Source organism: Leptonychotes weddellii, chromosome 16 (assembly GCF_054177405.1).
Source record: "Leptonychotes weddellii isolate Sample4059 chromosome 16, ASM5417740v2, whole genome shotgun sequence".
NCBI classification, from domain to species: domain Eukaryota; kingdom Metazoa; phylum Chordata; class Mammalia; order Carnivora; family Phocidae; genus Leptonychotes; species Leptonychotes weddellii.
This window is the reverse complement of record NC_138384.1, coordinates 11,142,069-11,267,257: the sequence shown is the minus strand read 5'-3', so window position 1 is coordinate 11,267,257 and position 125,189 is coordinate 11,142,069. Positions and strand designations below refer to the sequence as shown.

Sequence of the window (125,189 nt, the reverse complement as noted above, 5' to 3'; positions counted from 1 at the left end):
GTAACACCCAACTCAGAGCAAAGCTTCGCTTCCATGGCCCCACATGGAATCACCTCCCACAGGTGCAGATCATGGAATAAGGTCCCACCCTCTCACGGAGTGAGCCAGGGGGCCCTGGGGAGTGTCGGGCCTCTCTCCGTGGAGGAAGCCAGCCAGCTTGGTTACCGACAGGGGTGTTCCTGGTGATCCTAGCCTTGCAAGTTTTTTTTTTCTTGAAAACTTTAAAAACAGTGGACCCTGCCCTCAAATACTCATAGATCACCCCTCATTAACCATCGCTTCCCACAGTGGCTTTAGTGATCTGATCCCCTTCCCGATATCCATCTCCCGTGTCTCTGGGTAACCACCACTACTTTCCTTCTTTTGGGAGACTGCCCCCACTCAGCCTACCTGTTCAACTCCTTGGCTTCCAAGGGCCCCAGAGACTCGGGTCCTCAAAGAGGCTGGTGTAGACCTCCTCTCCTGCGGGTCCCAGGGAGCCACCGGGACCACCCTGCAGGGCTCTCCCAGCTGACTGCCAAGCACCTTCCCCGGGGCTGGGCGGGCCCAGGGCCTCACCTAACCCAGCCCCAAGGACCCACAGCTGTTCTGTGGCGGACGGACAGATGACCTGGGGTTGGAAGTGATTCTTATTCCATGTTTATTTTTTTCCCCTTAATCCACGTTTAAGTGTGTCTGTGTGCAGGTTTTTGTTTGTTTGATAAAGCTGGAATTCTAACATAAATAAAAGTTCTTCGCCGTATCTTTTTTTCTTAATATATCATCCTTGGCTCCAAATTGCTCCCAATTTCTTGAATTCAAATGTCTTGGAACAGACATCAGGTTGTCTATTTGAGGTAAAATCTCTCTCTCTTTTTTAACTCTTTCTATTCAACTTTTGAGACTATTTTAGAAGAGTCCCTGGGGTGCTTGGGTGGCTCAGGCGGTTAAGCACTGGCCTCTTGATCCTGGCTCAGGCCTTCATCTCAGGGTTGTGAGTTCAAGCCCTGCGTTGGGCTCTGTGCCAGGTGCAGAGCCTACTTATATTTGTATTTTTTTTTTTTGCAAGAGAGAGAGCGAGCAGGAGCTGGGGGGAGGTGCAGAGGGAGAAGCGGGCTTCCCGCAGAGCAGGGAGCCCAATGCAGGCTCGATCCCAGGACCCCGGGATCATGACCTGAGCTGAAAGCAGACGTTTGACTGAGCCACCCAGGCCCCCCAGAGCCTACTTACAAATAAATAAAGAGGAGTCACATTTTCTTGGCGCCATTGTTATTCCGAGGACTATGTAATATACACAATGACAGCACTTTTTAGGGAAGGACTTTTAAAACATGCTTTTGTCACTACCTATTAATAACTAAGCTATTAACCTTAAGGTAATGATGACAGTCTGCTTCCTTGAGACCAGAGTGATACTGTGTTTGAAATGGGAAACACACCCGTAAACTTTATTTAGTGATAAATCTGTTCACTAGAACCCTTAAAGCACAAGCACGTATTCTTTGGCTGTGGGCTTTTTCGGCCCGTAAAACGTCCTGCCTCAGGTACAGCTGTCCCATTTAAACCAAAACTGAGGGACTCAGGTGCTTCGCGCCTAGCTGTCTCCAGCGCACAAAATTCCTCTCAATCAGGCACTGAGCAGCCAGCAAAAACTTCTCTTTTTCTATTTAAAAAAAAAGTTGCTTGTTTGTTGGTTTTGGGCAAGGAAGACTTATAATATTTAACTAGTGTTTTTTTTCTTTTTTACATTAAAGAATCAAAGCAACATAGTAAAAAAAATCAAACAGTTCTAAAAATTAAAAATAAAACATAAACATCTTTTTTCACCCCAAGCCCTTCCAGACCTCTTCTCCAGAAAACATTCCTATGACTAGCGTATGCTTCCATTTATAGGTGTATACGTATATATTATTCTTTAAAAAAGCAGAAATAGGACCACACCTTATGCACAATTTGGGTATCCTTTGACTTAATATATACAGCAGCACATATAACCCATGTCCATGTTTTTCCCATGGTGCATAATATTCCATCGTATGGACATACCACAGTTTATTCAGGCCCCCATCGTATGGACATACCACAGTTTATTCAGGCCCCTCTTGATGAACATTTAGGTTGTTTCATTTTTTTCTGCTAGACTAAACAATGTGAAGGTCAACATTTTCATACTAACATATTTTTTGAAGATTTTATTTGACAGAGAGAGAGAGAGCACAAGCAGGGGGAGTGGGAGAGGGAGAAGCAGACTCCCCACTGAGCAGGGAGCCCAACATGGGGCTCGGTCCCAGGACCCCGAGATCATGACCTGAGCCGAAGATAGACGCTTCACCGACTGAGCCACCTGGGTGCCCCCTAACCCATTTTATTTTAGAGGAGTTTTAGATTTATAGGAAGATTGCAAAGATGGTACACACAGTCCCCATATGTCCCACACTCAGTTTCCCTCTTCGTCAACACTTGACATTAGTTGTCCCTTCCTGTCATTTTTCTGTTCCAGGCTCCTATTCAGGATCCCACATTACATTTAGCTGGTAATGCCTCCTTTAGTTCTGCTTGGCCGTGATCATTCTTCAGACTTTCCTTGTTTTTGATGACCTTGACAGTTTTGAGTACTGGCCAGGTGTTTCGTAGAATGTCCCTCAGTTGGGATTTGTCTGATGTTTTTCTCATGATTAGGCTGGGCTTATGGATTAGAGGGGGGAAGACCCCAGAGGTAAAGTGCCCTGTTCATCACACCGTATCAACTATTATATCATACTGTCAACATGACTAATCACTATTGCTTTTGACCTTGACCACCTGGCTGAGTGAAATACATTTATAAACTTCCTGTGTTGGCATAAGCAAGGTTATGGTGATGAGTTCGGTCTTGAGGGTTTCCAAAGTAAATTGTGGTGGCAAGGCTGAGTATTAGGGGACAGGAGACCTCTAATTCTCTAGGAGACCCTGCCAGGGGAGTGGAGAGAACTCTATGCCAGAGTACAATGAACTTTGAGGCAGTATTGGAAATGTATAAATACATTGTTCAGAATAACCCCAGTGGGGTAATTCAGTAGTCTTCCCTTAGTGGCAGGGGATATGTTCTAAGACCCCCAGCAGATGCCTGAAACCACAGATAGAAACAAACCCTATATACTGTATTATGTCCCCATGCACACATACCTATGATAAAGTGTAATTTATAAATGAGACACAGTAAGAGATTAACAACAATAACTAAAAAAGAACACTTATAACAATACACTATAATAAAAGTTACATGAATATGGTCTCTCTCAAAATACCTTCACTGTACCGAACTCCGCCCCCGGCCCCTGTGAGGATGTGAGATGATAAAGTGCCTACGTGATGACTTGAAGTGAGGTGACTGGTGTGGGTGTTGACCTTCAGGCTACTGTTGACCTTGTGACCATATGTCCGAGGGAGGATCATCTGCTCCTGGATCAGGGCTCACTGTGGGTAGTTTCACAGAAATGAACTGCAGATAAGGGGGAGTACTGTACTGTTATGTACACTTTGCAGAGGAGGAAACTGAGGCACCGTGCCAAGGACACCAGCGAGCTGAGATGCAGTCCACGAGGTCTAGGCACAGGATCCAGGCTCCTACCACTGTGTGCACCGCCTCACCAATGGAATCATTAGTCTTAAGTTGCATTTCCCAGACTATTAGTGAGACCAGATATCTTGCCTTTGGTTTATTAGCTAAGGGAAGTCTTTTCAAGACCTCCGTGCGGTGCGTTCCTGGTGCCAGCAGCTGGGATCATCCCAGGGTATAATTTCGGCATGACCTTGGGCTAGGGTTGCCAGATTTAGCAAATAAAAATACAAGATACCCGCTTAAATATGAACTTCAGATGAACCACAAATAAGCATGTTCCAACTGAAATTCAAACTTGCCTGGGCATCCTATACCTTATCTGGAAGCCTACCCTCTGGCTACAAAGGCCCCCAGGCCTGATTTCTCTGAAGTTGAATAAGAAGTATCACTACTCTGAGAAACTTTTCAGCCATTCCCCCACGTCAGCAAATTTCTCACTCAGTGTGTCCCTCCCTGGGGCTAGACCTTCCGCCAGGTGTCTCTCTCCTCTGCACAGCTCCCCAGGGAGCATGCAATTCCTCTCACCTTATTAGACGGGAAAATTAAGCTTTATTTTTTTGTATCTTTTCTTTAATGGCGCCAGAGGCAGCCCACCTCTCATACCCAAAGAGGCTCATCAATGTTATTTCCTTATACGCGAGTACTCTGATTAGTTATGTTATACCCCTAATATGTGAAAGCCATTACAACCAATTGTTTTCATTTGGTCCTGCTATGTTTCTACAGAGTTGAATTCTACTTCCTTGTAACCTGTTTCCATTAATCCTCCTTTTGACTTCTGGGACTACAAGAAAAATCTGTCAGCCATTGGACGTCAGTGTCTCATGCCTTCATCTTCTCTTCACAGGTCAAAATTTTCCAACTTTTATAACAATTCTTCATTTTATATAGTTTCCAAACTCTTCCCCGCCTTGCTTATTCTTTGAACTCTGTTCCTCTAAAAATGCCCAGGAATTGAACAGAATGATCCACAAGCGGGCATAAAGAGAACTGTTACCTCTCTCTGTCCATCCAAACAATAAAGGCTGAGATTTTGTTGACTTTTGGCCATAAATGCACGTTTGTTGGCACATACTGAACATGTAGTTAGCTAAAATCTCTAGGCCTTTTTTTTTTTAGATTTTATTTTTTTATTTGAGAGAGACAGAGAGGTAACAAGTGGTGGGAGGGACAGAGGGAGAGAGAGAGAGAGAGGCAGAGAAGCAGACCCCTGCTGAGCAGGAAGCCAATGTGGGGCTTGATCCCAGGACCCAGAGATCATGACCTGAGCCAAAGGCAGACACATAACCAACTGAGCCACCCAGGCGCCCCACTAGGCCTTTTTTAAGAACTCTCTCATCCTGTACTTCTACATCTAATTATTTCTAACTGCAGAGTTTGCATTTATCCTTCATAAAATGTATCCATAACCATAGTTTGATGATGTTTTTCTTTGAAATCTTGATTTTTTAGAAGTTTATTATTATTTTCATCATCATTATTATTTTAGTAATCTCTATACCCAGTGTGGTGCTTGAACTCACAACCCTGAGATCAAGAGTCCCAAGCTCTACCAACTGAGCCAGCCAGGCGCCCCTTAGATCTTGATCTGATGCAATTATCCAACATCCGAATTATGCATCTCAACTCTGTGTCATAGGCCAGTCTTAAACAAATACATTTCCCCATAAGCCATCCCTCAGGGATTGCTGCTCATTCTTCCTGTTAAAGCAATGACACCTGACTTCAACTTTACATGATTATTTTATTTTCTCCTTACTTCAGCTTCTGCCTTTCTCACTCACTTCCAGAATTGATACTGGTAGAATCCTCCAAACCACCTCACCCACCACCTGTATTTTAACTAGGTTTCTCATTTTAAAATGCAATTTAAAATCAGTCTTAAAAGATCAGATTTTAGGGACACCTGGGTGGCTCAGTCGGTTAAGCTTCTGCCTTCAGCTCAGGTCATGATCCCAGGGTCCTGGGATTGAGCCCCACTTCTGGCACCCTGCTCAGCAGGGAGCCTGCTTCTCCCTCCGCCCGCTGCTCCCCCTGCTTGTGCTCTCTCTCTGACAAATAAATAAAATCTTAAAAAAAAAAAAGCTCAGATTTTAGCAGTATGTGAGAAACGTTCATAGTCAAGAAGGTGTGGGACAGGATTTCAAAAGGCTTTTCTTTTCTGATGGTATACATTTGTTCAATCACTGGGTCAATGAAACTAGGGTGAACTACAGGTGAGGCAGATCTTCCATTTTGCCAAGTAGAGAAACACGTTCAGACAAGTCTGGATTAACCTTTATCCTCAACCTCATTTCAGACTGAGGAATTGATGAGGGATTCTCCAAATGAGGTCTCTGCTGCCACCTGGTGGTAATAATTTCTCAGCTTCAAAGATGTAAATGTTGCGGAAGTTCTGGGCTTTAAAAATTACACCTTGAGCTCCTTTCCGCCATCTCTACTTCAGATTTTCCAACTCTATCAGAGCCTTTTGTGGAGAAAACAAGAAACAGTATGTCTTCTATTTCTACTGCACAAACGTTTACACTCTGCTGTATCATATGTGTCTAAAATGTTCACAGAAGGAAAAAAAAAGTTTTGATTCCTTTAAGGTTACAGATTGACCCAAGCCTTTTAAAGCCAACAAAAACACTAGTTACTGGGACGCTTTCCAAATGGGAAAGAAAAATCACTTATGTTGGGTTTTCTTTCTTTCTTTCTATTTTAATGTCTTTTTTTCCATTTCTGATTTCCAGTAGGAAAAGAACAAACATAGTATTGCCAGGTGCTCTAAATTAAGAAAGTAACAGGAAAAAGTAATGTCTGGCCTGGCCCCGGCCTTTAAGCCAGAGTCCCTCCCAGCTTGGGCCAGGGTGTGCATGCTAGCAAACTTTCAACCTTCTGAAAGCAGGGGTGGATGGGGCGCCTGGGTGGCTCAGTTGGTTAAGCGACTGCCTTCGGCTCAGGTCATGATCCTGGAGTCCCGGGATCCAGTCCCACATCGGACTCCCTGCTCAAGAGGGAGTCTGCTTCTCCCTCTGACCCTCCCCCTCTCATGCTCTCTCTCTCTATCTCATTCTCTCAAATAAATAAAATCTTTAAAAAAAAAAATGAAAGCAGGGGTGGGGCGGGGCAGGGGGGGTACGGGGCGGGGGGAGAGGGTGAGAGAGAATGCCTTCCTGAATGGCAATCCAGAGCCCTGAAAGCCTAGAGCTGAGTTCAATGACAAAACAAAGGTCATTTTTAACCTAATCATTTTCTCTTCCTTTTTATGACATCTGGACTTAACGTAGCAAAATAAAGGTAGGAAGGTAAGATTGTTTTCAGATCTAGGCTACCGTAAGAAGTATTTTCATGATAGAAGAAATGTACTTTTCTCACTGTTTTTCTGTTAGTCCAATCTGAAAGAGTTTATCCCTGGGCCTTACCCATACACGGACAGGTAGTCTTCCTGGTGGTGGCGCTGGGGATTTCTGAAGTCTGGTTTGGGAGGGAATAACCAGTCTCCCAGGATGAGTTGTATATTTTCAAAGTGATGGCAGATGCTACATGTGTCATCTACTTCTGGGAGGTTTTTTTTTTTTTTTTAAAGATTTTATTTATTTATCTGACATATAGAGAGGGAGCGCAAGTAGGCAGAGTGGCAGGCAGAGGGAGAGGGAGAAGCAGGCTCTCCACTGAGCAGGGAGCCCAATGCGGGGCTCGATCCCAGGACCCTGGGATCATGACCTGAGCTGAAGGCAGCCGCTTAATGGACTGAGCCACCCAGGCGCCCCTACATCTGGGAGTTTTAACTACCTTTTGGACCACAGGTGTGGCTGGAAAATAATTATAACCACCATAAAGGAACAGAGTCGAAGGACTAAAATTGGAATGAGACACTAGAACCTAAGATGGGGGAAGGAATTGATTTTTCCTCCCCTACGTCAGGGAGGACAGAACAAGTCCACAAGCCCCTGTGCAATTGGTTACAAGATCCACTGATCGTGGAGCACCTGGGTGGCTCAGTCGTTAAGTGTCTGCCTTGGGCTCAGGTCATGATTCCAGCGTCCTGGGATCAAGCCTCGCATCAGGCTCCCTGCTCGGCGGGAGGCCTGCTTCTCCCTTTCCCACTCCCCCTGCTTGTGTTCCCTCTCCCGCTGTCTTTCTCTGTCAAATAAATAAATAAAATCTAAAAAAAAAAAAAAAATCCACTGATCATTACTCAAGAAAGTCTCAGTTAGGTCCAGAGCAGGTCTAGCATGTCCCAGTTGATGCCCAAAATTCATACTTGTTTCTCAGAACCAATTGTGGTGAATCACAGTGTTTTGCTTTCTTTCTTTCTTTTTTTTTAAACAAACTTTGAGATTATAGATTCACATGCAGTTTTAAGAAATAATACAAAGACACTCTGTACCTTTTGTCCAGTTTCCTCCAAAGGCAACATCCTGCAAGACTGCAGTAGAGTATCATACCCAGGATGTTTTCCCCCCTTTTTTATAGCTTTACTGAGCTGTAATTAATATTTTAAAAATTGCACACATTTAATGTATACATTTTGATGAGTTTGGACATATGTATAAACTTGTGATACCATCACCCAATCAAGGTAATAAACACATCCACATCTCCAAAAGTCTTGTCACACCCAGGATATTGATTATTCACATTTCTCCAGTTTCACCTACACTTATTTGTGTGTAACTCTGTGCAGTTTTATCACACGTGTAGGGGTGTATGTGTCACAATCAAGATGCACAACTGTTCCATCATCACAAGGATCTCTTGTACTGCCCCTGGACAACCATACTTCCCACCTGCCCCTCCCCTATCACCTGACAACCAGTAATCTTTTCTCCAGCCTGATAATGTTGTCATTTCAAGAGTGGTATGTAATGAGAATCATACTACTTTGACCTTTTGGGATTAGCTTTTTTTTACTCAGCATAATTCCCATAAGAGTCATCCAGGTGGTTATGTGTATCTCTGGCTCATTCCTTGTTATTGCTAAGTAGTGTTCATGGTACAGATGGGCTATCATTAACCACTCACTTGTGGCGGGACATCTGGGCTATCTCCATTTGGGGGCTGTCACAAATCTTAGCCATTTTAGTATGATTTTCTCTGGGTTTTTTTTTTTTTTTTAAGATTTTATTTTTAGGTAATCTCTACCACCCAAATGGGGCTTGAACTCACAACCGCGAGATCAAGAGTCACATGCTCCACCGACTGAGCCAGCCAGGCGCCCCAGTTTCCTGTTTCTCATGTCTCGCCTTCCTGTGTTTACTTGAACATTTTTAGAAGCTCATCTTGACTTATGTATATATTTTTTCTCCCTTCAAATTTTTCCATTGTGACCAAATACACAAAATATAAAATTTATTATTTTAGCCATTTTTAAGTGTTATAGTTCAGTGGCATTAAGTATATTTACACTGTTGAGCAGCCATCACCCCCGTCCATCTCTATAAATTTTTTCATCTTAGAAATTGGAAACTCTATATTCATTAAGTAATAACTCCCAATACCCTCCTGCCCCTAGCCGCAGGCAACCATCATTCCACTCTCTGTCGATGATTTTGACCACTCTAAATACCTTACATGTGGAATCATACAGTCTTACGACTGGCTCATTTCACTCAGCATAACGTCTTTCAGGTTCACGGATTTCGTAGCACATTGCAGAATTCCTTCCTTTTTTAAGGCTGAATAATATTCCATTGTATAAATATACCACATTTCACTTACCCATCCACCTGATGATGAACACTTGGGTTCTTGCTTCTAGCTATTTTGACTAACGCTGCTATAAACGTGGGTGTACAAACACTTCTTTGGGATTCTGCTTTCAATCCTTTTAGGTACATACCCAGAAGTGGAATTGCCATTAGTTCCATATAGAACTGTGTGGTAATTCTATTTTTAACTTCTTGAGGAACCGCCATATGTTTTCCCCAGCGACTGTACCATTTTACATCTACAGTGTTTTTGAGTGTATCGCACTATGTAGTTTTCTTAGTGGTGGTTCTGGGTATTACAACATACATGGGACATCACAGCCTACTGGTATCAACGTTTTACCCCTTTGGGGGAAGTGTGGAAACCTTCCTTCCATTTAGGTACCTTTACTTCCCCACTTTTAAATATCACTGTCTTGAGTACTAAATGATGTTATAATTTTTGATGTGATCGTCAAACATGATTTATATAACTCATGAGGATAATTATTGCATGGACCCATATTTCTGTTCTTGCCACGGTTCCTTCCTCCTTTCTGATGCTCCAGCATCCCTTCTTCTAACATTCATTTCTGGTTGAAAACTTCCTTTGGCTATTCTTTTAAAGTATGCCTGCAATCACAAATTCTTTTCATTTCCCCTTCATCCTGCAGGATAGTTTTTTTTTTTCTTCCTTTTCTTTTAAAAAAATTTTTTTTAACATATAATGTATTATTTGTTTCAGAGGTACAGGCCTGTGATTCAACAGTCTTACACAATTCATAGCGCTTACCAGAGCACATACCCTCCCCAATGTCTGTCACCCAGCCACCCCATCCCTCCCAGGCCCCTCCCCTCCAGCAACTCTCAGTTTGTTTCCTGAGATTAAGAGTCTCTTATGGTTTGTCTCCCTCTCTGGTTTCGTCTTCTTTTTTTCCTCTCTTTTCCTATGATCCTCTGCCTTGTTTCTTAAATTCCATGTATCAGTGAGATCATATGATAATTGTCTTTCTCTGATTGACTTATTTTGCTTAGCATAATACCCTCTAGTTCCATCCACGTTGTTGCAAATGGCAAGATTTCATTTTTTGATGGTTGCATAATATTCCATTGTATATATGCCACATCTTCTTTATCCATTCATCTGTTGATGGACATCTGGGCTCTTTCCATAGTTTGGCTATTGTGGACATTGCTGCTATAAACATTGGGGTGCACGTGCCCCTTCGGATCAGTTTATTGTATCTTTGGGGTAAATACCCAGTACTGCAATTGCTGGGTTGTAGGGTAGCTCAATTTTCAACTTTTTGAGGAAACTTCATACTGTTTTCCAGAATGGCTGCACCAGCTTGCATTCCCACCAACAGTATAGGAGGGTTCCCCTTTCTCCGCATCCTCGTTAACATCTGTCGTTTCCTGACTTGTTAATTTTAGCCATTTCTGCAGGATAGTTTTGCCGGATATGTAATTCTGGGTCAATACTTCTTCTCTTGCAGCTCTTGGAAAATGTCCACTTCTTTCAAGCCTCCAGAATATCAGATGAGAACTTTGTTGTCACTTGAATTGGTGTTCTCTTGGAGATAACGTGTGGTTTCTCTCTGGTGCTTTCAAGATTTTTTTCTTTGTTCTTTGTTTTCAGAAGTTTAATTATGATGTGTCTTGACATGGATTTCTTTGGGCTTATCCTGTTTTGATAAATTAATAAATTAAAAATTTTGAGACAAATAAATAAACCCCAAGTAGTTGAACAGTAGGTTTATGTTTTTCACTAAATTTGGGAAGTTTCTGGCCATTATTTCTTTGAATGCTCTTTCTTGAAAACTTCCAGTCCCCTTCTGGGGTTCTGATGGTCCAAATGTATCTTTTGTTATTGTCCCTAAGACTCTGATCTTTTTTTTTTTCCAGTCAACTTTTCTCTGTTCAGGTTGGGTAAATTCTATCCTCAAATTCATTAATTCTGTTCTCTGTCATCTCCATTCTACTCTTGACTTCATCCAGCAAGTTTTAAAAGTTTGCTATTGTATTTTCAGTTCTATAATTTCCATTTAGTTATTTTTTATAACTTCTATTTCTTTGCTGAGACTTTTCCATATTTTTGTTTCAAGAGAATTTGTAATTGGTTGTGGAAGCTTTTTTATGATGGCTGCTTTAAAATCCTTGTCAACAGGACACCTGGGCGGCTCAGTAGATTAAGTGTCTGCTCAAGTCATGATCCCAGGGCCCTGGGATCGAGTCCCGCATCAGGCTCCCTGCTCAGCGGGGAGCCAGCTTCTCCCTCTCTCCCTTTGCTGCTCCCCCTGCTTGTGCTCTCTGACAAATAAGTAAAATCTTAAAAAAAAATCCTTGCCAAGAGATTCTAACATCTATTCATTGCAGTGTTGCATCAGTCAATTATCTTTCCTATTCAAGTTTGTCAGCCTGGTTCTTGGTGTGACAGGTGATTTTCTATTGTATCCTGAACATTTTGGCTATTATGTTAGGAGGTGCTGGGTCCTATTTAAATCTTATATTTTAGCAAGCAGTCACCTTGTTCAGGTTTAATGTTTATTAAGTGGGCCTGGCCTACTTTTCTGGACTGCAGTTCCAATGACAATTTAATTTTCAGAGCCTTTGTGATGTTATTTTGGGATGCTTAATTTATCTGGAGCCACTGGGGCTCCTCTGTTCCCTCTGGTGCTGTATGAGGGGGCTAAAGGAGTTTTCCAGGCCGGCTGCCTGATCCCCTCCGGGCATGTGGGAATAAAGAGGCTTCCTGAGCCAGGTGCTATGGTGAGATTCCCCTTGCCAGTGTCTCTAGCCACTTGGTGTCTCAGTGTAAGTTTGCTCACTGGTCACCAGATGTCTTTCAGTGGGGAAGAGGGTCTCAGACCCAGATGGGAGGGAGAGCATCTCCCCAGTTGCTAGACATAAACGGGACTGCCCCGCTGCTTGATGTCAGCGAGTTCCCAACCAATCTTTCGCTGGGGCTGCCTGGCTTACCTGGCCTTGGTGGGGCTCTTGTTTCACCTGGGCTGCCTTCTACTGCTAGGCTGGGCGTTGGAAAATGCTGGGTACAGGTTGCTTTCTTCAGCTGGGCAGGGGTAGGGTTGTAAAATGTCCTCCTTCTATGTTGTTCCTCCAGCCCTGGCTTCCCTACCAATTCACCTTTCTTTTTCCACCTTGCAGGGTTCTCTGGTTGTCGCCTGTATTGTTTCCAGAGTTAACAGTTGAACTTTGCAGGGAGAGGCAAGTCTACCCTGTCCTGTCCAGACCAGAAGTCCTGGTGCAACTGTACCCAAAACTGCTGCAAATGGAAAGTTCTTCTTTTACATCTATTACTGCAGGGATGTCATAAAGTATTGTCGAGTGAGAAAGGCTAATTGCAGTGTAAAGCATATAATACAACCACATTATTCTACAAACAAAAAACGCCTTCTAGTATTTGTTTGCACATTTGAATGTGAGAAAAGTGTGTACGCATAAGCATAAGGCTGTTAACACTGGTTGCTGGGGAGGCAGGAGGAAGATTATGAACTTTGTTTCCATGTATTCTTTCACCGATTGCAGTGAAAACTTTGTTTTTGAAGAAGAAATTAAAATAATTTTCAAAAATCAATTCTGAAGACTGGAAACAACACAAATGTCCTTCAGTAGGTGAACAGTTAAACACACTCTGGTCCATCCATACCATGGAATATAAACTTAGCAATAAAAAGGGACAAGCAACTTGGCTGGATCTCAAGGGAATTACAATGAATGAAAAAAGCCAGTCTCAAAAGATTATACACTGTATGATTCCATTTATAGAACATTCTTTTTTTTTTCTTTTTTAAGATTTCATTTATTTATTTGAGAGAGAGAATGAGATAGAGAGCATGAGAGGGGGGAGGGTCAGAGGGAGAGGCAGACTCCCTGCTGAGCTGGGAGCCCGATGCAGGACTCGATCCCGGGACTCCAGGATCATGACCTGAGCCGAAGGCCGTCGCTTAACCATCTGAGCCACCCAGGCGCCCACTTTGTATTATTTTTTACAACTGTTTGTGAATCTACAATGACCTAAAAATAAAAAAGATTAAAAGAATAAATTCTGAAAAACCTCATGGTTACCAGAGGGGAAGTGGGTGAGGAGATGGGTGAAACACAGGAAGGGGATTACGAGGTACAAACTTCCAGTTATAAAATGATTAAGTCACAAGGGTGAAAAGTATAGCACAGGGAATACAGTCTATGATTTAGTAATAACATTGTATGGTGACAGATGGTAACTACACTTAACCACGCAAGTACTGAATAATGTATAGAATTGTCAGATCACTATGTTGTATATCTGAAACTAATATAACATTGCATGTCAACTATACTTCAATAATAAATAAAAATAAATAAAATTTAAAAACGAAAAACTAAAAAAAACCCAAAGTCATGAAATGTAAAAAAAAAAAAGAAGAAGAAGAAATTCTGGCACAATAAGATAGTGGTACAGAGGGGCATCTGGGTGGCTCAGTCGGTTAAGCATCCGACTTCAGCTCAGGTCATGATCTCAGGGTCCTGGGATCGAGCCCCGCATCGGGCTCCCTGCTCCGCGGGGAGCCTGCTTCTCCCTCTCCCGCTCCCTCTGCTTGTGTTCCCTCGGTCGCTGTCTCTCTCTCTGTCAAATAAATAAATAAACAATCTTAAAAAAAAAAAAAAGATAGTGGTACAGAGAAGTATCAGCCCCCTGTGCTTGTTCTTAGTGAAGCTGCTCTCTCTGGGAAGCAGTACCGAGGCTGACCATACATATTTCCCAAAGAGAAGGTTTTTCATATCTTTTTGCCTTAGTGTCAGTATTCCCATTGTCGCCGTCCTAATTAAGGCACAGAAATAGACTTCTAACCAGTGTCCCTTTCCACCATCTCTTCACCTCTAATTTGCACAAGGTCAAATTAAAACCTGACCTGTCACTCTCCCACTTAACTCTCCTCGATGGCTCCCCATCGTCTACAGCAGTTATTTCTCAAGTAAGATCCTCAAATCATGGGTGTTCCCAGTTGGTCTGCATGTCAAGCCCTCGAAGGGAAAAAGATAATTTGGTGTGTATATATGTTTCCTCAAATTTGACATATAATGTTAACTACAATTTTAATAAACATCTCATTTCTTAATTAGTATGTTCTTGATATCCTCAAAGACTGCACATATGTGCATATAAAGACTGTTGGCCATTTCATCTTGTCTATCAAATGAGTATGCTGTCTATTAAATTTGCATTCTCACTATTACTAGTATGTAGCATATCTCCAATTTGCAAAAATGGATCAACGGCTTAAAAAGATTAACTGAAAAATAAAAATAGTGATAAGAGTGGACTGATTAACTTTTTTACACCACACACAAAAAGTAAACTAAAAATGGTTTACAGACCTAAATGTAGGACATGAAACTATAAAACTCCTAGAAGAAAACATAGGCAATAATTTATTTGATATTGGCTGTCACAACATTTTTCTAGATATGTCTCCTGAGGCAAGGGAAACAAAGACAAAAATAAACTACTGGGACTACATCAGATAAAAAGCTTTCGCACAGCAAAGGGAATTCTCAACAAAATGAAAAGGTAACCTATGAAATGGGAGAAGAAATCTGCAAATGATGTATCTGATAAGGGGTTAATATCTAAAATATATAAAGACATATACAACTCAACACCAAAAAAACACAATCGAAATTAAAATGGGCAAAATACCTGAATAGACATTTTTCTAAAGGAGACATACAGATGGCCAGCAGACACATGAAAAGATGCTCAACATTAGTAATCATCAGAGAAATACAAATCAAAACTACAATGAGATATCCCCTTACACCTGTTAGAATGACTAGAATCAAAAAGACAAGAAACACGTTGGTGAGGGTGTGGAGGAAAAGGAATCCTCATGCACTGTTGGTGGGAATGTAAATTGGTACAGCCACTGTGGAAAACAGTACGGAGGTTCCCCCAAAATATTAAAAATAGAAATACCGTATGATTCAGTAATTCCACTACTCAGTATTTACCCAAAGAAAACAAAAATGTTAACTTGAAAAGATACACGTTTATGCAGCATTATTTACAATAGCCAAGACATGGAAGATTTATTATATACAATAGCAAGGGTCCACCCATAGATGAATGGATAAAGAAGATGTGATAAATACCATATGATATAAGGAATTTTGAAAACAAAACATAAGAATAAAAAAAAAAGCAGAAACAGACCCATAAATACAGAGAACATGTTGATTGTTATTAGAAGTGGAGGGGTGGAGGGCGCCTGGGTGGCTCAGTTGGTTAAGCGACTGCCTTCGGCTCAGGTCATGATCCTGGAGTCCCAGGATCGAGTCCCGCATCAGGCTCCCTGCTCGGCAGGGAGTCTGCTCCTCCCTCTGACCCTCCCCCCCTCTCATGTGCTCTCTCTCTCATTCTCTCTCAAATAAATAAATAAAATCTTAAAAAAAATAAATAAAAGAAGTGGAGGGGTGGAGACTTGGGCAAAATGGGTGAAGGGGAGTGGGAAGTACAGGGTTTTCAGTTACGGCATGAGTAAGCCATGGAGATAAAAGGCACAGGCTCGGGAATATAGTCACTGGTATTGTAATAGCCTGTAGGATGACAGATGGCAGCTACATTGGTGCTGAGCATAGCATAACATATAGAGTTGTCGAATCACTATGTTGTACACTTGAAACTAATGTAATGGGGGCGCCTGGGTGGCTCAGTCGTTAAGCGTCTGCCTTCGGCTCAGGTCATGGTCCCAGGGTCCTGGGATCGAGCCCCACATCGGGCTGCCCCCTCAGCGCGAGCCTGCTTCTCCCTCTCCCACTCCCCCTGCTTGTGTTCCCTCTCTCACTGTGTCTCTGTCAAATAAATAAAGAAAATCTTTAAAAAAAAAAAAAAAGAAACTAATGTAATGTTTGTCAACTATACTTCAATTTTTATTTTTTTCTAAGAGTTCAAGTCTACTCCACTTTTTTTTTTATTCAACACTTCCATACATCACCTGGTGCTCATCATGACAAGTGCACTCCTTAATCCCCATCACCTGTTTAACTCATCCCCATCCCACCTCCCCTCTGGTAACCATCAGCTTGTTCTCTATAGTTAAGGGTCTATTTCTTGATGTGCCTCTATCTCTCTCTCGTTTTTTTTTCCCCCTTTGCTTGTTGGTTTTGTTTCTTAAATTCCACATATGAATGAGATCATATGGCATTTGTCTTTCTCTCACTGATTTATTTTGCTTATCATAATACTCTCTAGCTCTACCCATGTCATTGCAGATGGCAAGATTTCATTCTTCTCTTTGGCTGAGTAATATTCCATTAAATATATATACCAGATCTTTATCCATTCATCAATCAATGGATACTTGGGCTGTTTCCATAATTTGGCTATTGTAGATAATGCTGCTATAAACATTGGGGTGCATGTATCCCTCTGAATAAGTATTTTTGTATTCTTTGGGTAAATACCTAGTAGTACAATTGCTGTATTGTAGGGTAGTTCTATATTTAATGTTTTGAGGAACCTCCATACTGTTTTCACGTGGCTGCACCAGTTTGCATTCCCACCAACAGTGCAAGAGGGTTCCTCTTTCTCCACATTCTTGACAACACCTGTTGATTCTTCTGTGGTCAATTTCAGCCATTCTGACAGATGTAAGGTGATATCTCATTGTAGTTTTGATTTGCATTTCCCTGATGTTAAGAGGTGTTGAGCATCTTTTCATGTGTCTGTTGGCCAACTGTATGTCTTCTTTGGAAAAATGTCTATTCATGCCTTCTGTCCATTTTTAATTGGATTATTCACTTTTGGGGTGTTGAGTTTTGTTTTGTTTTCTTAGTAGACTCCATGCTGGGCACAATGAGGGGCTTGAACTCACAACCGTGAAAGTAAGACCTGAGCGGAGATCAAGATTTGGACGCTTAACCGACTGAGCCACCCAGGTGCCCCTGGGGAGTGAGTTTTATAAGCTCTTTATATATTTTGGATACTAACCCTTTATCAGATAAGTCATTTGCAAATATCTTCTCCCATTCCATAGGTTGTCTTCTAGTTTTGTTAGATGGTTTTGTTCACTGTACAGAAGCTTTTAATTTTGATGTAATCTCAATAGTTTATTTTTGCTTTTGTTTCCCTGGCCTCAGGGGACATATCTAGAAAGAAGTTGCGATGGCCGATGTCAAAGAAGTTACTGCCTGTGTTTTCTTCTAGTTTCAGGTCTCACATTTAGGTCTTTAATCCATTTTGAATTTATATTTGTGTATGGCGTGAGAAAGTGGTCCAGGGGCGCCTAGGTGGCTCAGTCTGTTAAGCATCTGCCTTCAGCTCAGATCATGATCTCAGGGTCCTGCAATAGAGCCCTGCGTCGGGCTCCCTGTTCAGCGGTGAGTCTGTTTCTCCTTCTCCCTCTACTCCTACCCCCCCCCCAACTTGTGCTTCTTTCTCTCTGTCTCAAATAAATAAATACAATCTCAAAAAAAAAAAAAAAAAGAGGGTGTCTGCGTGGCTCAGTCAGTTAAATGTGTGCTTTTGGCTCAGGTCATGATCTCAGGGTACTGGGATTGAGCCCCACAGGGGGCTCCCTGCTCAGTGGGGAGTCTGCTTCTTCCCCTGCCTCCCACTCCCCCTGCTTGTGTTCTCTCTCGGTCTCTCTCTCTCCCAAATAAATAAAATCTTTAAAAAAGGAAAAAAGAAAGGGGTCCAGTTTTCCCCCACCCTTTGTTGAAGAGACTATCTTTCTCCCATTGCATATTCTTTCCTGCTTTGTAGAAGATTAATTGCCTCTATAACTGTGGACTCATTTCCGGATTTTCTATTCTGTTCCATTAATCTATGTGTCTATTTTTGTGCCTGTACCATACTGTCTTGATTACTACAGATTTGTGATATAACTTGAAGGAACTGTGATGCCTCCAGCTTCGCTTTTCTTTTTCAAGACTGCTTTGGCTATTTAGGGTCCCATACAAGTTTTAGGATTGTTTGTTCTAGCTCTGTGAAGAATGCTATTGGTATTTTGATAGGGATTGCATTAAATGTGTAGATGGCTTTGAGTAGTATAGACATTTTAACAATATTCTAATCCATACCTGTCCATTTCTTTGCATCATCTTGAATTTTTTTCTTTTCTTTTTCTTTTTTTTTTTTTTTGATGTCCCATTTATTTGTTACTCTTAAAAAATCTCATTTTTGACTGGACTCAGACTTAGAGGTAGAAGCTCTCAGAGAGGACAGCCTCTGTCTCTTGGCAGTCTATTCCTAGGATTTTTCTTTGGCCTCCTTCATTCGCTTGGCCAAACGGTTAGCATATCCTGCAGCCTCTTCCTTATTTTTCTTAGTATGCTGTTTCTTCAAAGCAATATGCTGATGTTTGTGTGGGAGGACATGTGGAGTAACAAGATGCTGAATCTTGTGCTCTTTGGTTCTAGGTTTCTTACCTTCTTTGTTCAGGGGCTTTCTCATAACATACTTGTGGACATCATCTTCTTTAGAGAGACTGAAAGTTTGCGGATTCTGCTGGCTCTCCTGGGTCCCAGGCAACGAGGCACAGTAGTTATCAGTGAGTCCAGGAGTACCCTTCTCCCCTTTTTTCTACAATGACCAAGTTGAGAACGCTGAGATTGGCATCCACAATGCAACCCCAAACAGATTTGCCCCTTCTTTCTCCAGTCCTCCTTGGTCTGTAGCAGGAATGCTCCTTAATCAGCAGCAGGCAGACGCGGCCATGGGTCAGGACACCCTGTTTCATGGGGAAGACTTGTTTGTCACTGCCACCATTGATTTGGACCACGTAACCCTTCCATTCTTCACCCAGAGCATCAGCAGCAACTTCTGTGGCCATACACTTCTCATAAAATGTATGAAGTTTGCGTTCATCATCCACTTCAATGAGTTTCTTGCAGCCAGAAGCTGGGAAAGAGATGTTCAGCTTCATCCTGAAGCAGCCTACCACCTCTGAGGTGCCACAAGAAAGAGTGTCTTGAATTTCTTTCATCAGTATTTTATTGTCTTCAGAGTATAGGTATTTCACCTCATTGATTAGGTATATTCCCAGGTATCTTTTTGTTTTTGGTGTAATTGTAAATGGGATCGATTCCTTAATTTTGCTTTCTGCTGCTTCATTGCTGGTGTATAGAAATGCAACAGATTTCTATATGTTGATTTTGTATCCTGAGACTACTGAATTCATTTATCAGTTCTAGCAGTTTTTTTGGTGGGGTCTTTAGGGTTATCTATATATAGTATCATGGCATCTGCGAATAGTGAAAATTTTACTTCTTTCTTGTTGATTTGGATGCCTTTTATTTTTGTTGTCTGATTGCTGTCACTAGGACTTCTAGTACTATGTTGAATAAAAGTGGTGAGAGTGGACATCCCTGTCTTTTCCTGACCATAGAGGAGAAGCTCTCAGTTTCCCCCCATTTAGGATATTAATTGTGGGTTTTTCATATATGGCCTTTACCTTTTTATAATTTTGAGGTATGATCCCTCAAAATTAACTTTATTGAGGGTTTTTATCATGAATGGATGTTGTACTTTGTCAAATGCTTTTTCTGCATCTACTGAAATGATCACATGGTTCTTATACTTTATTAGTGTGGTATATCACATTGATATGCAAATACTGAACCACTCTCGCAAGCCATGAATAAATCTCACTTGATCGTGGTGAATGATTTTTTAAATGTATTGTTGGATTTGGTTTGCTAGTATTTTATTGAGAATTTTTACATCTATATTCCTCAGGAATATTGGCCTGTAGTTCTCTTTTTTAGTGGTGTCTTTATCTAGTTTTGGGATCAGGATAATGCTGTCCTCATTGAATGAATTTGGAAATTTTTCTTCCTTTTCTATTTTTTGGAATACTTTGAGGAGTAGGTATTAACTCTTCTTTAAATGTTTGGTAGAATTTGCCTGTGAAGCCACTTGGTCCAGGACTTTTGTTTGCTGGAGTTTTTTGATTACCGATTCAATTTCTTTGCTAGTTATCAGTCTGTTTTCTTTTTCTTCCTGTTACAGTTTTGGTAATTTATATGTTTCTAGGAATTTACCCATTTCTTCTTGGTTGTCCAATTTGTTGGCATACAGCTTTTCATAATATTCTCTTCTAATTGTACTTCTGTGGTATTCGTTGTTCTTTCTCCTTTCTAATTTTGATTTTATTTATTTGGGTCCTTTCTTTTTTCTTTTTGGTAAGTCTGGCTAGAGGTTTATCAATTTTATTAACTTTTTCTTTTTTTTAAGATTTTATTTATTTATTTGACAGAGAGAGACACAGCGAGAGAGGGAACACAAGCAGGGGGAGTGGGAAAGGGAGAAGCAGGCTTCCTGCAGAGCAGGGAGCTGGATGCGGGGCTCGATCCCAGGACCCTGAGATCATGACCTGAGCCAAAGGCAGACACTTAACGACTGAGCCACCCAGGTGCCCCTTTTTTATTAATTTTTTCAAAGAACCAGGCTCCTGGTTTCATCAATCCGTTTTTTTGTTGTTTTTTTTTTTTAGTTTCTGTATCATTTCTGCTCTGTTTCCTTCCTTCTGCTGGCTTTAGGCCTTGTTTTAGGTTGTTTTCTAGCTTGTTTAGTTGTAAGGTTAGGTTGTTTATTTAAGATTTTTCTTGGTCCTTGAGATAGGCCTGTATTGCTATATATTTCCCTCTTAGGACCACTTTTGCTGCATCCCAAAAGTTTTGGGCAAGTGTGTTTTCATATATTTTTTTAATTTCTTCTTTAATTTCCTGGTGGACCCATCCATTGTTTAGTAGCATCTTATTTAACCTCCATGTATTTTTGGTCTTTGCAGATATTTTTCTTGTGGTTGACTTCTCGTTTCATAGTTCTGTGGTCAGAAAAGATGCATGATATGATTTCAATCTTCTTGTATTTGTTGAGGCCTGTTTTGTGGCCTCATATGTGATCTATTCTGGAGAATGTTCCATGTGCACTTGAAAAGAATGTGCATTCTGTTGTTTCAGGATGAAATGTTCTGAATATATCTGTTAAGTCCATCTGGTCCAGTGTGTTACTAAGCCATTGTTTCCTTGTTGATTTTCTGTTTAGGTCACCTGTCCTCATTGATATAGCAGGGGTGTTAAAGTCCCCTACTATTATTGTATTATCATCATAGATTAGTTCCTTTATGTTTGTTATTACTGTTTTATGTATCTGAGTGCTCCCATGTTAGGTGTATACATATTTACAATTGTTATACCTTCTTGTTGGATTGTCCCCTTTGTTATTATGTAGTGCCTTTTTTTTAAGATTTTATTTATTTATTTGACAGAGAGATAGAGAGCACAGATAGAGTGGCAGGCAGAGGGAGAAGCAGGCTCCCTGCTGAGCAGGGAGCCCGATGCGGGGCTCGATCTCAGGGCCCTGGGATCATGACCTGAGCTGAAAGCAGACGCTTAACCAATTGAGCCACCCAGGCGCCCCATGCCCTTCTTTTTTTTTTTTTGAGATTTATTTATTTGAGAGAAGGGAGGAGGGGGAGGGGGAGAGGGAGATGGAAAGAGGGAATCCCAAGTGGACTCCATGCTCAGCATGGAGCCCAATGCAGGGCTCAACCCTGAGATCATGATGTGAGCCGAAATCAAGAGTCAGTCGCTCAACCAACTGAGCCACCCAGGCGTCCCATATAGTGCCCTTCTTTGTCTCTTGTTACAATCTTTGTTTTAAAGTCTAGTTTGTCCAATATAAATATTGCTACTTCTTTCTTTTGACATTCATTTGCATGACAAATGTTTCTCCATTCCCTTTCAGTCTGCAGGTGTCTTTAGGTCTAAAATGAGTCACTCGTAGGTAATGGATGGGTCTTGACCCCACAATCCTCAGTAAGAAATGAATTTACATTGTGATCCATTATACATGTATGCATGTGTGCATATACACTCATAAACTGGTTACACAAAATGATATTCACCACTCTATTTCATTTCTGTAATGCTGGTTTTTATATACTAAATTGATTTCACAATCCATTACTGGGTCCTGACCTGTAGCTTAAAACAGTGATATATAACACATTTTGAGACATGTACTTATATTTCTTAAGTTAATCAATTTGGAATTATGAAATTCTAAGGAACAAAAACATATTCCAGTAGAAATATCAAAAAGATTTCTCGTTCCTGGCACATATAATATCGAAGAGTTGAAAATCATTCTGAAGAATAAAACAGGTGGGCATCTGAATCACAGCCACTTGGAATGCAGATAAACAAAAAATGGAAAGTCTGTTAGGGAGCCCAAATGAAGAGTGGAAGGAACTTACCAGAACTCAACCAACCTGTGCAGTAGCATGGGAGACTCAAATATCATGCTGTGAAGCCATCTCATTTTCCTTTTGCTAAATGAAATGATTAAAAGACTCTTAGTGTTGGGGCGCCTGGGGGGTGCAGCCAGTTGAACATCCAACTCTTGGTTTCGGCTCAGGTCATGATCTCAGGGTCATGGGATTGAGCTCCACATCAGGCTCTGCACTCAGCGCAGAGTCTGCTTAAGATTCTCTCTCCCTCTGGATGCCTGGGTGGCTCAGATGGTTAAGCGTCTGCCTTCAGCTCAGGTCGTGATCCCAGGGTCCTGGGATCGAGTCCCGCATCGGGCTCCCTGCTCAGCAGGGAGCCTGCTTCTCCCTCTGCCTCTCTCTCTCTCTGTCTCTTATGAATAAATAAAATCTTTAAAAAAAAAAAAAGATTCTCTCTCCCTCTTCCTCCTCCCCACCCACCCTGCCCCACGCTCTAAGATAAATAAATCTTAAAAAAAAAAAAGACTCCTGGAGTTGGAAAGAAACTTAAAATATCAAATTCTATTTTCTCCCATCAGATGACAAGAGTAAATCAGCATTTCCTTTGAAAATCTGAGCAGTGACTCTGGTCCTATCCCAAAGAGTTAACTTCAATTAGAAAGAGAATAAAAACAATTTCACTAAAACACTGTTCAACCTTCTCTTTCTTTTTTTTTTTCCAAACAATTACCTGACTTTTATTAGCCAAGGGACAGCAGCTTGAAGAGAAATAAAAAACGTAAGATACATCTTTAGAGTCCTTAAGTACATCATGTATTTATACTTTAAATATCATTTTTAAAAGGCCACTATCCATCAGTTCATTTAAATGTACCAACTTATATCATAGACCTACTTATCAACTAAGTTAACGTCCACTGTCCTTCGGCTCAGGAGACTGTCCTTTGTATCCGACCTTGGTCTGAAATGGCATCAGAAAGGATGCTGTTCAGTGGTTTAAGGTTAACACCCTGAAGGTAAATACGGCTCTGGAGGCAGGTGCTTTTCTTCAAGAAGATTTCCACCTGGCTATGTGGCTCTGCAAGTCTGCTCTCCTCCTTCCCGGTGACATCCACGCCATCAAGAGCCAAACAGAAGAGAAGCAAAAGCTCATCAACAGCTGGTGCGGTGGCAGTCTTGAGGGGAACACGCTCCAGTCTATTCAAGAATGGCTTTCTGGAGCCTCCCTCCTGGTGGGAGACCTTGTCATCCAACACGTACGGAATCCTGTGGGATTTGCGACAACTCCCATGGTCTGTGAGTTCAGAATGTGCTTTCAAGCAGGCAGTGACATCCACACCCGGTGGGACACACCTCCTGGGTCCGAAACCACTCCATCATGTGGCTGGTGTGCCCACCATGCCCGCAGGTCAGGCAGAAATTGGACGACCCGCGTACGGCCACGTGGCAGATGGCACACTGGAACGTGAAGCCTTTGCAGACGGCACACTGCGCGCCACGGACCTCGTTCCGACAGTGGCTACAGTACACGCCAAACTCTGCAGGCGGTTGGAGAGAGCCAAACAAGACACACGGAGCGTTAGTTCTGCAAAAGGAACCTGGGCACGGTGAGAATGAGGTCTTCATCTTAGGAGTCTGCAGGGATTCTATTACAACATGATTCTCTCTTTTTAAACAGCAGAGGCCCTTCTTCCACAACCTCCCTAAGTCTTACAAAGACACACCGCTGTCACTGCAGGCTGTGTGCAGGGGGACAGGGCAGGCGGTGCCCGGCTGTTGGGAGGCCTGGGGTGAAAAGCCCAGGTGCCGGCTCCGCCTCATCCTCGCCTAGGCCAATGGCTGCAGGGGCCTGGCTCACAGAGGTGGCCACCAGCTGTTTGTTGACAGAACTGAAGGACTCAGTGACACCCAGCAAAGCTGATCAGCGTCACAGTGTCTTCCCTACCTGTACACCAGTGACCAAGTGGCACAAGATGCACCAGGTCAGGACCCTGCGGTCAGGACCGCCTGGTCCCCAGCTCCCCGGAAGAGACGCCGAGGGCTAACCCCTGAGTCCGGGCGGCCTGTGTCGCTCCCCCGTGGCCCCTGCCCAGCTTCCAGCATGCCGCCGCAGGAACACATCTTGCCACGGCCTCACGCTCTCCTCCGACGGTGCCGTCGGCACCTGGCCCTGCCTGCAGCCTGCCGCCTCTGCTGGCCTCTGGGGCAAAGGCTGCTTGGGTCTGGAGCCCCGACGAGCAGTGGGGCAGGAGGGGCTGACCCGCGCCCCATTACTGCCTGAAGACCGCCACCTCTCCCCCTGAGGAAATGCCACCTGGCTTCACCATCCCTGCCTCTTCTCTGCCCTCACCTGGGGCACTCTGGAAACATCCCCCAACCCCCGTCCCCTCAGGACTTCTGTTCTTGGTTCTCACTCTTCTCTTGACCCCAGTTCTTGGCACCATCCCTGGTGCCTTCAGACCCCACCCCCAACCCTCTGCACACCTGGCCTCCCAGGGCCTCGCCCGTCACATACTGCCTTCACCCTTTCTGGCGACAGTCTCCCGAGGCCAGCCTGAGTGACATGGACCAACATTATCATTACTTTTTTGCAAGTCTCCCCAACTCTCCCTCCATGGCACTAACGAGCAGAACCTCCAGGCCGGATGAACGCTATCAGGTGCCTACTCCACATCTGCCCCCGGCACTCCTGGGGGAAGGCGCCCCGGCGAGAGGTGCTTCTCACTAAATACACGACAACCAGCTCCCAGGGCTGCAGAACGGCTGCTCCGCCATTTTCCCGATGGCGCTTCTTGCCTCCACCACAGCCCACGCACTCCTGCACACCCCTGCTCCCCTCTCTCACCTGCTGGCCTCCCCTCTTCCCTGAGACAAGAGAAGCCTCCATCTCCAGCCACCAAACCTTTAGATTTCCCTACTTGCTCCTCTTCTTCCACCTCCTACAACAGAGGAAGGCTACTTTCCTGTACCTGAGCCAGTTCCTCTGCCTCAGGACAAATGGCAGTCACAAAAATGTACCAATAAAGACTTTTAAAATACATGGTAAGTAAGGAAAAATTTTATGACAGTCCTAGTTTAGGTAAATCCTGAGACAAATTAAATTGGTTTGATAAGTTTGGTGAAAAATAGCCATGTCTTGTCCCTTTATGCACAACTTTTTATGTTAGGTAATGTTTATGGTTTATATTCTCGTGAAAAGCCTAATTAGTTTAAATTTCTTAAATTTCCTTTACTGGTTTTATTGGTTGGACAAGCTTCAACCTTTAAAATGATGACATTGTAAAAACTGTACATTCAATAAATTGAATTATGTCTTCATAATTGTTCTTTGACATTTGAGATAACTGTAAATGTAAACCTAATTATTCTCCAGATCTATCTGGGTAAAATTATTAAAACGTCCTCTCCCTGAAAAACTCAATATGCCATTAGGAACTGTGTTTCTCCATACTATGTCAGCTTAAATGTAATCCCTAAAATCGTTATTAACTTTAAGATGTTGAACTAATATTTCATTTAGTTAATTAATAAATCATTTGAGGGGATGTGGCCAATTTCTAGGTGGATATAAATTCACAAAGATAGGGAATACAAAACACTAAGTCACTAAGTGTAATTTTAATATTTCTCTCTTGCCTCTTATTGTTCTATATAATGGAATGGCCATTAGTTGAGAAGGAAAGGCACACATTTGGGCCACGCTGGTGTACAGAATAACTTTCGCCACATGTGGAGATACAAAAGGATGTAGAGTTTGTGTGAAATCACAAGCTGTCAAGGTGTCTTTTATAGGAACACTGACAAACTTGGGGAATCTCAGGGAAGGAACCGTATGCCCACAGGTATAGGCTTTGCAGGTGAAACCCGGAAGAGGCGAAATGATGGACAAACCAATAAGGACAATAAAAAATACGTCTGGCACATAAATGATCAAATTATGACTCCTAAGGCTTTATGAAACCCCCAGGCAGAAGCCAGCTCCAAAGGCTTAGTGCCATATGGTCCTACGTACAAAAGAGCTGTGTGTATTAATTACCATCAGTTACACAAATGTAAATAAAACCAGCCAAATAAATAAGACATTAAATAAACGGAAGCAGAAAATTGCTTGACTACCTCCTCAAAATAAATGAAGCCTCGAGCCCTTTCTATAAATCTAACCCCTTAAATGAACACAATTTTATCCCTAAAATTTGCTGCTGATATGGGATGACCCTTGCAGATGTGATGAGTCCGAGAGGAAACTGCTGGTTTTCCAGCAATTTGGAGACTAACTGTAGCTGTGGTAACCCTGGAGTAGTTTTCTCTCAATATCTGCTGTTTGCTAGATTTGAGAAGTCCACTTCTTCCAAAGTAATAAATAATGAAGATGAAAATACGTAATGTGGGCGCCTGAGTGGCTCAGTTGGTTAAGCGACTGCCTTCGGCTCAGATCATGATCCTGGAGTCCCCGGGATCGAGTCCCGCATCGGGCTCCCTGCTCGGCAGGGAGTCTGCTTCTCCCTCTGACCCTCCTCCCTCTCATGCTCTCTGTCTCTCATTCTCTCTGTCTCAAATAAATAAATAAAATCTTAAAAAAAAAAAAAAGAAAATACGTAATGCTTTTGTCTGAGTCTATCTTTCATAATCCCTCCCCTTTAAAATCCTACAATACTGTTTGTGACGATATTAGGACTCACTATTCATTCTTCAGGACCAGTTAAGTCTCCATGAGTTCCTGTTTTACTTCTCTGATTGGTTTATAGACTTTTTGACACCATCCCCCCAAACCACACCTTGTGTTTCCTTGTATGGCCAACAGAACTTGGCAGGATGCTTATAATAACAGATGTCAGTAAGAGCGCAATGTATCAGTTACCTACCTCTGTGATTCATATATTTTCCTGAAAACTAATTCTAAATCACAAGTTGCTCCAGGCCTTCATTACACTTTCATACACTTTCATGCACTTAAATGCTCTGAAAAATACATTGCCCAAATAACATTTTGCACCTTTGCATTTCCTGAAGTACATACACCAAAATAATCCATATTAAAACAATCCTTGTTATTTGATATCTAAATCTCTGTATTACTCTGGTTTGTTTCTTTAAGATTTTAAGTAATCTCTACACCTAACATGAGGCTCGAACTCACAACCCTAAGATCCAAAGTCACATGCCCCACCGACTGAGCCAGCCAGGCGCCTTGTTTGGGTTTTTTAATTGAACCTACATACATACAACTTAAAAGAGTCAAATAATGTTTTATGTCTGATTAACAAAATCAGCATTCCCTTCCACTCCCTTCGCCCACCACTCCCAGGAGGAAATCCTTCCAACTCACTTAACTTTTTGTTTCTACCTTCTATCTCCAAACACCCCTGTACAAAGCTAATTCTTAATTTCCACATTTAAGCATTATCTCAGCTTTCCTGTGGAAGCTTCTTTCACTCCCCAATCCCCCTAGCCACACACATACCCCATCCCTCATCTTCCCCACACAGTTCCACTATTAACTTGGTTAGATCAGCGTTCTGTTTTCACATCATCTATCCAGGTGAACATTATTCAAGCCAAGCCATGTACCATGACCACTTTTCCTTCTTGCACGCTTAGATTTTCTTAGTAACCGTCTTGTTTTTGTTTGCTTACTTTATCATAATTCACTTGCAAACCCTCTCTCAAATACCTGAATCTCTATAAATATACTGGACACTGAAATCCACTAGCTATTTTTCTAACTTTCTCTTCTTGGAGACAGCACTCTTGAAGCTCCAACCTGGATGGGTCTGTCTCTCAGTCTGCCATGTGGATCTCCCTTTACCATCATCCCGACTCCCTGCCTTCCTGGATAGGCTGAAGGTTTACTTTTACACGTGACTGATCATTTGGGGCAGGATTCTAGGTTAGAAATCATTTTCTGGAGACTTCCAAAGGCACTGCTGCATTGTCCTCTCCTTTCCAGTATCTGGTTCACCGTTCCTGAGAAGTGTGGTGCTGCCCATATTCCTTATCCTCTGTATGAGACCTGTTCTCTCTCTCTGGAAGCTCCCAGGGTACTCTCTTTATTCCGGGTCTTTCTTCACTCACTACACTAGGTGCTTCATGGGCCCTTTCAAGCTAGAAAGCTGTTTGCCTTCTCTGGAGAACGAAAATTCCAGATTTTCTGTTGTGATATAGGCAGGCTCATAACCTGCTCTGCAAACTAGGAGCAGGGACCTGGGGACCCTAAAAAAGCCATCAAACAATACTCCTGTGTTTAGTCTCACCTTTGTGCCACTTCCAGAGGTGCCAAGCATCACTAAATCCTGAGCCATCAGGGGCGGCCAGGGGAGGGGTGGGGGCTGGAGCAGGGTGGGGGTTCTGTCATATGTGGTACTGGTGTGGTACGGTTTTTCTGCCTGTCAGTCTAGGCCCCGTAAAATCAGCTACTACTAAGCTATCTGCCTCCCTGGTCCCAAATGCTATCAACAACATGATTCTCTTTGCACGATTATGCCTTTTCAGGAAAGCTCTGGATAGACGCTTTGGGGAGGGGGGGCTCTGGGTGAGAGAGGAAATCAATGTGTGTTCAGACTACCCTCTCTGGCGGTCTTCCACGTCACCCTTTAAAACTCTTCTCTTAGCTCCTTTCAGATCACACTCTCGCTTTTCCTCAGAACTCACTGGTGTCTCCTTCTGAGTCTGCAGATACAAGCTTCTCTCAAGACCCGGAATGGGTGAGCTCTTGCTCTCCCTGTACTCTTCCTTCCTACCCCAGGTCCCAGGTCAATGTACCCATTCTCACAGCTCCAGTACCACCTACATGCTAAAGATTCTCAAAATTGCTAGTTCTCGCCCCAGGCCACCCTTTGAGCTCCAGATTCCATTTGGCCGCCTACATGACCTTACAGTCTGGCAACTCATACACATCTCCAGCTATCCCAAACAGACCTCTTAATTTTCTTTCAGCCTCTTCTATCTTAGAATATGGTGCCACCACCTACCCAGGTGCCCAAGCTAGAAACCCAGGAATCATCTAAGCTTTGTCCCTTCCCCTCAATCCCACATCCAATTTGTTATCATTATATGTGGAGTCTACCTCTAAAAAGTATTTTTTTTTTTTTTAGAGATTTTTTTTTTTTAAAGATTTTATTTATTTATTTGACAGAGAGACACAGCGAGAGAGAGAACACAAGCAGGGGCAGAGGGAGAGGGAGAAGCAGGCTTCCCGTGGGGCAGGGAGCCCGATGCGGGGCTCGATCCCGGGACCCCGGGATCATGACCTGAGCCGAAGGCAGACGCCCAACGACTGAGCCACCCAGGCGCCCCTAAAAAGTATTTTGAATCTACCCCCTCTCTCTACCTCCACTGACATCACCTGACACTAGGCCGTCGATCTCCCTCTGACTACCCTAACAGTCTTCAAACTTCTACCCCACCCTCCTCCAAACCTTCTTTCATATAACAGCCAATGATTCTCTTAAAATAGAAACCAGAGCATGTCACTTACCTCTTAATACCCTTTGAAGCTTACCACTGGACTCAGAATACAATCCCAATTCTGAACCATGACTGGCAAGTTCCTAATTACCCTACAATCTAATCTGGTACCCTTTTCGCTCACTGTGTTCTACCCACTAGCCTTCCTTCACTAGTTTAATGGGTGCTGCTCTCTGTAGATGGCTTTTCATCCCTCCACCTCAGCCCCTCAGAAAGGCCTTCCCCGTACACGGCCAGACATCACCTGGAATGCTCCCTTCCTGCTCTCCCTGCGCCAACATCGTTGATCACAACCTACGGTTATTTAATTTTCCTCCCCCACTAGTCTGTGAGTTCCATGAGGGGAAGGAATGTGCTAGTACTCTGCCTCACAGGAGCTCGGTACGTCTTAGCTGAATATATGAATGAGTACCCCTCCTTCAAATCAGTATCTGAATACCGTATATAAAACGACTTCCACTTAGAAGAGAAATGTACTCTTGTCATGAAATACAAGGATTTTCGGAAGGTGAGAACAGACTCAAAATGCTTCAGAAATTTCTGCCTCTAAGTGAGAAGCTAAAAGACTTCACTCCAAGTCTTACATTCAGGGACAAAATAAATGATAGGACCTTTCAGATAGTGACAGGAAAAGAAAGAAATTCGTATTCACCAATCCCTTTGTGAGGATCAGGAGGACAGGAGACAAACTTCAGCACCTCAGCTCGTTTCTCTCTCAGACCCCAGCGATAGAGGATTTCTCCATAGCATTTCTTAAAGTCATCAAATTGCTGGGTATTGGCGGGGTCCAGAAGCCTGGATAAAACTCAAAAGATTTCCTGTCAGTTCCTTTAAAAAAACCAAGCTCAATACCAAATGAACTTAACATAGCTTTCTTACAGCAAGAGTCTTGACTTTGGGGAATCTAAGCGTTATGAAAATTGCAGCTCTCACCGGGGAAGGTTGTTACCTTTTATTTTTATCATGCTGATCACGTTCTCGCTCACGGGGATCACTGTAGGTAAGACTCCCAAAGCGGATTTCTTCTGGAGAAGACTCTCCCCAAGGTGAGGAGACATGTTCTGACTCTCTTCCCGCTGAAGCAAATCAAATGGGAAGGGAAGAGGGAAATTAGAGAAGGCTTGGAAAGTGTCTGAAAACTCTCATAATGCAGGGTGTGCTCAATTTAGTCACTGGAAGAAAAATAAGCTAAGCTGAAGATGCTGAGAAATATAACTAAGCAGAACTCTTTCCTAGCCTTACCTTTTTATTTAGATATTTACTGTTAAGGTAACCTGATAACTAAGTACACACATAATGATTAAGCAGCAAATTATGGTACAGTGATATAAAATATTAGATAAAGCAGTCATTATTGATAAAGACTTTTTAAATGACGTGAGAAAATGTTCATGATAAAATTAAAAACAGAACACAAAATCATATATATAGAATGACCCTTCACACACACACACACACACACACACACACACAGATTGGGGAAAATGTTTTGGAATGTTAATAGACATTACTTCTAGGTGGAGGTTCAGTGATGATTATTTTCTTCTATAATGCTTTTTGTAATACTGGGCATGTATTACTTTTTTTTAAGATTTATTTATTTGAGAGAGAGAGAGAGAATATACATGTACACACACATACATGTACAGGGCAGAGAGGCAGAGAGAGGGAGAGAATCGCTAACAGACTCCCTGCTAAGTGTGGAACCCGATGCAGGGCTCAATCTCACAACCCTGAGATCATGACCTGAGCTAAAACGAAGAGTTGGACACTTAACCAACGGGGGCCACCCAGGTGCCCCCATGTAATTACTCTTATAACCTTTAAATTAAAGGAACAAGATTTCTGTCTTTCCCACCCCATTCCCCTAAATGGGTTTTCCAGGAAAGAGAAACTTCATTTTGTTGAAACATTTTAAAATTTCAAAACATTTTAAAGTTTCATAGTTTTAAAATTATTTTGAATATAATAAAATGAATTTTCCTGACTTCTTGTGCAAATGGTACTGTTAAAATGTTTTTCTGCATGACACAGAATCATTGTTGGCAAGACAGTGATATTCTCTCAGAAAATTATTTGACACTGTACTTACTGGCCACAAACTTCTGTTTTTTGTTTGGGTCTTCTTTTTTTTCTTAATACTTTGTAACTCTTCCTATCAAACTACTGTAACTACGACTTCTTTGCCTGCCCCTCTAACAGGCATCACCTCCTACCTCAAAGTCTCTACATGTGTAGCTTCTATTCTATAGACTGGAAAACTAAATCACCAAGCTCACTCAAGTTCTATATAAAATAAGAATAAATTCTAAGAAAAAAAAAGAAAATTAAGATGATTTTTAAAAAGAAATTTCAAAAATCCGGAAACCACAAGTACACTTATTCGTTAAATAGACCTTTATGGCCAGCTGGAATCAGGCTGATCTTTATTTCTCCACATTGAAAAGAAGTATGTGGGACGCAACAGCTAACAAGAAGTAGCAGATGACTGGGGTGGGGCGGGGGGCATGTGAGGGAGAAAGAATGAGGGTTGGGTTTACCGGGTAAACACTGAAGTCCCACTGTCAGTCTCTCAAGGTTACGAGTTGAAAAGCAACCCAGCCAGGCACAAAGACATACCAGAAACTGGCCTGTTCAAGTCCAGGCCTTGCTAACTACAGCATCCCCATCATATTAAATTTGGAGAGAAATGAGAAGCAAGGTAAGTATAGAGTGCATCTATTAACTGAAGCTGACACAGTGACAATTCACAGTTTTTAGAGTACCAGAAATCCAGCGTGGCCAAGTCAGCACCATACCAACCTATGTTCCAGCCACCAGTGTTGAGCCCTGGGTCTGACATGCTTGAGCAGGAGCCCGAGGAAGTAAAGCTGGGCTGCAGGACAAACAGGAGCAGAGTCAGAACACGCTTCCCTTTAGGAGAAGTCAAACACAACACACAAGGCCGCAGGCTTACGTATCGGCTGTGGGACACCACAAGGTTAGAGGACCGGCCAGGAAAGGGTCCGAAGGGGTTTGGTATTCCCTGGGGCCGAGACTGGGCTTCAAACACGCTGCAGAGCATGGCCAATGTCTGGACGTCCCGGAGTCGGCAGTAGTGAGCCAACCTGGAGGAAAAAATGAGAGAAAAAAAGTCAAGAGAAGAGATAGAGGAAGGATAACTGTCACAGTTGTGGTGGGTTGCTGACAAAGGGATAGAAGGGAGGTTTCTTAATTCTGCTTCACAAAATTGTCAGGAACCAGGGCTTTCTACATATCTAGCAGATTGTACTTTGAGTATGGCTGAATTTGTTTTGGAAAAGAATGTATCCAAGTATTACAAATGAGCTGGATAACCCATCTGAAAGCTTCTAGTTGGCAGCCAGGCATGGCTCAGACTTGAGTGTGGCTTCTCCAAGAACTAAGTGGACTAAACTAACATCTGAATGAGGCCATGCATGTGCTCTTGGTCTCCCCAACTCCAAGAAGGATCACTCTTCACTCGTAACCTAACGCTACGTGAGGGTGCTCAGAACACTGTACCACCACCATGGTATGGAGAACTGGCAAAAGACACGAAGGTGGAATTATGAATATGAGCTATTAAATAAGAATAACAAGGAATATTTTTAGCTTTTAGGTACTCACATCCTCTTGCTCCTTTTAGGACCACTATGCTAGGATGTGAGGTAGGGATCAGAACAATTTGGTCTTTGTGATGGAATGATACTGATAATTTCCTACCAAGCCATGTATGGTATTTCTTAAAGTGTTTTCATACCATCATACTTGAGCCTTATGTGATGTGGGTAGAACCACCATTATCATCCCTGCGTCACCATGAGGCGACTGAAGCTTCAGCACAGGTCCCACATCCAGCCTCAACAAGTAAGTCAAGCAATCCTCAACCTGAAGGAATTAGAGCTTTTCTGTCTCTCTGTCAGGCTCTGAGCCTCATGATTATGAAGATTCAAGTGGTAAGCCATTTTCACATTGTATTTCCAGCTTGCCACATTAAAGTGCAATAAATCCAACACAAATTCAATGTTTCCATAAACTGCCAAACAGGGTAAAAACATCATTGCCCTTGGAAAGCATGTAAGTCAACACGGAATTAGAGAATCTGCTCTTGGGAGCAAAACTCTACAGCACCCAAGAAATTTAGCATTTCAAGAGTTCAAACTTCTGTGTTCAGACTGGTCTAACATGGGCTAAAGCATAAATCTCTAAAGGACACATGAGTCTCGAATCCTTGTTGTAAATGACTAATATTGTCTACTTCCTTCTGCTATAAGAAGTTAGTTCTGGGGCGCCTGGGTGGCTCAGTTGGTTGGGCGACTGCCTTCAGCTCAGGTCATGATCCTGGAGTCCCTGGATCGAGTCCCTGGATCGAGTCCCGCATCGGGCTCCCTGCTCGGCAGGGAGTCTGCTTCTCCCTCTGACCCTCCCCCCTCTCATGTGCTTGCTCTCTCTCATTCTCTCTCTCTCAAATAAATAAATAAAATCTTTAAAAAAAAAAAAAAAAGAAGTTAGTTCTGCACAGAAATTATCGTAGCACTAACGGGAAAGATCTCACTTTTTCCCGTTCCTCATATCCCTTCAATGAAAATACTGCAAGTGTTTACAGACCTAAAATTCACATCATTCATTTTCCTCACTTTTAGCTCTCAAAACCTACAGGGACTCCAGCAGCTGTCGCCCAAATGGATGTCGAGCCCAGGGTGTTTCCAAATCCGGGTCAGACTTGGGACCAAGGCAAAGATCTGTAGCGACTGTAGCCAGCGACCAAACCTGGAACAGATCGAAGAGAAACACTTGAAGTCAGACTGGTGAAGAAAGGACCAGGAAGCATGAAAGAACCCCACCTTCCTCCACACACAGCCTAAAGCCTTGCTGCTCTGAGGACAACAAAAACTGGGAACATTAGGTCCCCTTCCAGACGTATTGAATCAAAATTTGCATTTTAACAAGATTCTCTGGGGACTGTAATGCTCAAGAAACACTAGTCTTAAAAACTTTTATTAAGCAAATTTCAAAGAAATGACACCACACATTAACCCCAACGGGTTGTCTCAAGTGACTTCCTCTGTTGCTTCATTAGTGAACAGGCAGGGAGAGGGGAAAAAAAGCATCCCGTATCACATTTCAGATCTGTCCTTTGCCCAAGTAAAGGGAAACTTTGTTGCTTTCATTACAAGTTTCAGTATACTCTCAAAGCTAAAGAAAAATAGGCCAGGACAAAACAGACTTGACTTTCTTTTTGTTGACATCAAGTCTGAGGAATATCTCCAAACTTGAAATCATACAGGGCTTGGGGTCATCAAGCAGAAACTAATATCCATTAGGTGTCTATTAACTCCAAGATTCAGCACATGCTAATATTAAATATATCATGCCGTCAACAGAGCCTCCTTCCCTCCACACTTTTTTTAAAAATGGAATACTATTGGGAAATCTTTCTTAGTAGCAATATATCATTGTATGCCCACTAACTGGAAAACACTATCCTAGACTCTGTGAGAAACTTGAAAAGAAGAAAATACAGACTTTAATCGAGGAGTCTATAATCTAAGAAAAAAAAGAATAAACAAAAATACTAAAAAATGGGTAGAGAAACACGTCAGATATGTAAAAAATCAATTAAATTAGGTGGCACCAATATACTCAGGCACCCAAGTATTAATTAAGACAAGATACATGAGGTTTACTTTTATCTCTATAACCAAGGACCTACCTGAACAGTTGATGAGAGAAGTTATGTCTCTCCTCTGGGATAGGACAGGATGTTTATTATTCTGGCTCACAATTTAGGTATGTTCCTTCCTCACTTTTTTAAAAAATATTTATTTATTTTAGAGAGAGAGAGGGAGAGAACGTGGGAGAGGCAAAAGGAGAAGGGGAGAGAATCTCAAGCAGACCCCTCTGTTGAGTGTGGAGCCTGGTGTGGGGCTCAATCTCACGACCCTCAGATCATGACCTGAGCCAAAACCAAGAGTCTGAAGCTTAAAGGATTGAGCCACCAAGCACCCTGTTACTTCCTCACTTCTAATATACACTTCCTAAACGGCTTTGACAGGAATAGTTGACACTTGGGTTTATTTCTGCAACTCTTTGCAAAACAACAGACACATCATCATCAACATGTGCATAAAAAAGAACAAAAAAAACATTCTTCAAGCATTTGCACCGATGCCATTTCCGTCCCTTTACAAGTACCATGCCACAAATGATGACAATAATTACAGGAACAGAGTGGCGACTGTCCCATATATTGGATATTTGCCATCTAGCAGATATGGGTATGGGAGTTTTACATATATGACCTTATTCTTTCTCATCGGTACTAGAATCAGGACTATTTCATAGGTGAGGAAATTGAGGTTCAGAAAGATTAAGTGCTGGCCAGGATCACACAATATTTTTTTTTTAAGTAGCATGGAGCCCAACGTGGGGCTTAAAAATCATGACCCTGAGATCAAGACCTGAGCTGCGATCAAAAGTTGGATGCTTAACCAACTGAGCCAGCCAGGCACCCCTTAAAGATTTTATTTTTAAATAATCTTTATACCCAACATGAGGCTTGAACTTACAACCCCAAGATCAAGAGTTGCACGTTCTACTGACTGAGCCAGCCAGGCAACTCCCCCGCAATTTTTTTTTTTTTTTAATTTTAAGTAAACTCTGCACCACACATGGGACCTGAACTCACAACCCTGAGATCGAGAGTCACATGCTCTACTCACTGAGCTAGGCTCTTGAAACAAAGAATTTTTTTTAAGATTTATTTATTTGAGAAGTAGAGAGAGAGCACCGGCAGGAGAGGCAGAGGGAGAGGGAGAAGAGAATCCAAAGCAGACTCCGTGTTGAACTTGGAGCCTAACACAGGGCTTGATCTCATGACCCTGAGATCACAACCCGAGCTGAAACCAAGAGTCGGACGCCCAACTGACTGCGCCACCCAGGCCCCTGAAACAAAGCATTTTTTTTTTTTTTTTAAGATTTTATTTCTTTATTTGACAGAGAGAGACACAGAGAGAGAGGGAACACAAGCAGAAGGAGTGAGAGAGGGAGAAGCAGGCTTCCCGCTGAGCAGGGAGCCCGATGCGGGGCTCGATCCCAGGACCCTGGGATCATGACCTGAGCCGAAGGCAGACGCTTAACGACTGAGCCACCCAGGCGCCCCAAAACAAAGCATTTTTAAAAGTATAAAAACCCCAGCAAAACAGAATTGAGAGTGCAAATGGCAAAGGCACAGATTCCCACACTTATGTGTGTAACAATCACCATGATACACCAGAGTAGAAATGTAATAAAAAATTCTCACTACATGCTTTAGGATCTTCTCAACTAAGCTCTAATAAGAAAAAGACCCAAAGGGGGGGGTGGTGCCTGGCTGGCTCAGTTGGAAGAGCATACAACTCTTGATATCGGGATCATGAGTTCAAGCCCCACATTGGGGGTAGAGATTACTTAAATAAATAAATATTTTTTTAAAAAGAGAGAGAGAACCCAAAGGATTTAGAAAGCTGCTCTAGCCCTGCAGTTTGGCAAAGAAAATGGGATAGGAATTGCAAAATAGGAAGCACGCCTTGAAAGGTCACTAAACCAAAATTATGAAGTGAAAACAATCAGCTCAAAAAGAAAACTCCAGATGGCCATCAGGAGGGATGCACGATACCTGGACAAGGTCCTTCCTTCCAACAAGCAAGGCAGAAGTGGCATTCTTCTGGCATGTTTCTTGAATATCATTCACATTCAATCTGAAATGTAAAAAGAATTAATAAGAAGTTTCTTTCTAGTCTAACCTCCTAAATCAGTGACCCCTGGTTTAACAGACAAACTAAAAACTGCCTCTTTAGTTGTCATCCAAAATGTTTTATCCATGTTGGCCTTAAGCTTTACTCTTGCTACGTAATATGGAGAAAAAGCTTACCCGCAGCTCAGGCTGGGGTTCGTGCCTGGGGAAGGTGAAATTGTTCACCTCTCTGAAGTCAGGACAGGAGGCCAACCCCAAATGTCAATTTGGCAACCAGCTTTTCTGTGGATTTCCCCAGGCTTAACGGTTGAATAAAAAGGAATTTAAATATGTGCAACACTGTGGGGTTTCTAACACAGAGTGGTGTGCTGTGTATGTATTACACAATAAACACTTTTTGTTATGTGTTCCAGTTCAAGAAGAAGGCCAGCCTCTGTATGCCTGTCACTAGCCTCCCAACTCCCTACAACCAAAGTGGCTCTGCTTTTAACTGTTTTACAAATAGGTATCGAAAGCAGAATTCTGAGGCCCCCTCCCACCACACATCTATTATAATCTCCTCCCTTTAATTATGGGTGATACCAGTGAATATTGATGGGCTATCACACCCAAGATTAGGTTATTAATCAGTCCACTGTGAATGTGTCAAAAGGGAGATTATCTTAGGTGGGCCTGACCTAATCAGGTGAGACCTTAGAAAGAAAGTGAAGCATCAGAGAGAAACTCCTGCTGGTCTTGAAGATGAAAATCACCGAGTTCTATGTCTTCAAGGAATTAAATTCTGCTAACAACCTGAATGAGCTTGGAAGAGGACTCTGAACATTGGATAAGAGCACTACCTGGCCACCTCTACGATTTCAGCCTGGTGAGCCCTGAGCAAGGACCCAGCTAAGCCATGCCCGGCCCCTGACCCATGGAAACCGAGATAATAGATGTATGTTATTTTAAGCTGCTAAGTTTGTGGTACCTTGTTATGCAGCAACAGAAAGCTCAGATACTGGTCTCCTCCTAAAACTTCTTCTGAATAAAGGGTTCCAATACTTATTTATTTTTTTTAGGGAGAGAGAGAAAGAGACACACAGAGAGTGAGTGTGCATGGGGAGAGGGGACGGGGGTGCAGGGAGAGGAAGACAAAATCTCAAGGAGGCTCCACACCCAGCATGGAAGCCCGAAACAGGGCTTGAACTCACAACCTTGAGATCATGGCCTGAGCCATAATCGAGAGCCAATCGCTTAACGACGGAGCCACCCGGGCTCCCCGAAAGGGTTCCAGTACTTTAATATTTTTAAAATACTTTTAAAAAAAGAAGCAAAACCACGTGGATTATGATGACTGTGTGATAAGCATGGCAGACTTACATGTACAGTTCTCCCAGTGATTTGTGAACAGGAAGAAGGCATGCAGTGTCCTGGATGATAACTTTCCCAGCAGCCTTGATCGGTCGATTGCCGGAGTCCGATCCCTCACGCTTGCTTTTCCATCTCCTGGATTTCTGGGGGGAGATGACGAGATATAACTAATGGGGACTTTGATGAATGGAAACCTACAGTCGCAGAGCACGTCAGAGTTGGGTCATTGGTTATTTGCAGAGACTCTGCATTACATCATGCCCACAATTATATGAATCAGCATCTGTAGAAAATAAAAGGATGGCAAAGGGCATTGAGCTCTTGGTTCCAAAATCCTAACAGGAACATATGCACCTACTGCAGTGCTACATGCATGGTACAGATGCCCAAAAATAGATACCTTGAATCTAGAATTAAAAAAAAAAAAGAAAGAAAAGAAAGAACAGCAGGTAAATAAGTTAGTAAAGACCCCAAAAATGTGGGAGAAGAGCAACTTTTAAGCTTGGGATCAGCCTTAGGTTCAAAGTTCTTGCCTGAAGCTAATCAAAGGTTTTTTTCTTCTCAGACAGCTTTAATAGGATTTGTTGAAAATTTAACTCAGACACAGCAGTGTGGGCTCTGCAAACCTTAATCTGTGGCAGGCAGACCGAGAAACTTAGCAGCTCAAGGAGAATTACCTGGTTTTTCCTAGCAGACTTGAATTACTTCTAAAAGTGATCATTGTAGAATGCCAAAAATACTTGAGCAGAGGGACCTGGGTAATGGACACGGAAGATCATGAGCAACTGTCCTATTTCCCCAGAGCCTCCCCTACAAAGGAGCCTGTGTGTGGGAAATGAGAGATGTCCTGGAAAGGGAGAATTATCAGCGTAGCCCGATCTGGTATCTTCAAAACGACAACCAGCCGAGGGAACAATATTCTATTTTATTTTATTGCTGGAAGTTAAAAAGGGGGCCACCAAAGTCATTCAACTCAGGGGGGAGGTGACATACTTATTAACAAAGTTGCTAGGGAAGGGGCCTGCAATCTGGAGTCAGAAAACCAAGGTGTGCTGGTCTTATTAACATCTGTGCTGGTTCAGTATGACCCTGGGTGGGCTCCTTATTTGCTATGAACTTAATCTCATGTCATCCTCTTTGCTCACTGATAACTATGCCTCAGGATGAGCTCCTTTCCGATCTTGCAAGTCTAATAAGGCCACAGTGAAAAGGTAAGAGTGCAGACTGAAAACATACAATTAAATCAAATCTGTAATGATTATAAATGTATTACAAGCCCTCAGGAATTTAGATCATTACTTATATTACTCACAAGTAATTCATTTTCCGCTAGTGATTTTTCTACACTCTTCCATTCATTAGTCATGGTCTATAGTTAGTCGCTTCTGACCAGTGATGTCCCATCTAATCCCCAAAGGTGCCCACAGCATGGAACTTCCTATGGGCTCAGTAAGGGTTATGGAATCTACTAGATCCAGGACACCTGGACTCGGTTCATGGCAGATGAAGTTTAGCTGAGGTCTCTGAACTTTTTATCATAATTTGTAAATACATGTGCTACATTATCAATTTGGAACTTTGACCCAGTTGATCTTAAGCAGCAATTGAGTTACTTTGTGCTCTTTATTCATACACATCATCACTATCAATACAAGAGAAGCCCTGTCTACTATTGTCCGGCAGCCCTTCGATTCTCGATTTGTGCTGCCTAGTTTCTAAAGAGTTATGTACACACTCACAAAAATACTAGCCTTTTAGCCACAAATAGCCTGATGAGGATGCAACTAAGGGGAGAATGGGCTAAAGAGCAAACAGCCTGTCAGAATGGACTGGAGCCAGGCAGTATTAACCAACACAGGACAGATGTTGTCCATGTGCATGAAATAATTTGACGTGACTGGTTGAGGGCAGGGTAATTCTGTGGGCAACTACCAGGCAGTGACTGGAACAGCACAGTGTGGTGAACTGGAACAGGGAGGGTGTTAAGTACATAAACTTTTTCATCCAGGTTTCCAGGAGTTTAAAAATTCCAGGAAACAACACCCATAGGTCCTACATAATTGAATATCTCAAATGAAATTTGGGGTACTGGATTTAAAAAGTAAGAAAGAAACAAAAGGAAAAGATCCGACACTAAAAAAATTCCACCTGGAATGGAATATGATCCATCTCATTGGTTTTCTGTGTTGGGTGGAAGGCTTCTAAAACACTGTTCCAGGCAGACACTCTGGCTCGTTGTTACGAGAGAAAATGAGGAGTGTTTGAACAACTGGGCACTTCACTATAGCACCATGTGACTAAAAGGTGGAAATAAATGGAGGCCTCATGAGGGATGGGGTCTACTAGCTTTCGGACCACACTGAAAACCACCACAATGTCCATCTTTTTAAGCAAACTCAATGAAAGCAAAATATTAAGGCCTGTGTGCCAAAAGTGGTCCCTTTGCATACAGACTAGCTCATTTAAAAATGTTTTTCCTAGCAGACGTGAATTATTTCTGAAAGTGATCATTTTAGAATGCCAAAAATACTTGAGCAGAAGGACCTGGGTAATGGACATGGAAGATCATGAGCAACTGTCCTATTTCCCCACAGCCTCACCTTCAAATGGCACAGATGGTCTTATATGTGGGAAATGAAAGATGTCCCGGACACAAGTCCAAGCGTATAAATGTATGACTTAGGATTTACAGATTTGTCTGTTATTATGAACAACAGGAGCTCCCGCTCGGGGCTGTTTCCTCTCTGCGAGCGTGGGCATTACCTCGGCTCTCTGAAAGAGGGGCTGCTCCTTCCATTTCACAAATGAGAATGTGAGTCTTACTTGAGGCCACACTCCTAAGAGCTGAGATTTGAACACAGGCTGTCAGGCTGCTAAGCCCATCCTTATTAACCTGCTTTCGAGTGCATGATTTTGGATTAAAAAGAAAAAAAAAAAAAAAAGCCCTAAGACTAAGCTATCTGTTACTATGTAAACAGTTTGGTCCATTTTTAAATGGATCCATTTCTGCATATAAGGAGATCAACATCTGATGGTATCGAGTCCTGACACCCGTCTCTACAACTGCTCTCATTTCACTTCTCTGCCAAGTATCCCGAGCACATCCAGAGCAGCACGCTGAATACCAGCAGAGACAAGAGGCGGCCGTGGCTACAGGCTTCATGTGGGGCTCACCGGGCTCAGACCCAGATGCTGTATTTCAAGCCAGGCTCAAGAGCCTGACCCTCACACTCTGTTTCATCCCCTTTCTGGGTGTGGGAGGGGTAGGCACGTTCAGAGGGAAGAGAACGGAGTCCAAAGAGATGCCTTAGGGCTCTTCCCTCTGCCCATCTGTGGTCCTTGGTTACAGAGATGGGGAGAAACAAACCCATGTGAGTCATCAATAGGTACTTAATGAAAATGTAAAGACAGTGGTCTTGGACAACTCTCTGTAATCATCCTTCACTGAATTATGCAAATCACAGTCTGGATTTCCTGGGACTGGCTTGGCAACTTCTTGAGACAGCAGGCTTCCAGGTGGTTTCGCCGATCCGTTCTGAAGTACAGGCGATGTGTGGTAGAAACTCACTAAGCTGCCTCTGAGCTTGTAACAGGAGGTTCGCCACCACTGGGTCACCCTAACCACAGCTGCCACCAAGCCTCAAACTATAAAAGCAATTCTGGGACAGCGCTGTGCATTCATATAATCCAGCAAGGAATAACTGCAAAACATTATCAAAAATCTGTAAGGGGTCATAAAAGAGTTTTGTTTTTTCTCTTTAGTGGTTGGTGGTTTTTAAATACGAAGTACCTCCCCTTCAGGCTAGAGGGGTCTCCCAGTACTCCAGTCTAGTGACTAATTATTCTGGGGATGCAAATATAACAAGGCCACCTAAATAAACACATGCTCAATCTCCAATCAGATGTCAGGGCCTTAGGTCCTCGCTGCTCCCGAATGAGCACAGATAACTTTTCTGCAGCAAAAAGGGTTCATATTCCAACCACACTTCCCCAAGACTTCTTTTTCCCTTACAGCTTGCTGGTGATTTGAGGAATCTCTCATCTGTGCAACTGTCAGGTGACAACAGGCAGAGAACAGCAACACACCAGGCTGAGGTGAGGCTGAACGTCCCAGGTGAGGGAGGGCACTCTGGCCTAAAAGCCCCTGAAACCTCCCGCATTGCTCCAGTCCCACTCTGACGGGCTTCAATGTGGGTGCTTTTCTGTGCAGTAGGATCAGTCCCTCTGGGAGGCAAAGGGCCCTGCGTTTCTCTTGGGTCTTCTCAATGCCCCATCACAGGAAATGCCCCTTCCCCACAGATTTCATAAGCAGGGATTGAGGGAAGAGAGACAAAACGAGACAGACAATTATCACATGAGGAGCACCGGGATGCTCCTCTGAACATACCAAGAAGGCGTTCATGGAATCAGAGGAAGGAGGACAGGGAGGAAAGGACTGGGGATAGGGGAGGCACTGGTGCGAAGAGCACTGAATGACAACCAAGATAGCCAGCTTGCGACCGCACCACCAGTATTACTGCTACAATCGGAGGCGACATCAATGCCAATAAATGGGTTAAATGTAAAAACAGCCCAAGAATAAGCCACCAACTGCTTCGCAGCAACCCCACCAACAATGCAAAATCAGCAGAGTGGGCGGTGAGTCAACATGAGTTCCTAGTTCAATAGCAGCAGGAGCAGAGACTTCTGGAAATCAGTGGAAATCCAGCAGTCGGGTTGGCTGGGACAGGCTTTTGGAGGAAAGGCGGCCACGTTGGCTCTGCCCGCAAGTTGTCAGCAGCAGCAGTACGTGCTAATCAGGGCTCCTGATTTCAACTGGGTTCGATATGAAAAGGCTATAGGACGATTCCCCGAAAAATTTTTTACACCGAATAAAATTTACAAAAAAGCCACGAGGCTGCCTTGCACAGCCCGAGGCCACCTTGGCACTACTGAAACATGAAGGGGGTGGGAGAGGAAGACAGAAGAGGGGGGGTGGCCAGCAGGAACGAGGAAGAGAGAAAGAAAAGAGAGAGGATGTCCACAGCAGAGGTTTCATTGCAATGCAAAATACTGATGGCAAGGAAAAAATTGTTCCAGAAAGTTCCTGAACGATTAAAAACTAGCTTATGCATCATGCCAATGAAGCAGGTGAGCACTTCCCTCTTTGAACTAGACCAAGACGATAAAAACAGAGAGACAAAATGGTGGAAGCCTCTTATATCTTCCTCTGCTTCACCCCATGCCAAAGGTAGGCTTTTGAAAGCTCCAGGAAATTATACAAATACTCCAAATGAAATCAGGTGAGCTAAAGGCTTACAGTTGGGGTTCTTTCCAAGAAACCCAGTGTTTGGCTTCATTTTTAAAGAAGCCCATTCACGATCCTTAACAGTCTCAGTATTCACCCATTTGAAAGTGGATGAAACAAGGAGGAAGTCCTCGGTGCCTGACTCCCAAGAGTGAAAAATTTATTGTGCTGGTCCTGAAAACCAGCCAGCCTGTCACTCAGGTTCCTCAAAGCCAGGCAGGTGGCATTTTATTCTTGGGCCTTTGGGCAGACAGGATTAGTCAAGGAGAGCATTTGCACAGCGCACAGTACCGGGAAGTCGTTAATTGCTTGTATGGACCAACGTCGCCGGGCAGAGCGAGGAGACATCTGTGCGTGAAAACGTTACACCCAGGAGGAGGGAAGAAAAACACCAAGAAAATTAAAAGGGAAAAATATAGAATAAAATGAAAGCTTCCCACACATCTGATGGATTAAAAGGTACCACAATTTACTGCAAAATCGGGTTTGAACAACTAAAAATCTAAACCTCAGCAGAGCAATATTTGGATTCCCTCACCTCCCTCCCGACCCATTGCTCTCCCAACCCAGCTTCAGTGTCATCGTTCTTCAGTTCGAAACACATCTCAAGATATAAGGAGGCTGAGGTCAATGTTGGTGTACTCTAGGGAGGATCGCAGGGCAAGTCGAGAAATGGGTGGAGGGTCTCCCCTGCCCATCAAGAGCACATGTATGTGCGAGAAGATTCTCATTCCTAAAAAGGAAGAAGTTCTTTGGTAGACTTGACACCCAACTGTTTCTGGTGTGTGGTTTGGTGGGCATTGGGGAAAGTGGAAGCCTTGACCTCAGGGCTGCAGGGCTATTTTCAGAGTGATGAGTAAGCAAGTGTGCATGAGAAATGGAGGGAAAGAGGGAGCAAGGCTGAAGAGCTGCCCTCCTGAGGGCACTGGCTAACAACATGAGCATCAGTGTGAAACTGGGGCCGAAAAGCACGGTTTATGGAAATCAGAAATTATTCTATTAACTTCAAGACCGCCTCAGTTATTTACATTAGAGCTATTTTAGTGACATAAACTGAAGCACGGGTGCAAAATTTTAGACATGTTTATAGGCCAAGGCCTAATGTTTATCACAAGTTCTGGGTCTTCTGATTTGTCCTAGGAATAAACAATATTTCATCAACTATTAATAGTTGGTCCAGTTACCAAATGAATGCTAGCATCTCTCCAGCTTTCTAACTTCCTATAAAATTTGATAGTTGGTTTTTATTGTTGTTGTTTTTTTAGGTCTCTCACATTTTTAAGTATTTAGCAACGAACCTTGGAATTCCATCTGGAGAACATTTGGGTGAATATAATAATATGACCTAAGTAGGGCAGGTTAAAAATACATAAAAACAAGACAAACAAATGGTAAAATCCCCAGTGGTTCCATAAAGCATCTTATAATCTCCAAAACACTCTATAATTCCTTCACTGCTATACTTTAATGCAGTTATATTCTCTTCCTTGTCTCTTACTCATTTAACGATCTCAAGGGTAGAGATCTGAAAGAGAATAAAAATATGTAGGGGAAAAACTGGGGCTGAAAATAAAGACTTAAGCACAGAGAAATGTGGCAATCTGGAATCATTTTGAGAACAAAAGTAATAAAAGTGGTATTATTTGACATGTCAAACTAGATACCTAAGGATAAGAAAATACTCCTTGAGGGATAAAACTATATCGACCTCTAAGAGGAAGGAAGATGGCCTCTATAAGGTCATGGCTGTGTTTCATTTCCCTGTGCCTCAAGTAATGGGATGGACATGAACAGGTTCAAGGAGAGATGAATTTATTTCAGATTCGTCACAAAATGACTCACTTGTTTAACTTCTTATGAGGTTGAACCACATGAAACTTTTTGAGATTAAAAATGGTCAAGTATCGGGGCACCTGGGTAGCTCAGATAGTTAGGCAACTGCCTTCGGGTCAGGTCATGATCCCAGGGTCCTGGGATCGAGCCCCATATCGGACTCCCTGCTTGGTGGGGAGCCTGCCTCTCCCTCTCCCTCTACTGTTCCCCCTGCCTGTGGTATCTGTCAAATAAATAAATAAAATCTTAAATAAATAAATAAATAAATAAATAAGGTATCAGTAATTTCATAGGATTTCACCTAATAACTACTATATGTCACCCACTGAGATGTGCTTTCCTCCCAAGAGCTTCTACAGTTCTTAGAATGTTCTATTTCTCGGCCTGTGTGACTGTTAATTGACTGAATTATATACTTATGATTTGTGAACTTTTCTGTACGTATATTACACAGAAATACAAACATTTCATATAAAATTACAAGTGTCTGCCCCCATTTTATATGGCCAGTCTCTGAAATAAAACTTAAAGATCACTTACTATATGAGGTCATCTTAGGGACTATAATAGTCTGTTTTCTGTGGAGAAGCTGTATATTGGGAGCCATCCGAAAGTGAAGTATCACATCCTTCCCCTCCTCCCAGCAGATCCTGTCTGATAAAAGGTCATTATCTATGTGCCTTTGGTCCCTCTTTATGATTATGGCATTTATGGTAAAAGAAGCCAGACTGTGAAAAACATGTACGTAAGTAAGGCTTTACAAACGCTTTTGCATTAGGAGAGGTCCCATCGTGGAACTGGAGTTACTGTGACTAGGCACGGACTTTCTGCACTGTCAGAGTCAAAATGCTAGTCCACCTATTTTCCCAATCCAAACCCAAGCAGGAGTAACACATGACATGACTCAGAGGGGGATTCAGAACTGTCTCATTGACTAAAAGATCTCCTCAGCCTGGCCCTGATGCTAAAGAAAATTCCCCCATCTACCCAACCATGAGTTTGTTTGACTGTTACGTCAATAAAATGCCTACTAGCTTGCTTAGAGGGGAAGAAAACCTAAAAATTTTGAATGTAAAGGACTTGGGAAGATAACAGGGGCCAGAGGGGCACAGTTCTGTCAGAGAGGTGAAGAAGAGGACTACAGAAAGGCAACAATCACTGTCCCCATCCAGCAGAGTGGTCTTGTCCAAGGCTGGTCCTGTCTCAAGCGTCAGTCCCTGCTGCTCATTTCAGTCACACACCAACCCTAAGACTAGACAAAGGCAGAGGTGTCCAACCACCAGCGTGAACCAAGGCTAGACACCACACTGCAATCGAAGTGCAGACACCTCTAACACCTGCTGGAAACTGGGTTTTTATTTAAAATAATTCAATTTTTTAAAAAACACATTTCAGTGATAGTCAATCCATCATTTCTCAATTAGTTCGGGACAGCAACAAAGAATTCTTAAGGACTGAGCTGGTTAATAGCTTGGTGGTAGCTGTGTTTAAAACATCATGTCAGTTAAAAGGCAGTTTAAACCAGCCTCTCAATCTGACAACACAGAAAGAGTTCTTAGAAGCACTCCTACACTCTGCCAACATTCTCTACAGTGTCGTCACCAAAGGCTTCTGACAGCTTAATATAGCTACGTTAGGGACGAGGAGTTCCTGGAGAACCCAGGAACACAAGGACAGGCTCAGGTGATTTTCACATAAACTTTCCCATTCAGATGGGCACTTCGGTGTAGACTTAGTAAAAGCATAAGACCCCTCAGAGGTCAACTCGAAAACTTCTCACCGCTATGACGTTCTAAATATATTGAGATCCCAAGCCTTCAGAAGCATCCCTTAATTTGTTGACAAACATCAGAACACCAAGGAAGATCTGAAGCTAAATTATCCTACCTGAAACAGTGGGAATTACCTTAACAAGTGGAGGTAACAAGGATCGGGTTAAATGGAAAGTGACGAATATGGATTATAAGAACCACCCCATCCCTCCACACACACAATTCACAGTAGTTAAAACCAACTGGAAGGAACAAAGCAAAGGTCCTTCTTGAACAAACTAATTTTGAAAGTTAAAGACTACAGGGGGATTACTAACCTGGCTGCTTTGCACAGCAGGCAGGGAGACAAAGGACAAGAACCCAGAAGGAATAAGAATCGAAGGCCATGGCTCTGCTGCTTACCCGCTCCTTATAGTAGAAGGAGCTGATGGAGACTTGCTCCTTCTCACTGCGAGTGGGGCTCCCGCTGTACAAACGAAGGTTCCCAGGGGCCTCCGTGCGGATCTTCATGGGAGCAATCAAGCCAGTATGATAAGCAGACAAAGCTGACAGAGACCTGTGGTTGAAAACGCAGAATTATCCATACTGGCTAGAGTCCTTCCATATTTCCAAGTAGTGTTACTCTTTTTTTTTTTTTTTTAAAGATTCTATTTATTTATTTGAGAGAGAGAGTCAGAGAGAGAAAGAGCACAAGAGGGGGGAGCGGGAGAGGTAGAAGCAGACTCCCTGCCGAGCAGGGAGCCCGATGCGGGACTCGATCCCGGGACTCCAGGATCATGACCTGAGCCGAAGGCAGTTGCTCAACCAACTGAGCCACCCAGGCACCCCAAGTAGTGTTACTCTTAAGCACGTGATGAAACCAAGAGAAAAAAAAGATAGGTAAAATGGGAAAAAAAGGAAACAAAAAAAGAACAAAATGAACTTATGAAACAGAAAAACGCTTTGTCTGCAAAAGCAGAGAATACTTCTGACTGTATACATAGAAAACTCAAAGGAATCTGCAAACTAGTAGAGCTAATAAGTGAATTTAAATAGGAGGCCAATCTATAAAAATCTACTTATTTCTATATATTAGAAACAAACATTTGGAAATAAACATTTAAAAAATTTCATTTACAATAGCATCAAATACCTAGAAACAAATTTAATTTTAAAATGTGCATTGAAAATACAAAATATTGCTGAGAAATTAAAGAAGACTCAAAACAATAGATATATACCATGTTAGTGTATTGGAAGATTCCACATTATTGTCAAGGTGTCCATTTTCTCCAAACTGATCTACAGAGTCAACACATTTCCAATCAAAATATGAATAGGCTTTTTTTTCTTTGTAGAAACCAATAGGCCATTTCATATTTTTACAAGAATGCAAAAGACCTAGAGTAGCCAACATAATCCTGAAGAATAATAAAGTTGGAGGACACACCCTAGCAGATTTGAAGACCTACTATATAAAAGCTACATTAAGAGTATAGTGTTGGCATACAGAGAAACCAATAGATGAAAGGGAAAAAAAACAAAAAAAAAACCAGACTCCAGAAATAGACCCACAAACATAGGGTCAATTGATTTTCAACAATGTATCAATACAATTTTTTTTAAAGATTTTATTTACTTGAGAGAAAGAGAGCGTAAGTGAGGGGAGGGACAGAGGGAGAGGGAGAAGCAGACTCCCCACTAAGCAGGGAGCCCAACGCAGGGCTTGAGCCGAGGACCCTGGGATCATGACCTGAGCCGAAGGCAGACACTTAACAGACTGAGCCACCGGTGTCCCAATGCAATTTTTTTAAATCAATGCAGATTCAATGAGAAAAGTCAAATTTTTTCCAAAAATGGTGCTGGAACAATTATGTATCTCTACTGAAAAAAGTGAACTTTGGCCCCTATCTCACATCATACACAAAAATTAATTTGAGATTGACTACAGGCCTTAAATAAGGAATCTAAAACTATAAATTTTTAAAAGAAAACGGAAGAATATTTTTGTGACCTTAGGTAGGCTAAGATTTTTTTCCTAGAACACAAAGACACTAACCATTAAATTTTTAGAGTGACAGGTTGGACTTTATCAAAATTAAAAACTTCTGTTTATCAAAAATCATTAGGGAAGGAGAAAGACAAGCAACAGGTTAAGAGAAAATCGATACATACTTCAAGCAAAGGATTTACAGCCAGAACAAAAAACAACCACAAATAAATAATAAGGAACACGGTCCTAAAGAAATGGGCAAAATACTTGAACAGGCATATCACAAAAGAAGATACCCAAATGGTCAATGAGCACACAAAAGCTGCCCAACTCACTAGTCATCACCAGGATGAGATACCACATACCCACCACAATGGCTAAAGTTGAAAAGACTGAAAACACCAAATTTTGGAGAGAATGTGGAGCAACCAGAACTCTGAAACATTGCTGGTAAGATGGCACAACCACTGGGGACAGACTTTTTGGCAATACTAAAAACAAAAATCACACATACACCTATCCTAGGAGCCAAGGATTCTAGTCCTTGGGTAGAGAAATTAATATGCATGAAAAAAAAAAAAAAGACCTGAATGTGTAGATCTACTCATAATAGCCCCAAACTGCCCAAATATGCCTGAAGAGGAGAATGATAAACAAACTGTATTATTTCATATAGTGGAACCACTAACATATACAACTATATGGATCCATTTCAAAAACATTAAGTTGGGGGCGCCTGGGTGGCTCAGTCGGTTAAGCATCTGCCTTTGGCTCAGATCATGATCTCAGGGTCCTGGGATCCAGCCCCACGCCAGGCTCCTTGTTCTGCGGGAAGCCTGCTTCTCCCTCTCCCTCTCCATCTGCCCTGCCCCCCACTCATTCTCTCTTTCTCAAATAAAATCCAAAAACCAAAACATTAAGTTGAACAAAATAAGTAAGACATAAAATAGCACACGCTGCATGATGTTCTATTTAGATGAAGCTCAAGCACAGGCAAAACTAAAACTACAATGATGGAAGTCACAAGACTGGTTTCCTCTGGGTGAAAGGACAGGGAACCTTTGCTCTGTATCTTGGTCTGGGTGCTGGTCATCAAGGTATACACTTCATATTCGTGTACTGTAAATTATACCTCAATAGAATGCTGTTCTGATCCAAAGCCCAGATACACATATTCTTGTTTCCCTTTGAGAGTAGGTGATTGTTTTTTAGTACAATCTTTCAAATAAAGAACCCAAAGTAGCATATGGGGTCTCTGACACTTAACTCCCCAGTCCTGTTGGCCAAGGTCTCATCTGCCTAGGTTACTGCAGAGATTGGCAGACTCTCAGGACAGCAGTAGCTTCGATCTCCTTTCTTTCCTGTAAATATGCTGATTATATTACATCCAGCACACCCAGGTGTTTGCAGCGGGAGGGCTTCTGTGTTATCCTGGTTGCCCCATTGCAGAACCAGAAGTCTATCCTATATAACTGATAACATTTAAGCTTAAAAAACCAGTGGTATGGGGGAGGTTGTGCATGTGTGGGCTCAGGGATGTATGCTAGAACTCTCTGGACTTCCCACTCAATTTTGCTATACACTTAAAACTGTTGTAAAACATAAAGTTGATTAATGAAGAAAAAAACCTTTACTATATGACCCAGCAATTCCTCTCCTACATGTATATACCTGAGAAAAATGAAAATCTAGGCCCTCACAAAAACTTACAGATGCTCATAGCAGCATCATTCATAATAGCCAAAAAGTGGAAATAACCCAAACATCTACTGACTGATGAATAAATAAAGAAAATGTGGCATATACATATGATAGAATATTATCTGGCAATTAAAAGAAAGGAAGTTCTGACACATGCTACGTGTATGAGCATTGAAAACATTACACTAAGCGAAAGAAGCCAGTCACAAAGGACCACATAACTATATGATTCTATTTATATAAAATGCCCAGAATAGGCGAATTTATGCGCAGCCATCACTATCGTCAATTCTAGAACATTTTTAATGACCCCCCCCAAAGAAACTGCATCCCCCAGCTGTCAACACTCCCAAGTCCCCCATTCCTTCAGGGCTGGGTAAACACTATCTACTTTCTGTCTGTATCTGTGAATATACAACAAGCCATTGAATTCTTTTAAATGGGTCAACTATATACTATGTGACTTATATCTCAATAAAACAGTAAAAACAGGGACGCCTGGGTGGCTCAGTCGTTAAGCATCTGCCTTCGGCTCAGGTCATGATCCCAGGGTCCTGGGATCGAGCCCCGCATCGGGCTCCCTGCTCCGCGGGAAGCCTACTTCTCCCTCTCCCACTCCTCTGCTTGTGTTCCCTCTCTCCCTATATCTCTGTCAAATAAATAAATAAAATCTTTAAAAAAAAAAGATACATGCATAGTTAAGGGGTGCCTGGGTGGCTCAGTCAGCTGAACGTCCGTCCTACTTAGTTTTGGCTCAGGTCATGATCCCAGGGTCCTGGGATCGAGCCCCGCATCGGGCTCCCTGCTCCGCGGGAAGCCTGCCTCTCCCTCTCCCACTCCACCTGCTTGTGTTCCCTCACTCGCTGTGTCTGTCAAATAAATAAATAAAGTCTTCAAAAAAATAAAAAATAAATAAAAAAAATTATAAAGCAGTAAAAACATAAAAAACAAAAACAAGAACAAAAAATACAACCAGGAGTAATAATAGGAAACACAGAGCAATGTGCCGGGCATGGTTCTAAATGCTTCTTAGGGATTAACACATTTAATCTTCCCGGCAACTGAAGGAGGTAGGTGCCGCTATCATCCCCAAGTTATTGCTGAGGAAACTCAAGCACAGTTTAGTAACTTGCCTAAGGTCACAGAACAGCAGGGCCAAGATGGGGACCCCATGGCTTGGCTCCAAAGTCCACATTCCCATTTGTTACTTAGGTTGCCTCTTAAAAACAGAACAAAACAAATAAACCAAAAAACCCACACACAGAAAAATAATGGAGACCAGACAGAAAGTGTATTAAATTGCTAACAGTGACTCACCAAGGAAAAGGAAAGCTTTCAAATTTTAATTTAAAACTTCCATATTGTGAGTTTTTCCAACCACTTAATGTCATTTTTAAAAATTTAACATGTTTCGGTAATGTTAGAAGTGGTGTATTAGTGTTGTGGACCTGCAGATGATCTTGTTACTTTTTTATTTTTTTTTTATTATTTTTTTTAAGATTTTATTTATTTATTTGACAGAGAGAGACACAGCGAGAGAGGGAACACAAGCAGGGGGGATGGGAGAGGGAGAAGCAGGCTTCCCGCCGAGCAGGGAGCCCGATGCAGGGCTCGATCCCAGGACTCTGGGGTCATGACCTGAGCCGAAGGCAGACGCTTAATGACTGAGCCACCCAGGCGCCCCATTACTTTTTTATTTTTATTTAATGTTCAAATAATACTTTAGCAATAGGGGAAAAGCACACTAAAAAAGAATTTGCCTTGTTTTGACAACAGCTTTTATCAAAGTACTTCTTCTGGTGGTTTGGTAGTAACCAGATCTCCCAAATCTCAGCTTAGTGGCAATTTCGTGAACCTAATCTTTCATGAATAAATCTTAAGAGTGGGGGGCGCCTGGGTGGCTGAGTTGTTAAGCGTCTGCCTTCGGCTCAGGTCATGATCCCGGGGTTCTGGGATCGAGCCCCACGTTGGGCTCCCTGCTCAGAAGGAAGCCTGCTTCTCCCTCTCCCACTCCCCCTGCTTGTGTTCCTGCTCTTGCTATCTCTCTCTCTGTCAAATAAATAAAACCTTAAAAAAAAAAATCTTAGAGCGGGTATTTACTGAAGAACTAAAACCACTTGTCCAAAGACAAACTCAGTGCTCATTCCCAGATGTCTGCCCACTTATGGCCCCATGAATGCAGCTAACATCTGCATCTCCCAGGCTCACCTTGGAGTAGGTTCTGTCGGAGACACTGCTCGATGCATCGTCATTGGCCTTGTGAAATACACCAGATACCCTGACAAAGGAGACACACATGTGCACATCAGGGTCAATGAGCTACACGTGGGAAATCCTAAGGAAGCCCTGGACAGTCCTGGCTGTGGCCATATGTAACAAGGACAAAGGTCAGAATCTCTAGGATCCAAGAGAGATGGGATGTGTGTGGTATGGAAAAAATCTTTTCAGGTACTTTATATTTCTTTGCTAGGGGACCCGTCCTGTGTTGAGAATCAGGGATCTGAATTAGACTCAAATTCATGCTCACCAGAATGAAAAGAATTAAAACTGTAATTTTGTTGAACATTCCCAGGATATGTCCACAGAAGCCAATTCAGCATCAGACCACTTAACACTACAGCAGTCTTTTGAGGTCCCAGGAAACAAAAACAAATGAAAATTTCCTGATTTTTCTGAGATTTCTTTACAGACTACAGGACATTCTGGGCTTCTTGCTCTCAAAATCTAGAATCAGAGAACCAAAAAAGAGACCAACCTGCTCCGCAGAACCTGGCCCCCGAGGTTCTAGGGAAGGGAATATTGGCATCCTGGTATGACCCATAGGCAGTGGTCACTCGGGCAAACGTTGGTAAGGGCGGAGTGACAGAGTTTGGGAGTGCAAAGGGGTTGCTGGAAGTGCTGTCTTCTTGGTTCTGAAATTTAAAAGTTAACAGACTAAAAACCACAAGCTGTCTTAAAGCTGACTTACAAAATAAGGACACATTAGTTTGGGGAGGAAGAAACGAAACAAAACATCAAAGCATAGGTTGGTACAAGAATCCCACCACGAAAGACTCAAGGCAGGAGACGAGCTGGCGCAGGCAGGGCTCCAAACAACTCTGGTTTCGTTTCACTTTTTGCAGGGAAGTGTCTTTCAGGATCTAGAAAAGGCACGAAACACAGTCAAGAATAGCAACATTCCTTCTCCTGATTCACTTTTCTTCTTCAAAGCAGTGGGAAGTCGTGAAGATGCAGGGAGGCTGGAGCTGTGTCTGAGGCTTCGGCATCCTACTTTCCACCTGACTCTAGAGGCTCACAGAGCATATTCGAGAAGCCCTCTCCTTAGCCAGGGCAGGCACACAAAGCTTAAGAGAACACATTTCTTTCTGGTGAATTCTACTCCTTTCCTCGCCTTCTAGCTGAACCCCCAACCCCTCATGAAAATTTCAGTATCCTAGAAATAATACCCAATACAGGCCAGGGGGAACAGATTTCACTTCGGTGGAAATTACAATGTATCTTTTTTTTTTTTTGCTTCTTTAAAAATATAAATCCTAACATTTTAAGGCATATGCTATAGACATAAACTGACATACACATACTGAAGACAAGTGTGTAACTGGGCCTGCGTGTCCAACATGGAAGTCATTACCCACATGCGGCTACACAGCATGACAGCATGTGAAATGAGGTAGTCTGAATAGAGATGTGCTGGGGCGCCTGGGTGGCTCAGTGGGTTAAGCGTCTGCCTTCGGCTGGAGTCATGATCTCGGGGGTCCTGGGACTAAGCCCAGCTTCAGGCTACCTGCTCAACAGGGAGTCTGCTTCTTCCTCTCCCTCTGCCCCACCCCCCTGTTTGTTCTCTCTCTCTCAAATAAATAAAATCTTAAAAAAAAAATAAAAAAAGGAAAGGGCCAGCCTCAGTTGTTAGGCGTGCTGAATTGAAATGTGCTGTAAGTGTAAAATTCATACCGAGTGTTGAAGACTTAGTACAAAAAAGAGAATGCAAACTCTTGCAATAATTTTTATATGGACTACATGCTGAGATGAGAATGCTTTGCATATACTGGGGTACGTAAAAATATTACTGAAATTAATTTACCTGCTACTTTCAATTTTTTTTTTTTAGTGTGGCTACTAGAAAATTTTAAATTACGTGTAGCCTGCATTATATTTTTATCAGGCAGCACTGAATTAGACCTTTAAAGATACTTCCTAATCCTATCATTTTTAATCCTATCATTTTAATAACAATAGGAACATCTATCTTTTCTGCATGTGCAAATAAGACAATGAAATATTCAAATTCCAAGTACAGACAAACAAAAAAACAGACTCCCAACTATAGAGAACAGATGGTTACCAGAGGGCAGGTGGGTGGGAGGATGGGTGAAACAGGTGATGGGGATTAAGGAGTGCGCTTGTCGTGATGAGCACTGAGTAATGTATAGAATTGCTGAATCACTATATTGTACACCTGAAACTAATTTAACACTACATATTATACTTGGATGAAAAATAAAAATTTCCAAGCACAAAATGCACTTATACTACAAAATCAGAGTAGCATTTGAGAGATCCTTACACCACTTGAAAATTTTCTTGGTTACATATCTTCCCCCAGGAAGATGGGTCAAGTGTATATGATACAAACTAGGCAAAGGGTGTGTAGTATTTGGGTCATCTTGGTTTGTCAGGACATTTCAGTTACTTCACTCATGACGCTGCTCAAACTGAAAAAGGTGTATCATACCCAGCTCGTGGGGCTTTTTAAATGGAGATTCTGCCTGATTAGCTCTGATTAGAACTGCCAAAGCAAGTTTCTGAGGCTGCAGGAGCAAGGACTAGATGCCAGGCTATCCCACCTCCATTCAGGCACCACCATCCCTCAGATACCTCACCTGGGCAGCCAGCCAGCCTCACCTGAGGATGACACCACCTCTTTTCTTGGAATGGATTTTTTTTTTTTTTATTGCCTTACATTTTGTTTTTGTTTTTAAGTAGGCTCCATGCCCAGCATGGGGCCCAATGCAGGGCTTGAACTCACAACCCTGAGATCAAGACCTGAGCTGAAATCAAGAGTCGGATGCTTAACTGAGCCACTCCGGTGCCCCTTGTTTTCCGATGATAAAGTATCTTTTAGCTTCAGAATACATCTTGCCGGGCGCCTGGGTGGCTCAGTTGGTTAAGCGACTGCCTTCGGCTCAGGTCATGATCCTGGAGTCCCAGGATCAAGTCCCACATCGGGCTCCCTGCTCGGCAGGGAGTCTGCTTCTCCCTCTGACCCTCCCCCCTCTCATGTGCTTTTTCTCTCTCATTCTCTCTCTCAAATAAATAAAATCTTTAAAAAAAAAAGAATGGGGCGCCTGGGTGGCTCAGTCGTTAAGCGTCTGCCTTCGGCTCAGGTCATGATCCCAGCGTCCTGGGATCAAGTTCCACATTGGGCTCCCTGCTCAGCAGGAAGCCTGCTTCTCCCTTACTCATTCCCCCTGTTTGTGTTCCTGCTCTTGCTATCTCTGTCTCTGTCAAATAAATAAATAAAATCTTTAAAAAAAAAAAAAAGAATACACCTTGCCTACTGTTTCCAGATAAATGAAAATGTACTGCAGGGTTCTTAACCAGGGATTAATGCATAGCTTTAATGACATCTATAAGCAGATTATATACAATTATAGAACTACAACTATATTTCTAAATTATATACAACATTTGTGCAAATTTCTCTGGGGAAGGGTCCATTGTTTTCGTTGGATGTTCAAAGGGGGTCCATGATCCAAAAAGGTTAAGAACCACTGCTCTGATGTTTTCTATACACAATGAAGTTATCACGGAAGCACACACATACAGAAGACTTTCAAATCTTACCTACTGGAGTTTTCATTCAACTTTACCACTCAACTTAGCTGCAGATGCCTGTGAACAGACGTCTCCTCTTACAACACTAAGGGGAATGTGTGGACACAGACCCCTACCTTTAGCAGCTTCGCTTTCATCGTGGATGTGATGGTTGTGGGGTTGACAAACTGGAAGGAAGGGGCAGCGTTGTTGGGGTACTGCGCAGGGAACTTCACCAGCATCTTGACACGGTGACCACTGCAGTGCACGGATACTGTGCAGCTCCTGTCCGCCGCGTCCATCTGCAGACGACAGAGGGACAACTGCTCGCGAGATGAGCCATCGGGCATCTCCGGACGCAAATGAATTTATTTATTTATTATTATTATTTTTAAAGATTTTATTTATTTATTTGAGAGAGAGAGAATGAGAGACAGAGAGCATGAGAGGGAGGAGGGTCAGAGGGAGAAGCAGACTCCCTGCCGAGCAGGGAGCCCGATGCGGGACTCGATCCAGGGACTCCAGGATCATGACCTGAGCCGAAGGCAGTCGCTTAACCAACTGAGCCACCCAGGTGCCCCCGGACGCAAATGAATTTAAACAAGCTAACTGCAAGCTCTAGGTTCCCGGGACCTCGGCAAAGGGAGACTCTCCAGAGACAAATGAATTTGGAAGATTTAGACAACTCGTGTTCAAGACAGATTTTTAATTTTAGCACTGATTTAATAAGTTCAAAGTATTTTGACTTAAAAAAGCTTCAGCATGAAGCTGTGAGGTAGAACTGAAACTTGCTATATTTATTTTGAGATGAGAAAATAAAGCAGGAAGAAACTGAAATACCGGACTCGAGTTAAAAAGCACTCCTGGGAAAATCCATGGAGACAGAAAGCGGATTAGTGGGTGCCGGGGCGGGGGCTCAGGCAATGGGACGTGACTGCTAATAGGATTTTTTAGGAATGATGAAATGATGAACATGCTCTGGAATTAGGGGTGATGGTAGCACAGTTCCGTGACTATACTATGAACCACCAAATTGTACACTTTAGAAGGGTAAATTTTATGGTAAATGAATTTTATCTCAATACTTCTAAAAAAGCACTCCCGGAAAAGGAATCAAGATCTCCTTCTGAAACTAGAATCACTTGGCTGTCCACACTGTTCTCAACTGTTCTCAACAAAGGATTATGATCTGAATTGATACAGGTAACCAATTAATCAAAGAATCCTTTCTCTCTCGATTTCTCGCGCTGCCAACCAGAGAAGGCAGCTGGAGTAGAGCGAAAAAAGGCACACACGTGGGAAATCTGGAGACAGATTCAAATAGTATCTCTTCTACCAAATAGCTGCTAACTTCAGACAAGTCATTACATCTCTTAGTGTCAGTTTCCTCTTGTAAAGTAGGGAGAAAAGCATGTATTGCAGAGTTGTTTTAAATGCCAAAGGAAGGGCGCCTGGGTGGCTCAGTCGTTAAGCGTCTGCCTTCGGCTCAGGTCGTGGTCCCAGGGTCCTGGGATCGAGCCCCTCATCGGGCTCCCTGCTCCGCGGGAGGCCTGCTTCTCCCTCTCCTGCTCCCCCGCTTGTGTTCCCTCTCTCACTCTCTGTCAAATAAATAAATAAAATCTTAAAAAAAATAAAAAATAAAAATAAAACAAACGCCAAAGGAGGGGCACCTGGATGGCTCAATTGGTTTAAGTATCTGATTCTTGATTTCAGCTCAGGTCATGAGCTCCGGGTTGTGAGATGGGAGCCCTGCGTTGGGTTACATGCTGGGCATGGAGCCTGTTTGGGATTCTCTCTGTCCCTCTGCCCCCCTCCTCCCAAAAAGGCCAAAGGAGATAATTATGCACATATCCATACCTACTGTTAGTTGAATCTGGGCAAAAAAGAAATCAAGCTTCAAAACTCCTTCACAGACTCAATTCTCTGAAGGAAAGCATTTCAATACCTCCCCAAAAGGAAGAGAGTAAACCTTTCCATGTGTTAAATGAACAAAGAGGTTTGGTGACCTTCTTACTATGAATCTAAGTCATTAAGGAAATGACCAGCTTTAAAGGGAGACAGTACAGCAGAGTCCAAAGAACCTGGTATGTGTGTGGGAAGGGGGGGGCGGTGGTCAGGAGGTTTGGCTTCTAAATTCAGCTCTGCCACTAACCACACCAGTAACCTCTGCCAAATCACTAAGCCTTCCTGGCTCTAAGTAACTTCACACATGGTAAAATGAGGTGTTGGAGCAGCTAAGAGGATTTCAAGACACATGAGCATCAGTTTATTCCTTGGTTCATCTTATGAGAAAATACTATGGTGAGACTATAATTTGCATTTGTAAAACATCTATTTCTCTAGAAAACCTAGAAAATAAAAAAGCAAGCAGACAGATTCACTTGTTGGTGCAGCAAAGCTCTTTGCTAGCCGAGATCAGAGCTGAAAGAGTCCCCTCGCCCACCGACTGCCATCTGCAAGCAGGGGAACGAGGCCGTAAACTAGCGAGCACCTCCACGTTGACGTTCCGGATCTGCACGTTGATCAGCGAGAACTCTTGCTGCAGAGTCTGAGGCAGCCCTGGCTGCTCCGATTTATTCTCTTCCAGGATACTGCTCGGGGGGTCTTCCTTTAAGACTAGCAGGAGAGAGAGGTTCTTCAGTTGTTGGAAAACCCTTTTGAAAATGGGTCCGAGAGCCGTTCTAGGGTATCTGCCATAACTCTGAGATGCACAGAGGGGCACTTCCCCTGAAACACCCGTTTGACCGATTACCTTCTTCCTCCCCGTGGCTCAAGTTGTGCTGGTGATCTGTATCTTGAGTGTGAAGGGTCTTCTCTGGTTCCGGCAGAAGAGAAATGCTCTCAATGAACTCATCGACACCATCTAATATGTCGTTTGCACAAAGCTGCAACAAAGGGTAGAAGATCTAGGTCTACAGATGTCAGTGGAAATGATCATCATGTCTGGTTAGGGTTCTGACTTAAAAATGGGAATCACAAAGGCTAAAGATGTCGGCCAAAAACCGATACAATCAGAATAGGTTTTACCCTCCACCAAATCTCCCTGATTAAATACACAGGAGAACAGACTTTTGGCTACCCTGGAAATTTTTCATCCTGTTCATAGTTTGTGCAAGCCTCAGAAAACATTAAATTCCAAGCCTTTATGGAGTTGCTCAGCTAACCCAAGACCAAAAATGAACAAATGGTACTTTCTGGAAAAAATATATTTGAAAGGCAGTAAGGTGATGATACTTAACCAAAATGCTAAGCGTGACTTCGTACTGAGCAGTGTTGCAAAATTTTTTTTAAGACTGATTGATTGATTGATTGATTTTTAAGTTATCTCTATACCCAACGTGGGGCTCATGAATCTCAGGATCATGGGACTGAGGCCCACACTGGGCTCGCTACTCAGCCATGAGTTTGCTTGTCCCTCTCCTTCGCCCTCTGCTCTTCCCCACCCCACCGATCTCTCTAATTAATTAATTAATTAATTTAAAAAATCTTAAAAAGAGAGAGAGAGTTGCATGCTCTCGTTCCCAGGTTTTGGCACAAAAAAAAAAAAAAAGGAGCTGCATGCTCTACCAACTGAGCCACCCAGGCACCCTGCAGGGTTGAAAATTTTACGCAGCATTTTCTATCTACCCTCTACAGAGCACAGGCCACAGCAGTTCATACCAGGTACCAACCACTGTGGTTCACATAAGAAACAGGTATCATTATGGGGCAAAAATTGAAAAGAGCTTCATAGGACAGGTGCCGCTGATGGATGTAAAGGGCTCTGAACACTGCAGACCCTAAGGTTAGACGTCCTAGTTCATTTAGAAGAAGAGAAGAAATGAAGCCCACAGGCCATTTGCTCAGTCGGCTACCCACACTCTCATACTGGGACATGAGAAAAGGCAGTCAGAGGCTTTTCACGCTTAAAAGTACCCAACACGGGAATTGGCTCTTGAAGATCTCAAAGCCTCCGTGTGTCCTACACAAGCCACTCGGCCAACCAGCAAGTATTAGTAAATGTCTCTCACATATCCTCTAACTCCCACAAGTACTAAACTTTGTATTTTTTTTAAGTTTCTAGCGTACCCAGTTACACTCCTCCACAACAGCACTGAATACATACCCTCTGCATCTGGGAATCCACTCGCCACATTCTCAAGGTCTGATCCCGTGACCACGTAACCAGTTGGTAGTCCTTGGACCCTAGAAATCACCAAATAATAATCCTGGAATTTTTTTTTTTTAAGATTTTATTTATTTGACAGAGAGAGACACAGCGAGAGAGGGAACACAAGCAGGGGGAGTTGGAGAGGGAGAAGCAGGCTCCCCACTGAGCAGGGAGCCCGACACGGGGCTTGATCCCAGGACTCTGGGATCATGACCTGAGCCGAAGGCAGACGCTTAACGACTGAGCCACCCAGGCGCCCCTGGAATTTTTTTTTTTTTTTTTTAATTCAACATCAGTTTTGCTACAGGTTGCAATGGGGTGAGATTCCTTCATCCATCCATTCAACAAATACTTGTTGACCATCTCCTAGACATCAGGCACTGCTCTAGGTACTAGGACAAACATGAATACTACAGTCTCTGTCTTTATAGATCTCACAATCCAGTGGTGGCAACAGACAAATAGATAAATACATAATAAAATGTCTGGTAGTGACAGTGTTATTAAACAAACAAAAAAAACAACACCACCACCTAGGATTAGAGAACTGATGGTGGAGCTGTCTTTAGACAGGCCTCCCTGAGGAAGTCAGATTTGAGCAGAAACTTAAATGAAATGAAATAATATCTGGCAGCTCAGCTGGTGAAGAGGGATGCTGGGATTTAACGTCACATTGAACTTTCGCCTGCACAAATGTTCCTCCTTTTATATGCTCCAGAGGAGCTGAGCATGAATATGATTTTTGTGAAACGAATTGCTTTAAATGCATAACGGCACCTTGCCATTTAAAAGAATTTTTTGGTAAAGAGATGCATCTCTTTATAAAATGGATAATCAATCGGGGCGCCTGGGTGGCTCAGTCGTTAAGCGTCTGCCTTCGGCTCAGGTCATGATCCCAGGGTCCTGGGATCGAGCCCCGCATCGGGCTCCCTGCTCGGCGGGGGGTCTGCTTCTCCCTCTCCCACTCCCCCTGCTTGTGTTCCTGCTCTTGCTATCTCTCTTTCTGTCGAATAAATAAATAAAAGCTTTTAAAAAAAAAGGATAATCAATCTTGATTGAGTGTTCTTAATTGACTGAGTTATATTTCCATATATCAGGTCTGGTCAGAGGGAAACTATTCTAAAATCATTGAGGGAGCTTTATGAAAGGATCAGGGCATTTCTGAGTAATTAGGTCATATCAAGAATCTCCTTTATGGCCATCCTTAGAGAGCAAAGAATTTAAAAGAGTTTAGAATGGAATTTCATCCAATTCCTTCATTTTACAGATGGGAAAATGGAGGCAGCAGAGCACATGATGTGTCCAAGCTAAAAGGGTGGGTGAGGGGCAGAAGTTCCTTCTTTGTGTCCCTGCCCCCAGTTGGGCCTTCGCTCCTCAGGGTGCTGCTGTATCCTTGCGCATGCCCGGCAGGACACAAGTCTTCTGAACGGCTGCCTGCCAGCAGTCCCCTGGACCCTGTACAGACTCATGTTCACATCAGCAATCGTCTGCATTCACATCTGGCTTCTTTTCACGACCCTGACTGTGGAGAAAAGTTACCCCTAATTCCATTCAAATCCCAACCCCTCCACCAGTGCCTTCACCCCCATTCCAAGGGCCCTTGCTTTCCCACATACTGCCTCTCTTGCACCCTCTTCTTGCCCTCAGACAGAGAGGGCAGCAGCTCTAAGATCTACTTAGTCTGCTCCTTGCCTGTGAAGGCGACTTCATCCACAAAACCAGTTCCTGCTGCCTCTGTTCATGTTGCCTTACGATCCGGCTTCTATCCGCAATCTGCTTCTGGAACTCGTCTCTTAATGATCACATAGCTTCCTATTTGTACCACTAAGTGCTTTCCTCTTACTCTGCACCTTGATCCTTCAGCAACATCTGAAACCAGTGACTGGAGCTTCCTTCATGAAGCATCCCCTTCCCTTGGCCACGACATCCCAATTCTCTTGCTAGCACTCTAAGAGCTCCGGCACCACAGTGAGAACCCAAGTCAAAGCTTGAGGTGATCCAGTAAAAACTGACTAAGAAGCCATGGAAGTAAAATAAAATGGAGCAGCAGTGGTTGAAAAAGAAGTAAAATACAAGAATACGTGCAGGAGGATTACATTTACAAAAGGTCCAACAAGCGAGCTGAAACTATTTCGAGGGATGCATAAACGGTGGCAAAACTATAAAAGTAACAACAGAAATCACTCTCATAATTATTAGGACAGCGTTTCCTTCTAGGGAAGGAAAAGGACTGTGATCTGGGGCTCAAGCAATGTTCCCTTTCTAGCCCGTGGTGGTAGTTACATAGATTTTCACTTCAAAATTTGTAAGATTGTACAGGTTTTATGCAATTTTCTAGAGAGATGATACACTTTACAATAAAAAGAATTTGAAGAAACACCTGTAACTTGCACTCAAAATCTCACTACTGACTAGATGGCCCCCATGTACACCATTCAGCCTGCCAGCTCACAGATGACACAGATAACTGAAAACGGGTTGCCAAAAACTTTGTTTCAAGCCAGAACTACAGGCCAACCTCTCCCTGCTAGACTATGAGGAAACAACTTCATCTGTTTACTATGGCAAAATGCAAGAAAGGAAGTTGAAAGTCAAAGTCATGCATGCAAATTGATGGGATAAAGACCAAGCAGCCTCACGTTCCTAGAAGCAGGGATATTCGGGAAATAAAGATGAGAAAATTAAGAGGATGATCAAAAGAGTCCCTTCAAAAACTATCCTGGAAGAAAGGCTTGCGAAGGTCATAAATAAGCCGGAATAAGATGAGTGCTATAATCCCAGGTCTACCCGAGACCTTTCCTGGGACCCTGGACAGGTCACACCACTCCCCTGCCTGGCTTTCCTTCCATAATATGGAAAGACCAAGAAATATACTTCTGTTCTGTAAAAGCTTTAGAGATCGTGACAATAAGATCTCAGGAAAAGAGAGGCTGCAACTAAGTTTGCATGGTGAGCTGGTGGAGCAGCCGAGGCCGAGGGCTTCTGACTCCATTACACTTGACCCTGCATTAGTGAGGGCTGGCTAGCTGAAGCTGCAACAACAAACAATCCCCAAATCTCAGAGGATTAAGCAAGGACATCTTGCTCACGGGCACAGCTCCAGCTGGAGTTTTGCCAGTTGTGGTGGCAGAAGCAAAGAGAGCGTGTAATTGTACAATGGCCACTAATGCTTCAACCCAGAAGAGATCGTATCACTCTGTTCATGTCTCATGACCAAAGCAAGACATGCGGTCAAACCCATCTTCAAGGAAGTGGGAGATAAAAGACCACTGTGCATTGTGAAGGGAACTAGGCATACGTGGTGGGGGGCGGTGCTAATGATGACCTCAGGTCTCCTTCCTCCCCAGAGTGGCAAGGAGCAAACGCCAGGCTTCTGAGGACTGTGACCCCAGAGTTTTTCAGCCCTAGAGATGATCCAACAGCAAGTCTCCATCTCTTACAGATCTCTTCCATGCAGGTGAGAGATGATACTGAACCTGAGAAGAGGCGGGAGCTTGGGAGACAAGCCACAGACACACACCCCTTTACCCGTCTACAGTGGGTAGGTGGCGGTCTCCCTGACTCTCCCATTCCTCAAGCCCAGAGCTGAGGGGTCTGCATCCTCTGCACTGGACCACATGGCCAACCTTACTGGAGCGTCTGTGGAACATGGCTCAGAAGGAAATCAGGCTCCCACTCACTCACCCTCCTTCTGTTTCCTCCACTGGAACTCCAGCACCACATCATCGTGGCCCACAAACGTGTGGACTGGGGTGTTCAAGTCAAAGACGTTCCACAAGAGGAGACTATTTTCCCTCCGCAGCTGGGGGACCATCACAGTCACCAGTCCATTGCTGAAAGGCTACGGCAGGAAAGGGAAAAGCAGGTGGTTATTCCAGGGAGAGTCAGCTGAATCTTGAATTACCAAAGTTGGAATGCTTTCCTAACTAACATAAATGAGATGATGGAAGGCCCCAACCCATCTGGGGAAATGTTTTCCAAATACCATAAGTTAACCATCACATCTACTTTTCTTTTGCATTTATTCCCTTTTTCTGTGCATGGAAGGGACCAAAGCGAGTAAAAAATAAAGCTAAGCCAAATACTTGGAGAACTTTAAATTCTAAAATAAGCAAATGGCTCTGAACAGAACACACTGTTTCACATCCAGAACGAGTATGCAAGACACACTGGGGAAAACCCCAGAGCAGCGAGCAGAGTTCTTGCCATGTGGAAATGCACCAGAAGCACAGCATCTACATGAAGCATCACCTTCCCACGGCCCCCAAAACTACAGCTATTCAGAGGGAAACCCTCCAGTTTCAGGACTGACACGTTTTACTTATCGACACCTAATCTGCTAGGTAGCTAAGGGGGCCCATTTGGTAGATAATCAGACTCTGTTCTGGAAGGAATAAACCACAGTCACCTAAAAGCACATTTATCTTCACTTTCCCTCCTGGCAGCACTCCTGGACTTCGCTGTTTATTTTTTAAAGTAAACATATTAATCCAGAGAAGAATTCTAATTCATAAGAACAATGTCTGATTTCTTGACAAGCGCTCCCAGATGCAAAAGGCATTTAATACCTAAATTATCTTCTATGTTCCACAGCACCTCAGGGTGACAGCCTAATGCATAAAGGCAGCTTTATTCATCCCTGTACTCCCTTTCAAGCTGACACTGAAGAAAGTATATTATCTCTGATCAGAAGCTATCAATGTGACAATGGGAAAATTGCTGAAAGACTAATAGCCTATCCCCTCTATCTGTAGCATTTTATGGTTTCTAAAGCACTTTCACATACCATTTTTCAAAAGGAAAGACATATTGTGCGTGTGCTAAATGCCACCGAACAGCATACTTTAAAACGGTAAATTTTATCACAATAATAAAAAGGAAGGCCTGGTAAAAATTATATTCATATGCTACAGAGGAGGAAAGTATTGTTCAAGAGCATCCAGCAGCTTGCCCAAGGCCACACAAATATTAAATGGCTCACTGCAAATATGGAAACAATCAAGTGCCCATCAATGGATGAACAGATAAAGAATATGTATCTTACACCACACACACACACCACACACACACACACACACAATGGATTATTCAGCCACAAGAAAGAAGGAAATCCCATCATGTGCCACAACATGGGTGGGGTTGAAGGCATTATGCTAAGTGAAATAAGTGTACATCTTGAACTTATACAATGTTACACGTCAATTACTTCTCAGTGAATCTTGGGAAAAAATTCAAAGGCACGGACGGACCCAAAACCCAGGTCTTCTGAATCTAAAGCCAGATTTCTTTCCACCACGATCTACTGACCGCAAGCCCCACAACCCTCTGGCGCCACCTCTCCCCCTTCCCCTGCCATTAGTGACCACCTGCATGCGCCCCGGCCTCCCAGTCTATGGTCAGCAACTCTCCCGCAGATTCTTCCCCAACATTCCAAGAGCAAGTTTTTAAATACATACCAGCATTTATGCCGTCATGACCGCCTTTGCCCCACCCCTCAGCCAAGACAGAAAGAGAAAACTGCCTCACAAAGAAAATAAGAGAAGAGGGCCCTTGGCCCCCATGTCTGGAACACTAAGGTGAAGCTCCCCAGCAGGAGGTGGGGTATCCCACTCACAGTGTATCTGGCCTTCCAGACAGGCACCTGGCAAGGGAGAATACTGAGGTATTTCCGAGGCTGGCGGTAATCCCAGAACTGGAAGAAAGAAAACAGGATAATATGTGAAATAAATGCCATTAAAAAACTCTGCAATTGAAATAAGCGCAGCCTGCGGTACCTTCACTCTCTGTCCTCAGTGTGTTCCCGGCAGCCCTCCTAGCCAGGGGAGAGGGGCAGACACACAAAACCTTTCCCATATATCAACATTATAGGAGAATTTCCCAACCTCACCAGGACCAGCCCTCAGGGCAGATCAGGGTCAGCCCATTAAACGGGCCTGCAGGTGAAAGGTCAGAGTGACAAGCTTTCACCCTGTGTCACTTACATCACGCAGGGCAAAGTAACGACTAAAGACAGCCGATGTGCTGACTTCTTACTGCATTCCAGACAGAGTTGAGAGCTTTAGGTTTTTTTATCCCATTTAATCTTTGCGACAACCAAATAATGGGTGTCATTCAGTTCTTTCTCAAAAGTAGAAGCTAAAATACTAAACAATCTAACTTGCCCAAGGTCACACAGGAAAGAGGTGGCTGTTTGGCCACCAATGCACTCACGTACACACTCACCCGCTCCGCCACTGACCGTGCGGAACGTGAGGCTCCAGAATGCAGAGTGAGCCCAACACACTCTGCCTTAGAGACGCCTGTGCTTTTAAGGAAGAGACACGACTATACTTAGAGCCTGAGCATTTGTCATGAAGCAGAAAATGGTAGAACACCAAAGGCAGGAGGCCCAAGACTGAAACTCTGAACTATTCCAGTATTAAGAAATTATTTTCAAAAATAGATGACAGTTTGGCAGTTTCTTAAGAAGTTAAACATGCATATACCATTGACCCAGTGATCCCAACTCCTATTTGTCCTGGAAAACTGGAAAGTTCCATTCACAGGAAAATCTATACGTGAATGTTTATAGCAGCTCTATTCACAATCATCAAAAAGTGCTGACAGCCCAATCAATGTTCTTCAACAGGTCAACAGATAATAAACTGTAGCATATTCATACAGTGGATTACTATTCGCCAACTAAAAATATATCATCTATCGATTCTTAAAACACCTTGGATGAATCTTGAAGGTGCTATCCTGAGTGAAAGAAGCCAACTCAGAAAGTTACATCCTGAATCCTGAATCATTCCATTTAAATGACCTTCTTGGGGCGCCTGGGTGGCTCAGACGGTTAAGCGTCTGCCTTCGGCTCAGGTCATGATCCCGGGGTCCTGGGACTGAGCCCCACATTGGGCTCCTTGCTTGGCGGGGAGCCTGCTTCTCCCTCTCCCTCTGCCTCTGCCTGCCATTCCCCCTGCTTGTACTCTCTAATAAAAAAAATTTTTAAATCTCAAAAAAAAAAATTAATGACCTCAAACTACAGTGATGGAGAACATATTAGTGGCTGCTAAAAGTTAGGGGTTGGAGGAGGGTGTGACTATAAAGGGATCACATGAGGTAATTCTTGTTTCTTCTGACAACTCTCTTTTTGCCAAATTCAGACTCTATATTCAAAATAATAAAATTGTTAAGATGTGTTTTCTTTTTTTTTTAAGATTTTATTTATTTGACAGACAGAGAGACAGCGAGAGAGGGAACACAAGCAGAAGGAGTGGGAGAGGGAGAAGCAGGCTCCCCACTGAGCAAGGAGCCTGATGCGGGGCTCGATCCCAGGATCCTGGGATCATGACCTGAGCCGAAGGCAGATGCCTAACGACTGAGCCACCCAGGCGCCCCTAAGATGTGTTTTCCATCTAAACTTCTTCTGGGTTTCCCTCGATGGCTACAGGGAAAACTATAACTTGCTCCCTCAACTTACAAAAGAAGGGAAACTAGAAATCACGAGGTCGGCTTGGCACTCTCCAGACTCTTAATTAGATCAACACTTTGTGAATGTCTTCCTATTATCAAGTCTACCAATGTGAAAAACTAGCAAATAAAAAGTTCAACCTCCCTAAGTTAATTACATACAGGTAAACTATTAGTACTATGAATATATTCCAGCAATTGGGTCCTTTTCATGCTTATTTACAGACTGTCACGATAACTGTTAACAAAATCGATCCTTTAAAAAGATTTGTTTCCAGATTTAAATATGCTCGATTGGTGAGCATTATACCATATAATTATAACATATAATTATGGGACAAATTAGAGGACCCTGGGGATTTGAGCAAGGCCTCACTCACTTCATAACATGGTCTTATGCTCAAGGCAACAACTGCCAGTCTTATGAAATGATTATATGCTGCATGTGAATGACTTCAGTCTGTTTCAACCTGACACACTGGTCACCGTAAGAACCAGAACAGCCATGCCGTCCTCTCGTCCATAGGTAATTTCTGCTTTTCTCTTCCCTGCCAAAAGGCCTTCGCTACAAGCTACAGACCAGAAAGGAAGGCTTCTGAAGAAATACCAGAGGAGCCTCAGGCAAGAAAGAACCAGGTTCTTGAACAGCCTCGTGGGTACAGGACTCGGGAAGGCTGACCTTGACCCACGGGCAGACACAGATGTCGGGATGGACCAAGGAACTGTGTCTGGATTTCCAGGACTCTTCGTCTAGAAGAAGGCAGTGTTGTAAAATTGACTGCTTAACCCAAGATCAGGGGGAAAAAAAAATCATTAAACTGGTATGAATTCATCTCATTGTGGTTAATGGTCTATTTTTAATAGCCATATAAGAAAAATCCTTTTCTTTCTTCTCGATCTAGCTCTAACCCTCAATTCAACAGTTTCACAGTTTAATAATTTATAAACTCAGGTGAAACATTCATTCAATGGTATCTTGTTCCAGCGTACCCCTTCAATTCAGAAAATAAAAATATAACAAAAATGTATTACTACAAATTATAAGCTAACCTATCATCAGGTAAACTTAAGAAAATGATTATGCAGGAAAAAATGACATACTGATCCTGATCTACAAATAACTAAAAATGATGGGTGAATATTATGCAAAGTGCCTCTAAAACTGCTTCACTTTTTACAATTATGCTATTTATATACATTCAATAAAAACTGTCTTCCTTCCACCAGGATACAGTGAAATAAATTAAATAACCATGTCAAAAGTCTCGGGGCGCCTGGGTGGCTCAGTCGTTAAGCGTCTGCCTTCGGCTCAGGTCATGATCCCAGGGTCCTAGGATCAAGCCCTACATCGGGCTCCCTGCTCAGCAGGAAGCCTGCTTCTCTCTCTCCCACTCCTCCTGCTTGTGCTCCCTCTCTCGCTGTTTCTATCAAATAAATCAAAAAAATCTTTTAAAAAAAAATTTTTTTTAAAGTCTCATTTAATTCATAAGCTCAGCCTACAAGTAAGGAACAAGGACTGAGTCTCACCTGTGGAAACTGGTCTATTGCTTGAATACCCATGGAATCCAGCCTCACAGGTGGTAAAGATGTCACTGAACAGTGACAAACTTGAGGAAAGAGGAGGAGGGGAATTGGATGGTTTCTGGGTTCTGAACTTGGATGACAAGGTGACAAAAACCCAAACCCAAAACAGACCAAAAAAACCCACTCTGGCACATAAAAGTAAATGACAACCCTAAGGGATTTACAAAGCTCAAGACAGAAGTTAACTTTTCAGGCCTTAGTGTTATGATTCTAGTTTTGCTCACCATACCAAAAAATGACATTGTCCATGTGCCCGTGTAAACAAAGCATTACGTTAATGATGCTGAATCACAAAATTGCTAAGCAAACTTCTGTGGTCAAATCTCTGTCCTTTCAGACAGGGACCCGACCACAAGGAGGGCCTGTGGAATGAGGCTGGCCCTGTGCCCTGCATCCTTCTAAAGGCACCACATCCCAGAATCAGGACAGGAAAAACAAACAACAAGAAATGCTGTGCTCTGAGATAAACCAAAAATAATAGGGTCACGGAAACAACAGAAACCCTGGAGCATTTCCTGTAAGTTAGAGAGAATCTCTAGTAAAACAACTCTATCCCTGACTTTAGCAATGCTGAATGACGATGTCCTAACTTTTGCAGATATGATAATGATGTGAGAAAATTGCTAGTTTTCCACCCCAGGGAGACTAATCATAAACTTGGTAACCTTAACAATTTTGTGGGCTTTTTTCCTTTACTGATATATCTGGTTTGGTTTGGCGTTGTTTTTTTTCCTGAAATCTCACTTCCTGGCAACTTCTTGGCAAATAAACTTCTCCTTTCTAAATGGTTTAGTCTCTGACTTCCCTTCACGAAGGGAAAGAAGAAAACACTCTGAGCAAATCCCAGGAGCCCCATCAGAGATATGCTACTCCATCGTTCCTACTGGCCCACGCAACCCCGCTTACTTGCCCAGCACCCCTACCGCACACACACACTGTGCTTAGTGCAGCTTTCCTTCCCAGCAAAGTGCTGCTACAAAATCTGATGCCTCCCACACACAGCTCCCCCAACTGTCCCCGGGGGTCACTCACCTTGACAGAGTTGTCCTGACTGGAGGTAGCAAGAACGTGCTCAATGTCTGGGTGCCAGTCCAGGCCGTGGATTTTGGAGAGGTGGGCTGCGAGATACTCCACTGCCGTGCTGGGTTTCTACAACAGGATGGGCACTGAGTGTTGTTAAGTTAGAAAGAACTCCCTGAGTGTCTACCATGGAACAGTCTGCTGGGGACTGGATGGGGACACAAACACACTACCAGACCCTGTCTCTATCCTTAAGAAACTCCACTTTGTTTTGTTTAAAAAAACAAAACAGAGAAAGACTTCGCCAACCCTCCTTCACGCATGCTCTGTATTCGGGCCTGTGAACCTGATTTCGTCCCGCTCCAGCCCCAGGCATGGCTTTAATGAAGGATACAGGGTAGTGGGTGCTCCTTTCCTGAGCAGTGCGGTCTGCAATCCCTGCTCCCCTTCCTCCCTATCACCCAAGAAGAGGGGCTGTGACGTTCGAACAGACCTCACCTCGAGACTGGATGTAAAACCACCAATCTTAAAGTAATCGAGCACCAAGACCCCCAAAGAGGATGAACACACATCACAGATCACAGAAGATAACTAGACATGACTAATAAGCTTATATAAAACAAGCAAACTCGGGAGGAAACCGCAGAAATATACATTAAAGTCAGATTTTACTAAGCTATCAAATTAGAAGATACTTGTAAATAATACTCAATGCTGGCAAGGCTACATTTGTCACTGCTGGTGTTTATACAAAATAGTACAACCTTTTGGCAAAAAACTTAGACAATTTTTATCAAGCAACTTAAAATTTTCCCTTCTTAAGAGAATACTGAAATTTCACAAAAAGCTTTAGATAACAAAAGAGGTTCATCTTGATGTTATTTGGAACACCAGAAAACTAGAAACAACAGTAAATGGGGAATAATTAAATTTTAGAGTCAATTATAGTGCGGCTACCTGACATAATATGATATAGCCACTAAATGTTGGACTTAGGGATTATAGCACAGGGAAAATGCTATTAAATGGAAAAAGTATGCAAGACCATGTATGTGATAGGATAAACCATGTTTTTTAAAAAGCACAAGAAAAGAAAACACCAAAATGTTAGCATTTGTCTCTGGGTAATGGGCCTATAAATGTTTTTTATTTTCCCTTCTACATTTTCTACAAAGAGCATCTATTACTTCTATAATCAGCGTTGGTCTATGAGGTTAAGATCAGTCTTCAGAACCAGCCTCCCTGAGTTCAAATCCCAACAACAAACAAAGCCTCAGTTTACTCATCTGTAGAATGGGGATAAAGATAGCACTTACTTTAAAGACTAGTTATAAAGAGAGTTCTTAGAACAATGTCTGTGCATAATAAACATGTAGTAAATGTTACTACGATTTGTCACTGGGGTGTTTGAATGAAATCCAACCTCGCCACCAATACTGTACTTTTTTAAGCCTCTGATGCTTGGTGTCATCAGTACTACTTGACACTGGAAAGTGCCAGAGAAGTAAAAATATGACCTACGAGTTTTATAATCCATCTGAGCAAAAGCTGTAAGTATTAAGAGCAAAAAAAAAAAAGTTAAAACCCTTTAAACAAAACAGATAGAATTGCTGAGGGAAGTCAGGATTCTCATGGACCAACTGGAAGACTAGGGAGGAATAGTTTGACGTCTGTTTCTGCAAGATAAGGAACACTACTGGTTTTCCAATACTAGTTTGGAAGACAAGTCCTGATAGGATTTATGGCTAGATACCAAATGGTTTATTTTTGCCTATGGCCTGAAAACAGTCTAAAGCAAGTCTGTATGCACGACAAACTAACCAAGTATTTTATTTAAACCATTTACTATATTTAAATGCTATGCTAGTGATGAAAGGAACAAAACCAATCGCCACTTTAAGAAATGAAGAGAGGGGAGAATGGCTATTACGAGACAGGACTAAGCGACAGAGACAAATACTAACACATAGAAGACGTACCTGTCTAACCCCTACTTACAAAATCACCTTCTCACCCAAGAGCCACGTAAGGCAGAGGGCTTCAGCCAGCACATGCTTCCCTAGCAGAATGTGGCACCCAATCCAGCAGACTCCCCATCCCTGCTTCATTTCCTTCTCCTCTGCCCAAATGTCTGACCAACTTCCCTGCCACAGGGAAGGGACGGGGCTGCCAGAAGCCATGCTAAGAGGTGAGAGCACCCGGGCTGATAGTTTCAGGAAGACTGAAAGTGCGTACGTCCCACAGAAGCTGAGGAACTCTAGCCTCCAGTTTCAGAAAGCAGGAAGCAGTAGACACCCCAGATCTTACAAAGTCGACTGCCAGTCGGGTATGGGGCATGGGGGTATGGGGGAGCCTTTGCCCGCATCACTGTTCTCACTGATGCCAACAAACCAAACTCTCAAAAGACTCTCCGTGGCGGTGGCAGCCCAGGACCCTGCACCTCTTCTGTGCCCATCAGTTACACGGGCTGTGAAGGAAGAATATATGCTCTGCAGGCTCTTGTGAGGCTGAGGGGACAGCTGGATGTCTAAGGGAGGATTTGAGGACCCTAAGTACCTTGCCTCGGTGATTTATACCAGAAATACCCAGGACGGAATATGTCCTAGAACAACCAGTTTGCGCTCTGCAATCTGGGGCAGGGATAAGAAGCCTGCTGACCATTCTAGAATAGTGTCTGGTCCCCGGGCTTGACCTCCTCAATGACATACTCACTATCATTATCTTCGTTTTGAAGATAAGGTAACTGAGGCTCGGAGAAGTGTAGTGGCTCAGCTGATATCATAATTAGGAGATAGCGAAGTGGGGCTCTAACTTAGGTCAGGCCCAGTCCATTTTCTTAACCACTGATCATAATATTCTCTATCTTCCTTCAACATCAATTTGATCAGGAAGCAAATGTCTTCTGGTACTGTGATCTTAAGATGGCAATTTGCCGCAGTGCACAGGGCACCCTGGCCTCTCAAGATGAGTCCTGCTACTCACAGCATCCTCCTCACACCCCCTGGGAGCAACTAAAGACCCACTGGGGTGGGAGGGAAGAGATTACTCACCCGTTTGTCCCATATCCGCACATCCCCATCATGACTGGTGGCAAGGCAATTAGCATTCTTTTTATTCCATTTGACCTGTGAGGCACCAGCTGCAAAGAAAAATCAGGGGAAGAAAGTGACTGCCCTCAACCCCCCTGGCACCAGAGTAGAGAACATCCAGGGCGGCTGGATAATGAGTTCCAGCTGAAGGCAAACAGAACCCTTCAGGTTTCTACGACTACACCAGCTCCACCGTTAAAGAGAAAATGAGGCCAAAAAATAAATGAATTAACACATCGGAACAGGATCAGAGTCAGCTAATTGAGGAAACAGTCTCACTTAGGAAAAAACTCTACAGGTTACCTCCACACAGAATCAGCAGGGAAACATGGTTTCTCACGAGCAGCAGCTCAACATGGCTCTGTAGTTGGTAACTGACTGCCCATCACACAGCCTGGCTCTTCATCATCCCCAGCGATCAGCCTGGTGCTCCCACTCAGAAGAGCCTCAGCTCAATGCCTGCTCCTTCCCACTGACTCACTCACTTTCTTACCTATTTAGGAGGGCAACCTTGGAGAAAGAAAGGTTCCTGAACCTCAGCTAAAGAATAAGCCCCCGTATTGCCCAATTCTGCCCTCAGAAGGATCTGTGCACCATTTCCCTCCTGGACTCTCTCCTCCCAACAGTGGCTGCACGTGGCCACCGGCCCTGTATTAAGTCAGGAAACAGAACGTGCCCCGCACTGTGAACTGAGTCCTTTCCCCACTCTGCCAACACAAAGAGGTAACAACAGTAACGAGGGAGCTATGTGAGAGGAGACATAGCACAAGATGCCAGAGGGGCTGAGACCTGTGGAAATCTAGGACATATCAGCACTTCTAGCTCTTAAAAATAACCAAGTTAATTAAGTTAAACCAGAACAACACAATGGCTCTCCTTCCCATCTCTTCTTGTCCTTGCTCAGGCCACACATATTTCTCCCTTTGGGTGGGTGTTTATTACTGGGGCCATCGTCGTGGACCCAGGGCTATGGAAGGCAACCCGATCCAAGAAGTGTAGAGTGGGACTGACACAGCAAGGACTCAGAATCTAACAGGAAATGGAGTTAAGACCCAGAAGTTACCGTTGCTTGGTTCTGGTGAGGGTATTTGTTTGTTTGTTGTGTTTTTTTGCTTGAGACACAGGGCATCTTAAGTCACCTAGGAATGAATGGTGGAGACCCCTAAAGGAGGAAGCTAGTGTAGGAGACCCAGTTTGTTTGCAAGAAAGGGTATCAGCTAGAGGAGAAAGGGAGTAGGAAGAGCCTGCCCCAGTTCCTCAAGACAGGTTACTCAAAGACTTCCAAAAGAAACATACTTTCCCCAGTGTGGGGTCCATCAGACCATGAAGCCTTCCAAAGGGAAGGAAACCCCCTAATTCAATCTACTAGGATCGTGACAACAGAGTCAAACAGAGTTCCCAGACCTTTGGTGTTCTCAGACAGAGAATACTCTGAAGTACACACAGGCTCTTACTTCTTCCTACCCCAAAGGCAGAAACAACGCCATAAACAACTGGCCAAGGTTGCACCTTCAGGGAATGGTAGATCAAGCAGCTTACCAAATCCACAGCCTCTCACTTGCCTCTTTTCTCCCAGGGCAGCTGTGCTACTGCTGAGAAATCTCACTGAGGTGCAAAAAAGAAGTCTCCCACCTCTCTTCTTTAGAGGACTTACAACAGAAGAGAAAGTAATCAGAGCAAGTGGGCTGAAAAAAAGAACTGTCTTTCTTTTTATAGCTCCTCTACGACCAGCCTAACTTAGAAACCTCTAAGTAGAAGCAACAGAATCCCAGGGAGGTAACTGAGGCATTTACAGACCATTTGTATTTCATTCAGTTGGATGTCCTCTGCAACCATGTCTGTGGGCCATCATGTGTCTCAGGTCATAAGTGCCTAAAAGCCAAGGTGGCGGGAGTAAGGCAGGAGGTGAGGGGCAGAGCAACAGATTTATTTAAACACTTAGCCCAGAGGCACAGATGCTTGATCCCCACCGCCATTTAACAAACATTTACAGAGCATTTCCCCGGGTCAGACAGGTGGTCTGACCTTGGTCTACAGCACTGAACAAAACAGACATGGTCCCTAACTGCCCAGAACAGATAATCCACCTGCTTAATACAGTCGTGATGCTCAATGTCTTTAAATGATGAGGCATGGAGATGTGAGAGAAAAAGGAAGAATCATGTAATCATTTTGGAGCAAACACCAAATGTGAATTCAAATGTACCAAAAACATACAAAGGAGCAGGATTTAAGAGACAGACAATGGACATTTTTAACAAGGATGCCAAAATACAATACAGACGGGCACCTGTGTGGCTCAGTCGGTTAAGCCACCAACTCTTGATTTCAGCTCAGGTCATGATCTCGGGATCGTGAGATCGAACCCAGAGTTGGGTGTGCTCAGTGCAGTCTGCTTGGATTCTCTCCCTCTTCCCCTGCTTCCCCCCACTCTTTCTCTCTCTCTCTCTCTTTCCAAAAATAAATAAATAAATCTTCAAAACACAATACTGATGACTGGGCTTCATCACTGTAAGATATACCAGTTCTATGTCCAAATTTTACTCTCCATAAATATCCCATAACAGCCCCAAAGCAGAATTCTAAAAACAGTCAATTCCAACTGAGCAATGAAAACAGGGGGACCAGAAAGTAATTTCAAAGTTTCAGCACATCCACATTAAATGACAACATGGGGACACAATCGGCATAATCTAGATTATGGAGAAACCACAGGACAAACAACCTGGTTTCTTCAATAAATAAACCTCAGGAAAAGAAAAATAAACCAAAAAAGGAGAGGGAGAAGAAACCTACCAATTGTAAAAGATGAGAAATATATCAACCACTTATAAGTATGTTTTTTATTTGGATTTTGACTTAAATAATTTGTAAAACAACAACAACTGAGATTAGGGAAATTTGAATATCGCTTAAATATTTGGTATTAAAGACCCACTGTTAACATTTTTAGGTCCGTTTATGGTATCGTGATCATATTTTCTTACAGGATTCTTCTCTTGTGTAAGTATCACTTACTGAAATATTTGTTGAGGAAATGATATGACACCCAGGACATGCTTCAAAATAATTCCTTTTTGTTTTTTTAAGTAGGCTTCATGCCCAACGTGAGGCTTGAACTCACGACCCTGAGATCAAGACCTGAGCTGAGATCAAAAGTCAGATGCTTAACCGACTGAGCCACCCAGGCACCCCTTCAAAATCATTCCAAAAGAGATGGGAGTTGGGAGTGGGAAGAGGTAAAGATGAAATAAATAAAACTGGCTGGACAGTGACAGTTGTTGAAGCTCGATCGTGAACATAAAGCAATTTCATCTTCTTCTACTTTCATACACGTTTGAAATTTTCCACAATAAAAAGTTTAAAAACAAACCATTTTGGCTCCTGTCCTTGAATCCTAAAATAAGTTCCTGACCATGCTTAGCACTCCTGACTCTAACTTCTGAGACCTAAAATCCCACCCAGCTGAACCGGGGACTGGGGCAGGGGCAGTCCCCGTGAGAGAAGGGATGGAAGGAAGGAACTGAGCCGAGGCGGGGAACAAATACTCACCTACAGCAGACAGCGCAACTGTGGGCTTCCTTGTGTCTCTGGAATAGAAAAGTCAGAGATCAAATGCCCGATCCGTAGGCCACCATCCACCTGGGACTTTCTACCCTCTGCACACAGTTCTCCACTCCCCTTTCAGTGGGTGCTTAGAGTTCAGAGGGAACGTGAGGGCCTTAAAAACAAGTGTAAAGAGAGGCCTATCTCCCTTCAGGGACAAACCTCCTCAGCTCCTTCAAATGAGACTGAGGCTGAATTTCAAATCACACAGTTGGAGCCACAGAAAGCAAACTACATGATTCGGCATGGCCTGCATGACCCTGATGCAGGGGTGGAGGAAGCCAAAAGAATCCCTTCCTGGTGCCATTTCTCCTGGTGGCAACGAAGTGACCGTCATGGAGGCTTAACTCTGCAAGGACCTTCCCAGCAGCACTTCAGAGCTGAAGTAAAAAGCTACCCTCACATTCGCAGTCGCTAGGAGGTGGAAGCAGCCCAAGGGTCCATCGACAGATGAATGGATAAACAGAATGTGGTCTATACATACAAGGGAATATTATTCAGCCTGGAGATGGAAGGAAATCCTGTCGCATATGGTACAACATGGATGGACCTTGAGGACATTACGTTAAGTGAGATAAGTCGGTCACAAAAAGACAAATATTGCATGATTTCCCTTCCACTTGTATGAAGTATCTCAAGTAGTCAAATCCACAGAAACAGAAAGTGGGAAGGTGCATAATGAGTAGTTTTAGCTTTGTAAGATGAGAAAGTTCTGGGGATCTGTCGGGCAACAAGGTGAATATATTTTACTGAACTGTACACTTAAAGATGGTGAAGATGGGGGCGCTGAGGGGCTCCATCAGTTGAGCGACCGACTCTTGATTTCGGCTCAGGTCACGATCTCAGGGTCATGATACAGAACCCTGCGTTGGGCTCTGAGCTGGGTGTGGAGCCTGCTTGAGATTTTCTCTCTCTCTCCCTTTTCCCTCTCCCCCTGCTCTCTAAATAAGTAAATAAATAAAATCTTTTTTAAAAAATGGTGAAGATGGTAAATTTTATGTTTTGGGTTTTTTTGACCACAATTAAAAACAAAAACAAAACCCTACTGCTGGATAGAACGGAAGACTCTCAGAGAGAGAGACTCCTGGGTTCACTACAAGGCCGGAGGGCAACTTCTCCACGAAATGGTAACGTGACAGAACTGGGGATCCACGCAGAGCTAGGAGGACCGGATGGCCAATCTGCGGCTCACGCTTACTATCCAGAAAACCTGAAAAGGAATCATCTGTTCAGTGTCCCTTAATCCTTAAATTATGAAAACAATTATTTCACATCAATGAGGAATACTCTAACCTAGCCTCGTAGCTCCCTGAAGTTTTGTGGGGTTTTTTGTTGTTGTTGTTTGTTTTAAAGATTTTATTTATTTATTTGTCAGAGAGAGAGAGAACACAAGCAGGGGGAGCGGCAGGCAGAGGGAGAAGCGGCAGACTCTTAACCAAGTGAGCCACCCAGTCGTCCCCCTGGGGTTTTGCTTATTTAAGAGCAGCCCCGTTCCATTTCCCCCAGATTTTGTGCCCCTTCCCAGCTCGGCGCTGCCGTGAGACGAATCACCAACGAAGCATTAACGCGAGCGGGATGCAGGTGAAGTCAGCTGCGCACACCCTGACTCGCGGTCTCCCTTTCCCTGGTCTGCCCACCTCTGAGTAAATCATCCCAGAGCCACTGCCATTTGGGAGCAGAGCAGTCTGCTGAGGGGAGGGGGTCCCATCTGGGGGACTCTACGGACTATACCCCCTGGTTAGTCCCCTCAAATTGTTACGGCAAAGGGAACTTTGCTCTACGAAGGGAGAAGGGAACAGATGTTCATTAAGAACTTACGACAGGGGGCGCCTGGGTGGCTCAGTCGTTAAGCGTCTGCCTTCAGCTCAGGTCATGATCCCGGGGTCCTGGGATCGAGCCCCGCATCGGGCTCCCTGCTCTGAGGGAAGCCTGCTTCTCCCTCTCCCATTCCCCCTGCTTGTGTTCCCGCTCTCGCTGTGTCTCTCTCTCTGTCAAATAAATAAATAAAACCTTTAAAAAAAAAAAGAACTTACGACAGGCCAGGCCCTGGGCCGGGTGCTCCTTCGCTCGTCACTTCCAGGAGGAGTAACCCTGAGAGGTGGCTCTCAGTGGCGCTTACCGGCGGGGGATGGAAGCCTCACCAAGAGCAAAGCAGATGGGCCTTCGAGCACTCACTGCCTGCTGTAGCAATGTGTGTCTGTACCCATCAACCCCCCCCCACTGTCACCTGTCACTTCAGTTAAACTTCCGCCTGACTTCCAAACACCAGCACCTCTGTTTCTCTGCCAGAGGGATTCCCCTGCTTGCTGAGGCCTGCTTTGCACACCTCTGTGACGGGCCCAAGGTGCCAGGGAAGGGAGGTCCCAGGGGGCAGGCTTCAACCAATGACTGACAGAGGATGGCACCCCCACTTCCTTAGCCCTCGAGGGTGGGACACCTCTGAGGAGGGAGTTCTGCACTAGCACCTAGCAGTCCCCAGTAGGAATAAGCGCCACTTGTTCACAGTGGTACCTACAGTGGATAACACGCCCCCTACCTGTAGCCTTCCCAGTCCTGTCTCTCTTCTCCATCCCCCACCAGCATTTCTGTCACCTCCTAAACAATGTGCTTGCCATGTATCCTCAACTCAGAGTCTGCATCGAGGGGAAACCACACTAAGATCCCTGATCTCTAAAACAAAGGTCCTAGATCATCCCACAACCTGGTGGTTTGGCCTTTTAATTGTTCTTACTTGATATCCCAAATGTAGATGTAGGTGTCCACGGAGCTGGTAACCAGGAGATCTGGCTCAAACACGGCCCAGTCCAAGTCGCTGGGAACAGGAGAAATAAACAGAACAATAACGAAGAGAAAAAGCTCAGAGCTCAGAGTCCCGTTCCAAAGCACCAGCAGATTTGGTTTCTTGTGGCTTCAGAGAAGTCACCATTCATGGGACTCCTTAACATGACTTAGGGCGGCAATCTCCAAACTTCTTTGGGAATGAACAAGACTTAACTGAGCTTCAAAGGAAACTTTCAGGTCCTTCCCCCTGTCATCACCAGCTATACGGCCACCTGCTCCCAAAAAAGCAATGGAAGATTTAACTTCACACACACACACACACACACACACACACACACACAGAGCAAAAACACGAAGTAATTTTTGACTTACCATTCTCTAAATCAGATTCAACCACAGGTCCCTTGAGTAAAACCAACATCTCTTAAAGCAGTGGCAACCTGCCACATTGCCATGTAGCTTTCAAGACAGGCAAGTCCTCCCTACCCAGGTCCTCCCTCCTAGAAAGGCAGTTCCTACGCAATTAACACAGGCAGGGGGTCTAGCCTTTCCCAGCACTTCCTGGGTCAGCGTCCCCACTCCTGCATTCCCTGCTTGCTACTTCCCAGGAGGAGTATTCCCCAGCCAGAAATAGTGACCTAAGGACAGGATGGATCAAGGGACACTCCAGAGGCCAAGGCCACAGGCAGGAGGCGACCAGGCAGCTGGATAACAGACTCTGCTGCAGGAGCTCTGTGTGGTGCCCCACAGCTGCTGGAGAAAGAGCAAAGGGCTGCATCCCACCGTCGGTACTCCCGGGCACTGCCGACTGTGAGCGAAGCGATTCTGCTGGCAGAACTGTGTCTCCCTCCTACAGCAAAGATCGGCTCTAATCCTTCACTCCAGACTGGGCTGTACCTGTCTGAGTGTCTCCTGGGATCAGGGTTAGCGGTTACACGAATGCTGGTTCCTAAATCCTGGTTGCTCTTCGCTGTGAGGGCCATCACTACCATGAACGCGAAGGACCCGCAGCCACCCGCGGCCAACGCAACACAGAGGGTCAAGCCATGGAAGGAGGATGGTGTCTTCATTTCATTTCCCACGGGACGCTGACAAAGTGAGACAGGCCAGGAGCTGGGGAGGGCTGGTGCCTACCTGATGACCCGAGTGTGGCCTTGTAAGGTTGTGCCAACTTCCCCGCTGCCATCTTTCCACTTATAAAGGTCGACGCGCTGGTTACTCTGAAAAGAAACAAGGGAAAGAAGGCAGCCAGGAGCACATGAGAACACATGCTCTCACTGCAATCTGCCTAGGGCTGAGAAGAGGAAGCCATGGAGAAACCAACGTGCATGGCAGAGATCCTACACACTGACTTCCTTACCACGCCATCAGACGTGAGTATGCTTAGCATCTGAGCCAACCTCAGCTCAGTACCCAGGTCCTTAAAGGTTAGTGCTGTCTTCAAAGTGAACCCACCCTGGGGTGCCTGCGGGGCTCAGTCGTTAAGCGTCTGCCTTTGGCTCAGGTCATGATCCCAGGGTCCTGGGATCGAGCCCCGCATCGGGCTCCCTGCTCCGTGGGAGGCCTGCTTCTCCCTCTCCCACTCCCCCTGCTTGTGTTCCCTCTCTCGCTGTGTCTCTCTCTGTCAAATAAATAAATAAAATCTTTAAAAAAAACACAAAAAACCAAAGTGAACCCACCCTGAACAGGTACAGACAGCTACACTGAAGCTACAGACCCACTACTGAGCACGTGAGTGATGGGTTATAGAGATGTCCCCTGGCCGACAGAAGGACCACATCCTAACGCGGAAGGTCACACACCCATCTCTCCAGCTGCTGTCACACTAGATGTTTTTAGCGCAAATTTCCCACCTATCAAATGCCTGGAGTCCTTCTACCACACTTTAAAAACACATATGCACAAGAAAGAAAACAGAACTAACACCAAAGGGGTGTCCTAGGAGGCAAAATTATACAAGATTCCTTGAAATATGCCTATACTAAATTTCTTAAAGGCTTAAGTAAAAAGACACAGGAAAAACCGGCCAGAAGAAACCACACTACAATAGGGAAAGGAGGAAAGGAAAAAGCTGCATTTCACTAAAAGAAACAACAAGCCAGCAAAATATTTAAATATCATGAGCTTATGAAAAACACCAAAAGTGAATAAAAACGATAACCGTCTAATTACTAAAAGGTATCGAATAATTTCTGAACTGATACATAAGATGCAAGTACATTAATATCCATATATTACCAGAAATGCCAGTTTCCAATTCTAAACCTGCGTTGGGCTCTGTGCTCAGCAGGGAGTTTGCTTGTCCCTCTCCCTCTGCTCCTCTCCCTGTCTAAAATAAATAAATAAAACCTTTAAAAAAAATCGTATCTCTGACAAAAGTCTAGTATCAAGAATATATAAAGAACTCTGACAACTCGGCAGCAAAAAGACATACAACCCAATTCCAAAATGAGCAACGGACTTGAATAGACATTTCTCTAAAAAAGGTCTACAAGTGGCCAATGGGCACATGAAAAGATGCTCAACATCTTTAGTCACTAGGGAAATGCGAATCAAAACCATAGTGAGATACCATTTTATACTCACTAGGATGGCTGTAATTTATTTTTTATTTTTTTTTTTTAAGATTTTATTTATTTATTTGAGAGCGACAATGAGAGAGAGAGAGAGCATGAGAGGGGGAGGGTCAGAGGGAGAAGCAGACTCCCTGCCGAGCAGGGAGCCCGATGCGGGACTCGATCCTGGGACTCCAGGATCATGACCTGAGCCGAAGGCAGTCGCCTAACCAGCTGAGCCACCCAGGCACCCCTAGGATGGCTGTAATTTAAAAATTAAAGAAAAAAGGGGCGCCTGGGTGGCTCAGTTGAGCGTCTGCCTTGGGTTCGGGCTGTGATCTCGGAGTCCTGGGATCGGCCCCTGTGTCGGGCTCCCTGCTCAGCAGGGAGTCTGTTTCTCCCTCTCCCTCTGCTCCTCCCCCTTGCTTGTGCTCTCTTGCACGCCCTCTCTCTCTCAAATAAATAAGTAAAATATTTTAAAAAATAAAAATTAAAGAAAAAAAACCAGAAAACAACAATTCTGATGAGGATGTAGAGAAACCGGAACCTTCATCCATTGCTGGAAGGACTATAAAACTGTTCAGCTACTGTAGAAAACAGTCTGGTCCTTCCTCAAAAAGAGAAACACAGACTTAGCATATGACCCTGCAATTTCACTCCCAAGTATATACCCAAAAGAAGTGAAAACAAGTACTCAAAGAAGTACATGTACACACATGTTCATTTATGCCTTATTCACAACAGCCAGCCCAAAATGTCCACCAGTGAATGAACCGTTAAACAAAATGTGTTACGGCCGTACAATGGAAGAGTATTCGGCCATAAAAAGGAGTAAAGCACTGATTCATGCTACAACGGAGATAAAGAAGGCAGAGACAAAAGGCATGTATTGTATGGTTCCAATTATAGGAAATATCCAGAACAGATAAATCCACAGAGACAGAGCACAGACTGGTGGTCGCCAGGGGCTGTGGGGAGGGAGAATTCGGAGAAACTGCTGAATGATAAGGGGTTTTAATTTGGAGTGATGGAAATGTTTGGGAACTAGAGAGGGGCATGGTTGTATAACATTGTGAATGTAGTAAGTGACATTAAATTGTCCATTTTAAAGTGAATGTCAAAAAAATAAAAAGAAAAAAGAAAAGAAAAGAAAACAATTGCCCCCCCAAAAAAAGGGTTATCTCACCACTTATAAACAAATGTAGTGTTAATCCACTCGGGCCAAGTACTGACTGGTCAGCCTAAAGCAGTGGTTTCTAATCAGGGGCGATTTTGCTTCCCAGGGACATTTAACAATGTCTAGAGGCATCTTTGGTTGTCATGAATACGGGGAGGGCAAGGAGGAGACGGGGACTTGGAGACAGAGGCCAGGGATGCTGCGTGATCTCTCACAATGCACAGGACAGCCCCTGCCACAAAGAATTATCTGGCCTGAGATGTCACTAGTGCCAAGGCTGAGGACCCCGGGACCAAATGTCAAATGATCAGGGGCTGAGGGTGAGAGGGAGAGAGAGTCCTAGAGGTATAAGCCAACAAAAAGAGCATTGCTCCTAACATACAGGAAAAGGGTTGGGAATGGAAAAGCAGGAGACTGGCCCTCCCTTCTCCTTCAGAACAGTCCCCTAAACCAGCTCCACCTCAGACGTCTATGGTGAGAGTCAGACAGTCAGATTCTATTTTGGAAATGACAGGGAAGAGCAGCTTTTTGTTCCTTCTGAAGCTGACAGCGTTGCTCTTCTTTCTTTTTCCTCAGACGCTTTCCTCTCTCAGACTGTCATTTCTGGTAAGAACAGACCCAGACAGCGCCGTGAATGGTAGCATCTCCTGGATGATAAGACGGGTTCTTTTAAATACCGTCCTCCCGGCCCAGTGCAAAAGGAGCCAAAGGCGTAGATTTCTAATTGTTCTAGGAGAATAGGATGCTAATAGAGAATCTGGCGAAAGATCCCAGAGATGATCTAGCCCAGATCCTTCTTCAGTCGTGAATCCCTTCGAAAACCTAATAAAACGTATGCATCTTTTCCCTGGAAAAATTCACATATAAACAGGAACATAAAATCTCAGGGGGTTAGCTGATCTAATGAATCCCAATCAAGACAGAATCCCTTCCTTTGAGTGGAAGGGTGTGTGGAGTCCTCTGATCCCTCTGAAAGCAATGAACATCACAGTCACTGGCCAGTTACCTTCCTGCCAGTGAAAACAGGTTCTTATCACACACAGAAATGGAGGCATCTACTCATTTCCCTTTCAAAATCTGGAGCCACAGAAACACAAGATCCGACACCACAAATGCCAGCAAATCTGCTCATCACATCTAGAAACACACACATGCACGCATATGTATATATATGTCAGTAATTTGCCTCAATCTTCCTTCTAGAACCATCCATACTTCTTCTCTGCCTGAGAAGTGATGGTTACATTCTCTTTTCTACATAGAACATAGACCTACTGGCCCCAGCTCACACTTTTAAAAGCCTTTTCCTGCACTGCTTAAATGAGCTCACCGAAGCTGCAAAATAGTGTGCGAAGCTGTCATGAGGGTTCCACTGCACAGCTCCAATGTCCCATTTGCTCTGGCGAGAGATCTTTCGGTGACCTTCGAAAGGGGCATCTAGATTAACGATGTATAAGAATCGGCGGCTAGGAAAACAACATCAACATTATAACGATGTAACAGCATTAGCATTAAGACATTTGGAAAAGTACATTTGGAATTACATATGGTTTGCAAACAGCGCTCAAAAAAACCCCAGATGTGTATGACGTTCATCTACTCGGAAAGGCATACGACAGACAAGAGGGAGCCACATCCCTGTGCGAGCCTGTCTTCAGACATGGCCTTCCCCCTGGATCCTTGGAAGTCTGACATCTGCCCACCGGACTCAGCACCAAGCCTCTCTGGTGTTTCCCAATCGCCCCACTAGGGTTGGTCCCTGTGTCCACACTACTCCTACTATGCAGTTTGCTTTGTGAGGGTAGCATTTATCTCTGTAGTACAACTACTGATGGTAAGGCTTCGGTCCCGAGCCAACTGGCTGGAGTAGGGACCGTGTCTCCAATCTCTGCAGGTCTCTCCTCACCAGGCACAGTGCTCTGCATTCAGTAAACGTGCGCTACACACATCACTCATCTCTTGGTCAACTATCCAGGAGAAAATCTCAAATTCCCTTACAAGTTGCCGACCTGGTGAAAGCAACTAAATTAAGTCTGTTGGGAAGGAAATAGTAACCAATAAAGTAATAGTGAATATAACATATTAAGCACTGATAATGTTCAAGGTGCCAATCAATATAAAGGCTCTGAAAACAGGAGTGTCCTGTGTTCACCTATCTTCCCTTTGCTTTAAGTGAAAAATCCTTGGTGTGTGAATCGACATCTCAGCAGCCATTAGCTGTCGTTAGAGAACACGCCAAGCTCCTGGGTATCACTGAGGATAGGTGGGCTCGATGAAGAAAAAGATTAATCATCCCTGCTCAGAGGAGATAGGAAATGCAAGTTAAAATGGCACGTCAAACTCTAGCAGAAACCCGACAAGAGAGGCTTAGGGGGGAAGCAGGAAAACACAGGCAAGACCCAAATTCACAGAACTTCCGGAACTTCTGGTGCAGAACAAAGATCTAGAATCTCTGACCCCCTCTGAAGGAATCACCTGATCCTGTAGCAGGGAGGATGGCATCTTTCCATTAGCACCAACAACAGGAAAAAAGGCCGAGAGCTATCCATGTGGGGCGCGAGTCAAGAGGGAAGGTCAGAGGCATGACAGAGCAAAGGGAGACCCACAGAAAGCAAGCACTTCAGGATAAACACATCTGATCGAACATACATGTGTATCTTCATTCCTCCATGAAGACCCACGAAAGTAAGAGTAAAAACGTAAAACACAGAAACCCACAAAGACAAAGACAAAGACAAAGAGAGAGGAAGTGAAGAGCACAAGGACAAATGGTAACTGATGGAAAGAAAGCAAACACCCACATGCCTGCAAAGGGGATGTGAATGAGAGGGAAGCTGATTCACGCTGCAGAACTCAAGCGAGCCCAGGAGCTGGAGGCTTTGGCCTACGGGCAAGGGGAACAGAGAGGCTGCAGAACCAAACGCAGAACAGAACAAGCATGGTTTGAAAGAGCACTAAGGAGAGTGGTTTATGCACACCCCAGAGAGCCAGGTGACCACCTCTCCTTCACCCGGCTTGAGGGGGGGACGTGCTTTAGAGAAACTACTTGACGGGAGCCCCAGGCCTGGGACAAAAGGCATAGCAGCGTGTGAGGATGAGGAGCTGTACTTAAAACAGGGCACTGAGGTGGGGTGTGAGGCCTCCCGGCCTCTGCTCTACTCAGTACTCACAACACTGAGCTTTCGTCTTGAGACAACAAGTGACAAGAGGATTCTTCTCAGGGGAAAATGACCAGCCCAAGAAAAAAACAAAAGCAAACAAGTTAACAACACAGAACCCAGGAAATAACAACATCTGGGTGCCCGCCAAAAAAAGGGGTCTGGTTCCCACCTGATCTCCCTCCAGTGAACCCCACCGTCACACATGTAAACTGATCACTCTTGGACAGTAACAGAGAGCCAGTGAGTATCAGTCACCAGAGGAAACATGAAAGACAGGCACCAACATGATCGAAAGAAAAAAAGGAAATAAGTAGTGCAGAGGAAAGAAGAAACCTAGAATGAACATTGTCAGAGAGGTAAAAGAAGACAAGGTAAAGAACAGAGAACAAGAGAGAGCTCCTAGAAATGAAAAGCATAACCGAAATAAAGAAATCTGATCGAAGAGTGGGAAGTTAAAGCTGAAGGAAACTCCCAGAATGCGAAACAAAAAGGACCAAAAGAAAATTCACATAGGATATCCAAATAGGACTAGGAGCAGCTCCAGAAAGAATGAGAGCAGGAAGTAGAGGGGTGGAAATTACCAAAGACGCAGTACAGGAAAACTTCTCCAAACTGGAAGACACAGACTTCCAGAATGAAAGGGCCTTCCAACAGTGCTAAAAATTACTCTGGATCTTAATCTGAATGGGGATCGCATGGGCGTATATATTTGTAAATTTACTTGAGCAGTTCACTTAAGTACATACTTTATATATTTTCTTTTTTTTTTTTAAAGATTTTATTTATTTATTTGAGAGAGAGAATGAGAGAGGGGGAGGGTCAGAGGGAGAAGCAGACTCCCTGCCAAGCAGGGAGCCCGATGCGGGACTCGATCCAGGGACTCCAGGATCATGACCTGAGCCGAAGGCAGTCGCTTAACCAACTGAGCCACCCAGGCGCCCCCATACTTTATATATTTTCAAGTTCAATGTAAGAATACGAAATGGTGAACCTTTAAGATTATGTTGAAAAATAAGATGGATATATATGTATCTAAGAGCACACCAAAACAGGAAAGCTTGCCTGACTTCCAGTGAAGTGATCCCATTCCCTCCTAGGATGCTACAAATAACAATAGCCACATCAGTGAATGCAGAAAAGTCTAACATTTGAGACACAGTTATCCCTTAGCACCTCTGTATTTTATGGTTGTTAATATGACCACATGATGCCAAGTATATATTACGTTTCTGTTTAGATAAAACAAGGAATGATGCATAAAAAAGAGGGGCTCTCCAAGTGCCCAGCACAATGAATGAAAAAAAGACATACACCAAGGCAATCACAGTAAAAATTTCACATACCTGGAGGTACAAGTAACACTAGAGACAAAGATAGCATTTGAAAGCTTCCAAAGACAAAAAATAGGTCACATACAAAGTCCAGAATCAGAATGGTATAGGACCTTTCAAAATTACTCTGAGAAAAGAACCCCAAATACTGATTCAGCCCAAAAACGGTTATATAACTAAATTGGAAGGAGGGGGGAGGTCATGTAAGGGACACACAGAGGAAAATAAAAGTGCTAAATCCTCATCTATTTTAAGAAGTCAATTTGTTTTGGGGCACCTGGGTGGCTCAGTCGTTGAGCGTCTGCCTTCAGCTCGGGTCATGATCCCAGAGTCCTGGGATCGAGGCCCACATCAGGCTCCCTGCTCAGCGGGAAGCCTGCTTCTCCCTTTCCCACTCCCACTGCTTATGTTCCCTCTCTCGCTGTGTCTCTCTCTGTCAAATAAAGCAATAAAATCTTAAAAAAAAAAAGAAGTCAATTTGTTATATCTATGATGGATAAATCAAGATACCGAGTATATGTGTACTATTTGGAACAATGGAGGCAACCCCAAAGAAAAAGCTAAAAGAGTCTCAATTAGTTGTTTCTAATGAGTGGGATCAGAGGTAAGGAAAAGGTGAGGTAGGATTCTGCTGTCTGACAATATAATCCTTGTAATGCTATACTGACTTTTTCAATTATATATATGTATTTCCTTGATTTTAAAAAACCAGGTTTAAAAACTGAGTAGTTAATGAATAATATATCCCCAAAACCACTGACTTGCACACTTTAAATGGATAAACTGCATGATCTGTGAATTTTATCTCAATAAAGCTGTTTTTTTTTTTCCTAACTGAGCGCAGAGGCGGCAGTAAAGAGACATACCAATTGCTCCTTATCTGTGCATCCAGTATGACGTAAGAAAATGGTAATGGTAACTGTCTCTGGGGAGGGGGTCAAAAGGAAGAAGGAAAACTTACTTCTCACTGCATAGCCTTTTTAATTATTTAAATGTCTGCTACATTTAAGGTAAATTAAAATATTATTTCAAAATAAAACAATGAAATAGAAGATAATTCATTAATCTATAAGTGGGTTTGGGGGCACCTGGCTGGCTCAGTTAGTAGAGCATGTGACTCTTGATCTCCCGGTTGTGAGTTCGAGCCCCATGTTGGGTGGAGAGATTAGTTAAAAAAAAACTGATAAATGGGTTCATAAACAACTAAGTTAATGAAAATACAGCAAACTCAGAGAGGTCGTGAATATGAAAGGCGAGGGGAGATTCTGGCCATTAAGTAGCAGCACACTGGTACCATGGCGGAGTGATGAGCAAATGTTGGGATGGCGCTTAGTTGTCAGAATCTTAAAAATGCTGGGCCAGAAGACACCACAGAAATTATGTAGCTTGATTTCTTCATAACGAAATCAAATTCCTTCACAAGAAAACCGAAGTCCAGGGAGGCCGAGTGGATAAGTGTCCCGGGACTCACAGTAAATGGCAATGCCAAACTAGGACCCAGATGCCCTCAATCCTGGTAACTACCTGTGAGACCACAGCAGACCTACAGAGTCCGGGCAATACACAGAAAACTGCAATTCTAAGACCAAAGTACCAGTCACTAAAATTTAAAAGGAATTTTACTGCTTACATGTTAGGGCAGAGACAAAAATAAATGCCAAACAATCCCTCTAAGTACCCCCCCGAGGTCACTAGGAGAGCAGAACAAAGCCCTATGACCACAATCCTTAAAGAGAAAGAGTATTTTCCAACTTCCCAGAAACCTCCTTATTTGCAGTTTCTTCCCAGAAATCGCAGCAGGGGAATGCTGCAAGCTCACTTACCCGGAAAGCACAGCATGCTGCCCAAGACGGTCCACAGACATTGCAGTTGCCTGAGAGAGAGAACACACGTTCAGTTTTGCCCGCGAAGCCAGCTTAGGTTGGAGAAGACACACAGGTAGTCACCTCAGGGTCTTCCTCTTCCTATGGCCCAGCTAAGTCCCCAACTGGCAGGTAGGATCCGTTGCTTACAGGGGACGCTTTTACCCCCTTCTAATCCTCACCCAATCTCACACTCACCTGCCACAATAGGGTGGTTGCTATCTGTTCCCCGATACCAGGATTACCCACAAGCAAGCTGGCATATTCTAAATTGAGAAGACATAATCTAAGACCCTTAGGGAATCTAACTACCTCAGAGCTAACAGAGCCCCTTCCAAGCAAAACTTAACCTAGGACATCACACATGCACACACACACCACCCCACACCACCCCACCCCCATGCCCTTCCAAAGGCCATGGCTCCTCCTCCAAGCCAAATGGCAAGTGGTAATATTCAAACACCACCCGTGCTGAATCTATGGTCATAGTCTTGTTATTGAGATGCTCAGCTCCCATTTAATCTGAGATTTCTAGCACATTCTAATGATTTCCATTTCCCAGGTCTCCCAGTTCCTAGGGAGCACCATCTTTTCAGGATCCAATGTCCAATTCCCAAAAGACCAGACTGAATCAAAAGAATTTACATTCAGCTGAAGCATGAGGCTGACTTTAATCATGGCAGTTATAGCCCTAAATTCTCTTATTTGGACAAGTCCAAATCCTGCTGCATTCTCAGGATATTACTGCACACTCTCATACATCCTCAGAAATATGTCACAGGTAATATCGGGGACGAGAAGCCAGAGCGCTCTCACTGGAGGCTAAAAAGTGATTGTTATGCATCCTTCATCCCACTAGAGTCGTGAGCAGAGAAAAACCCAGCTGGAAAGGCAGGCAGTGAATGAGATGCAATTTCCACACTCTTCTGAACAATTTAGAGACAAAGGTATGAAAGAAGGCAAGATGGTTCCTCCAACTAGAGGTAGTACAATCTTTCTAGAGGGTGTGTGGTAGACAGCAACAGAAAACGGCTCCAATATTCTGGGATTTAGCAGACGTGATTAAGGACCCAAATCAGTTGACCTTAAGATATAGAGTCCTGAAACAACCCAAATGGCCATGAGCAGGTGAATGGCTAAACAAAACATGGTATACACATACAATGGCCTACATACTATGGTATGGATGAACCTTGAAAATATTATGCTAAGTGAAACAAGCCAGGCACAAAAGAACAAATATTGCATGATTCCACTTACATGAGGTATCTCAGATAGGTAAATTCATAAAACCAGAAAGAATAGAGGAGGCAGGGAGTGGGGAATGGGGAGTTACCGTTTAATGAGTACAGAGTTTCTGTTTGAATTTTTTTTTTAAAGATTTTATTTATTTGACAGAAAGAGAGAGAGCACAAGCAGGGAGGGCAGCAGGGGGGAGAGGGAGAAGCAGCAGGGAGCCAGATGCAGGACTGAATCCCAGGACCCCAGGATCATGACCTGAGCCAAAGGCAGACGCTTAACGACTGAGCCACCTAGGCGCCCCCAGAGTTTCTGTTTGAGATGATGAAAAGTTCTTGAGGGTTGTGGGGAGACAGAGAAACCCAATCCCATCAGCCCTTTAAATCTAGGTCTAGAGGTCAGAGACAGAGGCAGTCAGAGATTCTAAGGGTGAGGCATTTAACATGAGGAAGATTTGCTAGCTGAGGCATTTAACATGAGGAAGATTTGCTAGCTGTGGAGAAGGTGGGACCGCACAGCAAGGCCCTGAAAATGACCCCTAAATTACAACCAGCAAGAAAACAGGGACCTAGGGGCATCTGAGTGGCTCAGTCAGTCAGGTGTCTGACTCTTGATTTCAGCTCAAGTCAAGATCTCACAGTTGTGGGATCCATGCTGAGTGTGCCTCTGCCCTCCCCCCAACCCCCCAACCCCGCTCTTGGGTGCTCTCTTTCCCTCCCTCAAATAAACAAATAAAATAAATCTTAAAAAAAAAAAAAAAAAAGGAGGGGCGCCTGGGTGGCTCAGTCATTAAGTGTCTGCCTTCAGCTCAGGTCATGATCCCAGGGTCCTGGGATCCAGCCCCGCATCAGGCTCCCTGCTCAGAGGGAAGCCTGCTTCTCCCTCTCCCACTCCTCTGCTTGTGTTCCTTCTCTTGCTATCTCTGTCAAATAAATTAAAAAAGAAAGAAAGAAAGAAAGAAAAAGAAAGAAAGAGAAAGAAAGAAAAGAAAGAAAGAGAAAAGGGATGGGGCACTCATCTGGCTGAGTGGAAAGAGCATGCAACTCTTGATCTTGGGGTCATGAGTTTGAGCCCCATGTTGAGTGTAGAGATTATTAAAAAATAAATAAATAAATTCAAAAATAATAAAATAAAAGACATCAATCCTATTTTAAATAAATAAACAATTTTTTTAAAAAGGGGCGCCTGGCTCTGACTCAGTTAGTTGGTAGAGCATGTGACTCTTGATCTTGGGAGTCATGAGTTCAAGCCCCATGTTGGGAGTACAGCTTACTTAAAAAAATGAAAGAGGGGCGTCTGGGTGGCTCAGTCATTAAGCGTCTGCCTTCGGCTCAGGTCATGATCCCAGGGTCCTGGGATCGAGTCCCGCATCGGGCTCCCTGCTCCGCGGGAAGCCTGCTTCTCCCTCTCCCTCTCCCCCTGCTTGTATTCCCTCTCTCGCTGTGTCTCTCTCTGTCAAATAAATAAATAAAATCTTTAAAAAAAAAAAAAAGAAAGAAAGGAGGGGAGGGAGGGAAAGGAAGGAAGAAAGAAAAAGAAAACAGGGACGGGCCTCAGTCCTATAACCCCCAGGAACTGAATTCTGCCAACAACCTGAATGAGCCTCAGTAGATTCTTCCTTAGGCAACTGAGCCTCCAGATGACAACCCAGACAACTGACACCCGGATTTCAGCTTAGAAGACTCTAAACACAGAAATGAGCCAAGCAATGCCTGGACTTCTGACCCAGAGAACTGTGAGCTAATAAATGGGTATTGTTTAAAGCCGCTAAGTTTGTGGTACAGTGTTAACAGAGAGTGGCCTGGTAATAACAATGATGATAATAAAAGTCAAGGCTTTGACTCAAAAATTGCACCTCCAGAATCCATCCAAAACACAGAAAAACTTTTATACAGAGAGTTGCTTATTTCATTTTATCTACAAGTAAATGATGTGTATTTACATAACAATATTCTCAGTGTTTAAAAACCACACAGAAAAAACCCAGGAGCCAAAACTGCAAATAGAGTATCATAACTCACCATATCACCTTATCAGAGGAAGTTCTTTTTAAAAAATAAGACACAAAAGCCCACCTAACAGATGTGTCCCTACTCCTATCCCAGAAAAAAGGGCCAACATCATGTTCATAGCACATTAAGGAGGGTCATGCTCGGCTGTCCCAAAGGGAGAATGGAGAGGAAGAGAAGGGCACCTAACCAGAGTAAAGCTGGTGCTCCAGGGCGGGGGGACAGGAGTCCCCCCTGGAGGCTTCCCCACCTTAGGGCACCAGGCAGGGAGCAGCTGAGAGATGCTAAGTCTGGGAGTCAGGGGGTTAAGAACCACGGGAGCCACATGATCCCACTGCAGGAGAGGGAGCAGAGCCCCAGTGATGGCTGAGAGAGAGAATTCCCTTGCTTGCTTGCTCATGCTACTTCAGTGGCTCCCACAGTCCACAGGTGAAGGACAACACCCTTAGCATGAGCGTAAAGATCACTTAGACCTCTCTTCGTCTCACTTCCACAGCCTGACTCACGTCTCTCACCTTCCAACCCCATCCCAACACCCCCGCGATGATAAATTCTTTATTATGAATTCCCTCTAGACCTCCAAATTCAAGCAAACACCACCCTCTCACCTCTGGACCCCCACACCCGCTACTTCCTCTGCCTGGATAACACTTCTCTCCCTTCTTCACCTAGCCAATTCCCTCTTGTCCTTCAGGATTCAGTGCAGGCTCATCCCAGAAAGTTATTCTGACCCATCCCTCTTGTACACACCCAGTGGGTCACCTGTGCTTCCCTTGTGCTTCCATAGTACTCAAAGCTTATCTTTACACAGTACTTGGGATACTTTATAATAATCCTCTATTTACTGATACATCTCCTCCATTTGACCTCAATTGCTTACAAGTAAAAATCAACTCACTAGGGGCGCCTGGGTGGCTCAGTCGGTTAAGCGGCTGCCTTCAGCTCGGGTCATGAGCCCAGGGTCCTGGGATCGAGCCCCGCATCGGGCTCCCTGCTCGGCGGGGAGCCTGCTTCTCCCTCTCCCACTGCCTGCCTCTCTGCCTGCTTGTTCTCTCTCTCTATCTCTCTGTCAAATAAATAAATAAAATCTTAAAAAAAAAAAATCAACTCACTAGTACAATGCCTGGCACAGCCCATGGTATGTACTGAATAAATGCGAGCTACCAGACACAACATAGGTCTTAAAAGTTTATGCTGCACAAAAACTTGTACAGAAACGTTCATGGCAGCATGAGTCCTAACAGCCAAAAAGCAGAAACCACCCAAATGTCCAACAGTTGATGAATGGATAAACAAAATGTGATATATCCCTACAATGAAATATTAGTCGACCACAACAAAGACTGAACTTCTGCTACATACTACAATATGGATGAACCTTAAGAAGAACTAAGTGAGGGCGCCTGGGTGGCTCAGTTGGTTAAGCGACTGCCTTCGGCTCAGGTCATGATCCCGGAGTCCCGGGATCGAGTCCCGCATCGGGCTCCCTGCTCAGCGGGGAGTCTGCCTCTCCCTCTGACCCTCCCCCCTCTCATGTGCTCTCTCTCTCTCAAATAAATAAATAAAATCTTTAAAAAAAAAAAAGAAGAACTAAGTGAGGGGCACCTGGGTGGCTCAGTCGGTTGAGTGCCAGACTCTTGATTTCGGCTCAGGGTGTGATCTCAGGGTCATGAGATGGAGCCCTTCCTCGGGCTCCACGCTCAGCAGGGAGTCTGCTTGAGATTCTCTCTCCCTCTCCCTTTGGTCCTCCCCCAACTCCCTCACGCACGTGCTCTCTCTAAAAAAAATAAATAAATAAGTAAAATAAATTAATCACGAAGACCACATACTATGTGATTCCATTTCTATGAAACGTCCTAATAGGCACATCTATAGAGAAGAAAGCGGAACAGTGATTGCTTAAGGCTGGGGTAGCTGGAAGACTGGATGCTGACGGTTAAAGGGTACAAGGTTTCTTCTTGGGGTGAGGAAAATGCTCTAAAAATGATGGTGGTACTGGTTTCCCTCTGTGAGTACACTGAAACCCACTGAATCGTGTACACTTCAAGCAAGTTAATTATACGATGTGTCAACTATATCTCAATAAAACTGCTACCGATAAAAGGCTTATGCTATAACATTTTCATCTTTTAGACAACGACAGGTAGGATACTTTACAATGGTCAGGTGACAATGAATTTGGAGATGGACTGCATTACCAATCCATTTCGGATTTACAGTTCAATTTTCGTACAAACACAATGATTCTCTCAGAAAGTTTATCTCTCTGGGAAAAATCTGTAATATACAGCTTCATGAGACTATCTTTCTACCCTGATTCAATGCAGAAGAAAGCCCCTCTATAGAGACCACTGCTATCTGCAGAACAAAATCTCGATTTGAAGGGACTAGGAAAGAAATCAACTCTTCCTCTTTCAACCCCAGCTGAATTAGAAAGAGCTGTTCAAAAATATGAAAACACTTTGCCTGTTCATCCTTCCACATGATGCAAAATGGGAAACATCCAATCAACACAAGTCAGAGCTAGGTCAGGTCCCCAAAATCAGTTTGTCACATGCCTGAGCAACGACTGTAATGTAACTATCAGATCTCATAGAATAAAATCACAAATTAAAACCAATGGACATAAAAAGGATCAGAGCATTTCAAATGACAAGATCCAGTCTCTTTAAATCAGAGACAGACACTGCTGCCGAGGCTGTTTTTAAAACCATCCTCATATAATACCTTCTAGGTTTGTATCCGAGGTTGTGTTCACACACTCAGCACAATGGGTGCTTTCTGGGAAGTCTCACTCTTTATTTTTTTTTAAAGATTTTATTTATTTATTTGACAGAGAGAGAGAGAGCACAATAGGGGGAGTGGCAAAGGGAGAAGGAAAAGCTGGCTCCCTGCTGAGGACCCTGGGATCATGACCTGAGCCAAAGGCAGATGCTTAACCAACTGAGCCATCCACGCACCCCGGGGAAGTCTCCCTCCTTAAAATGAGAACATCCTCGCATTCTCGCAAGCTGAAATGGCACAAATTGGGTATGACTAGGAAAATCACCTAACCTTTCTGAGTCCCAGGTTCCTCATCTGTAAAATAAGAAAGTGGATGAGCTATCTTCCAAAGGTCCTTTCAGCTCCATAAGACTATTTTGTCAGGCTATGCGTTGCTTCCTTACACAAGTTGTCTAATATAATCATAATCATTAACACGTATCAAGTACTTAACATATGCTGGTCACTGTGCTAAGTGCTCTGTGTTGACTACCTCATATAACTGTCACAGTAACTGTCAGGTGGTGTGCAGAAAAGAGTAGAGCAGGCATGAGACTGCTCACCTCAGAAAGGCCTGCTTGCAAGGCTGGTTCTTGGCTGGTGTCTGGGAACTCGGGATTTGGAGTGTTCCCACCATTCCCTAACTGATAAGAATGGCTCACTGTACCTACACTGTGTGTACAACGTGGTTTATGCTGAGCTCCTGCTGCCCTTCTGGGGTGTGGAGTTGTGGTTCACGCTAGCCACAGGGTGCTTACGTGACCAACCCCAAATAAAAACCTTGGGCACTGAGACTAATGAGCTTCCCTGGTCACATTTCCTACGTATTGCTATAATTCGATGCTGGAGGAATTAAGCATGTCCTGAGTGACTCCATGGTAAAAGATCTCTTGCACCTAGTTTCCTCCAGACTTTACTCCATGTGCTTTCGCACTCTGAATTTGCTTTGTGTCCTTTCACTGCAATAAATCATAACTGCAAATACAACTGTGAGTCCTCCTAGTGAAACTAGACATAGTGTGGGGAATCCTGGACACAGGTAGATACTATTATTCTTGTTTTATGGATAAAGAAACTGAGGCTTAAAAGGAACTAACTTGCGGGCGCCTGGGTGGCTCAGTCGGTTAAGCGACTGCCTTCGGCTCAGGTCATGATCCCAGGGTCCTGGGATCGAGTCCCACATCGGGCTCCCGGCTCAGCGAGGAGCCTGCTTCTCCCTCTGACCCTCTCCTCTCTCATGCTGTTTCTCTCTCGCTCGCTCTCTAATAAATAAATAAATGAAATCTTAAAAAAAAAAAAAAAAGGAACTAACTTGCCCAAGATCGCATGGCAGAGATGACATAACCTGGATCCTAACACTGGCACTGCAGTACCAAACCCCCGAACACTTGGCTGTACCCTACTCCTCCCCCATTCTTCACTGCATTTTCATATCAAAATTTCTAGAAACCAAATAATTTGCAGGATTCACAACATAACAGTCACTTCCACCAAAAACAGCCCTACTGTGCCCTTCCGTTCCCACAGTTTCCAAAATGAACTTTTAAGTGAAACTAGAAAAGCAGGGACCAAAGCTGGATGGCTCCAGGAAAACGTCTGGACTATTAACTATTCATAACATTCCACTTAGCTAAAAAATTCACCAAGTTGTGTTTTGTTTGTTATTTTGTTTACTTAGAGCAGAAAAAAAAAAGGCCTCAATTTTTTTTTTTTTAAGATTTTATTTATTTATTTGAGACAGAGAGAATGAGAGAGAGCACATGAGAGGGGGGAGGGTCAGAGGGAGAAGCAGACTCCCCGCTGAGCAGGGAGCCCGTGCGGGACTCGATCCCGGGACTCCAGGATCATGACCTGAGCCGAAGGCAGTCGCTTAACCGACTGAGCCACACAGGCATCCCTATTCAAAATATTTTTTTTTTTAGATTTTATTTATTTATTTGAGAGAGAGAATGAGATAGAGAGCATGAGAGAGGGGAGGGTCAGAGGGAGAAGCAGACTCCCCGCCGAGCAGGGAGCCCGATGCGGGACTCGATCCCGGGACTCCAGGATCGTGACCTGAGCCGAAGGCAGTCGCTTAACCGACTGAGCCACCCAGGCGCCCAAAAGGCCTCAATTTTTATCTATCTGGAAAAGTCACAATAATGCTGAGACTAATAAGTCACCCACCATTAGGGTAGCAGGGAACACACTTTCTGCTGAGATGCCTCATTTTTCATTTCAAGAAGCAAGAAATTGAGTAGCAAGAAAAAAATTACTAGAGAATGTCTCTATGAACCCAGGATATAGATTTTTCTTAAGAAGACTGAAAAAGCACAATCCATAAATTCAACTGCATCAAAAATACACTTCTGTTCATCAGAAGATAATACAAAGACAATGAAAAGGGAGACTATATTTGTAACACAGGTAACCAACAGAAGATTAGAAACCAGAAAAAAAGGTTTAATTCTTCCAAATCGATAAAAAAGAGACAATTCAATAAAAAAGGACATAAGACATACACAGGCATTTCATGGAAGAAATACAAAGCCAATTAAATATATGAAAAGATATTTATCTTAATCAGTAATCAGGGAAATACAAATTAAACCCAACAAAGGTAGACCAGGAGTGCCTGGGTGGCTCAGTCGTTAAGTATCTGCCTTCAGCACAGGTCATGATCCCAGGGTCGGGAAAGCCTGCTTCTCCCTCTCCCACTCCCCCTGCTTGTGTTCCTTCTCTCGCTGTGTCTCTCTGTCAAATAAATAAAATCTTTAAAAAAAAAAAACACACACACACAAAAAGTCAATTTGACATTTTGTGTGTTTTAAATATACAGTACTTCCTTATTTTCTGGCACTACAAGATGCTTAGCTCTTATCATGTATATTTCCTGCTGTAGTCCCCAAATTAGCCATTTCTCTAAGGATCCCTGGTTTCTTTTATTGGAGAATGACATTAGAAACCAAGATCTGGTGTTAGATGTGCTCACTGCTCTTGGGGTGTTGTTGCCTCTAGGTACTCTCATCTGACAAAACAGGAAATGTACGTGTGTACTAATCCATGTGTATACATATATCCGTAAATATTTCCATATGTAATCATCGGCATCTATATTAAGCTGAATATGAGTTCATACTTAACATCTTCTACTCCAATCCATTATCACAAGTGACATTGGCTCCACCCTTTGCTTATCGGTAACCTCCCACTCTGTGAGAAACTGGGTCCCCCTGCCATCCTCCATCCATTTACTTACTTGTTCATTCCAAAAGACACGTACAGTGGTTTCAAAATTGTTAACCTGAGCACAGTGCTTATGTACAGTTCTTTTCCCCTTTAGTGTTACAGACTCCACTAAGGCTTTCATCATTTTTTTAAAAAAGATTTTAAGATCCCAGGACCCTGGGATCATGACCCAAACTGAAGTCAGATGCTTAACTGACTGAGCCACCCAGACACCCCTAGGTCTTAAAGTTAGGTTTTAAAAAAATCAACTTGATATTTTATCACAGCTTTAATCATAATCGCCAAAAAGTGGTAGCAACCTGAATATCCACAAACAGGTGAATGGATACAGGCTGTGGTCTCTCCATACACTGGAATACTACTGGTGGGCAATAAAAAAGACCAGACTAACTGATGCTCAACAACATGGGTGAATCTCAAAGGCACTGGGTTAAGTGTGAGAGGCCAGGCTTAAAGGGTTCTATACCGTACATTCCTTGTCTTACAGAAATCACCTCAGCAGCTGCCAAAGGAAGTGCTATACGTTAACTGTGGTGCTGGTTACAGGACTATATACATTGGCAAAACTCAACAAATTGTCCACATAAAAGGGGGAATTTTATTGTACATTAATTATACTTCAATAAACCTGGTTTAAAAAAAAAACTGCTCTGGCTCTGTGGAGGATGAATTGGAAGGCAGCATAAAGCTAGGGTGCAGGGAGAGTGGTCCCTGAGTAGGGCCAGCTACTTTGGAATACTGAGTTTGAGACATCCCACAGATGCCAAAGCGGAGACATTAAGCAAACTGTTGCTATGAGTTCAAATTCCTGTCTTCATCACAATCTCTTTCTGAACTGTTTCTGCTCTTCCCGTTGGTTTAGAGATTTGTGAACTGCACATTCCGCCATCTTACCTCTTTGCCAGGGGAAACGATTTCAACTCCAATGCCCTTTCTAATAGCACAGCCACTTGATAAAGTGGCTATTTAAATGGCAATTAATTCAATTTTAATTAAGTTAAAAATGCAATTTCTCAGTTGCACTAGCCCCATTTCAAGTGTCCAATGGCCACATTTCCATCATCACAGAAAATTCTATTGGAGACTGTTGCTCTAGAAAGTTATCTCTAGGGGCGCCTGGGTGGCTCAGTTGTTAAGCGTCTGACTTTGGCTGGGGTCATGGTCCTGGGTTCCTGGGATCAAGCCCAGCATCGGGAGCCTGCTTCTCCCTCTCCCACTCCCCCTGCTTGTGTTCCGTCTCTAGCTGTGTTTCTCTCTGTCAAATAAATGGATAAAATCTTTAAAAAAAAAAAAAAAAAGAAAGTTATCTCTAAGTTTTCTTAACATTCATCGATTCCAGGGATCACTTCAGAGTAGTTGGCAAGTACCACAGGTTCTTTGCTATTAATGAGTGACAGTAAAATCTCAAGGCATGGTTTTATAAAAGTGAATGACACTTGTAGAAACTGCAGAAAAAAATTTCACCTTTCAGGCTGGGCTTTTTCTCTGAAAAACCAAAATGCTTTAATTTTTTAAAAAATGATTTTTAGAAGAGGCAGGGGATTTTGAAAAGTATATTGTTCTGTCCTCCCTTTTCAGAAAGACAATATGAAGAGTTTTGATTTTTTCTTTCTACATGAATAAAGTTAATAAAGGGGGTCTAGATCCCTTCCAGCTGCCACCAGAAACAACCACAAAACCATGCTAATTCAAACTAAGTCGTACCCTTCCAACTGAATAGAAAAATCAGAAAGAAAAATAGAGGCCCCCGCAAGGCAGTTAAATTACCCAATTTACTTTGTTCTCTTACTATGACCACTGCTGTTCAGGCTTAATTATTTAATATTGCTTCATACATCCTAATATATGTGTCAGCACCCTCTCTGCAGGTCTCTTCAATTACAGCTCTGTACAGAGACTACCTGGGTTTCTCTGAGAATTAAAGCATTTGCAGATTAGTAGCTTCCAAATTAATAGGCTCAGAGGTAACTATACATGACTCTGTTACCAGTCCCCAGTGAAAGCAATTAACAAGAAGGGTAACAGGAATGTGGTGCTTTTTCCCTAGGAGTCTGGCGCCTCCCATGGGACAGCAGGCCTCCCAGAGACACCATGCTGACAGTGCAAAGTGCCCTAGAATCCTTTAATCCGAATGTTGCTGCTCAAATTCTCCATGGGGGCTATGTATCAGAGGGAACCACAGAGCAAACCGGTGGGTGGCTCCTCCACTCATTAATCTTTATGGCAAAAAAAGGGATGCAGTTTTAGAAAGAAGAAACCACATCACCCCTTGTTGTAATCCAGATTTGCCTTCAGTACAAATCACCTGAGTACTGATACAGTGTGCAGTGTTCTTCCAGCAAGGGCTCAGTAAATTCTTGTTGCATAAATCCGTGGATGGAAGCCTGGTACACAGAAGGTAGTCAATAAATATTTGTTGAATAAATGGAGAGAATCACCCAAGACACTGTCCAGGTGATGGGGAAGGGGAAATGGGGTATTTATTATGAAATTACTGTATGACAGATTGCTATAATATGAAGCAAAGTACTGCAAAGAACTAACAAGAGCCCTGGGGCCAGATGCCTGCATTCAAATCCAATTCGGCCACATAATGGGAGGCCTTGGCCAAGTCACTTGAGATCAGCCAAACAGGGATCATCTCCCCCATTTGGAAAAAAGGAATAACATCGACTTATCTTGGTTCTTTCATGAATTAGAAAAGGTAAATGTAGATAAATCACTTAGCATAAGGGCTAGCATTAGGAAGGCACGAAATACAAAAATGGTTAAAAAAAAAAATCCCTAGTAAATGCTAAAGTAACTTGAGGCTAACCACGTGCCTGTCACTGTGCCACATATCCTCAATATATCATAAAATTCGGGGTGCCTGGATGGCACAGTTGTTAAGCGTCTGCCTTCCGCTCGGGTCATGATCCCTCCCTGCTCCACAGGAAGCCCGTTTCTCCCTCTCCTACTCCCCCTGCTTGTGTTCCCTCTCTCGCTGTGTCTCCGTCAAATAAAGTCTTAAAATATATATATATATATCATAAAATTCTCACGGCAGCCCTATGAGGCAGGCACGACCCTCACCTTCAGACAGGTGAGAAAGCTGATGCGCTCAGAGGAGATGGCAGGCTAGGGCTGAGCCCGGATTTCGAACCAGGGATTCGAACCTGGGCAATACGTTCCCCGCACACCCCTATTCCCTATCTGGTATTTTCCACTATTCTAGCATCAGCAGCCACCTAAAGCTGCGAAACAGGCACTTTATAGTTTTGTGTTTCTTTTAATGGAATCCACTCCAAAGTCCTGTGAGGGAAGGTTACCTCCACGCAGCTGAGGCTCAGAGAAGTTCTGCGACTTATCCAAAGTCACTAAGCCTCGAGCACCCAGCCTCGCAGAGCAAACCCTCTCGCTCACCACCCAGGTGTTGGGAAGCCTCTCCTCAACACTAACTCGCGCGCAGTCTCTGCGCTCTGGTGTCCCAAGGCAGACCCTAGTCCCCGGACCCCCGCGGGGAAGCCCCATATCCCGTCCGTGCCCGCCCCAACCGCCTCCAAAGGTCATCAAGACTCCCCTCGCCCGCTCGGGTCTGACAGCTCCGGGTCACCCCCTTATCCCTCTTCCCCAGCCCCGGCTGGAGGGTCGCTCCGCCACCCCCGAGACGGACCCGGCAGCGTGGGGGAGGGGAACGGATGAGGGCGCATGCCCAGAGGGCTCCATTTGGCCTCCGGCTCACCTGGGAGTCGCGGAACTCCACCACCACGTTCTCGCTGCTCCATCGCGCCGCCATCTCCTGCACCCGACCGCCCCCGCCCTAAGACTGCGCGTTTCCACTCCCCTAAACCCGCATTCCCGGGCTCGGTGAGCCCCACGCAGCCCGCGAGTAAGCCCTGCCACGCCCCGTCCCCCTGTTCCGCCAGACCTCAAACCATTGGCTGACCCAAACACAGGCTCCGCCCCCTCTACCAGCTCCTCCAATTGCCGCACCGCACCTACCCAAAAAACAGGCGCGCCCCCTCCACTTCCGTCACTCGGTCTCAGTGACCCTCGCTCCCCGCAGCTTTGCAGGCACACGCCCCGTGCCGCAAGCTCTACCGGGAGTCGTAGTCCGAGGGTGAGCAGCGAGTGAGTAACTCGCGGAGAGCTCGCGAGTGCGGGTTTGGCGAAGGGAGTCAGTAGTGTATAGTAACAAGCTGAACGTCAGAAGCAGATGAGAGAATCCAGCGGTTTTCTATGAAGCCAGACATTGAAGAGATTTGCCACTCTTCCCACTAAAATTTTTTCATTTTAGGAAACGGATTTTTTTACTTACAAAATGTATTATTAATATTAATGTGCATTAATATTCAAGTGAAATCATGAAAAAATATTTTTTAAATTCTCAGTTTTAATTTCTAATAGTTATGTGGTGCCTGGGTGGCTCAGTGGGTTAAGCATGGGACTCTTGATCTCAGCTCAGGTCTTGATCTCAGGGTCCTTAGTTCAAGCCTCGAGTTGGGCTCCATGCCCAGCATGGAGCCTACTTAAAAAAAAAAAAATAGGGGCGCCTAGGTGGCTCACTCAGTTAAGTGTCTGCCTTAGGCTCAGGTCATGATCCCAGGGTCCTGGGATGGAGCCCGGAATGGGACTGCCTGCTCAGTGGGGAGCCTGCTTCTCCCTCTCCTGCTCCCCCTGCTTGTGCTCTCTCTCTCTCTCTCTGTCAAATAAATAAAATATTTAAAAGATAATAAAAAATAATAATAATAAATAATAATCCCTAATAGTTACTTACTATCAGTAGATACAGCCCACATAAAAGTTTGGCGGGGAGGGTCCTTAACAATATTTAAGAGCGTAAAGAGATCCTGAGATCAAGAAGTTTGAGAACCACTGTGCTAACAGTGTGGTGAGTGCTGAGTTCTCTTCTTCTGTCCCACCCTTTCAAATCTTAGCTTACCTAGCTTAGCTTCAATTTCTTTATGAAAAGGAGAAATGACCTACTTTGTTAGTTTGGTTCTTATAAGGAGTTAAGCACAGGGCCATTAATGTAGTCAATACTCTTGCTCTTGTTAATATTACCACTATTTCTATGTACAAGTCCCTGAGTGAATAGAGATGAGAAAGATTACCTTCCTTCCCGGAGTCTTGCATGGAATGGGGAAAGAAAGACATATCAACAAATTAGGGTGACCAACTTGCCCAGGAAACCCTTCCGTCCAGACAAAGTGGGACAGTTGGTCACAGTACAACAAGTGTACACAACAAGGGAGAATGAATTGGGTTTTATAAAAGACTGGCAAGCAATGTGCGGGGAAAGGACAGCCTAAATAAGAAACCCGATGTGGCATCCTGAACAAGGTGACATTTAAGATTTTCAGTATAACATTAGCATTTTCATAGAATACACTATCAGAAAAAGCATTTCAGCACTGAAAGTGAACAAAGACCCTTAAGGGTGAAGAGGGGGGATAAGTTCCAAAGATAAAGCAGTTCCCCCAAAAACAGTCACAAACCTGTGCTGCTTTCTTTTCCTTCAGAATACACATCACAATTTGTAATTCAATATCTGTTTGTTTAAATATTTTCAAGCTTCGGGAGGAGAGGGACCAGATCTGTTTTATTCAGCCTTGCATGCTGACTACACATCAAGGCACTCCCTATTTGTCCAATTAATGAACGGGAAAAGCATATAGATTCAGGCCCGCAGAGTACGGTCTAGGGGAAAAGGATGCCTTCTGTGAAACCAAAAGTAATTTCTAAAACCATGCAAGGTCTTCACTTGTAACCTCTTTACACCCACAAGGGGATACAGAACCACAACATGTTCTCCTCAAAACCCTTCACCTATTAGTTATTCTCACACACTGCAGCCCTTTAAAAACTCCTCTAGCCCTGGCCTTCACCCTCCTGTAGTGGCCTTTCTTCTTGCCTCCCAGTTTCCTCCCAGTTCTCTATCACAAAAGGCCAAAGGCTGCTCTGGAAAGAAGGGCTTCAGCTCTCCCCAGGAAGGGGAAAAACTGCAAACCAGGTTCAAGACCAGAGAGAAGGAAAGATAAAGAATACTTTCTTTTTTTTTTTTTTAAAGATTTTATTTATTTATTTGAGAGAGAGAGAATGAGAGAGAGCACATGAGAGGGGGGAGGGTCAGAGGAAGAAGCAGACTCCCTGCCGAGCAGGGAGCCCGATGCGGGACTCGATCCCGGGACTCCAGGATCATGACCTGAGCCGAAGGCAGTCGCTTAACCAACTGAGCCACCCAGGCGCCTGATAAAGAATACTTTCTATGCACGTTCACGCTGTCACATGGGAATAAATGAATCCATTTGTTTAACATGCCATATTCTTACTTGTTTATTTGCCTACAGCCTTGGATGTAGTAGGTGCTCGATAAATACCTGCTAAGTGACCAGCAAATAATCAGGTATGGCTATAACTTAAGGGTATATGACAGGATGTAGCAAGAAGTACGCTAAAAAAGCTGGAAAGGGCTAGTGAGGAAGGCCCCTGCTTAGGCATTTGAGTTTTATTTTGGAGATAGAGAGAGAAACAGGTATTTCAAAGCTCTCTGTCTATATATAGCTTGGTAATCTGTTTCCCACTGGAACTGGTAGGATTGCCCTCGCCTGAGCATTTCTGCAACCCTCCCCCACTCCCACCTCTTTACTTCGTATTTGTCTAGTTCTCAAAATCTGCTTGTCATGGTTCGTAGGCACAGAAAGTACTTCGGGTTTCAAGTCCTTGGTGCTCTCTGTTCTTTCAGTGTTTTCCCTCTTAGATGTGAAAAGGGCCCCGGTAGAATTTTTGAGAGAAGGAGCATGAGCACCTTTCATACTGCCCCCGGGGTCCCTTCCTTTTCTATCTCCCACCCACACTGTCACCACAAAAGAGTGGGGACTCTGGAGCTAAATCTAGAGCTCTCTGGCTCCTCAATTGCTGTGTGCCTCCGAGACCCAAAGATGAATGAATGTCCTGTCTCAATCAGAGACTGGGGACTGTTGGGGGTCCCCTGTCAAGTAGATCTCAACTTGCTGACCAGGTTACAGGGCTCTGATCACCAAAGCAAGCTCTTTCCAGAAGGTCATTTGCCAGCCACGCCACAGGAAGGCAGGGGACGTGCATGGTCAACCCAGAAATCCAGGGCTTCGGCTGGCTGTTATCAGCAGCTACCCTTGCAAGTTTAAACTCAGATCCTTTATCTTTCTAGGCCTTCGCTTCCTCTTCTGCAGAATGTGGAGTTAGCTGACCCCTCAGTCTCTTTACATCTGGGAATCTTGGAATCCTGCCCTGAGCCCCACTAGTAATTTTCCTCTCCATCAATCAACAAATATTTGTGGACGTGCACACATGCTCGTGCTCCTCGCTTTGTGCATTTGGTTGCCCATTGCCCTGGTTTCTCTAAGTTTTCTCTTTTCCAGCAAAATAACACAAATGTAAAGAGCTCTGAGAAATCTGGGGGGAATTTTCTTACTGGGAGACATTTATCCACCCCCAGAGGCGGGGCTGGGGCCTCCCTCCAAAGCCGTGGCTTAAGAAGGAGGCCACAGGTTTCCCAAGGCTTCTCAGGAGCAGGCCCCAGCTAGCTGTTTCCCTCATTTTCTGAACCTTTCAGGAACCTCCCAGACTCTACATTCTCCCAGAGATGTAGCATTATTATGCACTGGCATTTGTATGCTTTGGCAATACCCAATTTATCAGCCCTTTCTCCTGTCAGTTCTGGTAGGTTGGATCAGTGGTTTATTAACCCTGTTTCACAGCTGAAGAACAGCCAGGAAGCAACTCTACCCAGGGTCAGTGAGAGCAGGAAGATAAAAAATAATAAAACAGAGTCCTAAATCTATCGGGGACCCTTTCTGCATCTGATCGTCTTGCATCGAGAGCATCCAAAATGACTTGACACCTCCCCAGACCCATTAACTTTGAACCAAGAATCCACAGGAGAAACTTGCAGCAAAGCCCATACTGGACTCTCAACGCAACAAATGACAAAATGAAACTAATCGGAGGCTGCAGGTCTCCGTGGATGCCTGTTGCTCTGCCATGAGTCACTGTCCCCAAGATGTAAAGGGTAGAGTCAAGCTACTGAATGAAGAACTTTCCCTGCTCTGTATTTTAATATTGTAATTTCAAAGGAAATTTGTTCTTTAATAAGTGCACAAGGAGATAAAAATGGCACTGCCTGAGAAAGGCTGCCCACCAGAGTCCCACAGGACACCTAAACCTAGTGTCATCACACTGCGGAGAGTCGAGGCTTCACCCACAGTTCAGGCTCTCAGGTGTTCCGTGGTGCCAGGTGGGAGAGAGGCTGGCCTCTCATAATCAGTAGACGGGAATATAAACCTTAAAGGCAAATTCTTAAGTTACGAAAACAAATAGAGCTGTTAAGTGGATCTACTCTTTTTCACCCATTGACGAGCATTCAGAGAAAATGAACTTGTCATCCAAAGGTTCCTTGATGAGCGTGTTCACTGGAAAGCTTAGAAGTCCAGCTCTGTCCCTACTAGCCAGGTGACTTTAATGCCCATGTGTAGACTTTATCTCTCTGTCTCTCTCAATTTACATGGTTCCAACACTAAAATACAAAAAAGTACATGATGAAACAAAATCTTTGTCATGCATCCTGTCACTCCACCGTTCAGTTCCCACTGCCCACCCCCCAGGGGAACTACATCATATTGTTTCATGTTTCTATCCAGTATCTTTATGAATCTAGAAGCTAAGAAAAATACAGATCTTTATTTGGGGAGGGAGCAAGTTTCTTAATTTTTCAAGTCTTGACATCTTCAGTGCTCATTAGTCACTGGGCATTCTTATTTGTACTGATAATGATGTTGATAAATCTTCCCAGAGCTCCGTATCCCCTCAGGATATGGTCCATGCTCCCTACTGTGGCTCCTAGGACCCTCAGGTTTGCCTCTGAGGACTAGCTTCATCTTCAATTCCCACATCCTATCAGCTCCACTGCAGCTTTCAGTTCCCTGAAGATGCCATGTTCTCTAGGCCTTCAAACATGCTAGGAACATGTTTGGAACATGCTTGTCTTCCTGAAGCACATTTCTCCCCCTGCAACCCCATTCCCAGCCTCGTCACCAGCTCATCTTTTAGGCCTTGGCTTAGGATCACTGTTGGTACCTGTCTCCTTCCATCAGCACCATAATCTTTCCCTCTCATGGCACTTCATCATTCACTCATTCATTCATATGGAGGGCTAACTACACATCAGGCACTGTTCTAGGCCTATCTGTCACATGGTATTGTCACTGTTTACTTCAGTACTTTGTATGGCACTGCCCTGTCGTTCACATACCATCAAATTCACCCTTTTAAGTGTGTAATCTAGCAGTATTTAGTATAGTCATGAGGTTGTGCAAACATCACCATTCTTCTTTTTAAAAAAAAGATTTTATTTATTTGAGAGAGAGCACGAGCATGGGGAGGGGCAGAGGGAGAGGCAGACTCCCCACTGAGCAGGGAGCCGGGCAATGTGGGGCTCAATCCCAAGACCCTGGGACCAAGACCCCAGCCAAAGGCAGACACTCAGCTGCTCAACTGACTGAGACACCCAGGCGCCCCTCCTTTTTTTTTTTTAAGTAGGCTCCACCCCCAGCATGGAGCCCAACTTGGGGCTTGAACTCACAGCCCTGAAATCAAGACCTGAGCTGAGATCAAGAGTCAGACGTTTAACTGACTGAACCACCCAGGTGCCCCAAACATCACCACTATTTAATACAGAACATTTTCATCATTCTAAAAGGAAACTAACCCGTTAGCAGTCATTCTCCATTCTCGCCTCTCCCTCGGCTCCAGCAAACATTACCCTTTCTGTCTTGGTGGATTTGACTATTCCGGAAATTTCATATAAGTGGAATCACACAGTATATGGTCTTTTGTGATTAGTTTCTTTTACTTAGTGTGATGTTTTCAAGGTTCATCCATGTTGTAACACATTTCAGCACTTTATTTCTTTTTGTGGCTGAATAATAGTCCACCGTATAGGTACACCACATTTGCTTTATCCATTCATCGGACGATAGAGAGTTGGGTTGCTTCCACTTTTTAGCTATTTTGAATAATGCCGCTATGAACATTCACATTGACGTTTTTCTGTGCATATATGTTTTCATGTCTTTTGGAAATAGACTTAGGAGTGCAATTGCTGGGTCATATGATAACTCTTTGTTTAATCTTTTTGAGGAATCACCAGACTGTTTTCCAAAGCAGCTGTGCCATTTTCCATTCCCACCATCAAGGTATGAGGGTTCCAATGTCCGCACATATCACCAACACTTGCATTTGTCCCCTCTGATTATAGCCATCCTAGTGGGCATGAAGTGGTTCTTCTGAAGCTTTGTGAGAACCCAGACTCCATCTGTTTTGCTCACCACTGAATCCCAGAACCCAGTGTAGTGCCTGGCACTTACTAGATATTCATATTTTGTTCAATGTGCTAAAAAAGTGTTGAATGGATAGGTAAATCAAAAGCTACTTAGATGGTTACAATAATCTTTACTGATTGTGTATTGTCTCCCCGGTACAGATCTGTCAAGGGATCTAGTACCCTTTTTCCTGCGCAGCACCGTACCACCCCTCTTCTATTACCATACTCTTTCTTCAGGGAGAAAAGTGGGTTAAATTTAAGCTTTCTTATTTTCCTTCAGACCACTCATTTGGATCTTAGGTGTGCACAGATTCCTTATTTAGGCACTTACAGATAATTTCTTGGGTATTGGAACATTTTGTTTTTTCCTATGTTCATTTCTCAAGGAGAATTCTCTACTTCCTTCTGCAGGGCTTTCTACTCACCCCTCAGCACTCCATGCTTGCAAATAAATAGCCTTCCTCCTGTTTCTTTCCAAGCTGCTCACACTGGGACAGTCAATACCTGTGACAGACCAGCTCTTCTTTTGGGGGGGTTTCTTTTAATATCTCTCTACACCCTGTTTTGACTCCTTGATGTGGAAGTATATGGGGACATTTAGAGCAAGGAAGTCGGACCAGGGACTGAGTGATGCTCATAGCCAGCACCCAGCACTTGAAAAATCGTTGTTGAATGAATGAATGGATGGATGGATGTGAATATGTGAGAGAGACATATTGCAAAATGCAGACTCGGCGGACAAATACTTACTGAGTACCCACTGTGTCCCACTATGGTGCATGTTGGAATAAAAGGTAAACAAAACCGGGGACTCGCCTTGGACTAGGGAGTTTCTAAAATCACCGGTTCTGGCTGTGTCTTATGTCTTCTCTCTTTCTATCCTACACCTAATGATTTTCAGGATCGCGTTTTAGCTAAGGAACCCACCCACGGCTTAAGCCTCAGATAGGAAGTTCCGATCTACTCTCGGCAAAATCCCGAGTCACAAGTGCCCCAGTGCCCTGTGTACCCCCAAACAGCTAAAAAATCCCCAAAATGCTAGGCTTCCTGATCTTAGGGGTTCCTCGTCGGGAAACCTCCGCAAGAATGGACAGCACGTCCACCAGAGGGTGCTGTGGGGGCAAATTTGCACAGGGAGGGAGGCTTGACCAGTGACCCTCAGAGCCAGGTAGGCGTCTCGAGTAGTTTTCATTCTTTGCGTTTCCTTCCCAGCCCCTTGAACCGTCGCCGCCCCTCCTCCCACAGGGGGTTCCCCCTCAATAATTAGCCATTTTCGGGGCCTTTAAAGAGTGCTTGCTTTGAAAAGACGCCTGGCTTCTGTTCCTGACGCCCCGTGGCTCGGGCCACTCAGGTCATAGGCCGGTCGCGCTGGGTGGGTGGGTGGGGACCTCCCGGGCGTCAGCGGCCCGGCGCCGCAGGGGCCGCGAAGGGGTTAACCCGGCGGGGGGGAGGGGAGGGGGCGCGGGCCGCGCCTGCGCTCTGCCGCCCTCCATTGTCTCCACGGCGGCGAGGAGCGCCGGCGAGCGCAGCCCGGGACCGAGCGGGGCGGAGCGGCTGGCGGGGCCGGCGGCTGCTGGAGCGAGAGCGCGACGCGACCGCGGCTTCCCGAGCTCCGCCTGGCCGCCCAGCGCCGCAGCCCGCCCGAGGCCTGGAGGGTCCGGGCCGGCGTCCATGGTCGCGGGGTCCTGAGGCGGGGGACGCGCCCGGTGCCCCCAGCCCTCCTCAGCCTCCTCCTGTCCGGCGGGCGGCCTCCTCCGGCGCCTCCCTGCGCCCGCCCGCCGCCTCCCTCCCTCCTTCCCTGCGGCTCCCCCGGCTTTCGGGAGCCCGGGGGCGGCCTGTGGCGCGCCGAGCCCGCGCCGGACTGCGCCTCTTTGGACCTTGAGGGGAAACATGCGTTTGGCTTGGATCGTTTTAAATTCTTAGTTTGGGATCCCCGCCCGCCTGCCTCTTCCGCCCCGCGGGTTTTCTTTTCTTTTTTCTTTTTTTTCCTCCGGGTCTCCTTTTTGACTCCCTCCCCATTTATGCTCGCCCAACCCTCCCCCCGCTGCTGAGAAGTGGGGGAGGGTCTCGGCCTCCAGGTTCCCGCCCCACCGGGGTCCGGGCGAGCATGGGGGGCAAGCAGAGCACGGCGGCCCGCTCCCGGGGCCCCTTTCCGGGGGTCTCCACCGATGACAGCGCCGTGCCCCCGCCGGGAGGGGCGCCCCACTTCGGGCACTACCGGGCGGGCGGCGGGGCCATGGGGCTTCGCAGCCGCTCGGTCAGCTCGGTGGCGGGCATGGGCATGGACCCCAGCACGGCCGGGGGGGTGCCCTTTGGCCTCTACACCCCCGCCTCCCGGGGGACCGGCGACTCGGAGAGGGCGCCCGGCGGCGGAGGGTCTGCGTCCGACTCCACCTATGCCCATGGCAATGGTTACCAGGAGACCGGCGGCGGTCACCATAGAGACGGGATGCTGTACCTGGGCTCCCGAGCCTCGCTGGCGGATGCTCTACCTCTGCACATCGCACCCAGGTGGTTCAGCTCGCACAGTGGTGAGTCCGCGGGCGGTGGAGGCCTCAGAGGGTGGAGTGCAAGGGAGGGCGCGCCCGGGCGCCCCAAACCTTCGCGCGCTTGCGAAGATTTGGATGTGGAGTGCGCGACCTGGATCTGTCAGCCTTCCCTTTGGTTCCTGGGGATGAATGGGCTATCTCCCCTTTAGAAAAGAGGCTTCCTGCGAGGCTGCGGAGCCGGGCGTTTTAGGACTTCAGGCGTCGATTCACTTGTGGATGAGCAGAGTGAAACCTGCCTATTGAAGTCCCATTTATCGGTATCACCGTCCTCAGAGAGGAGGTCTTGTCTGGCTTATAGCAAGTCGGCCTCGGTGCTTCCTTTCTGTCACTGCAGTACTGTGCCTACCTCACCGTTAAGAGAGAGAGAGAGGGATCCACTTTGACCGGGCGGTGTCTCCCAAACAAAGAGTGTGAAAAGAAAGAAAATTGGAGGCAAGTGTTGTTTGGATTAGGGCTCTCACTCTTGCTGGAAGAAGGGGATGCCCAATTTTGCCACCCTGCTGGAGCTGTGTTTGAATTGTTTAAAATGGAGCAGCCGGAAGCCTGCTGCTGCCATAGACAGGTATGGCCTGCCGAATGGATGGCCTAGCAGGGAGCCTCCCTCTCTGAGGCTTTGCAGGACCAGGGCTCTGGTGGCGGGTGCTGCATTCAGTAGGCTTGGCTGCATGACTGTCACATCCCTCCATCTTTTTTCTTCCTCCATGCTAAGTGCTAGGTCTGCCTGGTAATCTCTCTCTTTTTGTAATGGGAGGTGGGACTTTATTGCCTGGCTGTTGTTGGTGCATTACCTGGGAAGAGGAAGATTCAAAAAATCTGGATGAATTCATTTTGTGAACTTCTGGTGACAGGCCAGCAAAAAGGATTTCCCAGGCCCTGACTGGCAGGGCAGAAAAGGCACTGGCAGGAGCTTCTGGAGGAAAACAGGTCTGTCTGCTCAGCTAACCTGAGAAGCCAGGTTAGGCTTCTAGAAAATTGGTGAAAAGGGGTGTGGGGCCGCTATTTGCTAATTGGCAGGTCGGAGTGAAGAAGTTAATGTATTCAGACTGCTTTGGGAGAGTTAAGAAAATCTAGATATTGTGTAGAAAGAAGAAAGATTGCCTTATGGAGGGTGTTATCTATTGGATCACGGTTCTAGCTATTGTGAAATAGGGTAGACTTTTTGAATCTTTTTTTTTTTTTAAATTTCTGGAAATAGTCTGGCTTTTGTTTCAATTCTATAAACTTTAATTTGTGAAATATTTTTTGAGGGGGAAATAGTGACTAATTTAGGGTAACACTTGAAAGTGGCTTTTGAATTGCTGAAATGGTATTTTAATTCCTGAACAGAGCTCTGGATATCATCGGAGCTTCCTTGAACTGCATCAGTCTCTGCCCTGAATAAGATGCAAGGTGTGGATGCTTTGGGCACTTTTAGACATTTGATCATTTTTAGACATCTTGAAATTAATAATTTTTCTTAACAAATTTGGTCCAGAAAGAGTAAGCTGTATTTGTGAGATGACTGTGATTAACTTTTTAAAAGAACTGTCATTAGTATCTGATTTTAAACTGAAAAGCAGTATAAGAAGGTTCTTCTAAAATCATAGAATTTTGTGTGTTACAAAACACATGTAATCTTATGGACACTTGTCCGGGGAAGGAGTTCCTGTTTTGCTAAAATTTATCTGTCTCTTACTAGAAACTTCTTTTTCCTTATTCCACCTGGTACCAGGTTCCATGTTGGAGTTATGAGCTTACAGTTGGATTCCAAAATTTCAGACTCCTCAGCTGTGAAACTTCAGTTTAATTTTTTTTCATCCAGCTGTGGTGAGGGTAGGAAGAGCCATGGAACCATGAGAATACAGGAAAAGTGGGGGCATAGTAATCCCTCCGGGATTAATATGAAAGTGTGTGTGAAGCTGCTCCTAATATTTTGGGTAATACATTCTTTTTCCAAATTATATATATGTATATATATATATATATATACATATATATATATATTTTTTATTTATATGACAGAGAGAGACAGCGAGAACAGGAACACAAGCAGGGGGAGTGGGAGAGGGAGAAGCAGGCTTCCCGCTGAGCAGGGAGCCCGATGCGGGCCTCGATCCCAGGACCCTGGGACCATGACCTGAGCCGAAGGCAGACGCTTAACGACTGAGCCACCCAGGCGCCCCAACTGAGCCACCCAGGCGCCCCTTTAAAAGTAATCTTTATACCCAACATGGGCTTCAACTCACGATCCCAACATCAAGAGTCTCATGCTGTACTGACTGAGCCAGCCAGGCCCCCCCGGGTAATACATTCTTTATAGGACCATCCTGTCCTTTTCTAAGACTTTGAGCATACCTGGCCCTGCCCACTACATGCCTCCACAGAATTTCCAAAATGCTCTTGGTGTAAGAGTGGGACACCATCCTGACTGACAACCACTGCTTTAGGGATTCATTCTTTTATTCAAATAAAGTAATTAGTTTTTCCTTTGCAGTTCATTTAAGATGAATCTTCATATTTCCACTCTTCTGCACTGGTGGTTCTGTCTCACTTTCCGGAACAGGCCACAGGATCTTCCTTCCAGGACGTCCCTTTCCTCTCTTGTTTACTGCTGTAAGAAGAGAAACTTGTTTCTATTTTGGAGCCTTTGAGTAAGGTCCAAGCAGTTTTTGCTCCTGTGTCGTAAGAGTGAAGGATGAGGACTTTGGTGCACAATTGACTAGATGCCTAGAAGTTGATGTGATGCTGTTGCTTGTGTTTTTAAGGTGCTTTTGGAACTCTTCATGGGCACCCATGACAGTTGTCAGTGAAGGAAGCGGGGGAGTTCAGTGTGCACGAAACTTCCTCAGAGGGAGGGAGCTGATGTTGTGTCTGGAGGTAGAATACTGGGGTCTCAGGCCCTCCTCAGAGTAGCTGTGACCTTGGGGAAGACACATCACCTCTCGTGAGCCTCGTCTTTGTTATTTTTAAAATAGATGTGGTAGTCTTTGGCAGCCGGCCTGGAAAGGTTGTTCCCCAAATCCCATGAGGCTACATAGCCGTCACATTTGTCTTCTCGCAGTTCCTATGCTTCCCCAGGTTGTGACCCTTGCATGCCCTAGTCCCAGTAATTGGAATGTTTTTCCTTCCATTCTGCATATGGATAGCTCTTTCTGATCCCTCATGACTCAAACTTAAATTTCTCCTTAGAGACCACTCTTAAAACTTGCCTCCCTCCTGTTATTCTTTCCAGCCGCTCACCTGTTACCCTAACAGCACTTCACACACTTGATCAGTATCTTATTTATCCGTTCGCCTTCGCTATTTAGTTTGACTGAATTTTAAGGTCCACGAGAGTAGGACTGTGCCTCTTGCTCACTATTGTATCCCTTGCACTGTGCGTGCCTGGCACAGATATTTGTCGAGGGAATGAATCTGAGTGCCCCATGTCCATCCTCTCACTTAACTGTCACTATATCTCTGTGAAGTAGATGGTTTCATCCCCATTTTAGAGATGAGGAAGCGGAGATGTAGGGCGAGGTAAGGAGCCGACACAAGGTCAGATAGAGAAGAGGTAGGTGGCAGAGCTGGGATTGGAATGTAGGTCTGCCGGGGTCAAAACCCGGCCCCTAAGCATTATACTGCACTGCCTCTCATCCCAAAACACAAGGAAGCTGGCTGGTGTCCTGGAAATCATGCTGGCTGGTGAGCCAGAGGGCTAGGCTCATCTACTGGTTGGGCTACCAAATCACTGCCTGACTCGTGACCTTGGGCACGTGAGTCATTTAGCCTCCCAGGCACTGTTTTTCTCACCTGTAAGATGGAGATAATGCCTGTCCTGCTTACCTTTCAGAGTAATCGTGAGACTGAGACCAAGCTAGTGTTTACAAAAGCCAAATGGCATACATGAGGAAAGGGGTGTTCCTGTAGGGGCACTTCTACAGTTCTCTGCTTTCTTTGCTCTCTGCAAAATTTGCTAGGCAGGGAGATTGAGAACTGTGTGAACTGTTTCCCCAAAATGGAAGCTAGTGCTCTCTACAGAAACCTGACCTACATTGACAGGCCGTTGATAATAATGAATGTCACCAAGAAGATCTCCTTTATAGGATGAGAGTTAGTGCCCCTTTACACATTAAAATGTCAATTTTGCTATGAGGTGTTTAACCTCCAAATGGTCTTCTGGGTGGTGTTCTGGAGGTCTGGTCATTCTTTTGTAGTAGCCCTGTTTATCTCAGAACATGGATTTCTAGGCCACCTGGGTGGCTCAGATGGTTAAACATCTGCCTTCGGCTCAGGTCATGATCCCAGGGTCCTGGGATCGAGTCCTGCATTGGGCTCCCTGCTCCGCAGGGAGTCTGCTTCTCCCTCTCCCTCTGTCCCTCCCCCTCCTCATGTTTGCACGCTCTCTCTCTGTCAAATAAATAAAATCTTAAAAAAAAAAACCATGAACTTCTAGATGTGGGAGTGAAAACATAGAGCATTCACCATGTTGGAAGGAAGAGTTTGCCTGTTTTCTGGGTCCTGCTATAAAATGTCTGGTCACTGAGGGTTTCACTCCAGCTTCTTAGTCACATGTATGTATACATGTGCATATTCAGAAAAATCTAAACTGTTTTTTGTTGTCACCAAGTCATCAGCTGGGACTGATAAAAGGTAACTTTTGATAAGTCTTTGAACAAACTAGCAGGATATCTCCTGGGTTCTATTTGCTGCCATTTTAGGGTTCTGAAGTGATTTAATTGTCTCTTCTTAAATAATTAAACAGTTGCCAACTCCATTGGAGTGGATCAGAAAGCCTCTTTGTTCCTCACCATAGGTGTGCTAGAGGTGATGGTCCTTTACCTGGTTTCTGGGGAAGGAAAAGCATTCTGTGGTCTTCAGAGAGCATCATGGGTCTCCTGCCCTGCAAAAGTTCTATTCTTAATGAAAATTTTTCTGTAAAGCAGAGTTTATAGTTCTCTTTTACTGTGAGGGCTTATTTTCTACAAAATAAAATTTTGAAACGTTCCCGTGAGAAGCTGATAATGCCTTGAAGGTCACAGTTCACTCTTCCTCATTGGGGTTTGGAAGGTGTTGGAAGAAACAGTCGTTTGGCTCTTAAAGTGTTTGTTTTATGGGATGTGTGCATTTTGCTATTAAGTAAAGACACACCCCAAACATGTCATAAGAAATACTCTTGAGCCAGGCCACTCTGCACCAAAGAAATGCAACCCTGGTTCCTTTTGGGATAAGGAACATGCTTTGTATTTTACAAATGTGATATTCAACACAAGCTTCTTGGACACTAATATTTTAGTAAATCCAGTTATAAAACTAAACACCAATTTTGACAGTTTCAAAATTGAGAAAACTTCAGAGAAGTGGTCGTAACATAAACGGACTAGTCTTGCTTCTGCTAACCCTTAAACAGGGGTACTTCTAGTGACAATGGGTCACTAAGGCTGTAGTACTAGAATCTTGAAGTTAGCTCAAAACCTAAATCCTAATCCCAGTCTTTTAGAATACTGGATGAGTATAAATTACCATCTGTTTCTTTTCTAAGCTTTGTCATGGCATAGTCTGTATCAGATAGTCCTTAGTGATTATTGTGGGTATAAGCTTGAGTATGAGAAGGCACTACATATAGACCCAGCAGTTTTCACTTCTGAATCTTATTTCCTCATAAGGACAGAGGTTTATCCTGGAATGCAACACTTGGGTTCCTGGTTTTGATACTTGAGGGGTGAGTTGTGGGTGTGAATGAATAACCTGAAAACCAACAACCCTCAAGTGTGGAGCAAATGAAGAGCCAAGTTTAATCTTAAAGCAGCAGCTAGGGGTAGCTTCTAGACCGATGAGACTGTTTACCCCGAAATCTCCCTGGAGTTGTTAGAATTGAGAGTACAACCTTCCTCTGCTGGAAGTAAAGAGGAAGGGGGAATTCACTGGGTCCCTATAAACACCAAGTTAAAGGAGTCATGGTAAGAATTTATAGTGCACTCTTTGGATCTGTAACAAGAAGGAGGCAGAAACAAACAGAGCTCTCTTGATTTCTGTGAATGGTTCAAGGGGTTTTCAAATTTGACTGCCCAGTATTCTCTGGGGGGGCTTGTTAACAATGCAGATGACTGGACCTCACTCCCAGAATTCAGTAGAGCTAAGGAGACACCTAAGAATCTGGACTTGTAACAAATGATTCTGAAAATTCTCATCCCAAAGAAAGAAAGAACTCTGAATGCTTTTTTGGTACACTCATTAGCATTATTTTCAATATTACTAAATGAATCAAGTATCTCCTAAGCAGGATCCATACAAATCTTCCTTTCAGCTGCTCCAGAGGGTAGATTCACCCAGCAAGAGCATTGGTCATGGTTTGATGTTTTTCTTTTACATGGAACTAAGCATTTTTCTCCCAGAGATAGGCCTGAGCCCATCTGCCTTGGTCCTGAGAATTGAAGTTGCTCAGAACAGAAGGTAATTGTGGCAGTGTCCCCTTCCCCTCTGTGCTTGCCTTCCCCCTGATTTTTCTTCTAAGGCACAACCACCTTTGGCTGCTTGTGCTACAGAAGGGCTTACTGAGCTAGAGCCTCTTTTATGTATCCCCAGCCAGCAGCTAGACAAGATCCTAGAATGAATCCAGACTTTAAATGAACAAAATACCTATTTTTTCTTTTCTCCTACAGACCCAAAAGTGGGAGACTTTTTAAGTGTGTGTATGGAGGTTTGTTGAGCTAAGACATTCATTTATTCAACTGGTATTTATTGAGTGCTTCTAGTATACTAGGACCTGTGTTAGGTACTGGGAATATATATTTATTATAAGGGTGGTTAACATTACTTTGTTCTTTCTAAGAATCTTTGCTTCCTTACTCCTTAAGAGAGAGTCTGAATATTGCAGCCTAAGGGGAGATTTTTACCTTCTTCATCAGTTCTTCTGTTGAATAAACAAATTCAGGGTTTTGTGCATGAGGCTGTTAACACGGATGGTATTTGCTCCCTACTCTTCACTGACACTCTTCGTTCTTTCCTAAACCCTGTCTCTCTGGGCTGGAGCAGGTGATCTTTTTTTTGTGGCTCCAGCCAAGTGCCTTTTAGGAAATTCCTCGTATATCCTAATACAAGTGGTCCTCTATCTTCTCAGTGAGACTATCAAAAGGAAAAACTGTTTTGCAAACTCTGTGTGTATCTTTGGCTTTGTTATCTTTGTCATCCCTAGAGCCACTTTTCTTTCTGGTCATTGAACACTGTTTTCTAGAAGCATGATCCACCACTTTAGTTATCTTTTTTTTTTTTTAAAGATTTTATTTATTTATTTGAGACAGAGAGAATGAGAGAGACAGAGAGCACATGAGAGGGGGGAGGGTCAGAGGGAGAAGCAGGCTCCCTGCCGAGCAGGGAGCCCGATGCGGGACTCGATCCCAGGACTCCAGGATCATGACCTGAGCCGAAGGCAGTCGCTTAACCAACTGAATCACCCAGGCGCCCACCACTTTAGTTATCTTGTCTCTGTAAAATTTATCCCAAGCCACAAATATCCATAAGGAAATATGAGGAACAATTTTTCCCCTTGGCCTTGTATGTCTCTGAGCTCCACAATGTTGACACTTAGTGCTATTTTAAGTGATTTTTAAAGCTTTGTTTATGATTGCCAACATTGGTGACTGAAATGTCCTCCTCACCTTCCCCCCAAAATTATTAAATGTGTGTTATATTCGAGTATTTTTTTTTTTTTTTTTTTTTTCTAAAAGTAATGGGTTTAAAAGAATGCTCCAAGCTCAGAGACTTAATGTGGGCCTTGGCTATAAGATGATACCTTAATTTTTGGAGAAACCTCACCTTATATTTAGGAGTATGTAGTCATCTTGATCTTAGTGAATTAGATTTGTCATAGCTTGGCTCTAGCTTTCTCGTTGGTAGTACCCTTTAGCCCTCTAAAAAGTATAATTGAATAAGCCATGCTTCACAAGGAGTTGTTCTTAAATTGGTCAGCTTTCATACAGTATCTCTTGAGGTCAAAACTGATTTGTTAGCATGTGGGAGAAACTTAAATCTGGAGTCACCCAGATGATCTGGGACAGAGCAGGGAGAACCCAAGACCCTAGACCCCAGACCCCAGCCATTTTGGTCATTTTGCCCATATTTCTCAACTCCTTGGAGATGTTTTCATTTGACTCCTCTCCAGTAACTTTTTTTTTTTTTTCCTGCTAAGAGGGTTCTTTTCCTTAGGGAGAGCCATTAGAATTCTTTTATCCTGATGCCTGCCTAAGTACTCTGGGAATCCTACAAGGATTTGAGGGAGTCCTTGGGATTCCAGCCCAAACCAGTGAAGTACTTGCCTACGATAAATACAAATTAGCTGTCTGTGATACTGTTCTATTCTACTTAGATCATTTACACTTTTAATGCCCTGTAAAGTATAATGCTATCTAAGTCAGCTTTTCAGAGAAACTGTTGTAACACTGCTCACTACTGTAACAAGCATCACCAGATACCCCATGTACACCATATATTATTAGATTTTCTCAGTCCTGGTCAGATGTGGCTGAAATAGTCATACCATTACAGCCAGTTGCCCTGGAGAACTATGGCGAGTCTAATACCTCTGCAGAGGGCTGGCTTACACGCACTTGACGAGCCCAGTCTTGTTGGCTGTATTTAATGCATCTATTCCCTCAGCCCAGAGGCCAAGTGCAACAGAAAAGGATAGTGAATCTAAGCATCTCCAGTATTTTGAGGTATAGGAATCGCCTATGAAGTGGCACACCTTTGAGAAATAGTATTATGAGCTGTTCTGTTTTTGCTATGGCTTTGGAAAACCTTTGGATTCTTCTACTGAAAATTTGTTTGAAAAAAAAAAAAAATCTTTTTAATGAAACAGTGAGTCACAAAGCAGCCACTCCTTCTCATAATAGCATTTCTCACCAGGGGAATTTTTGGTAGCTGTTGGGGGAGGGATTTGAGTAGGTTGTGGATGATAAATCCCTGGGTGGAACATAACCAGAGGCTGCCATATCAGAACTCTGGTGCTTTCCATGCTGACAGTGAGCCCTGAATTCAAAGTGCAGGACAGCAGAATAGAATGGGGGAGGCCTGTGCTCAGTGAATTGTCACAGTAGCATGACCAATGAGATTGGAGTTGAACATTCAAACTCAGTTCATTAAAACACCATTGTAGTGTAAAAGATTCACGAAACTGAGGCCTTGGGTCAGAGGGCCTGAGGCCTTTTACGCGAAGAGCGTCCCATTTCTGGATTAAGGGATGGCTGTAGACCTAACGATGACAATGTAAGAGTCAGGAGTGTGCCTCCTTTTTCCATATTGTGAAATGGTGGCCTGGTGCTTGGCACTGACTGTAGGACTACTTTACAAGGAGACAATTCATACAAGGTCATCTGTACTCTGAAGACTTTGGGTCTGAATAAAGCCTTTACAGGGGCGCCTGGATGGCTCAGTTGTTAAGCGTCTGCCTTCGGCTCAGGTCATGACCCCAGGGTCCTGGGATCGAGCCCCGCATCGGGCTCCCTGCTCAGCGGGAGGCCTGCTTCTCCCCCGCCCACTCCCCCTGCTTGTGTTCCCTCTCTCGCTGTGTCTCTCTCTGTCAAATAAATAAATAAAAATCTTAATAAATAAATAAATAAATAAAGACTTTACAGTGACACCCAAAGAGAACACATTACCCAGTCAGCCTCTGTAGGATGGTGAAAAGGAAATACTAGAGATAGTAAGAGTTTAGAACAGGCCAGGATTATGCTATCAGCATCCAAAGTGCTGTCCTCAACCTCTCTGCCCACCCAAACCTGAGTTTTAACTGTTCCCAACTTCAGTGACCTACAACTCTTCAGTCCTTGTGTCTTACGTAAGCTACAGACAGAGGAAAGTCTGAAAGATTATTACAACCATGTTAAGATTTGCTTTCCTTTGGAAAGTGGTAGCTGTCTCCACTCTGTGTTTTCCTGGCTTTGTACTTTTCTTCAAAGCCTCTTACCAGTTCCAAGGCCCCAGAGCTCAATAAAGAGGAACAGGAAGTCAGCAGTTAATGCCTAAGAGCCAGCAATAACTAATAGAGAAAAAGGCACAAACAAGGGACTCAGAGGGGGATTTCTGGGCCTGAAAGCTCTAGGCCTGTAGGATTATAGATCCATCCTTTAGCGGTGACTTTGACCAGGCCTTCAAACAAGGAGAGAGCAAGAGGAACCTCTACTCTAGAGGACTTTTTGTTGGGTTATATAGTGGAAGCTCAACATTTTTAATTGATGGCATAATTACAAAGTATCTTTTGCCTAAGGAATTCAAGACACTGAAGGAAAAAAGTGATGGTCACTTTTTTTATTAAGATTTTTTTATTTGTCAGAGGGAGAGAGAGAGCACAAGCAGGGGGAGTGGCGGGCAGAGGGAGATGCAGGCTGTCCGCTGAGAAAAGAGCCCGACACAGGACTCGATCCCAGAACCCTGGGATCATGACCTGAGCCGAAGGCAGATGCTTAACCGACTGAGCCATCCAGGTGTCCCTTTTTATTAAGTTTTTAATTTTAATTCCAGTATAGTTAACATACAGTGTTACATTAGTTTCAGATGTACAACATAGTGATTGAACAATTCTTTATATCATCCAGTGCTCATCAGGATAAGTGTACTCTGAATTCCCAGCACCTATTTCCCCATCCCCCCACCACCTCCCCTCTGGCAACCATCAGTTTGTTCTCTATAGTTAAGAGTCTGTTCCTTGGTTTGTTTCTCCTTTTTTTTTTTCCTTTGCTCATTTGTTTTGTTTCTTAAATTGCACATATGAATGGAATCATGTGGTATTTGTCTTTCTCTGACTTATTTTGCTTAGCATTATACTCTCTAGTGCCATCCATGACGTTTCAAATGGCAAGATTTCATTCTTTTTGTATGGCTGAGTAATATTCCATTGTATGTATGTACCACATCTCCTTTATCCATTCATCTATTGATGGACACTTGGACTGCTTCCATAGTTTGGCTATTGTAGATAATGCTGCAGTAAAAATAGGGGTGCATGTATCCCTTTACGAATTAGTGTTTTTGTACTTTTTGGGTAAATACCCACTAGTGCAATTACTGGCTTGTAGGGTAGTTCTATTTTTAACTTTTCTTTTTAAGTTCTGCTTATTTAAGTGCTTTATACACCCCAAGTAGGGCTCCAACTCACGACCCTGAGAATCAAGTGTTGCATGCTCTTCCAACTGAGCCAGCCAGGTGCCCCTCTGTGTGCTTATTTTTATGCCAGTACCATACTGTTTTGATTACTACAGCTTTGTACCATAACTTGAAGTTTGGAATTGTGATGCCTCTGTTTTTTTCTTTTTCAAGATTGCTTTAGCTATTTGGGCTCTTTTGCTGGTTCCATACAGATTTTAGGATTGTTTGTACTAGCTCTGTGAAAAACGCTGTTGGTATTTTGATGGGCACTGCATTAAATGTGTAGATCGCTTTGGGTACTATAGACATTTTAACAATATTTGTTCTTCCAACCTGTGAGCATGGAATGTCTTTCCATTTCTTATCGTCATCTTGAATTTCTTTCATCAGTGTTTTATAGTTTTCAGAGACGGGTCTTTCACCTCTTTGCTTAAGTTTATTAATATATATTTTATTGTTTTTGGTGCAATTATTAATGGAATTGTTTTCTTAATTTCGCTTTCTGCTGCTTCATTATTAATGTGTAGGAATGCAACAGATTTCTGTACACTGATTTTTGTATCCTGCGACTTTACTAAATTCAGTTATCAGTTCTGGTAGTTTGTTGGTGGTGCCTTTTAGGTTTTCTATATATCGTATCATGTCATCGGCAAATAGTTGAAGTTCTACTTCTTCCTTACCAGTTTGAATGCCTTTTATTTCCTTTGATTGTCTGATTGCTGTGGCTAGGACTTCCAGGATTATGTTGGATAAAAGTGGTGAGAGTGGACATCCTT

At 43.9% G+C, this 125,189-nt stretch overlaps 2 protein-coding genes, 1 non-coding gene and 1 pseudogene across 12 annotated transcripts in view; 1 reads left to right on the top strand and 3 right to left on the bottom strand.

Moving 5' to 3' along the window:
* Window positions 1-14,667: 14,667 nt before the first annotated feature.
* LOC145717644 (small ribosomal subunit protein eS6 pseudogene) lies at window positions 14,668-23,058 on the bottom strand (annotated as a pseudogene).
* A 222-nt stretch (window positions 23,059-23,280) lies between these two features.
* WDR59 (WD repeat domain 59) lies at window positions 23,281-104,304 on the bottom strand. 7 transcript variants are annotated; one of them, XM_081807361.1, is made up of 27 exons: window positions 104,147-104,304; window positions 91,148-91,197; window positions 86,163-86,298; window positions 82,235-82,320; window positions 81,051-81,131; window positions 78,266-78,303; window positions 74,675-74,763; window positions 71,637-71,753; window positions 67,183-67,260; window positions 65,253-65,409; window positions 61,524-61,603; window positions 60,171-60,303; window positions 59,910-60,034; window positions 57,556-57,720; window positions 54,649-54,744; window positions 54,360-54,516; window positions 53,813-53,882; window positions 48,334-48,487; window positions 44,618-44,674; window positions 39,049-39,182; window positions 37,612-37,693; window positions 34,612-34,724; window positions 32,911-33,061; window positions 32,757-32,829; window positions 30,904-31,030; window positions 30,607-30,749; window positions 23,281-24,088 (listed from the first exon to the last, which is right to left on the bottom strand). In XM_081807361.1, the coding sequence occupies exons 1-27, from the start codon at window positions 104,198-104,200 to the stop codon at window positions 23,793-23,795; spliced, it is 3,042 nt and encodes a 1,013-aa protein (XP_081663487.1). In that variant the 5' UTR covers window positions 104,201-104,304; the 3' UTR covers window positions 23,281-23,792. The 7 variants fall into 7 exon arrangements, with proteins under 7 accessions (XP_081663487.1, XP_081663489.1, XP_081663492.1 ...); XM_081807363.1 differs by having other exon boundaries at window positions 23,281-24,028; XM_081807366.1 differs by having other exon boundaries at window positions 86,163-86,254; window positions 104,147-104,276.
* TRNAK-UUU (transfer RNA lysine (anticodon UUU)) lies at window positions 77,813-77,903 on the bottom strand. Its single transcript is given in 2 exon segments — window positions 77,813-77,859; window positions 77,867-77,903. It is a non-coding gene; the product is annotated as a tRNA-Lys (tRNA).
* A 7,956-nt stretch (window positions 104,305-112,260) lies between the features above and the next one.
* Window positions 112,261-125,189, top strand: part of ZNRF1 (zinc and ring finger 1) — a 99,112-nt gene continuing 86,183 nt past the window's right edge. For 3 of the 4 annotated variants that reach the window (XM_081807394.1, XM_081807395.1, XM_081807393.1), the window contains exon 1: window positions 112,261-113,295. In XM_081807394.1, coding sequence (XP_081663520.1) covers window positions 112,872-113,295 — 424 coding nt within the window. In that variant the 5' untranslated portion in view covers window positions 112,261-112,871. The remainder of the gene's footprint in view (window positions 113,296-125,189) is intronic. The other variant, XM_081807392.1, reaches the window with a different exon arrangement.

What these genes read in the sequence shown, in the direction of transcription:
- WDR59 (XM_081807361.1), bottom strand. Translation starts at nt 104,200, where the DNA reads ATGGCGGCGCGATGGAGCAGCGAGAACGTGGTGGTGGAGTTCCGCGAC. An exon ending in TGGAGTTCCGCGACTCCCAG is followed by an intron (nt 91,198 to 104,146) that starts GTGAGCCGGAGG and finishes TCTCTCTCTCAG; the next exon opens with GCAACTGCAATGTCTGTGGA. An exon ending in CCTTCTACTATAAGGAGCGG is followed by an intron (nt 44,675 to 48,333) that starts GTAAGCAGCAGA and finishes TTTCACGCACAG; the next exon opens with ATGTCTCCTCGCTCTGCCCG.